Below are 144,179 nucleotides of genomic sequence, written 5' to 3'. Positions count from 1 at the left end.
CCACATAAAGTATCTTCCTGGGGAGATGTGGTGCCAGCAGACTGTCCCTCCTCGAGTTCATATACTGGTCTACTGGTATGAGCAGTGGAGGTAGATGGCTGTTCCTCAGTGGCAGCTGATGTCATCCCAAAATATCTGCGTAGGGCTCCTGATGTTGCATAAAACAAACAATACAATCTTCATGTCACGTCTGTTGCTTTAGCATTTTAATTAACATGTTACAATGAGCATTTACAGTTTTCAGCAGTGGTGGAAAGAATTCGGAAAATCTGTACTCAAGTACAAGTACTGTTACACTGCTAAAATATTACTCATTTACAAGTAAAAGTACTGGTGTTAGAGAAACACTCAAGTAAAAGTACAAAGTATTCCTAAAAACCTCAGAGTATTATTTATTTTTAACGGCTGATGTCACCATCACTTCTCCAGACTGGGGCTGCCTGGAAATTGTGTGTTTTCCTTTACCAAAAGTTAAAACACCAACAATCAATTAATCATTAATAATTGATAAGATACAAAACAAGGGGTTTTCCCTAATTTTTTTTGTCATTTTAAGTTTTTATTTCCTTATTCAGCAAATGTCTCCGGCAGACAAAAAACTAAATGACAAGAGGAGCCACGACTATTGATTAAATATCCATGAATCCATTTTAACTGGTTAAATTCTTTAACTCTCACACGCTGCTTCAAGGTCACTGTGAGTTTTTAACATAGCCGCAGTGTGCAGCACACTTAACGCAACATGATGACATCATCGACTTGTACAGTACAGATGTGCTGAAAGGCGAGAGTCTCAACTTTCAGCTAAAAAAAGACCGCTCTAGCTATTATAGTTTTTATTTTATGGCAGTTTACAGTTTAAACTGGGTCTTACTAGCAGGGCACCTCCAGCGGCCCGCTGCCGCTCCGTTTTTCATGGGGTAAATAATAGCTCATTTCCCGATTCCAAAAAGAAAGGCGAATGGCGCGAGAAAGCAGGACAACCTGCCGTGGTGATCAATACTAATATCAATGTATTTCAGCAAAATTCTCGAAGACTCATTTTTATTTGATAGCGTTTAGTTATTTATCAGCCTTTCGGTTTTCCCACTCTAAAAGCTAGTTGGAAGTCGTTCTAAATACATGCAACGTAAGAAGCTAGCAAAAGACATTTGAAAGGATCATCATAGCACCATGCAAAACATACAGATTAGAGAGGTTAGTTAATCAATAAGTTGGGGGACAGGTGGGAAAAATACCAACTAAACAATAAAGACACTCATACCTGCATCTTTTCCTCGTTTCTCCTCCTCTTATCTTCTTTTTTTTTCTAAATTGGGCCCCAGATGGCTTCGACCGTTTCTTCTCCATTATGTTTGTGAGTGGTGATATGTCAAACGGTACCTGTATCCCTCCATCATCATTCTCCGAGATCCCTCCGCCCCCGCCTGCCTGATGAAGGGCGCTATAGAACGCACTATCCCACCCTGCATCCACAGAGGCGCGACGGACACAAGGGGGCACAATAAAATCACAATATAAACGCAAACAATGACCTTGTTGTGCTTTTATTACAGAAATATTATTATTATCATCACTCATCATCACTATTATTATTGTGAAGAACATGCGATTTCTATGTTTTGTTTATGTATTGGTTGATGCTAAACAAAAAAAATTAAATTAAATGAAAAAAAAAAACAGGAAATTAAATGCCACCCCCTCCAGACTGCCGCCCTGTTTGGCCGCACATGTTGCACATATCAAGCTCCGCCCCTGCCTGAGCTCCGGGATTGAGCCAATATTCCTCGACAGCTCATTAATTTTTCGGTAAGCCTGATAACCACTCAGGTCAAAAAGCAGGAAACCTGACACCAACACAATGAATATCCAGACATCTTCAGAATCCTCTATAGACAGTTGACAGAGGCAGATCAGGTTCCACTGTTTCCAGGAGTCCATAATATGCCTAGCTGGCTCTGTCCCAGAGGGGCAACCGGGAGCCTCTTCTCCCGTTCTCATCATTGAAAAATCTTGTCAATCGCGTTGAGAGACCAACTGACCAGGTCCATTTTTAGTCATTTCCAGTTTACAGAAAAAATGCAGAAGCGCCGTCCGGCCCAAGACAGACAAAGAACCTTGGGATAAGATAGGGAGGAGAGGAGGAAAAAAGCATCTGTACTCTCCAAGAGCCGGAGGAAGAAAAAAGATGAAATGAAGTAATACAGGAAGAGCTAGAGAAAAAATTAAGATTCTCAAAGCAAATATTCTATGAAACAGGTCCAAAGGCCACTAGGAAATTAGCAAGGCGTCTTAGAAAACAGCAACTGAGGCACTCTGTAAATAAAATTAGGGACCTCCTAACCAACAAGCTAATTCATGAAGAATGTAACGGAATTGAAGTGATGTAACTATCTAGAGTTGTATTTTAATACACTGTAAGTAGATCACTTGTTATAATCAGAAGATAGGCTGTTTTTATCATCATGGAGTTTAATTAAACACTCTGTATTGACTTTGAGACAAGAAAAGAGAGAGAGTTGGGATCGTTTAAGAATCTTTAATTTCTTAATTATAAATTCTTCACAATCTACCAGGACTAACTCTGTGATGGATGAAAATGGATTTGGATGTTGTGTTGGTGCGTGTGTGTGTGTGTGGTTGGTTCAGACTCCTTAGGCTGACGTCATTGAATCTGGTAGTCTTTGTTATGACTAGATATCACGAGGCTTATAAAGTGATGACATGAGCTGCTATTTTGCCGTGTACGTACCCAGTGGGGGGCCTCCCAGGTAGATCAGGAAATGCCAGGTCCAAGAACCTCGGATGTGTACTGGAGCTGTCGGAGCAGCGGTCGCAGCACTTCAAAGCCCGTCTGAAGGGTCGACCCCGGTACCAATCGGCAGCGTCAGCAGGTGCTCTTATTTTGAAAGGATGTCGTCTGGTTGTTAATCGACGAAAATCTCCAACTTCACAGTTCTTAGTTTAAAGAAGAAAACACATCTGACCAGGCTGTGCTTTTCTTTGGGATGACGGTGAATAGAACTGAAGTCAAAATGGAACTGAGCTTAAAATGGCGTTGCCTTGTTTTATATCTCTGAATTGATGATAAGTTTTAGTGAAGCGGACTGGATACTTTAAGCCAACAAGCCAGATTCTCCTGCGGCAGCCGAAAGCTCTGATTGGTTGGAACAATGTGTCATGCGTTTCTATGGAGATGAGGGTCAGTTTGTCTGTGCAGTAGTCCTGTTTTCATTAAACCATAAATCATGACATATTTATTTCACAGATCATTCACTTGATTATTATTGATCAACATCTGTTTCGAATAGCTTTAATCACAAATTAAGTATTTTGATTATTGAAAGCGTTCTTCTTCTCCTTCGGACTCTTCTTCTGGAATGTAAACAGTCTGAGGAACACCCGACCTTGGCGTTTTCAACACGGGTGTTACTGTGCACAGGGGCAGCTGTGTGGAGCTGAAAATAATGAACTTCATAACCTTACAAGAAGGTAAAATTCACAAGGTTTTTGAAGAATTCTATAAATCGCTATATACACCCCCGAAACAAGTCAACAAAGAAAAGATCAAAACCTACCTGTCTGTCTTAGAGGTGCCCTCACTAGGATTAATTCAAAACTAAGCGTTGACAGCACCTATTACACGAAAAGAGTTGGATAAAGCAATTGGAATTCTTAAATCTAATAAAAGTCCGGGCAGCGACAGGTTCCCAAATGAGTGGTTAATGATCTTTAAGGATGAGCTAGCTGAGATCTTATTAAAATCCTTTAATTGGACACTGAATAATGCAGAGATACCTCCCTCGTGGAGGGAGGCAATAATTTCAGCCCTCCCTAAAGAAGGAAGAAACCCAGAATATTGCAAATCGTACCGGTCGATTTCTGTACTAAATGTTGACTATAAATTATTTACCTCCATAATCTCCAAGAGACTGGAGTATTACCTGACAGAATTGATCCATGAGGACAAAACCGGTTTTATTAAAGGTCGCCAGTCCCACGATAGTGTAAGACGAACACTCCACATCATCGACCAGGTAAATAAGCAAAAGCCGAGTATGGTTTTAGTTAGCCTTGAAGCAGAGAAAGCTTTTGACCGCGTCAGCTGGAGCTTTCAGTTTAAAGTTTTAGAACGCCTAGGCTTCAATGATATATTTAACAGATGCATACAAGCCCTATATGACAGACCAACTGCCAGAGTTAAATTAAATGGCCACCTGACAAACAACTTTCAATTGCATAGGGGAACACGTCAGGGATGCTGCCTTAGCCCGTCTCTCTGCGTTATTTATAGAACCCCTAGTGCAGGCAATCAGGCAGAACACAGCGCTGGAAGGTGTCACCATTGCAAACACTGGGCACAAAATTGGCCTCTTTGCGGATGACATTATAATTTATCTCCAGAATCCTGATGTGACCCTCCCCAAGTTGATGAAGACCTTGACAGAGTTTGGCGCGTTATCTGGTTATCACCTGAACATCGCCAAGACACAAGCCTTGACTTTCAATTATTCTCCCAATAAAGCCATAAGAAACGAATACAAACTGAATTGGGATTCTAAGAAGCTAAAATATCAGGGGGGTGGTCGTATCTCGCGAACTGGCCAACCTGCAGAGACTTAATTTTGATAAAATGATTGACTCCATACAGGAAGATATGAGATGCTGGGCAAGGCTGTTGCTGGATTTTGCTGACAGATTAGACATAGTGAAGATGAATATCCTCCCTAGATTTCTGTTTCTTTTTATGTCCCTGCCTTTTAGAATTGCAGACTCCCAATTTTCTGCCTGGGATAGGCTAATCGCAAGATTTGTGTGGTCTGGGGCTAGAACGCGAATGAAATTCAAGACCCTTCAGTTAGACAAAGAACATGGTGGCTTAGCGCTCCCTGACCTGAGGGGATACTATTACGCTGCTCAAATGAGATATATGGTTTGCTGGTGTTCCTCAGAAGTAGAGGCTCAATGGAGGCACATAGAACTAACGCAGGGGTGTAGCCAACCCCACACACGCCTGGGGGGGCAAATTTACTCCAGAGAAAGATGGATGCCGTATAGTTGAGGATGCTTTAATAACATGGAAGAAGATTATGGGTAGACACAACTTGATGAATGTTTCAAAGCTTTTGATTTGGCCCTCCATGAACCTTAGCTCCCGACCAGGAAAAATTGATCCACTTTTTCAAGTTGGAGGGACAGAGGTCTATTGGCATTATGTCAGTGTGTAGAAGGAAACACCTTCAAAACATTCAAAAAATTGAGAAAAGAATACAAACTTGAGCACAGAGACTTATTTAAATACTTTCAGGTCAGACATTTTTATAACACGGAAATAAAGAAGGATATCCCCGCTGGAGATAATGCCATTATAAAGATTTTTAGAGAGGCCTATAAGTGCCTACCCAGTAAAACTGTTTCACCTGTAGTTGGAGCCCAAAGAAAGTGGTATTTACAAAAGTTACCCTTTCCCTACTGCTGTGTTCATCAATTTGATCAAGTCACTGACTTTGTCAGAATTCACCCCCACCCACCATTTATACCAGTATGTGGTGAACACAGTGTTTCACCACACTGGAGCTGATTTAGAAGCCTAAACATCTGGATCCCAAGCTGTTCTTTGTCATTGGATTAGCTACTCTCACACTGGGGTTACTAGATATAATGGCAAATCTCATTGTACTGAATAAGTAGTGTAATTTTCACGCAGGTTGGTCAATTTTAACATTGGAACAATATTATTAGTTTCTGTCAATGGACATGAATGCACACCCAACATAGTGAAATTTCAACACACAACACAGTGAGATTGTCAACACTAAATAAATAAATAATATAAACACGTCACGCTTCTTTATAACAGTCAATCACTGTCTTGCTCAGGAAATAAATTAACTTTAATCCTACTCTGTCAAAGGTGAGAGCTGCCATGTCTTTTGATTTAAAGCGGCTATCCATCGTCATCTTCTGTCTCCATCAAAGTAAATCGATAAAGAGAAAAGTTGGTTTTACACCCTTGTCTGCTAATGCAGCCAACTGAGCAACAACTATTACCATTTTACCAGGAAATCAAGAAAAAATGTGATATCAGGCTACAAATTAGTTTGTTGTGATTAGCCCTAACATTTTAACTAACAGTTAAATCTGCATTAGCAAATCTGCAAAACAAGCTAGCTTTTAAACACAAACACGATCACGGAACACTCACCCCTCCCGTCAGCTATCATCCCTGGGCCATGTCCGCCTGATACCAGAACGCACATTGCACGAGTAAATGAGAGAGTGCTAAACACCGGTCGTCATTTTCTACGTCCAAACATCTTTTGTTGTCCGTGACTCTGGTAGTTTGTCCTAAAGTTGAAGTGGCAGCAGCCAGCTGTTTCATCTTCTCTGATATTAGTGAGCAGAGAACCTCTCAGTGGTGTTCTGTTGCTAAATACATGAGTGCGTCATAAATGGAAGACCCAGGAAAGTGTGGAAGTACAGCGGTTCAACAAGACCGACAACACAACGGTCCAATAGTTGCTTTTGGTCTGAAACGTGCGGTCCTTTACTGAAACATGTAATTGGCAAGACAACCACTCCATTATTTTACTCATGTTTATTTTTTTTATCTCCACACAATATTCATACAATGTTAGAATGTTGTAAAGAGCCATACAAATCTATGTTTAAGCTAGCTATTTTTGCAGATTGGCCATTGTAGCTTTATTACTTCTTTTGATGTCTGATATAGTGAAGGAGGTGTTCCCATCAACAGCGCAACACCACGTGCAAAGGGTCAACATTAAGTAGTGGGGTGTTAATAACATATATTACTAGCAACAGCCTGCTTATGAGCACAGCTGTCCTATTGGTTCTCCGACTTGCAACCGGAACGTGATTTATTTGGGTGTGACGCCATTCCCAGATCTGAGGTCCGACTTCCAAGGAAATGGAATGCGGCATTGCATTTTAGCTCTAAAAATAAGACCATTCCTTGCTCAAGCTGTTTGGAAGAAGATAGCTGGTGCTGATCTACTTCTTTGCTGGTTTTGCATTGAGTCGGCTCACGTTGATAGAACAGTTGAACCAAAAGTGGCTAGTGCATGCTAACAGGCCGGCCCTAACTGTTGTTATCTAATGTGATCTATTTATTAATACCCTCTGAGACTGAGGGTCAATGTAAAGACGAGCGCTGCTGAAAACAGAGCTGATGCAGCTTAACTCAGACGTGTGAGCCAGCTGAAAAACCAAACAGCTCAAGGAATGACTTATTTTTAGACGTGCAGCCCCCAAACAAAGTGACAGGCTTGTGTTATATCAGAGGCTCCGAGCTTATAGAGAAACAGAAATTCAGAAACTCAAATAAATGTTCAGGTGAAAAGCATGTATTTTTCGTGACGTAGTATTTAGTATTCTGCCAAAAGGTGACCAGAAACATTTTGGTTGGTGAATGGACCCCCCCCACCCCCCCCACCCCCCACCCCAAAAAAAGCCTAAATTCTTGGTCTGTGTACTCCAGTCAGAGGTCACAGTGTAAATGTGCTTAAATATGAGTCAGGACACATGTGCAGCTGCGTGTTGTGTTTGATTCTGTGTACATGTGTTTGGCTTTGCCCCTAACAGCGGAGACAACAGCGGCGCGCTGGTCGCCTGACTGGAGTCTGCTTGTGAGGAGCTGTGTGAACTCCGGTGCTCTCTGACTGGAGCATTTTCATGGAAAGCATCTCTTTTGGGGCCTGCAGGTTTTCAATGCGCTCATTTACACATCAAAACAGGCCAGGAAAGGGATAGTGCTCAAAGAGGAGGAGGAGGTGGAGGGGGTGAGGGGCTGTAGGAGGAGGGAGGGCAGGGCAATGAAGGATGCTTTATTTTCTCTTTTTTAGCCCCGGGGATGGGCAGGAGGGGGTTTAAGTATATGAGGGAGGTGCATTGAGGCCATAATGATCGCCTTTAATCAGACCCATGACCAGATGGAGGGATTTCTCCTCAGCGGACAAAAACTCGGTGTCAGCAGCTGAAGCGGGGTAAATGCTGAAGTGTTTTCACAACACTTTTTTTTCTTATTTCAAAACTCAAAAACAAACTGCCCAAATCCCTGTTAAACAGATCGAATCTGTGCTGCCTGAGAGTCAATAAATACACTGTAAGACTAACAGTGGACACAATTAAATATTTCTGAGAAAAGTGTTGCCTTTTCAGGGAGGAGTCTCACTTTTGGCCCAGACTAACTTTCTGCTCGGTGACTTTGACACTATTTAACCTCCTGAGCCAGAGGAGAAGAAAACCAGCCTGGAAACTGAGCCAAACTAAACCTTTGGAGCGGGACTGAGTTTACTTACTCCTGAAATTGGGCTTCTTTTTTTTTTTAGTTTGGGGTGGAGGTCTTCTTTAAAACCAGCTTGGTGCTCATTGGTCATGCGTGTTTCTGCACTTGTGACCTCAGGTGGATTTGTGTGAGACAGGAACTCACTGGCGACAAAAAAAAAAAAAAAAAAACACAGCTCAAACAAACTGTTATTGGACTGTGTTGCTCCTATCGGAGGACAGACGGGAATAAAAGCAGCTAAAATATCTCAGTGACCTGAAAATGCAGCATATCTGTGTGATTAAAACCCCCAAAGAAGTCATTTCTGATTCGTTTTAAAGTTATAAAGACTGGCAAATGGAAAAGAAGGGAAAAACTGAATGAGAACTCTACAGGAAAGGTCACACTTACCCTCTCCCCCCTCTTTATGTGCTTAACTCCCTGCTATCTAATCAGTGCAGCTCAGCACAGGTGGGACGAGCTGGTTTGTCTCATGCAGCAAGTGTTCTGCCTTTCTGGGTCACGTCAATGGAGTGTAAACTGGGGAGGAAGCACGTACCCCCTCCCCCCCCTCCATTTGGACAATCATGAACTGGAACATGTGGCTCAAACACCACCAGTGGAGAGTCCAATCAAAACAGCCCATTTTTAATAGTTAAATGTGATCCACTCAGTGTCAGAGTCCAGGACTCGCAGGGCCTGCCTGCCAAGCCAAGGACAATGTCTACAAAGACTGAGCAAAGAAAACAGTGGGGGGGGGGGGGTTATAATGGTAGTCACCCATATCTGTGTCTGCTAAATGAAAGGCATTAAAGTTAATTCAGCAGTTTTGGAGCCATCCAGGTAGAAGGTGACTCATTTCTAAACAAGCTGTTCATGCATTTTGGATCCTATTTCAGGAGTCTGTGTTGCTAACGGCAACAGTTTGACATAATCTCAGCACTTTTTTTTATCATTTACCAGCAGATATGAAGTAGCTACTTTACCCACATTTTTTTTCGTTGTGCAACACTGAAGTAAAAAAAAAATCTTATTTTCTCACTATTGAAAGCAAGTTTGACTCATACTGGGCTGTGATTTAAATAAATGCAAAGTACTCAACAAGCTGAAGCACTTTTGACTTTAAACTGCCAGCGGTGGAAAAACGAAAACAACTTTTTAACCTCTGCAGATGTCAGCGAGCGCACGCTGACGCTCCGCAGTTAATGTAAGCAAAACAAGCTCCTGGTCAACCCCAGACTTTTCATACTTTCACTCCTGTGGACAGTCAGGCTGCTGGGGGTGGTGACGCAGCACGCGCACACACACACACACTCCCACATTTACAGAATTTTGCTGCGAAACAACTTAAGTGTGAGGTTGCAATTTGTGTTGGCACCTAAGTTTTAAAGTTTCGTAATGCAAAAGCTATTTATTTTCACTTTTTTATGAACCATCAGAGGACACGGTGGCTCTTGTGCATTATAAACTGACTTTATTACAGAGAAGTTAGTGGCAGAAACCCACTTGGAGCACATATTTAGTAAAAATAATGTTTTACATTCTTCCTCTCTGAGTCAGTCGTTCATTATTCATCCCTCACATTAGCTGAAAGCGTAAAGTTATTTTGTGGCAGCCTCAAACTGAAGAATTCCTTTTAATTTATCCAGCGTCAGATGCTCCTGGAGCCACAGACCACCTGAATATCAAGTTTGTCAACTCACCGAGCTGCTCCGGTTGTGCTGAACTTAAATCTGTCAGTGAAACCACGCAATAAGACTGAAATCCACTTCAGATTTTCGCTCTCAGATCAAAGTGCCGAGTGTTTTGAATGAGGATCAAATGGAGCAGCGAGAGGGCAACAACACTGACTCCGAGGAAGGATTAAAACAGCCATTAATTAAATATATTCCTCCTCAAAACCGCTGCTGCATTTTTTAAAGCCGATGACGCAAACGTTAATGCCTGCCACGGTTTGTCGCTCCATTCATCAGCGATTCTGTTTGAGGATTATTGATGAGGACGCCTCTGGGATGCACTTGGAAGACAACACAAGAGTCCCACATTAAAAAAAAAAACGGTGCTAATCTCAGAGGGAGAGAAAAGGCGCATCAAACTGTTTAAATTTCTTCAAACGGTTCAAATATTCAGTGTAACACACCATGAACCAAACAACAGTATTCTCCTCCGAAAGGCCAGATTTATTAGAAAAGGCACTTGATTTCCCCTGACTTTCAACAAATGCAACCAAACAACTTTAAATTAAATACATTTACAATAAATAAAACATTTGTACAGATTTATACAAATAATGGTGTCACTCTCAGGAAGGAAAACACAAAAATACCCCAGGATCCTCCCATAACTAATAATATATATGAACAGCATGAACAGGAAAAGAAGGGTAGCAATACTGAACATTTCCCTTTATGTACTAAATACTGTTTACATGAAGTAGTGACAGCTGTACCTTTGTGCCCTTTGGCAGCAGCAGCTCAACTCAAACACTCCTCTATAGTCTTTTAGCAGCTCCTTACACAGGGCATAGGTGTGTGTGTGTGTGCTCCCTCTCAGACGTGTGTGGGGTTGTCTGAGAGCAGGTCAGTCTTGGCCGTGTGCAGAACCACAGCAGGAGATTTGTAGTGGCAGTGCGTGCTGCTGCAGCTGACGCCGCTGCAGGGTTTCCTGCTGCTAGTCCTGTCCACCAGCTTCCTGCTGCACAGGCCCTGCCAGGTCTGCAGCGTTTTGGAGCTCCACACCCACACGCCACTGGTGATGCCCACCACCAGCGACATGAAGATCTTCAGCATGAACACGGCCACCGTGGGCACGGACGTCTGCAGGGAGCAGTCGCTGGTGTGGCCGCCGAAAGAGCCGCACTTCATCTGCAGCCCCCTCAGCTTCCAGTAGTCCATGTTCAGCCTCTCATAGAAGTAGCAGACGATGACGCAGGTGGCAGGCACCGTGTAGAGGATGGAGTAGATGCCGATTTTCACCATGAGCTTCTCCAGCTTCTCCGTGTTGGTGCCCTCGGTCTTCATGACTTTACGGATGTGAAAGAGGGCCACGAAGCCCGTGAGGATGAAGGATGTGCCGATGATCAGGTAGCAGGACAGGGGGATGAGGACGAAGCCCGTGAGAGCGCCCGAGTCCATGCTTCCTACATAACACAGTCCCGTCAGCTCATCTCCAGCCACCTTCCTCATGGTGAGGATGATGATAGTCTTCAGAGCAGGGATACCCCAGGCAGCCATGTGGAAATAGTTGCTGTGGGCTTCAATCGCCTCATGGCCCCACTTCTTCCCTGCAGCCAGAAACCAGGTGAGAGTCAGAATGACCCACCAGATGGAAGAGGCCATCCCAAAGTAGTAGAGAATGAGGAAGACTATGGTGCAGCCAGTGGATTCCAGTCCCTCCTGGATGATGTAGAGCTCACCATTCTCACGGTCACAGGCAATGTTCTCAGGCCCCGCCACTGAGCGGATGATGAAGGCCACAGAGTAGACGTTGTAGCACATGGAGAGGAAAATAATGGGCCGCTCAGGGTACTGGAAGCGGTGAGGCTCCAAGAGGAAGGTCAGGACTGTGAAAGCAGTGGAGACGAAGCACAGGATGGACCACACCGTTACCCAAATGAAGGCAAAGTCTTTGTCCTGCCTGGACCAGTAGACGTCCACAGCGGGGGAGCAGCGTGGAGCACAGGACTGGCTCTTCTCCACAAACTGGAACTTATCCGGGTTCTCGCACGATCCCACACCACCTGGAGAGCGGCTTCCACTGGCGCCCGGCTGCCGAGGGCGAGGGGGCATCGGGAGCATGCCTTCACCTTTCTTTCCCTCCGTCCTGGTTTCATTTTCGGGGGCCTCCATGCACAACGCGTTGGGGTCATTTCTGGTTGGTAGCTTGGAGCAGTCCAGGGAGTCGGGCCAGGTGTAGCCGAAGGACTCCATGATGGAGGCACACTTTTCCCTGGCTTGCTCACACATGGGTCTGCAGGCGGGGATGGAGGTGGACACCTTGTCTGTGCACATGGGGGCATAGAGGGAGCAGAGGAAGAAGCGGAGGTGAACATCACAACCATAATTCACCAGTGGGGCAAACTCCTGCAGCTTGATGGCAGCCTCGTTCTGGTTGTCATGGTGCATGAAGTTGGGCATCCGGGTGAGGTTGTAGCCGATCCCCTGACACATTGGGATCATGATGGGCTCACACTTGGCTGGTCTGCCTCGATCCAGGTCATAGGAGCCAATCTCAAAACTGGAGCCAGACATCACCAAGAGATACCAGGAAAAAATCACCTTCTGCAGCGAACAACCGTCCATCCTCGTTATTAAAAAGGGTTAAATTTTAGAAAACGATCAATAAAAAGTCAACAAAACGCACAGGCTCACAAGGAGATCCACGTTATTTCCTCATGTCAGAGCAGGTTGGGTTCGAACCGAACAGTCATCTGATAAGATCTCCAAAACCAACCGAACTCACAAAAAGTAGCTTTCTGATAAATGATAAAGTCTTCAGGCAAAAAGGAATAATCCCAGACGCGGGGGCGCGCGTCCGCAACTAAAACGTGACGGTGGAAAACTTCAAAGCCAATGCGGATCAAAGCAGATTTAAAACAGCCCGACAGACAGGAGTAAATCCTCGGTGAGAGCGGCTCCGGTTCGGCTCCTCAGCGCTCCGCTTTCAGACCCGACACTAAAGTTAGGGAGCCGCTCACTGGGACTTCTCTCCGGCTCAGACGGAGGAGGAGGAGGAGGAGGCTCCGTGACGCTCACGTTTCAAACCCAACACCACGCAAGGAAACTCATCAGACAGATGCAGGAGAATACCTCTGTCGTGTCTGAGTAGTAAAGCTGCTCAGCTAATTACAAGATGCAGGAGAACCCCCCTCCAGCCTCGAGTAGAGGTGCTCAACTCTCAGGAATTAACATTTACTTATATTTCACTGGACAACGTCGATGAGGCTGCGTTTTCTATGATTGCCTCGGAAAAATATATTTAATTGTTAGATTTATTTACTATTTAAATATTCTGCTTGTAACAGACAAAAAACAAAAGTATTTAAAGCTGTTATAGTGAATCTACAGAGCAAGCTAGCTTTTGAATGCGAAGAGCACTCACCCCTCTACTGGCCCTAGCAGTAGACACAACAGACACTTCTGCCTAACCAGAAGCCTGTATTTTCAGAGGAAACTAGAAAGAGCTAAACACCTGTCAAGAATGTTAAACACAAGTCACAGTTTTAAATTTTTTATTTTTATTTTTTAAATATACATCCAAATGTCTTTTGCTGTCGTCTTTTATTGACTGTGACTTCAAGCAGTGCTTTTCTTTTTGGGACTCTAGTGGGATTGTAGGCACCGGATCAGCTCGGGCTGCCAAATCGGCTTGAGGTCCTGCGCCTGACGATGACATCACACTAGATGACTGGCTGGACGTAGGATTTACGGAAGTTACATACCACGTTCGTAAGTTAGCATGCTGACGGACAGCGAATATATGAACTGATTAACGGAGACCCTCAACAGCTCTTGATTTTGATGAAATGGGACAAAATATAAATGACTTCATTGAGCAAATAGCAACCCTAACCCCAACAAATTGAAAGCAACATTTTGAATGAGTGAATGAATTCATTTACTTAAGAACTAACAACATTTACTAAAGATTTCCACATTTATACCAAAGAAAGTGGCTTCTAATTATTTAATTACGTAAAAAATGTTTCACCTATAAAAACTGTTGTACTTTTTGGCACAGTCTGATGCTGGTTTATGTATTTTTACATTATTTATGAAACAAAGACAATATGATGATTTATTTAAAAATTACAGTTATAAAGAAAAACATTAGGAAGCAAGAATTTATGAACAAAACTGCTAAAATCTTTCCAAAACTTATGTGTGAAAGCCAAGTGGACTTGACTTAGTGTGACGTCATCTGCAAGTGCAGGACTCCCGAGCTGATCTGGCAGCCTGAGCAGATCCGCTATCTACAGCATTGGGGCACATTTTAACAGGTGTTGTGCTGAAAAGAACACGTCTGCTGAGATTTGCACGCCCTGTTGTGGGAAGGTGCATATGAGTAACGAGGCAGCTTCTTAATAAATTTGTACTAAGATGTTTCTTGTCCATTTGCTTCCTTACAAAATGATGGTTTATGGGCAGATAAATAAAAGAAATGATGGTTTATTTGAAAAAACTGTATTAAATCTTGAAAATGTTTGTAATTTTTACTCAAATTCCTGTTTTTAAACCAACAAGAAAATAGTTAAAGCAAGCAGAAAAAAAATACTCTCTAAAACATTAGTCTCTAACGTGTTTAAATAAAACATGTCAAAAATGTTAATATTTAATTGTTAGTTCATCATATTTCTAGTCAAAAACAAGTTTTTCAGGAGAAACACATCTATCTATCTATCTATCTATCTATCTATCTATCTATCTATCTATCTATCTATCTATCTATCTATCTATCTATCTATCTATCTATCTATCTATCTATCTATCTATCTATCTATCTATCTATCTATCTATCTATCTATCTATCTATCTATCTATCTATCTATCTATCTATCTATCTATCTATCTACATTTACAGTAGTTTTCTGGTTGGTTGGAACCAATCACAAGTGCACAGTTACTACTTAAGTCTAAAATAATGGCTTTCCAGTTTGATAATGAGTGCTTTTGACATTAATATTAATTACTGTGAAAATTATCCAACGATTACCCCCGTGGAGATTATTCTTTCTACACAGGGAGTGGTGGGAAGTTGACCCAAAAATACATTTACACTAAAAAGCTGCAGGGATCAGACACAGGAAGACCACATCTCCAATAGGGGTCTTTAGCAAATTCAGCACAATAATCAATTAAACAAATATCTGTATGTGTGTGTTTATTGCAGTAAATCAAAAATAAGTTTGCTTTTAGAGTTCCACACACTTGTTCCTTATCATGATTATTATCAGAATTTCTGGAGAAACGTTTGTAAAGGTGGCAATAAATTGCAAATATATGAGACATGTTCTCAGCAATGCTGAAACAAAACAAAAAGCAATTTTTATCTGATTAAATGATTACCACAGAGCCAAACCCATGGGGGCATGGGGCTACAACTCATTATGGGTATTGCATAGTAAAATCAGATAAATGTCCCATTTATGTACGTGGAGCAAATGGGTCTTACAGTAAAACATACAATGCAGCCAGCCACTAGGGGGCTTTCCTGTAAACTTTGGTGTTCATGTCCACATTACATTCATGTGTGTTCTTGTATGTCAATAATTAAAATTCACAAATGAATCACACACAATCCCACAATGCTTTGTAAGCAATGGCTTGTGGGACGTTTAAGCTTTTTTTGACTTCCCTGCGGTGCAGTGCTTTATTTACATCTCCTTAGCATGTGTTGCAATATCCCTCAGCCACCGAAAGAGGGTGTCACTTTGTACAACAATGGCAGCTGTAGCCATTTACTTTTTTAGTCTTTGTTACTAGGAAATTTAGAGTTTGTGGTTACAGTTTTTCTCCACTGGTTTGGCACATTACTTAAAACAGAAATTACATTCTCAAACTTCTAAGATCATTTGGCAAAACACTCTTACAGTTTAGCACAACACGATAGCTCACCTGCAAAAGCTCATATCTCTTCCATAAAGGTTCACTCAGGCTTCAATCTAAATCCCTTTCTCATTTAAACAGTCAGTGTCTCCATAATGGCAAAGATCCTTCTCAATAGCTTTGGCTCATTTCTCGACACAGATCGGACATTCTCATCATTCTTGGTGCTTTTGTCAAAATAAACCTGGATGGTTGATCACAACAACATGGTTTACCTGCAAAAGTTCATATCTGTCCTAAAACAGTTCACTCATGTGTCAAAACTACATTTCTTTCTAATCTGAATAGTCAGTGACCCCAAAATGCATTGTCCCTTTGGCATTGTGTGAGCACTGCCATACAAAATGTTTACATATTTTGTCACTATGGCAGAGGACCAACAATATACAACCAAAAAGAGTAGCCTCCAAGGTTTGACATCACAGATTGCACTCACACTACCAAGGAAATTACCGTATTTTCCGGAGTATAAGTCACTTCGGAGTATAAGTCGCACCATCCATGAAATTAATAATGAAGAAGAAAAAAAAACATGTATAATATATATAAGTTGCACTTTGGGGGGAAATTTTATTATTTTTATTTTTCTAACAAAATCTTAGACTAAGCATTTCACATTGCAAGACAAGTACCGGTAACAATAACAGAATAAACAACCAGGGCACAGCAGCGCACCACGGTCTCCAGCAGAGAATGGCGGTGTTTCAAACCCTCCGAGCGGGCGGGAAGAGCTCATTCCTGGGCTGGAGCCGGCCTGCAGCACCCCACCACAGGCTGCAGCAGGTGATGATGGTGTTTGAAACCTTCCCAGCGAGACAGGGGAGCTCATTCCTGGGTGAGAGCCGCCCGGCCCGCAGCAGCTCGCCACAGGCTCCAGCAGGTGATGGCGGGGAAGAGGAGCTGAAACATGGACCGGAGCCAGCCCGCAGCAGCGCGCCAAGGTCTCCAGCAGGTGAAAGCGGGGCAGAGGAGCTTGTTCCCGGTCCGGATCCGGTCCATAGCAGCGCGGTATACATAATTTGGTATATAAGTTGCTTCGGAGTTGTAATGACTACCAAGTCCCACTTTTAGTCACTCTTGGGTGCGGGTGGAGGTAATGACTCGCTTCAGCAATATTGTCTAGGCAGAAAGCGGGTTTGGGTTTATTGTCCCATTTATTGAATATGTTGACGATCACAGTTATGCAGGGTCCAGAATGGCTATTTCTTGTCCAGGTTTATGTAAATGATGAAAATTATAACGGCAAATTAGATGTGGCATATGAAACCAAATGAAGCGGTAAAAACCGTGTGACCTCAGGTCACCCAAGAAACGCCAGTGCACTGCCACCTCAACATCTTTATAGGCTCCGCAGTGCCACCAGTGGTTAAAGGAAATACAAACCATAGTGCAATAAACTGAAATGTACATAAAACATTATAAAAATAAACTTAGACCATAATATAATACAATATTGGCTGGAGACCGTGGTGCGCTGCTGCGCATACTGCTGATGCAACAGCTGATTGTTTATTCTGTTATTGTTACCGCCGGTACTTGTCTTGCAATGTGAAATGATTGGTCTCAGATTTTGTAAGAAAAATAATAAAATTTCCCCCCAAAATGTGACTCATAGTCCAGTGTGACTTATATATGTTTTTTTCTTCTTCATTATACATTTTATGGCTGGTGCGACTTATACTCCGGAGCGACTTATACTCTGGTAAATACAGCGTACAACAAAATCATGCTGACATGTTTTGGAGAGAATGATCATTAGGCTGAGAATCAACTAATCAGTTTAGATCTACAAGATCTATTCATTTGGAAAATGAGCTAAATGTGGGCTAACTGTATAACTGTAGGCTACATGAACTTAATCATTTGCAAAGATTGACCTATGGCACTTGCCATTTGATAAAATGAATGAGAAATGCTATTCTGTTGTGAACATTTGCCAAGAGGACTGGAGGTTTGTCCATATTATTTTTGAGAATGTAATTTCTGTTTCAAGAAATGAGCCAAACCAATGGAGAAAAACTGTAATATCAAGGGGCTGGAGAGAGGGAAGTCTTAAGCTTGGTTTATGCTTGACACATTTACTTTCCGCTTGGTGATGCGGCTCGCGGATGGAACGCGCTTCACAACTTGCAGAGTTTATGGTTCATGCGGCTCGTCTCTGCGGTGAGCCAATATTCTCCCAAACTGTAGGGGGCAGCATAGAGCTCTACGGCATGCATCCAACACTATACCATAGTAGAAGTAAAAATTACTGTTGTTTACAACATGGCATTCCAGCATTTTTAACAGCGTCCTCGTCTTTTCCGACAGTGCGAGCTATTTCTCTCCAAGAATTATTAACAACATGTAGATCACGGTGATCTTTGAGAGCTGAATCATACAAATGTCTGTATTTACGAACCTCTGCCATAACTAGTTCTTGCCAGTCCGCCATGTTTTTCCGTGTTTGACCATCCGCGTGGTTAGAAAATTTCCTAGGTGCGCGATGCGGAAAGTTTGGGCCGTGCGGAGGCACGGTGGAGGGGCGTGGTTGCTAAAATGATGCAATTTTGCCGCACGGAGCTGTGTGAACCTCGCGGACGCGTCAAGCATAAACCAACCTTTAGCCTCTGCTTAGACTACTGCCCCGTAACACGAGCAAAGGATAAGCAGACAACAATGGATGGATGGATAGATGGATCAAATGATTGGTTAATTATTAAAATCATCTTTTAACAGTGAATTAATGGTGACTCAAAACTGAAATTAAGCATTCCGCAGTAGCGAGGCTCTAAAAAGCTATGTTAACAAGTTTATGCATGGTTCTCTATTCGTTTATTGCAAACTGAGCAAATGTAGGAGTCAATTATTACAAAAGCTTTAGAAATACAAATTGTTTTCTAAAGACTTCCTTTACAGTAAGATGCAGGGAAGATTACACAGTTTAACAATCTGCAACTAGATTAACTAAACATGGTTACATGTTTAAAGTTAAAGTCCCATTGCTCATCATCATACACTGGTGAAATTACACCTCTGCATGTGGCCCATCCCCATGGGGAGCCAGGAGCGGCAGTGGTGGCTGTGCTTGGGTTTAGCCCCCCAATCTAACCCTTTCATGCTGAGTGTCAAGCAGGGAGGGATTTGAACCCTCATCCCCTAGTCTCACGGAAGACACTGTACCAGTAGACCAATGTACCATTAAACCACTGAGAAGGTGTGCAGATAAAAGGCATTGAAGCTGCACCAGCAAGTTTGGAAAAAGTTTTTTTTTCATGCATCTTAACAATGAGCTAACATTATATGTATATATATTTATATATGTATATATGTGTATATATATATATATATATATATATATATATATATATATATATATATATATATATATATATATATATATAATCGATATATGTAAAATGAAAGAAATAAGAATGTTCAATATTATTGGTCTGCCATTAATATTGGCCAATTACAGCATTAACTGTAACGTAGAAAAATATTGGTATCTGTTTTCATTCTTTTAATGACAGCTTTCACACCCCATACACATATTAGACATAAAACTCTTCAGCTAATTCTTCACCCTCTCGTTATGTCTAAACTAGGGGTGGGCCGTTATCGGCGTTAACGCGCTGCGGCAAAGCCAGACTCTTATCGCGCGATAAAAAAAATGACGCCGTTAATCTATTCTCAAAGTTGGGTTGGGATCTGGGTCTATACTAAGTAAACTATGATGACTTTCACATTGCGTGGTTGGATACCTGGTTGGCGCGGATGTGTACTCAGCGCGGATCATCGTACGTATGGACGGACGCCAGGCTCGCGGAGTTTAATGTTCCCCATGCAGCCGAACAGTCGCACCGTCGCCACCAGCAGCGCTTCTCCCATCTCATAGCGCGGGACAAGTAAATAATTTATGTACTTTAACCAGAGTTTAATCCATAAATCCGACTTTCATTCTTTTTATTTTGTTTTGTTTACCTCCGACATTTCCAGCCGGGCTTTCCCCGGGCCACACTCACCGTCCGCGGCCGAAGCAGCGCTCGGATGTGAGAAAACCGAGACGACTTTCTCAGACAGGTGCAGTTTCCAACTAAGTTTAGCTCTTTTAGCGGCTGTTTATTGTGATAAAGTGTTTCTACAGGTCGTTGTTCATGTGGCTTCGACTCAAATTTACCTGTAATAATAAACGTTTTACTCATAAATTCTTATATTTATTTAGAAAAGTTGAGCTGGGATAACTCCCCTTGCCATTTTCAGAGGCAACAACAGCAACAGTTGGCTTCTGCTCATACAGGTGAGCTGTGGCATCATTTCCAGCTCTTGCTCCTATTCACCAGAGGCGATCCTACATGCAAACTAAAGGGGGGCATCGGAAGGGCACCCCAGAAATTTAACCCCCTCCCCAGGCCAGATAGTTTCTGTGTGTGTGTGTGTGTGTATGTATGTATGTATGTATGTATGTATGTATGTGTGTGTGTGTGTGTGTGTGTGTGTGTGTGTGTATGTGTGTGTGTATCTACTGTATATACTTTTTTCTTAGCAGGCCATATTGTGTAGAAGAGAAGAACTAGTTTGTCACCAGACAATGTGAACAAGCTGGTCTGCTTGAGTGACTGGTGGAAGAAGGAGAAATAGAGCTTGGACTGATTGACCAAATGCTACTGACTGTAAATAGTTAATCATGACCTATTCTGTTGACCTACAGTGCAGAATTTGTTGAACTGAATAAACAGCTATTAAACACAAATACTTATTGATCATTATTTATTTTCATCATCAGTTATCATAGTAAAACTGCTTTATCAGTCTGTGATGCATTACTGAAACAAGAAATACGCCTCCATTCTCAACGACTTGCTTTTATTCATTATCTAGGTAGCACACACATATGCCTTTGGCAGAATTTGAATGTGCCATTTTAATCTAGATTAATCTAGATTAATTCCAAGATTACAGTGAGATTAATCTAGATTTAAAAAATTAATCTATGCCCACCACTAGTCTAAACATGTTTTGTTTCATTTGCCTTGCTACGTTCTTTTAAAACACAGAAAAAAGAGTTGTTCTTAACCTTGTTTTGCTAATGTTTCAGCTAATTACTGTAGCCGTCTTCAGAGCTGGCTATAAACGGAAATGGAAGTGACGCTACCAACATCGGCCCAGCATCTTAGCGTCACGCTTAGGGAGAATGAGTTTTGGCCGCTGTTGGAGACAAAATAAATATGGCACTTTTCCTGAAAATGTTTAAAATTTAAGAATGCATGATAGAAGATTTGTGATGTTTTATGAGAGGAGGAGCCTGCATATATCGATATTGGTTTGTATCGGTATCGGACATTACAGTAAGAGTCAGACAAAACTGGTACATCAGACATCGGTACAAAGCTATTATCGAGCATTCTTAGATAAAAGTAATGTAAATTAAATTCAGTTAAAAGCAATCTGAATGTTTTCTATTTTTTTGTGCCACAGGTGGGCAGTAGAACTAGGAGCAAACACCCAAACCTTTCAAGTCTGTTTAACAAAGTCCACCAAATGTTAATTAAATAATTCTTCATTAAGTAATTATGATTAAAATGAAAAAGTCAATGTGACAGCTATCCTGTCTGAATCACTTATGGAGACCCGCTCTGAGTCAGACAGAGTAGTTTATTTTTCTCCACTGTGGCTGAGTCTTCTGGTAAGATGATAGTCCCAACGGCGTTTTACTGTTGCTGACTCCAAATTACTCCGCCACCATTCCAGCTAATGTTTTTAAGAAATACAATGTGAAACTTTATTGAGCCCTGCTGGTCAGTTCCTCTGAAAACAGCAGCCGGTAGAAACTTCACAGCCTGCTTTAATGACACCTTAGCAGCAGCTAATGCTTTTGACCGAAGACTGGTGGATCTAAACACTCAAAGACACATGCACACATTGATTAAAAGATAACAATGCACAGAATCTGGTGTAACTGCAGCAAATGAGTGCAGATAGCAGGCTATTGTTTCCATCTAGTGGCTGAATAGGAAGAGCCTGTAGCTCAACAGCTGTTGCATGGAGCATTTGATCTTTTCTCCAATGAGAGGAAACTCAAGGATTTTGGCCTCTTGCCCTGCACGACTGAATTGCTTGTCAGCTGCAGATTGTGTCTATTAGACCTTGTGTTGAAAGTCTGTCTGCTGAAGGTGGTCCTGCACCTGTCTGGCATGAGAAGGATCTGTTTATTTTTACTCTTAGACGAAGAAATATTTCCTAAAAGCGAGATTAAAGATGCGTTTACTCCTCATTACTTTCATGAGAGTTAACATTTTGTCACTTAAACAGAACATTTTGTGTTGCTGGACCATTGTTTTTAAAAGTGTGGTTCACTTAAAAAACATTTTTTAATTATTATTTCTGAATATAGTCAGTCACTCTGAGTTTTTCATGGAGGCTGAACATGAAAATGCTCTCCTACACCTATCTCCTGTATTAGCTCCTGATAGAAAATGAACAGTGAAACTCCAGGATTTGAAAATCCTCACCCTGTCACTTAACATTCATAGACTCACCCATCTTTACTCACGATGGGGAAGGCTGTTGTTGGGTTAGCCTCCAGCAAACAGCAGATAATGTCTTGACAAGTAGAAGCTAACTGTTAGCATTAGCAACTCCACCACACAGCAGAACTCCTCCAGGCTTGTGTTATTTAACATCAACATTGCAGAGCATACAGAGATAGAGGTAAAATCACATTTCTGTTGGCCAATCAGAGGTGAGATGTCCAGATGGCAATCTTCTAGTTGCTGAAACAGGCGCACCAGGGCTTTTGTGCCCAGAGCATGACTTACAAGGCATTCATTCCTACTAGAGACCACTGAAAATGTATTGATTAAAAGAGTGAATTACACCTTTAATCTTTATGAGAAAAAATCATCAACTCTCAAACAAACAAACAGAGGCAATTGAAACTTGGCTGAGTTTGCAGAAAAATACTCTGAGATGAATTCTTACTGCATGTCAGCATCGTGACTGTGGGTGAATCAAACAAAAATTTTTTTAACTGAGGTTCCACTAAGTCGTGAATGATTTTCAGTCAACACTTCAAAGAGAGAAGGTCACTGGAGAGGGCCAGCTGGCAAAGCCCAAGTGTGCCCTCAGATGAGCCTCTGATATCTTTCTCCAAGGAAAGCAACACGTATCAGGATGCATCAGTAACCAGGTGACGAGGCTCCTTAAGGTGGCTCAACATTTGAAGCATCTGAAGATTTAGAAAGACAAGGGAGTACCTTAATATGTGGGCAATAACACAACAATTTCACAGAAACTCAAAGAAAGCTGTCTCTCATCTTTATAGCTACTGTTCTATACTTTTCTTCAAGTTTATGCCACCACAACTGAACTAGAGTCAAAAGGTAAGGAAACTTGAGCCTGTTTCTCTGCTGAGGTGTAATAGAAGCTCAGCTCTGCCTGATAGTCGCCTAATGACTCAGTCTGGTGTCTCTCATCTTCCTCTTGGCTATGGGGATCCGGTCAGGTCAGGCCAGTTTGCTGGCCAGTCAAGCACAATGACACCCGCTTTTGGTACCTTTGGCAGTGTGGGCAGGTGCCAAGTGCTGCTGGAAAATGAAATCAGCATCTCCATAAAGCTTGTCAAAACCAGGAAGCATGAATATATCTTTAAAGAGTCCTGATAGATTCCTGCATTGATTGTGGACATCAAAAAACACAGTGGACCAACCCCAGCAATAGCATGGCGCCAGGTCATAACCGACTGTGTCCACTTCACCTCATTTCCTGATATTCAGACATCTCTACCATTGACTCGGTTCGCTCTGCAAAGAAGAAGAAACAGCCGGCTGCTACCACTTCAACTTTAGGACAAACTACCAGTCCTAAAAAGAAAAACATGGACTGGTGTTTTGCACTATCTCGTATCCTCTGGAAATGTGGGTTTCTAGTTTCAGTGGACATAGATCCAGGGAAGATATCAGAGGAGAGGGGTGAGTGTTCTGAGACCAAGCTTTTCTGTAGATTAGCTATAGCAGTTTAAATCTCATAACGGGACTTGCAATTGATTTGACAGGCTTTTTAATCCGAGAGTTTCCCAGTCTGTTTTCTATGAGCGGCTAATGCAGGAAATATGGGTGGAAGACTATTTTTATGTTCAGCCTGCAAGTTAAACTCAGAATGATCAATCGGATTTAAAAAATAACAAGTAAAATCGGTTTCCTCAGTGAACTTAAATTTTATTTAATTTCTTTAATCTGTTAGCCATAAGAAATTATAATTTAAATCCATAATCTTCAATTTTTTAGATGTGCTTTCATAAGATTGTATGCGAAGAAGCTTTGTTACAACAAAGAAATCATAAACCAAACAACAATTTCTTCACGTTTTGTGTTAAGTTTAATAAGTTATGGTGGGAAAACATCACAACTTGCCTTAAAACAGACATTACATTAACAGGAAAAAGGTGATTTATTTTTTGGTCTCTACTCAAATGCAACACGTAAACAAAAGGAAACCTCCTCAGTAAGCGGCAAACATCCCCTTAGTCCAGTTGAGCAGAGCTCAAACTGCAGTTTGTTGGTCTTCCAGAGAGAATCATGGCCTTTGCTTGGATTACCAAATGCTGAGTCATCGTTCCCTCTGGCAAAACCTACAAAACCTGAAGGACACACTAACTTTTGTGTAAATCACCTTTCTCACCTTATGGATTTTCACATGTAAACATTATTGAAAGCAACCAAATTTAGAAATTATTCTGACAGTGGTAATCTGAAGACAATCTGGTTGGAGCTAAGTGTAAATTCGAATATGTATGGTGGCTTATTGTCCCTTAAATATGACTGAAAGTGCTTCTGTGAGAATTTTAATAAACACCTTAAGAGCATTTTGCTTTGTGTTTCTGTTCAGCAGCATAAAATAATGAGTCACTTTTCTGGATGAACATCATATTGCTGCAGTTTCAAATTTTGCCCGAAGTCTTATTGCTATCATAACATTTTAGGGGTTTATTTTATAGTTATGCCACTTTTAAATTATGATTTTACTCTAGAAGTAAAAAATACAGCACAAGTATCCTGGCTCTCAAGGCCACTTCATGGGTTTTGGACACAGCATCCTGCACCAGTTTTATTTTATTTTCCTTGATTTAATTTAGTCGTCGGCTCAATTCCTCGAAGGTTCATGCAGACTTTGTTTAAACACTCTCAACCTGTGTAGATGAACATGTAACAAGCTCATGTGCATGTGTCTGTATGTAATGTGTTTTTATTAGTTATTAGTACATACGTGTGTGCAACTATGAGTTATTTTAAGTTAATAGTTTAGCATAGTGCTTGTGAATGATGCTGGGCACAAATGTGCTGCTTTGTGTGTGTGTGTGTGTGTGTGTGTTAGTTCAGGAGCCATGAGGTCTGTCTGCAGCACTGCCGTGTGTATTGGGCTCTACAATAGAACACAATTGTGTATTTTTGGTATGTTTTCAATGAACCTAATTGTGTTATTTCTTCCTGACCTGAGCAGAAACCGCTTAATGGAGCAGGAATTTGTTCAACCGAGTCTTTAAAAAATTTTCAGGCTTGTAGCTGATTTGTTTGAAGAGGGTCAGTGCTATTGACTTTACCATTTGGTGGAGGGAATGGATATATGTTATTTATTCCTCCCCTGCTCGCTCTCTCCTGCTTCTCATACCGCTGCATGACAAGACTTTGTGTTCCTCGGTAATAAGTAACCTCCACAAATAACCCCCCTCATCTTTTATTTCATGCATTTATCAGTCAATGTGGTGGAGTGTGGGTCCTGTAATTACTACCTCTTACTTATTGGTTATCGTGTGTCAGGCACAAAGCTCTAAACATCCCCCGGAACAATGGGAGAGCCGTGCCAGAGCCTGGCATGACACGACTATCCCAGAGACACGGCCTGTTTGAGGTTGTTATGGGTGTAATAAGAGACACCTCACACAGAAAGCACTACATCTGGATCAGTGTTGGGCTTTTCACAGGGAGCGTAATGGTAAATTGTTGAGGCTTGAATCATGTCATTAGCTCTTTGTTCACACTGAGCATTGTGATCTGCAGCGCAGGCAGAAAAGCACAGTTGGGTGAAAGTTAACTGGTGCTGGAGTTTTCTCACTTCGGTCCAAACCTGCAGTTTGAAAGAACAACAACAAGAGGACATTGTGCATGAAAAGGTTTCAGTTTCACTTTTATTCAGTTTTATGTAATGCTGCTAGGTGGCTGAGTGAGTCACCACCTCAGTCCATCTGCGTTTCTCATCCTCCACTTTTTGGAAACGAGATAATGTCCTTTACAGCCGGAGGCAGGTAGCACGAATGACACTACTGCCGTTTCCTCCAGACGTCAGCAGTACTTAAAATAAAGGAGTGGGACATTTATTTATTTCACAATGAATTTCAGAGGGATCAAAAATTGCTCGGAAAAGTGTAATGACTGCTGGAGATATTGAAAGAAGGAAAGCAAATAATCTTTTATATTGTAAGTAAGTAAGTAAGTAGTAAGTACATTTTATTTATTAAGCACTTATCACAGACATAGAATCACAAAGTACTTCACATAGATCAAAACAGAATAAAACACGAGGTCATAAAATCATAATGATATCAAAACAGAAATAGATTAACATCAGAAAAAAGTAATTAAATTATTAAATTTCATAAACAGATGAAAGATGATTACAAATTTGAGTTAAAAATAAAAAAATAAAAGATTTATGTAAAAGCAGCTTTAAATAAAAGGGTCTTCAGCTGTTTTTTAAGTGTCCAGACTGTCAATGCTAAGTAAGGATAAAGGAAGATCATTCCAAAGCGATCACCTCGACTTTTATATCTGGTCTTTGGAACTTCTAGAAGGTTCTGGTGTGTGGACCTGAGGGCTCGGGTTGGAGCATAAGGCTTTAACAGTTCAGTAATATAGGGAGGAGCTTGACCAGGAAGAGCCCTGAAAGTTATAGTCAGGATTCTAAAATGAACTCAAGTTTATAACCAGTGCAGAGACAAAAAAAAAAAAAAAAGATATTAAAAAAAGATTAAAATATATGTTTAAAATGAGAAAAAAATTATGTGATAAAAATGTAAGGAATGGGAGTGAAAATGAATAGAAAACATGAACAAAAATTGGATCCTGGGAAAGGTGGAATAGGTAGAAAGAGCAGAATAAGGAGAGAGTGGTGAAGAAGGTCATACAAAAGCCAGCCTGCACAAGTGAGTCTTCAGCTGCTTTTTAAAGGGGAACACTGAGTCCACTGATCTCAGGCTCAGGGGGAGAGAGTTCCAGAGTCTGGGGGCCACAGCAGCAAATGATCTGTCACCTTTGGTCTTCAGCCTGGTGCTGCACAACCAGTAGGCTTTGGTCACTGGACCTCAGGGACCTGCTGGGGGTGTATCAATCAATCAATCAAAGCTTTATTTATAAAGCGCCTTCCGCAACCCTGTCAGGAAGCCCAAAGCGCTGAAGCGTGTAGGGACTAAGATCACCAATGTAAGATGGTGCTTGTCCATGTAAGGCCCTATAGACCAGAACCAGGATCTTGAAATGAACCCTGAAATTGACTGGCAGCCAGTGAAGCTGGAGGAGAAGCGGGGTGATGTGGGTGTGTTTGGAGGTCTTGGTCAGTAGCCGAGCACAGGCATTCTGAACCACCTGTAGACGGTTCAGGGAGGTTCTTTTCAGACACGTGAAAAGAGAGTTATAGTGGTCTAAGCGTGAGGAGATGAAGGTGTGGAGAACAGTCTCAAGTTCAGAGCGGGACAGAATGGGACTCAGCTTAGCAATGTTCCTGAGATGTAAGAGGGAAGAGCAAACAAGAGAACTGACGTGAGAATCAAGGGTGAGAGCTGGGTCAAAGGTCACGCCAAGATTCCTGACAGAAGGTTTGGTGTGGGAAGCAAGCTGACCAAGAGAGTCTCTGACTTTGGGAACCAGCTTGTCTGGGGCACAGATGAGGATCTCAGTCTTGTCTTCATTTAGCTGTAGAAAGTTTGCAGCCATCCAGGTTTTAATAGAGTCTAAGAAGGTGTGTAACAGCTGCAGCTTAGACATCTCATGGGGCTTAAATGAGATATACAGTTGGATGTCATCTGCATAAAGATGGTAGGAGATTCCTTTAAAAGAGCTCAGAATGTGCTGGGGAGGAAGCAGATGAAGCAGGAACAGTAATGGCCCCAGCACAGAACCTTGTGGATCACAAGGGAGGTTGTGAAGGACCGAAATCTGGAGATGGCCACAGAGAAGGAATGCTCAGACAGATAAGGAGAAGCACTCCGGAGCAGACCCTGAAAGGCCTACCCAGTTTCTCAGTAGCAGGTGATGGTTAACAGTGTCAAAGGCTGCAGTCAGGTCCAGCAGGACCAGAACAGAACAGTCCCCTGCATCACTGTGAGTCAGAAGGGCTGAACTTTAATAACTTTAATAATAAAGTCAAACGTAAAAGCTTCAGAAATCTTTAAGTACATGTTTATGTTTGTAACTCTTATTGTGAAGTACACATTTTTGTTTAAGACTTTTATTGTGAAGCGAAGAGTTAATTTGTAAAAACCAACAGAAGTCATTTTTGAGCAAAATCACTCAACTTTATTTTGGCTGGTATCATTTGAAGCAAATTATAGACAAATGAACTTTTTCCCAGTTTAATCTGTAAAACCTCCTCCAGAACTCTTGTTTCTCTGTTTTACTTGAAAAGTTTCAGATTGAACTAAAGGAACTCTTTGTGAAAGAAAAGCAAAATGTCTTCAGAAAACTAGAGTAGTAGTCTAAACGAACAGCTAGATGGACTGTATTAACTATAGCACCTTCTAGGGTTCTACAACACCCCATGGTGCTTTACAACACAACCAGTAAAGGTTGGTTTATGCTTGACGCGTCCGCGAGGTCCGCACGGCTCCGCGCGGAAAAGTTGCGTCATTTTGCGTCATTTTAACAACCACGCCCCTCCACCGCGTCTCCGCACGGCCCAAGATTTCCGCAACGCGCACCTCGGAAAATTTCTAACCACGCGGACGGTCGGACGCGGAAAAACATGGCGGACCGGCACGGCAGAGGTTCGTAACTACAGACATTTGTATGATTCAGCTCTCAGAGATCACCGTGATCAACATGTTGTTAATAATTCTTGGAGAGAAATAGCTCGCACTGTCGGAAAAGACGAGGACGCTGTTAAAAATGCTGAAATGCCATGTTGTAAACAGTCATTTCTACTTCTACTATGGTGTAGTGTTGGATGCATGCCGTAGAGCTCCATGCTGCCCCCTACAGTTTGGGAGAATATTGGCTCACCGCAGAGACAAGCCGCACAAACCATAAACGCTGCGAGTTGTGAAGCGCGTTCCAGCCGCGAGCCGCATCACCGCGCGGAAAGTGAATGCGTCAAGCATAAACCAAGCTTTATTCACCCCCCCCCCCCCCACACACACACACACACTAGTGGTCCATCCATCCATCCATCCATACATCCATCGATCGGAAAGACAATGATTACATAGGTAGAATGATGCTGGAGCCACCGGGCTGGAGGCTGAGAATAAGACCAAAACGGCGACTAAAGGATGTAGTGAAAGAGGACATGGTGTGAGGTTAGAGGACGCCATTTTACCACCAACAACAATACACAAGCAGTAAATATTATATAGAAAACCTCATGATTTACTAGCTTTCATTCTAGGGCTTACCTGTCTTTGCACCTAAAAAATCTGTAAATATTATGTCACGGCGTGTGGGTGAGGTGAGTGGAGGCAAGGATCCACATGCGGGCGAGGAAGGAAGGAAGGCAGACAGACAGACAGACAGACAGACAGACAGACAGACAGACAGACAGACAGACAGACAGACAGACAGACAGACAGACAACGTTTTAGTAAAGTTTAATATAAAACACACTGGGCACTGAAACAATGAACCGACAAAACACAGAACTGAGAGGGTTTAAATACATGAGGGCTGGGAGCTTGGGTGATTGGAAGACGAGAGGCAGGTGGGAGTAATTAACAGAGACACATGACTGAACAGAATGGGGAGACAGGACAGGGTGTGACGGATTATAATGATTGATTCAGTTGTAACAAATTATAATAGCTAAAAATACTACAATGATTATACTTTATCCGATGTAAATCGAGTTAAGGTGAAAAATGTGCAACAAGCTTTCAATATTTTAGTTGTAGATCATTTTGAATAATTAGTATATTGAACTTCTTAAAATATAATAATTCTGAAAATGGATTATTTTTCTTTCAATGATTAATTGAATTTAATTCAGTTCATTTATATAGTGCCAAATCACAACAGGATTTGTCTCAAGGTACTTTACAAAGTATACATTCAAATTGAACTACTTATCAGAACATTCAGTTCTGTTCATTAATTAGTTAAACGTTGTCATAGAAAATCCAGCAGATTGCATCAAGTAACTGACTTGTTGTGTCAATGACTTTACAACAATCCTCATAAGCAAGCATGTAGCCACAGTGGAGAGGAGGCAACCTCCAACAGACCCTGGATCAGTATGAGCAGCCATCAATTAGTGAAAAATAACAATAATATTATATGAGCATTATCACCTGACTGTGAATTGTGTCATGACCTCAGCATGACCGCTGGGATGCATGTTTTGAGCTGAATCATCACCTGAAAAACAGACCATACCAATTAATTTATGTAGCACCATTTCAAAATAGCATGGCAGCTAACCAAAGTGCTGTACATAAAAGAGCCAAATGCTCGAACAAATCAACAAAATACTAATAATAAGACTAAAATACAGAATTGAATGGATAAATAACATGCATCACAGATACAACTTATCAGTGAACTTCAAAAGGTGCCGTGAGTGAAAATGTTTGAAACATTTTCTTTGGCACTTGCAGCTGCAGGATGTTTATCCATACTTGAGAGATCCCGAAGGCTCTCTGCTTTTGCTGGACAAACACATTCACTGTAAATATTTTCTGAATCTGAGCAAAACATTTCCAGGGATTTTCTAAAATGAATTGTGTTCATATGAGGCGGATTTGTGCAGATTTTATCAGTCTGGTAAAAGTTTGTGTTACCTTAGGAAAATGATGGAGTTTTCAGATTTTTAGCAGCATCAGAAATTTTAAATGACTGATTATTTGTAGGCACAGAGCTGCATGCAGTTTAGGGGCTTGCTTGTATTTGCACAGGAACACTCCTCATGGTAAAATAATCAAAAATTTTAGTGTGTTTTTTTTAAAGCTGAGGTCACACTCGAATGTCCTTTGGGAGCAGAGCAGCTAGAAGTGCTACGTCCACATCACAAAAGGGTGGGGGGTGTTCTGAATGGCTTTGCTGCGAGGGAAATCAGGGTCAGAGGATTTAGAAACATCACAGTATAGGTGAGTCTAAACAATGATGGTTAGGATTTCCATGGGAGGTTAGAAGAGTGTGTCTTCTAGGATCATAGAACTTATGAGGAATACTCATTTCCCAGAAAATGAACACTCCAAACGGATCAAATTCAATTCAAATTCAAAGATACTTTATTAATCCCAGAGGGAAATTAGAGTTATAATCCTACAAGGACCCACCATCACACATCCTGCGTTGGTAAGAGCTGGAACTGGTTGTTTCCTGGTGGGTCGGAGAGCAGCAAGCTGACTTCAGGCCGTCAGCCAAACCAGCCAAACCAGCATGAGGAGACTAAAAATGGATGCTGGGTGTCAAAGCGAGTGAGGGTAAAGGAGCAAGTAACATATCTGACTGGAAATAACACACAGTTGGTGTTTATTATGTCGAAGCCTGTCAATCATCTTCAGACGGAGCTGACGAGGCGTTCACTGTAGACGACATTCAGAGATTGGACAATTTTAAAGTCTTTCCATTAATGCTTATTTGGAGAAAAATCAAGTTAGCTGTAGTGAAAAGCATCAGTCCAGACAACAATCAGCTTTCTTTTACTTTGGGGAGATCACAAAGAACATATCAGGTTTGGCCTTAGATAAGTGTTTCACTACAGCCAAACCCTTTTCAGTCATTGCTTTGTTTAAGTTTTAAGTTTGGAGGTCGGTTTCTTTTGTATAAAGATATTATTGACTGAAATAAATGTATTTATTCATCATAACCTTAACCCTAACCCCATTAATCATTCATTCATCAAATACAGCAACATAACCTATTACACATCAATATGATAAATAATTTAAGTCCAGTAAGTCTTTGGTTGTATGTGATTTATGGGAGACCTTTCAGTCAGGGTTCAGGAAAGGTCACAGCACTGAATCTGCTCTTTCAATGGTTTTTAATGACACGTTTTTAGCCTGTGACATGGACAACAATGTTGTCCTACTATTGCTGGACTTATCTGCAGCTTTCGATACAGTCGACCACGAAGTCCTTCTGGACCGACTACAGCATTGGGTGGGGATAACTGGGCAGGCCCTCCAATGGCTTCGCTCCTACCTTCAAGACAGGACATTTAGTGTTCAGATGGGTGAGGTGACGTCACCCAGTGTGAAACTTCGTTGGGGTGTGCCACAGGGCTCTGTCCTTGGTCCTCTCCTATTTGCAGTGTATTTGCTTCCTCTTGGAGTCCTCCTTCGCCAGCATAATATGAAATTTCATTTTTTTGCTGATGACTGCCAGATCTATCTCCCTCTTCGACGTGGGGAGGATAGATCTGTTTCTCCTTTACTGGATTGTTTGAAGGACATAAAATGTTGGATGGCTTCTAATTTTTTGCACCTAAATGAGAGCAAAACGAAAGTCATAATACTTAGTACTGGCAGAAGAAATGGCTCTGGTGCTGATATTGACCTTGGCCCATTGACCCCCTATGAAAAGAAAATGGTCAGTAATTTGGGGATTAAAATTGACTCATCACTTAATCTTGACACTCATGTAAATACAGTGGTGAGGTCCTGTTTCTTTAACCTGAAAAGACTATCCAGGATCAGGCCTCTGCTGTCCAGAGCTCATCTGGAGTCTGTGTTGCATGCTTTCGTCCTGTCCCGGCTGGACTACTGCAACGCTCTGTATGCTGGTCTGGCCCAGTGCACGGTTGCATGGCTCCAGTTTGTGCAGAACTCTGTGGCTAGGTTCCTGACAGGTACTAGATGTCGAGAGCACATTAACCCAGTGCTGGCTGCTCTGCACTGGCTCCCGGTGCAATATCGAGCTAAGTTTAAAATCTTAACTCTCGTTTATAAGGCCCTCCAGGGCAGTGCCTCCTCGTACATTACTGCACTTTTGCAGAGGTATGCTCCATCTCGGTCTCTTCGCTCAGCCGAGCAGGGACTTCTGGTGGTCCCCCGGTCGAAATATCGATTGAGGGGTTGTCGTGCTTTTTCGGTTTTGGCTCCAACTCTGTGGAACGAATTGCCACTGAGCATTAGGCAGGCACCATCCCTTCAAGTCTTTAAGTCTCGTTTAAAGACTCATTTTTATTTGATTGCGTTTTAGCGCTAGGGTTCTTTGAATTGCCCTGACATTATGGTTTTAATTCTTCTTCTTTTTAACCCAGATGCTTGATTTTATTTTGTCAGGCATTTGTTTTTGATCGATTAGTCTTATTCCGTTATCTCTCTTTATTTGTAATATTGTTTGCTTGATATTTTATGATTTTATGTTTTTATCTTGCTTTTATGCCCATGTACTGGGAATGTTTTTCTTATGATGATGCTGTTCAGCACCTTGGGCTTCCGATAACGTTGTGGAAGGTGCTCTACAAATAAAATTTGATTGATTTGATTGATTGATTGATTGATTGATTGCATGTGTGAGCATGAGGGAAGGGGTTTGTGACTGTGTTTGTGTATGACTGTATATGTCAGGTGGGGCCTTTGACTCCTCCCCTCTCCTGGGACTTCTTTTGATGATATAGATCTTTGTCTACCCTCCCCCTGTCACACCTGGTGTGGAGTGTGGTGGCTTGGTCTGCCTGGGTCGTGGCTCCCGGGTCAGGGAGTTTATGATTTTTGGCATCTGCCTGACCAATCCCGGTGGCTGCCTGGTGGGAGTCTGGGTCCCTGGGCTCTGTTGGGTCCCCGGCGGGGGTGGTCACCCCTGGGTCCCGGGCTCGGCCGGCTAGGGGGTGGGAGGCTGCGGGCGGGCCTGTGGGTTTGCCGCCGATATCTCTCGGGACTCTGCCGGCTGCTGGTTGTGGCCCCCCGGGGCGATCCTCTGCGTCTCTCGAGGGGGGCGGGGGCTTTTCTGGTCGCAGCCTCCCTGGGGTTCCTGTGCTCTGGGGCAGCTCCTGGATCTCTGGGACTTGGAGCTCCCTCCGTCTCCTGCACATCTTTAGGGGGCAGATCTGTGGCCCCTCACACTCTATTGGACGCTCCTATAGAGAAACCTTACATAAACAAGCGCGTGTACACACACAGGTGCTCACATGGTGCTCTCATAAGTATGGACTTGGGCACAATCAACACATGTCTTAAGGCTATGGTGGGCACTTAATGCACTGTGATTTATTATCGTGTGATTGTTCAGTTAAACAAAGTTGATTATATATTTCTTCATCAAGTCGACGCAGTGATAGCTTGATCTTGTATTGTTGTTGTGTCCCATTTTTTTTTCTTCTCTCCTTCTGCAGGTCTAGAAGCAGACTCTTGTTCATTATTGTTTATTTTTGTGGCACACCTTTGAGGTGGGATGGATTATCTCAGCAAAGCAGAAGTGCTCACTATCACATATTTAGACTAATTTGTGAACAATGTTTGAGAGAAATGGTAATATTGTGACCGGAATAAATTTTAGATCTTTAAGTCCATCTCATGAAAAATCGGAGCAGAAACAAACGTGCTGCGTTTATATTTTTGTTGAGTGTAATTTTTATCTTCTCACCTGGATAAATGTAAAAATGTGTTTATTGCCTTTTTGTCACCTGTGGTCTGATTTTCTGTCTAGGACTGTCCAGGGTCAGGAGAGGCTTTACCTGGTGGTCCTCCTGGGAGAAAGGCCTTCTACTGTTATCATGTTAATGTTATTTAGCTGTTTGATATTTTAACACATTTATTAAAGCAAATACTAACTGATAACTCTTTCTGGTCGTTGACTTTATCACCAGTTTTATTATTACAGATATTTTTGAACATGTTACATGAACAGAAAATGAAAAGATGGTAAGGAGACAACATTATTTATAATATCTGACGATTATTTACAGATCAAAACCAGTATAGACCACTTATGTACAGTTAAAGCAGGATTAACCTGAGTGACTCTTCCTGGATCATTTTTTTAAACTGAGTGAGCAGGAAGTCTTTATCAGTGCAGCTGGATCTGCTGCAGGAGGATCCAGAAGTGGATGGAGGGCTGGAGCAGACCCGTGGCTGGACGTTTCTGGTCAGAGGAACATCATACAGGATGGTCTGCAGAGAGAGCTTTGGGACGCTTCCTCTCACTGTCCACTCCATCGTCCATCTACAGGGACTGCTGGGCTGGCTCAAACGACAGCTGTTACATCTCTAAGACGCATTCAGAAATATGAAATGAGGAGATGGTTTATGGATCCACTGGTATAACAATTGTGACTCTTCAGCAAATATAACCACAGTGTTGTTTTTAATAGAGGTTCTACATAAATGACTTGCCTGTTAACAATAGTGGTGGTTTGCTGGTACCTCCTGCAGGACAGAACACCACTGACCTCATCCACACACATCTACCTCACGCTCATCCTCCAGACCCACAACTTCACCACCACAGACGCAGATGTGCAGCACAGTGCATGCTGACCTGTAATAGATTAAAAAAAGAGGTTTTTATTGAAAAATGTAAAACAAAACATATAGCCTACAGTACACTGGCTCTGTTCAGTTTAAAGACAAGCAGCAGGAAGTAGTTGAATAAAAACTACAGAGAATTTACATTTTTAAGACAGATCTAAGCATTATTAGGCTTAAGATGAATAAACAAATGCACATTGAAAACACTTCAATGCCATTTTATTAAAAAGCCTGTTTTTAAAGCATTTTACTCCCATTTGATGCAAAACAAGAAGTTCTAAGGTCCAATTTACATTAGAAACATCCTACTGCATTCAACATTTATAATGCATTTGGTTTATATTAATTACCTACATGTTAATACTCTGTAGTAATGTGTTGTGTACGTTTAACAAGTTCATTCTGTAGCTTAAAACATACATGAAACGATCTAAAGTTAACATGTAAGTCCTGAAAGCTTCTAGAATAAACAAAATTACTTTACCTGAAAACAGTTGTGAACAAACACTGCTGATGGAAGTGAAGCTAATGTAGCTCCTTAAATATTCCTGCTCGATTGTCGCTAGCTTTAGTATTTTTCCTTTGCGTGTAGCTGCCGCCACAGCTGTGACGGGACCTACGGGCCACCGTAGAGAGGAAGGCCAGACTGTCCGAGTTCAGAGCTGTTGCGTTCCGGTCTTAGCGATCGAGCAAGGACCCGGCCATGCTATACCGGCGAGGACCTGTACTCATAAGCATCCTGCCCACGGATTCGGACACACCCATAGTCTTGGGGCATAGTGATCAAGGGAGAAGGCGCGGGCAGTAGAGTGCGATATTGTTCTCTGCTGTCTGCAGATAAACGTAAGTGATGCCCCCAACATCTGAGACGGCTCTGACGAAGGCGGCAGTGGACGCCGAAACATGTCAGTAAAGGTAAAAACAAGCTCCTCTTTACAAAAAATGCAATCTCTGCTTTTCTGAACTGAGGCTGCTCAAAGGGCCACCTACATGATATAAGATATTAATGTTCATAATCATGTCACAGGAGCTCACTCTAAAATATCTGAACTATTTCAGCTGCAAAAACTCAGATGAACCAAAGAGTATAAATACTTTGCAAAACGAACTCTTATGATCAGTTGAGCTCTTTGTTGCAGGATATTTATTTTAAGTTATGAAGTCGAGGTGCTTGTTCAGGTCTCAGTGTGGGGCTAGAAAACCCTCCCTGCTCCAAGGATTTGTCCTCTCTCCGTCCTCTCCTCCATGCTGTCGGAAAACTAATACAACCCTGAAGGAGGCCAGACTGCTCACCCTTCTTAAAAAGAGTAAATAAGGGAGAGGATTATTCCCGACAGCTGAGGTCATATCTAAGGAGCCGCCGCCACAGAAGTAGGCTCTCACAGCGGTCTTTCAATCAATCACATGTCAAGGCTGTGAATAGCAGACCAATAAGCTCAATTAACACTAAAATATTCTGAATCTGTGCCCTTCTGCCGCCCGTCACCACCTCCAGGGGGAGGCCTCTCAGATCTCGAGACTTGAGAAGACACTGGCGGCCCCGTCCCACCATAAACTCCGTCCTGACCGCAGCTACATAGGGCTTATGGAGCTATGGCCACATGACTGAAGCCTACACTCACACACTCAAGCAGCTAAGTACCTATTTATACATCACATCCTGGCAGCACACATGGGAAAACACGGCCCCGGCACTATCAGCATATCCAGTGTTGTCTGTCTTCTCACCCCCTCCACGACTGATGGCGGACAGGACAGAGACATGCGATAGCTGCTTAGGATAGCTAAAAGATGGCTGCTTTAGATAGCTGGAAATACAAAAACAACGTGATTATGCATTTGGCAAGAGTGAGCAGTTGCTGATATTCCACACGCTGCATTCCCCACCAGCATGCCTGAGCATTTAACGGTGTGTTGTGTCACGTTATCAAACCGTTATCAACAAAACAACAGGAAGGGATTGTTTAACTCTCCATGCACGGCTTTAAGGGGAGGAACTCGTGTTCTTCATTTCCATCACAATTCAACAATTACTTTTAAAAATAGCAAAATAAATTAAGACAAACACATCAAGAACAGCTGATGAGGCAGTCATTAAAACACCTTCATGTTGTTGCTGACAACTCAGATGAAAGATCTTCCAGAGATTTCTTTCACTGCAAATCACATTTTGGAATATTCTTGGAATTCTGGAGTTGTGGTGCACAAACATGCCCTGAATCAGAGAAAGCCATGCACATTTGAATCCTTAACTCAAAATTCAGAACCAGAAGTTTAGAACCAGTCCATGTTTTAGCTTCTGCAGACAGAGTCAGTTTGAGTTAGAAGAACCAAAATTATTCTCCAACTGCGGTGGATCGATGAATCTGTGCTCTTGTTTTCTGTGGGATGGATTTCACCGCAAAAACAAGGATTAACTGAGTAAATTCCAGCAAATTGTGGAGTAAAACAGAGCCTCCTGAGAAGAGGACACAACAAGATCGTTATAATAAACACACCTTCAGTTCCACCAAACAAGGATGGTTAATGAAATTCTGCAGCTGAGGCTTATAAGAATTCCAAAGAAAAAGGAACTTTTTCCACAAACAAAACAAAAACAAAGTGGCTGCCAAGGAGAGTTTCATGAGAAATGATCCTCAGGTTTATTTTCCACACGGAGTGGTCTCTCGTTCCATCAGAGCGTGGTGATAACAGATGGAGGTGACAGTCGCTGATCCAACCCCGCATGGAGCTTCTCTCTGTTCACAGGAGAAACAAGGCTCCAGCAACCCTCCAGACTGGACTACAGGACTTTAGAAGTGATTAAAAATTATATTCATTAAAACAGCTTGATTGTCTTCAATCTGCTAGACATTTGGGAAACAAAGCACGTGCTTTTAGAAAAGTTGATTTGAGACATGTCTGCTCTCTTTTTCATTATGTGACAGAGAGAGAGAGAGAGAGAGAGAGAGAGAGAGAGAGAGAGAGAGAGAGAGAGAGAGAGAGAGAGAGTCTGGGGTGCATCATAATTATGATGATGAAGCATAAACATTTGCTTTGGCCTGAGTATAGTCTGATGATGAGCTCCAGCTGAAGGCTGCACAGGAGCGCATGATGATGACGAGGGTGATGAGGATGATGTTTGGTTGAAGATGGGGGATGAAGAAGCAGAAACTCCTGCTGCCATTTGTTAAGTTTTCATGCATTTGACCATTTCAATTACATGCTGTCAACTGGGCAGTGAAAGGGAGTTGTGTGTGTGTGTGTGTGTGTGTGTGTGTGTGTGTGTGTGCGTGCGTGCGTGCGTGCGTGCGTGCGTGTGTGTGTGTGTGTGTGTGTGTGTGTGTGTGTGTGTGTGTGTGTGTGTGTGTAGCATGCTGGAGAGAATGACACATGTTACACAGAGTGAGTGAGGGGGGACACATGGCGGGCCCGAACGAGAAAAAAAAGGCAGAGTCACATGTTAGAGAAAGTTGGCACCACAGAGAAGCATGTGTGTGTGTGTGTGTGTGTGTGTGCGTGCGTGCGTGTGTGTGTGTGTGTGTGTGTGTGTGTGTGTGTGTGTGTGTGTGTGTGTGTGTGTGTGTGTGTGTGTGTGTGTGGTGGTAACAGAAAGTGGTTAGAGAACAAGCATAGTGGTATCAGCTATCTGTGGCCACCCCCCACCCCATCTGTCCTCCCCGTAGCCTCGCACTAAGACACAAGTCCTATTTATAACCTGTGGATGGATGAAGGAATCAGGTGGACTCTCCTCTGGAAACAGTCCATGTCTGAAAGGTGAAAAACCTGTGTGTGCTTGTGTGTGTGTGTTCTATTATTCTGGGATCCTAAAAAAATTATATATATATATATATTTCCAAAATCATCCAGGGAAACTTCACCCCATCAGAAGCTTTGGCAGGGGAACATACACGCACCCAAGAGGATTTCAGCATCAACAGATCTGATGTAAAACTTTAACATTCCTTCATTGTCTGTGATCAACAGGAATTAAGAAACCTGATTTGGTTTAATTTACAACAAAAATGTCTTATTTATTGAGTAAAAACCCAACAGCGCAGTGGAAAACTATCACACACACGTGTGTGTTACAAAATTCTTCCGAACAAGAAGAGAATCTCATGTTTCAGTTGTACAAATAATGATAAGAATGCAGGATGTTCAGATACAGAGTGACTAAGTAAATGTCTTATTGGGTAAGCAATAAAATGATCCGCTGGAGTGATTTTTTTTATCTCAGCCACTCGTCTTTAAGCCCCACCTCTAAATGGTTGTGTTTATGCGCGAGGAAGGGTGTCTCAATCTTACTTTAGCGAAAGTAGACTGGGGCCAGCTCCTTGGGAAGAGACGCACATTTGTAAGAAAACGTTACAAACTGTTTTAAATGTTAGTGTGTAATTACAACAATATAACAGTAATTTGATTACAGTAGATACAAAACAGTTTAAATACGTTTTATAACATTTTTGATCTCTTAGTGTTCTGTCTGACAACATGAATGTGTTTGTCTTAGCAACTCTTTTCAACGACAGATAAATTCATTCACGCTTTTGTTCCTCACCTCGCATTTGACAAAACTATTCGCCTAGAACCGCCCCTGAAACGACCCACAACAATCAGAAAAACTAGCTAAATAACCTGTTTCATCAATGAAAATGATGCATTGGTTCAATGAATCACGTAAGGCCTAGTTGGGTGTATGCTGGTATTTTATGTTTGGTAATATTGTTCATCTTCCCTAAAACACATAAAACATCTTGGATTTCTTTAGACTCTTGTTTAAAGACCAAGTTCACTGAGAAACCATTTTTCATTTGTTATTTTTGAAATTCGATCGGTCACTCTGCGTTTAACATGCAGGCTGAACCTACACCTATTTTCTGAAGCTACTAGCACTGATGGAAAATGGAAGTGAAACATCTACGTTTAGCCAGTCGATTGCTTGTCAAATTGAAAACTACCATTCGTGGACTCACCCACGTTGGCTCGTGTTGTTGATTTAATGACCAGGTTAAATCAACGTCCAGATTTAACATCCAGGAGCAAAGCCCGTCTCGGCTAGTAGAAGCTAACTGTTAGCATTAGCAACCCCACCACAAAGCAGAACTTCTCCAGGATTGTGTTTTTTGTGGAGATAAAACATCAATGCTGCAGAGGACAGAGAGTCAACAGGGTCATGTTGCTATTAGCTAATCAGAGATGAAATGTCCAAATCAGGAAATAAAAAACAAGTGAACTTGGTCTTTAAGATGTTTTTCATCTTTATCTGCCAAGATCAATAAAGGATTGAAAAACATTTTTAGAAGGCAAACATCTCAAGAGTTGCAGTGAGTACTCCTTTGTGCGTACATTTTGTTTACCTTTGTAATCCCTTACTTTGTTCTTTTTTTTACACAGTTTAGTAAAAATATAGTTTTTTACCTGACATGTTTTGACTACCGTACTTTCTGCTACTTTTTTCCCATGCTTTGAACCATGCAGCTTATAATGAGGTGTGGCGTTACTGAAGATTTTCCTTCACCTGCAGGGGGCGCTTTAGCAGAAAGTGAAACAGGTGGAATTCAGAAGTGGAAATCGAAGAAAGTGCTCATTTTAATTTAGCACATGCTAGCAGCCGGCACGACGAAGAATTTTTTTCAAATCCATACCCCCTCATCATGTCTAGTTCATATGATGCCGCATTTAAGTTGAAGGCCATCGATCTGGCAGTAAAGGAGGGAAACAGTGCTGCCGCACGTAAGCTTGCCATGAATGAATCCATGGTTCGGCGCTGGAGACGGCAGCGGGAAGAACTCATTCAAGCCAGCTTCACCCGGGGATGATGACAGCAACACGGACAGCGACGCTGACATCGCCACAGAAAAGGTATGTGACGAAGCTCTTCTGAGGCTGTTCAACTCCCGACACTGAAGAAGAGGACTTTAATGGCTTTAGTGCGCAAGAGGAAGATGAGAGCGAATGACTTTTTCTGGTAGGCAAGTGTTTTATTTACTAATCAGGCGTGTTTTGTGTGCAGTATTTATTTTCCAATCATCCAGGGCTTATTAATGCTGTGTCAGTGCTGTTCTTTTCTTCTAGACATGCATGCAAAACCGGTAATAATGTGTCAGTTCTGTTTTTATTTTATAACCATCCAGAAATATGAATGCTATCAGTGCTGTTTGCTTTTCTAAACTTGCAGGCACGTTCACCCATGTTTAAACTTCGTTTTGTGGAATTAAAACAACAACGAAAAATCTCCGTGTAGCGTCTTTCTGTCTAATTATCTTATGTCATGGCCATACATGCGCTGTGCGCCGGAGACCTGCATGTGGCTGCTGCGCCGCGGCTTGTCTTCGAGTGCGGCGTGTGTGTGTGTAGAAAACCTTTTTTTTGTTGGTGCGGCTTTTATTGAGGTGCGCTCTATAGTCCGGAAATTACGGTAATGCCTCTATGGTTATAGGGTACGAATATTTCGGTTGATCTTTCCAGAGATTAATGGTAAAAACTACACATTATCTCTTCAAAAGAAACCAAAACAAACTGAAACAAATGAACGAAAACAAGTTGCCTTCAAATGTCAGATAAATCTAGCCTGGCAAGCCAGACTAAATAAATGTATTATTTAAAGCAAGAATTTGGTCTAGTTCACCAGGCTAAGATAAATCACCAACTAAAAAGATCTCAGATGCTACGTCTGTGCGTATTAATGTTGTTGGTTTACATTAAAGGAACTTGCATTAAGTAATGGGGGGGGGGGGGGGGGACCATTTCTGCTGCAAACACCAAATGGTCCAGATGTAAATATGAAGGACGGCCACTAGAGTCTGGGATCCAGCTTTAACTTAGTAATTTTTTCTTCATCACCCATGTTGTGAGCCACTCAGATGTAAAGATAAACCTGTCTAGCACAGTCAGGAGGCTCATCCATCACTAGTGAAACAGGACATCACCATCCTCCTGCTGTCTGCTCTCTACACCTCCTCTCAGCTCTGTTACAGCAAACATATTTACACAGACTTGAAGGCAAAATGACTGCAACACTCTCCACCGAGGTATCCTTTCTTTGTTATCCTTCGTGAACAGGGGGGCCCTTCATGGTCAGCATAATTTATTCAGTGTCTCGTTTCAACGTAAAAAAGTGCAGAAACGAAGCAAGTAGGTCACTGTGGTTTAAAATCTTCAAGCCACAGGCCTTCCTGAGCAGCCCAAATGTGGAACCGAGGCCAGAGGGTCATGAGGAGGCCCTTTCAGTCCTGGGTCTGTTTGACACCAACAAAAACACACATCCATCAGTAGGACCGATTCAGAAGCACGCATTCCTACACTTTGTTTCCCGCTCAATAATTTTCTGGCTTGTACCATCGGAATATTTCAGTTTTACGAGACTTGAAAAGGATGTGATGCTGAAACAGTTGGAAGATCTTATTTTCTGAACACTGCAGTGTAGGGGAGGAAATAGAAGGACAGACACAGCACAAAATTAATACGCGATTTTCAAGCTGCCTCGTTCATTTGTACGATTTATTCCACTTCAAGGTTAAATATCAGGAACTGACTAAATATCTAAGAGCAAATGAAAACATTTAAAGCTGCTGTGGGAACATAGAAAAAATTAACATCAAGGTTATGATGCCTCGTAGGTGTTTTTGTCAAATGATCAGTTCACTGACTTCTAAATGTAACCCCCCACCCCTTCAAACAAACAGTAAAAATGAAATCAACACAAAAGCTAAGTGTAACCGTCGATGAGTGTAACGCAAAAGCTAAGTGTTAATAAAAACTGTAATACTTAGTTCTTCTGAATGTTTCCCTGAATGATGCAGTTTTAGTTCAGACAGAGAAACTATTCATCCATATGAATGCATTCCTTCGAGTGCAGTCTTGTGATGTATGGAGGATGGGAGTGCACCTCAGAACATAAAGAAATAATTCAGCTGTCTTTAATGGGGTATGTGTGGAAAGGCTGTGAACTGTTAATGTTTTACCTGCTGTAGATAGCTCTCAGAACAACCTCAGTTTGGAGAAATAGATTATTTGTGACAGAACTGATGAGCTAATGGCTAGTCACAGAAAGGCCAGGGGCCTCATTTATCAAGCTTGCTTACCCACAAAACGGGGTCGGAAAACTGCGTAAGCAACTTTCCACGCAAACTTTTGGATTTATGAAAGAAAACTTAGTGGAAAAAATATGCGAATCTTTAAGTTGACTAAGGACCTGGCTTACACACATTTTGGACATGGAGAGCACCTGCAGTGATGCTGCTGAGAAGGATAACATTATGAAATCCTGCAGCATTATCACTTGTAACTAGGGGCTGCATGACTTAATTTTTTTTAAAGTCGACTGTCAAGTAATGAAAATCGAGTCAACTTTGACTAGTCACTGATGACGTCATACACCTGAAGTGGCGACGAACTTGTTTTTATTTGACTATTTTTCTGTCCTGTCTCTGTTTATTATCTTCCTGCATCTCCTCTCAATCCTAAAGAGAAACTAGGCTACTACATGGGTTCATACATATTCACCTTATGAGTTACCTTTGAACTGCAGTTCTAAAGGATCTACCGCCCGCAAAAACAGCGGGGTGCACGCTGGCCGCACCGGTGAGGGTATATTGTTCACATTTGTCCACAGCTCTACCAAAAGGGTGATTTTAAGTTTACATGTATTCTACAGTAAACAAGTGACTGTAGCATATTTTTCTTTTGCACAATGCTGTAGAATTACAAACACTTCTATACAGTAAAAATGTAAAACGTACGTATTCAGTGTCTCGGTTACTCCCAAAACTCCCATAACATCTACAGTAACTTTACTGCACATTTCAAATGGCTGTACAAGTAGGGCATAGTGCTGTCTTGAGCATTTTCAGGTGTCACCAAATATTCTTGCAATGGAAAACACTGAAATTATAAACTGTCATGGTGAAAACATGACAAAGCCATTTGACTATCTTGTTCATAAAGATGGTGTCAAGACTTTTCATTTTGATGGCCCTGACAGTTTCATTGACATGAATACTTGCTTTTGAGGAATGGATTATCAATTCTGAGCATGTGACGTGCTTTTGCAGGCTATCCACTAGGTTTTGCAGTTTGCACTAATTGTTTTGAGAAATGCACTAACTGCTGTGCAAATGTTAATAGTGTTCTGAGAAACGCACCAAAGCGACTGAGAAAAACTGTACTGTATTTCCCCAGTTGCTCAATGCTGTGAACAGTTTCAATTAAACATTATCAAGAGTGCATATGAAGTGTGTTGATTTTCCTTTACAATTTGTGGTTTTCAACATGCCATGCATGCTGTCCAGACTTGACATGTCATTGGGAAGCGCCTACAAAGAAATCCGTCACAATGAGAACACGTTCAGTCCATTTGATTTTGTGACCAAAGGTGCTGGTGTAATGACTTGTGATTGTGACAGCCCTGACACTTTGATTGATATAAGTACTTGCTTTTGATTAATATATTATCTGTTTTGATTAAGGGATTTGCTTTTGAAGCATTGACTTATTTTGAGCAACTGACTTGCTTTTGAACAACTGACTTCTTTTTGAGGAAGTGACTCACTTTTGCAAGTTATCCACCATGTTTTGCAGTTTGCACTAACTGTCTTGAGAAGAGCCTTAGTAGTGGTGCAGAGATCAATTCTGTTGTGAGAATTGCACCAAAGCAACTGAGAAAAACTGTAAATGAAAAGTAATGATGGGTGTTTTGACTGCACCAGTCACTTTAAGATTTATTAGTTTGTAAATGTTCGTAATTAGCATGACTACAAATCAGACGTCCGTACGTCACATCTATGACTTCACCTCAGAATCTCCAACCCCTAGCGTAGCTGCTACTTACCACGTGGCAAGATTTGAAGTTTGAACTTATAGCCTTTTTTCCTCTTTCTCCGTGTCTGGCTTGATGATGTTAATTTGGTGATGCACATTTGTAGTCCTGGATGTATTTTCACACAAAACCTAAAGTTACTTTCCCCCACTATTAAAAAAAAGTGCATTCTTGGCATCAAAATGTGTCTTTAAAATTCATGGACATCATATGTGAAACCCATGGCACATAAACAGGATAAGAAAGTAGCGTTTTTAGCCCCAGTGATTTGCATTCATGCTTCAGCTCTTCCCATGGTCCAGAAGTAGATGGATGGGATTTAGGCTCCCTATTATGGAGCAAGCTAACTGTAGCATGCTAACTTAATCTTGTAGTTCTACTATAATCACTGTGTTTATTCAAAATTTGCAGCAGTGTAAAAGTTTTTAATGTGACGTGTTTAATGTTAGCATAGTTTTTAGATATTAGCATTCTGCTTTGTAATCCGCTTAGCTCCACAGTGGCTAGCAGTTAGCTTGTCAATCCAGTCAGAACTAATAGCTTTTTCTTCAAACTGAGGTGGTTCAAAGAGCTATCTGCGACAGGTAAGCTAAAGTGTTTTTCAAATGTTCCATTAAAATCCCTTAAAAATCTGACTTTACTGTAAATCTGTTGGAATCCACTATTGTCAGCCAGTCTATCCCATCATCCTGCTGCCTTATTACACAAATGTATAAAAAAATATCATTTTGTGTAAATTGAACACATTTACTGTTTTTTAATTTTATTTTCTTCTTTTTTTTTACAATAACAGACATATTTCCTCGTTTTTGCTGTAGGTCAGTGTAGTACACGCTAACCTGCAAGTTACACATAGATAAACCTAAAAATATCAACAAGAAGCAAAAACATGTTTTAAAGGTGAAAGACATCTTTGATTTGGTCTTGAGCGCTGTGCTCTGAGGTCTGTTTGTTCTCGCAAAAGTAAGGGGAAAAATCAAGTATTCTAAATTACTGTCACTCAAAGAGTTTCTTTCTCCTTCTCTGTCTCCATTCACCTTTCCTCCTACCAGCCGTGCCGTCTCCAACCCTTTCCTGCTTCCACCAGCAGCAATGGGGCTTTCTCTTGTTTCCTGGTGCTGGTGCTGCTGGATAAACATACAGCCGTCCCCCATATAAAGGCTCAATTCTTCTCCATCGTGCTTTAAATATGGATACAAAGAGAAACTTGTGTGATAATTTTTGGCATTTGGTGGTGGGGGTTAGCGGGTGGGTTGTGTGTGTATAAGAGGAGGTGTGTGGTGGGGGTGTAGGGTAGACAAAGTTTGGCCTTGTTCTGATACTTGTCTAAACTTTCAAGGTTTTTGTTTTATGTGCGATCAGAACGACGCCTGACGGAGAGGGAGCTGCAGCTTGACTCTTGCTCGTTTCCTTTCAGTCTCCTTCTGATGAGTGGTGTTGTGATATGCTTCAAGGTAAAGTCATGGTGTCATGTGGAAACAAAATTAAACAAAGACCTAACTGGCGAAGCTTAATGGAGGGAGATCACTTGTTCTCTGTGATGGCTGGCTGTGCGGACCGACACCACCACCTTTCATCTTCGATTGCGTGATGTAATCATGGAAATAGAGCCAGATGGAACATGCCACAGATGACAAAGATACTCAGAATGATACTGATGGCCTGCTGATAGCCTGCAGCTCACCTTACTGCCCCTATGCCAGCAGCATCAAGACAAGTATGGGCGCTCAAAAGAGAGCAATGTTACCCTCCGTGGATGGAGTTCAGAGTTATACAATGAAGTAGCTCTAAACCTTTCATGGATTATTGTCCCTCAGTATCCAATTAGTCATATCAATATTGCTTTAATGTCCAGTGATGGATCAGAGTGTGGGTTGTGTGATGTGGCACTGGCATGCTGATTGAAAGCACATCCTACCCATGCTTTGCTCTGTTCAGTGTGAACAATAAAATGGTCCAATTTTTACCGTGATTACACAGTTCCTGTGTGAAAACTGGCTCTTCATAACAGCTTTAGGTCGAACATTGGCATTCCTTGGACTTGAGTATCCTAACCAGGAGGACTTCGTCATGAATAGACCAGCAAGCTTCAGGCTGGTGAATGAATGCTTTGTCTTCTGAGCCAAAAATATTAAATAATGACCAGAGATTGTAGCCAAATAAAACCAGATCGAATGTTTTTCTTAATTTCTTTTTTTAAAGAACTTTACTAAAATGTTTTCATGTAGTAAAACTTTTTGTTGAACTTGGAAGTGAAAAAAAATTACAGAACATTACAAAGAGAAATGAACACAAAAACACAGGCAAACACATCATTAATCAAAGAATATTTTAGGCAACAGTCAAAGATGAAATCTGAAACTTTTTGAACATCATTTCAACAAAAAAAATTAACAATTGTGAATACCATCTCCACAATGAAGCATGGTGGTGGCTGCATCCTGAGGCAAACTCCGGCTATCAAAAGTGAAGCCAACACGGAAGTGACAAAAATTGCAGTTCCCCCTTCATCCACTAGGGGGTGGCTCCAGAAAGAAGCAAGTTCCCATTTACTCCAATGTTAAAAATGCCTACTTCACGGCACAAATAAAGATGTTTACAGCCTGGTATTTAAAAAAAGCATTTAAAGTTTAATAGGTCAAGTTTACCGCATGACAACTCTGAGGGGGCTGGACTTTTTAGTTACTCTTCCATTTAGTGTAATTAAATCAGAATCAGAATCAGAATCAGAAAAGGTTTATTGCCATTGTCAGTGAACAAACAATTCACAAACTAGGAATTTGCTTTGGTACTAATGTGCTACATATAACATGAATAATAAGATTAAAAATAGAATAAAATAGAATAAAACTTTCAGCTATAAAAATGGCAGGTAATGGTAACATGGCTGATAACGTGACGCTGTGTCGAGTACAGAAGACGAGCATGGTTGTGTGTTTATAAGCTATTCACAAGTCTAACGGCAGATGGAAAGAAGCTGTTCTTATGGCGGGAGGTTCTGGTCCGGATGGACCGTGACCTCCTACCTGAGGGAGGCGGCTCAAAAAGTCTGTGACCCGGGTGCGAAGGGTCAGCTGCTATCCGACCTGCACACCCCCGAGCTCTGGAGACGTACAGGTCCTGGAGAGATGGAAGGCTGCAGCCAATCACCTTCTCAGCAGAGCGCACAATGCGCTGCGGTCTATGTTTGTCCCTCACCGTGGCTCCAGCATACCACACAGCGATGGAGGAGGTGAGGATGGACTCAATGATGGCCGTGTAAAACTGCACCATCATCTGGGCCGGCAGCTTGGCCTTTTTCAACTGCCGCAGAAAGTACATCCTCTGCTGGGCCTTTTTGAGCAGGGAGCTGATGGATGGCTCCCACCTAAGGTCCTGTGTGATGGTGGTTCCGAGGAAGCGGAAGGAGTCCACAGTGGTGACGGGGGTGTCCGTCAGGACGAGGGGGAGAGATGGGGCTGTGACTTTCCTGAAGTCCACAATCATCTCCACTGTCTTCTGAGCATTGAGCTCCAGGTTGTTGCTGCTGCACCAGTACACCAGCCGTTCCACCTCCCTCCTGTAGGCGGACTCATCACCGTCAGAGATGAGCCTGATGAGGGTGGTGTCGTCCGCAAACTTGATCAGTTTAACGGAGTCATGGCTCGAGGTGCAGCAGTTTGTGTACAGGGATAAGAGCAGAGGAGAAAGTACACAGCCCTGTGGAGATCCTGTGCTAATTGTCTGAGTGGTGGAAACATTCTTCCCCAGCCGCACGCACTGCCTTCGGTCTGTCAGGAAGTCAGTGATCCACCTGCAGGTGGAACTGGGTACGTTGAGCATGGAGAGCTTGTCCTGGAGCAGAGCAGGGAGGATGGTGTTGAACGCAGAGCTGAAGTCCACAAACAGGATCCTAGCGTAGGTTCCCGGGGAGTCCAGGTGCTGCAGGATGAAGTGGAGGGCCAGGTTGATGGCGTTGTCAACAGACCTGTTGGCTCTGTATGCAAACTGCAGAGGGTCCAGGACGGGGGAGGTGAAGGACTTGAGATGAGGGAGGACCAGGCGCTCAAAAGACTTTATGACTACAGACGTCAGCGCCACAGGCCTGTAATCATTCAGTCCAGTGACATGGGGTTTCTTAGGGACAGGGACAATGGTGGACAGCTTAAAGCAGGCTGGAACATGGCAGGACTCCAAGGAGATGTTAAAGATGTCCGTGAAGACTGGAGACAGTACCTCTGCGCAGTGTCTCAGGGTTGCGGGGGAGACACCGTCCGGGCCCAGGGATTTCCGTGGGTTTTGCTTACGGAAAAGCCTAAGCACATCCTCTTCTGTCACTGAGAAGGCAGTGGAGGGGGAGGGGTGGTCAGCGAGGACCAAATGCCTGAAATTATGAATAATTAGGGGCGTGTCCTGTTGATTGACAGGCAGCAGATGAGCCATCAGCGCCAGCAGCTTGCCTCCTGCATGCTCCAGGCAAAGCCTCAGCCTTGGCTTCAAGTTAAATGTATTAAAGCCTAGAAGGCAGGGGGCATCAGATTCACTTAACTGCGGTTTTCTGACATAAAGCGTGTTAGCTACATTAGCTCGTAGCTATATTAGCTCAGAGTTTATGGGAGTCAATCATCTGCCCCCACCGTCACATGCATACTTAAGATTGTTGGAAGGGGAGTAAAAAAATCTGCATATTTATCTTTCATGTGAACCTTCTGTAACTCATAATGAGGAAGGTTATTGTAATGTTACTTAAAAATATTATGTACGTAATTTTGTACTATTATTTAACTTATCTTTGGCTTTTAACCGTCTATTGTCCATTCATTAGCATTTTCACTGATCTGTGTTGGTCTTAATGGGCCCTGCGATAGACTGGCAACTTGTCCAGGGTGCACCCCGCCTATTTGCCCAGAGACTGCTGGAGATAGGCACCCCCCCCCCCCCCCCCCCCCCCATGCGCGCGACCATGCGTGGATAAGCGGGTACTGAAAATGGATGGATGGATGGTATTTATTTATTTTGATTTTCAACTCTTATGTTTAGCTTTATCTTTTATTTGATAATTTAAATTCTTTTTTTTATTATTTTTTTTGCATTTTATTTTTTACTTTGATCGTAAATAATGGTTTGTATGTATCATGAGGACACTTGGGATGGACAAAATAAGCACCAGCTTCAATCCATTCCAATTTAGATTGATCTATTTGATAACATACACTGAACAAAAATATAAACACAACACTTTTGTTTTTGCTCCCATTTTTCATGAGATGGACTTAAAGATCTAAAATTCATTCCAGATACACAATATCACCATTTCTCTCAAACATTGTTCACAAATCAGTCTAAATGTGTGATAGGGAGCACCTGTGCTTTCCATCCCACCTCACAGGTGTGCCACATCAAAATGCTGATCTGACATCAGGAGTAGTGCACAGGTGTACCTTACACTGCCCACAATAAAAGGCCACCCTGGAATGTGCAGTTCTGTCTCAGCAAAATGCCACAGATGCCACAAGCGTTGAGGGAGCCTGCAGTTGGTATGCTGACAGCAGGAATGTCAACCAGATCTGTTGCTCGTGCATTGAATGTTCATTTCTCCACCATAAGCCGTCTTCAAAGGTATTTCAGAGAATATGGCAGTACATCCAACCGGCCTCACAACCGCAGACGATGTGTAACCACACCAGCCCAGGACCTCCACATCCAGCAGGTTCACCTCCAAGATCATCTGAGACCAGCCACTCAGACAGCTGCTGAAACAATTGGTTTGCATAACCAAACAATTTCTGCACAAACTGTCAGAAACCTTCTCAGGGAAGCTCAACTGCATGCTCGTCATCCTCATCGGGGTCTTGACCTGACTCCAGCTTGTCGCCGTAACAGATTTGAGTTGGCAAATGCTCACATTTGATGGCATCTGGCACGTTGGAGAGGTGTTCTCTTCACAGATGAATCTTGGTTTACATTGCTCATGGCAGATGGCAGACAGCGTGTGTGGCGTTGTGTGGGTGAGCGCTTTGCTGATGTCAGTGTTGTGGATCGAGTGGCCCATGGTGGTGGTGGGGTTATGGTAAGGGCAGGCATCTGGTATGGACGAAGAACACAGGTGCATTTTATTGATGGCATTTTGAATGCATAGAGATACCGTGATGAGACCCTGAGGCCCATTGTTGTGCCGTACATCCATGAACATCACCTCATGTTTCAGCAAGATAATGCATGACCCCATGTTGCAAGGATCTGTACACAATTCTTGGAAGCTGAAAATGTCTCAGTTCTTGCATGGCCAGCATACTCACCAGAAATGACACCCGTTGAGCATGTTTGGGATGTGCTTGACCAGCGTATATGACAGTGTGTACCAGTTCCCACTAATATCCAACAACTTCGCACAGCCATTGAAGAGGAGTGGACCAACATTCCACAGTCCACAATTGACAATCTGATAAACTCTATGCAAAGAAGATGTGCTGCACTGCATGAGGCAAATGGTGGTCACACCAGATACTGACTGTTTCTGGGTCCCCAGACCCCCAATAAAGCAAAAAATTGCACATTCCAGGGTGACCTTTTATTGTGGGCAGTATAAGGTACACCTGTGTACTACTCATGATGTCGAATCAGCATCCTGATATGGTACACCTGTGAGGTGGGATGGATTATCTCAGCAAAGCACAGGTGCTCACTATCACACATTTAGACTGATTTGCGAACAATGTTTGAGAGAAATGGTAATATTGTGTATCTGGAATGAATTTTAGATCTTTAAGTCCATCTCATGAAAAATGGGAGCAAAAACAAAAGTGTTGTGTTTATGTTTTTGTTCAGCGTATAATTGTAAATTGACAAGACTGTTAAGTTGCAAAAAAATCAAAATAAATCCATTCATTCATTCATTAAAAAAGGTTGTTGTTGCAAGTGAGAGCTGGTTCTCATTTAGTGTTCTAACTTCATCAGGTGTCTTTATTCAAGCCAAGGATGAGATTATGTAACTGAAAGCAACCACTGATGTAATGTTTCATCAGTCCATGTGTGTGTCAGTTTTATCTGATGCAGTCTGAGGGAAATCTTACTAAGTACGCTGATTTATTTAGCTGACAGTTACAGCTTTTAGAAATGGGTGCATTTTCATCAATCACCAGCGTACTTTTTCTACTTAACCTCAACCAACATGAATGGAAATTAGTAAAACTATTAGGATTATTTTTATTGAGTATTCGTGCTGACTCTAATTGCAGAGGAAGACTCTGAGATATGACTGGTTGATTCTGGATAATCTATCATGATGTGATATTTAATGCTCGTCAACGCTGGAAGTGAAGCAGCGACTGTAGCTCTCTGATAGGAACCGGCTCCAGCTTCTCTCTCTGGTGATGAAACAGGATCAGATGGGATTTCAGAACGAGTCTTAAACTGGGAGTAGGTGGAGCAGGCTTGAACATTCACCAAAGACTTGAATCATTAAAAATGTTGATTTTATGTGAGATAAAGTGACAGCAGCAGATATGAGGTGGGGTTTTTAAACAAGGAACCCACTGGTGTTCCGGGACTTGTGATTTTCTGCAAGATTACAGTAAAACACAGGTTTTATTATTAGTTTAAGAATGGATATCTGTTTAGATGGAACTGTAGAACGTATTATAGTCTGGCATACCTTCAGTATGATGATTGGCAGCCCCGTGCAGAGGTAATAAAAGCACCTCATTCCTCTGTCTGTCAGAATATAGAGCGCACATTCACTGGTCGCCAGCGGACACAGCTTGCTTTGGTTTACCGAAGAGGACGCATAAAAAATCCCGTTTCTTTTGTAATCATCCCAAAGCCCCATTTGATATTTTAATCTTGCCTCACCTTGCCCCCAACTTTCAAGATCAACACTTCAGAACTCTAGAAGGAAAAACACATTGGTTTATATTTGGTCAAGGCCTTTCCATTTTAAGCTTTTTCCTCTGAGGATGTTGATGTTCTAGTGGAGAAACGAAAAAGTCCACACTAAGTTTACACGGCGTGTGACGCCTTCTGCTCCAATCAAAGGGAGCTTTTCACAGGCAGGGCTCTGGGCTGTGACAGTAAAGTAGATTTCAAATCAGACACAATAATTCAGTTTATTCTTAAGACACCAACAGAGGTGAAGTGGTGTTGGGGTAGTGATTGAATCTCTTGCATGTTAGATTGTAAAAACGGGGTGCTGCTGCACCTTTGGTTAGTGTAGTTACCGTTTTTTTCACTGAGATCTAAAAATTATTTAGGACCACAAACATTTCTGAGGTTTCTCATGGGTGAAACTGTAAAAATAACGCTTAAAATGACAGCTGAAGGTGCTTAAAAATGTTCAGCTCGCTTCATCAAAAACCGCTGTCGAGTCTCAATGGAAAATCCAAAAAGCTTGTTTTTTTCTCCTACTCTCTCTCTCGCCGACCCACATCTCCTACCCCTACGTGTCTAATTCATTCAGGATTGTCTCTTTATGCCTGCTGCACACAGGACATTGTTATGAGTCAGAGATGGAAACCTGAGCATCAGTGTTTTAGATCTTTGTTATCTCAGATCAGTTTTCCTGTGTACCGTTTGGCATGGAGGCGCTTTATCTAGCATCATCCTGTCTCCTAAAATCTGTCCAGGCCTGGTGCTCAAGCAGGTTTTGGTTTTGATTTTTTATTCACAGATATGATTACAATCAAACACAGCTTGAGGATTGGGATTTGACCATCAACACATATATTGTTGACACTATGTTGATGTTCTCCTTCCCTGCAGGTGAAGAGTCTGGGTGCCATCCTTGACAGCACTCTTTCATTTCAATCCCACATCATCAACATCACTCGGTCTGCCTACTTTCACCTGTGTAATATTAATCGCCTTCGCCCCTCTCTCACCCCCCACTCTGCTTCCACACTTGTTCACAGCCTTGTCACCTCAAGAATCGACTATTGCAATTCACTCCTCTTTGATTTACCACAAAAGTCCACCCATAAGCTCCAGCTGGTCCAGAATTCTGCTGCACGCATCATTTCTAAAACCCCTGTGAGTCACCATGACAGCCCTGTCCTGCAACAGCTTCACTGGCTTCCTGTTAAACGACGCGAAGATTTCAAAATCCTTCTCCTCACATTTAAAGCTACCCATAACCTTTCTCCCCCATACCTGTCTGACCTCATTCACATTATCTCTCCCATCCGTTCCCTCAGAACATCATCCTCTATCACTCTCTCTGTCCCACCTTTCCGTCTCAGCACTATGGGGAGCAGAGTTTTCAGCAGCTCTGCTCCTCGTTTCTGGAATTCTCTCCCTCAAGCTGTCTGTAACTCAGACTCGCTCTCCTCCTTTAAATCTAGACTCAAAACCCACCTGTTTCAGACTGCATGCTGCTAGTGTAACCTTTTCTATCTTCATTGATTTTATTATCTAGTTTGTATTTTTAAGCTTCTGTGTGTTATTTTTGCTGTTTTTAACTTGGTTTCTTTGTTGTTATTTTATTGCTGGAAAGTGTCCTTCTGTCCTTTGAAAGGTGCTTTTAAATCAAATGCATTATTATTATTATTATTATTATTATTATTATTATTATTATTATTATTAAATTGGACAGGGTTAGGTCCATAGGCTCAAATTAAAAGGTTAGACACTTAAACAGAAGAGTTACAAAAAACATTCACCCTTCTCAGAGTTGTCATGAATGTAAACTAGATATATTAAACCTAAAAGGTTTTTTGAACCAGGTTGTAAACATGTTTATTTCTGCTGTGAAATTGGCATTTTTAATATGGGAGTCAATGAGGATTTGCTCTCGTCTGCTGCCAGCCCCTAGTGGATGAGGGTGGAACTGCAATTTAGCCACTTCCGTGTTTGCCTCATTTTCATCCCAGAACTATGGGTTAGGGTTAGAAGACCTCTGTCTTTGGGCGACGCTCTATGTTTCCTTATATGGGAGCCCGATAGGACAAAATGCATTTACTGATTTGTTACAAGCAGTAACAAAGCTTTCTCCGTTCATAAACGTTATAGTTTTACACATTTACCTCGTTGCTGGTTGCCAGTGATAAAAGTGCTTGTCATTTTACTGGAGGTTGTGCTCCCAGGGATTTTTGACCCTAATGGCCTTTCAGTGGTAAGATCTTACTCCAACACAAAAATACAACTTTCTTGCAGTGATTTAGCTATGTACTGCCCCCTATTGCCTGGGAAATACACACGGTCACTCTTAATATTTGCTTAGATGAAGGTACCAAAACAGCTTTGTTAGTTTAAGGACAAATTTAGGATTTCCTCGTGCCATGTCTACCGGGGTTCACATGCACAAATTAAATAGTCGTGACACCTAATTTGGATTGTATCGAGGTCTCTGAATCACTTGTGCTTGCCCATTTTCTGTTTTTTTACACAAATTTTGGGATCTAAATCCGAAATCTTCACTTTCAAGTTTGTGTGTGTGTGTGTGTGTGTGTGTGTGTGTGTGTGTGTGTGTGTGTGTGTGTGTGTGTGTGTGTGTGTGTGTGTGTGTGTGTGTATGTGTGTGTGTGTGTGTGTGTGTGTAGTGGTGTAGTGATGCAGATGTATCATCGTAGCCATCTGGTTATCCGAGTCCGGGTTAATGGGACAGTAGCTCTAAGAGAATCTCAGACTTCCCTCTCCCTAGCCACCTCCACCTGCTCCAGAGGGATTCCAAGGAGATCCCATGCCTCCAGTGTTTCCTGGGTCTGTGGTCCTGGTGTCTCCTTCTTCAAGGATATTCCTGAGACACCTCCTTCACGAAGCATCCATGGAACGTCCAGACCAAATGCCTCAATTCCAAGTCCCTCCTAGATGTCGGCGATCGTCACCCTATCTCTAAAGCTGAGCCTGGCCACCATCTTTGTGGTTTAGCTCCCTCTTCACCTCAACGTACCTATTCGGCATCACTGCAGAAGCTGCAGGTGTCTAAACTCCTTCATCTGAGGTAGGACCTCTACTCTGACCTGCAAAAGCTCCTCCACCCTCTCTTTTGAAACAAACAAACCAATTCCTCACATATGTGTTGTTCTCATAATCTTGCAGCTGCTATCCTTCCTGTTGCCTCCTAAGCTCTCCTGCTTGGTACTCAGTGGTTTCTTCCATGATTTTGGAGGTTAGAGGTCTCCTAACAGCTGCTCGTGGTTACACGGCAACACATACCAGGCTCATTCGCTCCCGTAAACATCAAAGACGATCTTTTTACACTCGCTGTCGTGTCCTCTTTACTATTATGGCTGGTGTGAAGGGATGGAGGGTTTTCCTGGAAGATGGTTCAATACTGAACTAATTACATATAAGTCTCCTAGAACACACACACACACACATGCACGCACGCGTGCGCACACACACACACACACACACACACACACATTCAGTGGCCTGAAAGCTTCCTGGAGCCTGTAGGGAGTCAAACTGCTCTCACCTGTTGTCTCTGGCAGCCTGAGAAGAGACGATTAGCGCCCAGCAATGACAATCTGCTCTTTGTTCCCCTCTTTCTACCCTCCTGCCATCTTATACTCACAGTCTGTCTCTTCTGCCTCCAACCACTTCGCTAAACGTCTGGCCTTCGGTTTCTCTACCTCCAGGCGTCTCTCTGCCACTCTTTGTCAGCTTGCTATTTCTGTCTGTGTCCCTCATTCCTTTCACTCTCCCTGCTTCTATCCAACTCTAATACCCTTGTGGCCAGGAGGGCAGCGTGTGGAAACCAGTTGAGCACTTTATCATAGGTCATCAACCTAATCCCTTGTAAATACTCTCTGCGAGGCCACCACGCACACATGCCGTGGCGGTGTCACGCACAGGACCATGCATGGTGAAGGAGGTAAGGTTTAACTCAGTTTTGGCTCGCATTCACGTCGAGATTGGGAGGTCAAATGTTTTAAACGTTAGCGTGGACACACGCTGCAGGAAATACAGCTCATAATCCACCCTGAATGCATCAGTAAGTATTAGAGAGGCATACTGAACCTTTAATGGAATCTGCTGGTGTTAGCGAGTGGTGCACCAGAGGGAGTGCTGTCTTTATCTCTGTGACATTTCTGCAGCTGTGTGAAGTGAACTAGTGAGGACAGGAAACCCAGCTTGGTGGTCTTTCAAAAATGTAACCTAGGAAATGTTCATCTGAGGGTTCCGGGAATTAAATGATTCCAAGAAGGATAATATTTCTGCCTGAAGATTTATTTATTTGACTTATATTTTTCAGGAGGATAAACTGCTTGAGATGTGGCATCTCATTTTCAAGCAAGTCCTCCTCCAATACAACAAATAAAGAGTAAGATGGCAAAGTTAATACACCATCATAAACTAATAAAAACAAATGCCAAACCAAACCAGAAATAAATAAATAAACAGCTGTGGCTTACTCGGGAGCCTAAAGTCTCCTCCCTTTCTGGTCGGGTCATGGGTCCCCGAAAGAACAAAAAATGAATGCAAGTCAACGGGGCTAAAAGCTATTTTTTAATTTGCTTTACCTTACGCCCTGGATCGCACATATGTTGTACTTCAATTTAAATGAAAACTAATGATGGATGTTTCTACCACGCCAGTCACATACTTTGAGATTCATCAGCTTGTAAAAGTTTGTAATTGTCACGACTACAAATCAGTCATCAGCATGCTGCACAGATGACGTCACCACAGAATCTCCTCTCCCCTAGTGTAGCTGCTACTTACCACATGGCCAGATTCATGGTGGTTCTTTTCTCCTCAAGGAAGGATGGTGATGCCCATTTGTAGTCCAGGACTTATTTTCTCACAAGACCTAAAATAGTTTTCCCCCCGTTCAAAAATAAGTGCTTCCTTGGAATCAAAATGTGTCTTTAAAGGACATCATGTGAAATCCATAGCATATAACAAGCAAAATTAGAAAATACAGTTTTTAGCCCCATGTTCCCGTTCTTCTGGGGACCCATGGTCCGGAAGACGGGCGTGACTTTGGCTCCCTATGTGTATACGGGCATTGGTATATCATCACATATAAACATAAAATACACCTACATCCAAATCAATTTGTAAAAATTAGTCAGGCAATAGAAAACAGCATTACAGCAAAATTGAGTACAGATACAATTTTAATCAGTAGAAACAAAACAATGACAAGTCGGCATCACATGGTCATAAACAGACGGAGATAGAGAACAGTCGTTTTCAGACACACAAGAGACACTTTCCCATAACAGCTCCAGCCCAATCAGGAATCCCCTTGCCAGTCAGATCCATGCATCCATCCACCGACTCATCATCCATCCGTCCGTCCGTCCATCCATCCATCCATCTATCCAACGACTCATCCATCCATCCATCCATCCATCTATCCAACGACTCATCCATCCATCCATCCATCCATCCATCCAACAACTCATCCATCCATCCATCCATCCATCCATCCATCCAATGACTCAACATCCATCCATCTATCCAGTCCCCAATCTTCATCTGTCTGTCCTTCTATTTATCCATCCATCTTCTTTCACAGAAGCAACAGATCCAGATATGGCTCTACACAGCAACCCTCTCTAGCGTCTCCTAGGGGATTTCCAGGTCAGAGAGAAAAAATAATCCCTCCTGTGAGTTCTGGGTCTTCTCGGGCATCTCCTCCTTGTGAGATGTGCATAAGAAACTTCTGGAGTGAGGCAACAAGGGGGCATCCTATCATATGCTTGAACCACCATAGGTGACTGCTTTTGAGAAGAAGCATCATACTCTGAGGTCCACCCTAATGGAGCTCTTTACTTTATCTCTAAGGATGAGCTGGGCTATCCTACAACAGGAATTTCCTCTTGCCTTCTTGTACCTGAGATCTCATTCTTTGTCAGGTCATGATCCACAACTTTTGACCACAGGTGAGTAAATGAAAAGCTTTAACTTCCAGCTCTGCTCCATCTTCCCAGAAGACATGGCGACTAAAGTCTCTTCAGCAACAACCCTCTCCTTTTAGAAATCTCCCACTGAAACAAACACTCATACTACCTGGATCGAAACTCTCAATTAGTCTGGAAGTGAATTGGAAATTCTGGGATTAAAGTGGAGTTTCCTAATGTGCTGAAAGATTTCAAAAAGGGAACTGAAACCCTGTTTATGAAAGTGAAAAGCAGACCTTTAAAGCCTATAAATGCAGATTTACTCAGCAGAACCAGTTTCTCACTTAGCTCTGTTCCTGTGTCTGTTGGCCCGACCTGCAGCGTAGTGACTTGGTTTGAATTGGCACCATTCAGCAGCTGAAGTACAAACACTACCTGTCAGTTCCCAGAGGCTCACATCGCTCTGCTGAGTTCTCGTTTCCCAGAAAAACAAAGTCTCAACTCTGCATTTCTGCTACAGTGGTCTGCACATCGCACGCTTCACTCCTTAGTCACAGACTTCCACAAGCAGTCTTAGAATTATGTGCAGCTCAGTAATTCTGTTACAAAAAGTGTTTCATCAACAAACACCTGTGTGATTTTTGGTCAGACTTCTTCTGGGTGTTTGCGTGAGTATAGCAAGTTTCCCATATTGACTGAGGAATATCTTACTTTATGAAATGTGATGACGGAGGTGCAGAAGGAGCTTTGATCTGCGGCTACTATAGGAGGCAGAATGTGATACAGAATCAGTGATGTTGTAATAAAGCTAAATGGGTCTGAATATATGTGCAGCATGTCTAAAACATCTTTCATCAGAATTAAAACTTCACATTAATAAAACGATTCTTAATGTCAGTGAAAAGTCTAAAAGGACACCTGAGGACACTTGTACACATGACTCCGTGTGCTTTAAGGACAGGATTCACACCAAGCACAGTTGCATTCAATCCTCTAATCTAATCTTGCGTTGCTTCAATCCCAGCATCGCTTCCTTTCTCGTACCGGTCATCCAGCCAGCTAAGTGATTCTCATTTTCCAGCCGGACTAATCTTAATGAAGCAAAAACACCAGAAAAGATCAAACCAGGACACGAGTTATCATTTTGTTGTGTTATAAAATATTTCCTGTATTTAAATATAGATGTCACGTTCCGTGTCCTTGTCTCCTGTGTCCCCTCATGGTTCCCCTCCTTGTTGTGTCGTTTACTTTAGTCAGGCATTATTATCCCCCAGCCTTTCAGTGTATTTTGTTCTATAACACTTTAGGTCATTAGTTTATTTAGCTTTAGTGTCCCTTGTGTTCTTATTTCTATAGTGTTTAGGTTTATTTAGGTTCAGTAACTTTTGTTTTACAGGCTGTATGTAGGTCTGGTTTCCTCCCCTGCTTTGTTCTGCTTCTCTCAGTTAGGGCTGGGCGATTTGGCCTAAAATCAATATCACGATATATTGAGGATTTCACCTAGATAACGATAAATGGACGATAACTACAGGTATGCGCAGAGACAAAAGTTGTCCACTAGATGGGGCTGTCACATGTAAGTTGAGTCACATTTTTAAGTGACTCGAGGTGGTATCGCTTCTTAAAGGGACATGATCGTTGCCAATCTACGCACATCTTCTCGTTTTTTATTATCAAATTTATTGACATGGGAAAAATGATCCCGATAACAGTCAGAAATTTACAGTGAGTATACAAAAATTATGCATAAATCTACAGCCTAGAGGCTCTTTTATGAAATGTCAGGAATGCATAACTGTCAAGTACACAGGTGGCAGGAACAGCCAATCACACGTTAGCAAGTATCAGCAGAGCCAATAGATGAGCTTATAGACGGTTCTAATGGGAAATAGATCTTAACTTAAGCGTTTGTTTTCCGCTTGGTCCTAGTGCTCAACCGGTGCCTATTTAATATAGCGTAGTATTGTTTTTGGTCAGTAAAAAGTGCAGGGGACAAAAATTGACTTTGGAAAAAGTGGGAGGGACATGTCCCCCTGCCCCCCGCCCCAAAACTATGTCCATGTGTCTGTGAGCTCCGCTCTTTTTACAACACGTGTTGGTGTGCAGCTTCTCACATTTTACTGCACACACACACCTCAAATCATCAAACTCACATTTCACTGTACACACTCACATCCAATCATGTTGTACAGACACACACAGCAGATCTACAAGCACGTCCATTGTGAAACATTGATTGTGACAAATGTTTCAAAAGTCAGCTGTGTGAACGGAGAATTGTGCACTTGTAAGAGAGGAGGGAGCATGCGCAGAAACAGATCTGTAGACTTGTGTTCACAGACTTGTAGTTGAAAATGTTACACACAACTCTATTTTATTTTGCATGTGAGTTTTTCTAACAAGTACACATTTATCTTTACAAATTAAGTCATGCTGGTGTGCAGCTTCTTTCGTTCTACTGCACACACACACACACACACACACACACACACACACACACACACACACACACACACACACACACACACACACACACACACACACACACACACACACACACACACACACACACACACACACACACACACACACACTTTGTGCTCAAATCATGTTGTACAAAAACACACAACAAATATAAAGGTTGTGCATTTTGTAACAAATTGGTCAACTTTTTGGTTCTTCATATTGGTGTTAAATCCAGTGACAATCGTTTAATCACAACGTGATGAGTGATGATGAAGAAATTACACAACTGGACCTCCTTTATTAGCAGAACCAACACACAGACTGAAGGACGGATGGTTACAGAGTCTGGGAACACACACTGAGCATTAATGGACTTGGACTGAGTCCAGACCACCTTCAAGCACCAACTGTCAGTTATGTTACGTTGATAAAGAATGCAATAAGTACCAGCTAATTAAATCAAACTGGATTCATTCTGAGAATCTGATACCGAGTCACTTCTAATATTCCTCTTTTTGTGTCGCTGTCATCCAGCACCGTGAAATCGATAGATTTTTCCCCCCATAGGGTTTCTCTCACTCGCTTAAACGTAAAATGCAGAAGTTTGCCAAGTTCGATTTTAATTAGAACTTTTTATTAACTTCTTGCAATGCGTAGAGCTTAACTCTAATCCTGATGTAAAGCACCAGTTCATGCCAAAGCCAAATTGTAACAATTCAGCCATGACGCCTGTGACCCAGAAATGATGTGCTGCCAGATCAGGACATGATGAAATCGGTTTATGCTTTAACTCTGGAGATCCTTTAAGAACGTCGAACCATGCGTGCAGCACAACTGTTCTCTCCTTCACCTCTGAATCATATAATACTCCTGCTCTTATTAAAACGTGCTGACCTTCCGTCGTTCTGTGGCTGAGGAGTGAGGAACTTCAGAAAGCTTTGTCCCACTCCAGTTTCAGGATGCTATGACTTTTTGAACCCCTGCTCTGTCCATTTTGCTCTGGTAGAGAATTACTCTAATCCCTGGTGACAGGTGATCGTAGAGATGTGGCAGAAGGCTGAATGCAGACATGGCTGGACTGTGAAAATTAAAACGGCGGTTTGTGTCATTCCACCAGATCAAGGCCAGATTAACCATATGGGCAACTGGGCAATTACCCACCCACGAACTCTAAAGGGCCCTGGCCCAGGGCAGCAAGGGCACGAGCAAAATCTGTATCTGTAATCTCCCGCTTTATCTAGGGTGACCACACGTCCTGTTTTCCCCGGACATGTCCACTTTTCACTCTCTGTCCGGGGCGTCCGGACTGGGGGTTCTTGTACTGATGAAAATGTCCAGTTTTTCATCCAGGAGCAGGGATCGAATTATGGGGGAGCTGGATATCCTACACATCCAGGGAAGCCGGAAAAAAGTTTTCTACCTGTATTACATCATTTATGGACTCTTTTGAGCAGAGCGCACAGAGAGCGGCACAGCGCGTTGTAGCGCAGCGCTCCAGGCTGCTGCGTCCAGCGCACGGTCCATTCTCAAAATGGCGCAACCAAAAAACTATAATTAACACACGATCGTTCATGTCCGCACATGTTCTCTACTTTCTATCTTATTCATGGTTGAAGCGCTCTGCTACTGCATAGCTCATCACCTGTGCTGCGGTGATTTCACCTCACTGACGCAGCATCGAAACAGAAGACACATAACACACATAGCAGTATCTCCACTACATGTTTTTACCTGTATAAAACAACAAGTTACACACATGTAATATTTATACATTTGATACAATTCAGATCACCTTCAAAACTCAGTCACACACCCAGGGCCGTTTCAAGACATTTTGGAGGCCAAGGCAAAATGAATAACTGACCAATGAAGAGAGGGCCTCAAGTTAAGACCCTCACCTCATTGGTCAGTCCACACGAGGTGGGTCAAAGGTTACCCTGAGCAGGTTACGTGATGTCAGTCATTCAAGTATTGAATATATTTACTGCATATTACAGTAAAATATTCTGTATGTGACCATATTATGGTGATCCTTGGGTCGTGATTATGGGGCCCTTGAATATTGTTGCCCAGGGTACAACAAAGTGTTAATCTGGCCCTGCACCCAGGGTCCGAAATTAAATTATTTACTCACCGGCCAAGTTGGCCGGTAGATGATGAAAATCTACCGGCCAAGCATATTTTTTACCGGCCAAAATTTTAAATGATTTAGATCTACCTAAAGCATGTAATTCTATATTATGTTGATTCCAAACAGAGTGACAAAATAATTAAAACATCAATTAATAAGGAAAACAACTCTTTTGTCATTTTTACTATTTATTTATTTATTTTTAGAGATGTTTTTATGAACTCTTTCATTGAAATCTAGTCAGACTCCTTGTTTTCTCTGTCCATGAAGTCTGGCCTCCTGCTTCTGACACCGTCTTTGTGCCAAAGCATTACAGCCTCATTTGGGTCATAGTCCTTGATCTCTGGAGAACACAGCTGCACCATGAGAATATCTGAAAGTGTGTCAGGATTAGGGTTGTCACGGTAACCTGTGTAGCGGTAAACCCCGGTAAAAAAGTTCACAATAATAATAACCGTCTTGTTTAAAAAAAATATCTCGGTGGATTACCGTGGCTGCGGTGTAGGCGCGGTGACCCTTACCAGCCACCGTATCATCTGTTGGAAGTTGCCAGCGGCACATGCGCACTTTGTTGTTTACGACCAAAACTTTATTTAAGCTAAAGCTGAAATAATGGCAGGAGGAGATGGCAGCACTTGGGACATTTATTATCCCTCAAAGAAGACAAAGTCGGAAGTACGGGCATCTTTTGGATATTTGAAGAATGCCGAGGGACAGTTGTCTGTGAAAGGCAGCAGCGCTACGTGGCCATCATAATGTAGCCATTGTCTCACGACTCCGCCGTCTCCAGTTCGCCTCTTTTCACAAAATCTTCTGGTTGCCACTGGTCCTGGTGGTTTTTCTTCCAGTTCGACAAGTTTTCCTTTGGAAAGCTGGCTGACTCCAGTTAAAAACCGCCACATCTCACCGCTAGTTTTAACACGAAGCTAACGGCTAACTTGATAAACTGACTGAATGGGATAGGTGGAAATGACGTTGGATGCGGCGTTCACGTTTCGCGTACGTATGTGTACGTTGCATGCAGGCGGGAGGAGTATCAGACATCCATGGAAGATGACTGATAAATATAACTAATTTGGTGCAAACATTTACTCGCCAGGTGGCAGGTAGAGCTCAAAAATTTACTCGCCAAATGGAGCAATTTACTCGCATTTGGCGAGTGGCGAGAGTTAATTTCGGACCCTGCCTGCACCAGATAGTAATAGGAGTACAGGATGGTTCGAGCAGCTACATTTACTCCTCAAAATTTTGTTTTGAAATAAATAAAATTTAGGGACATTTCATGAATGTTAGGTCAAACTCTTGTTTTACTAAAGTGAAACCATAGGAAGACAGGTACTGTCATGTTGTGTTTTTGAAATCTTCTCACTCAGGATCTGAAAAATTCCGCCCACACCCCTTCACCCAAACATGGTTATTTTAAGAATCAAATAACTAAACAGAGCTAAGCATAAATACTTTAACGTGCAGAAGCACAGTAAGAACCTGAAAAAGAAAAATGTGAAGTGTGTGTTTTTGTGTACATGGATGGTGTAAGATTTAAAAGTTATGCTGCAGTCAGTCACGAGGGGGCACTTGTTTTATTTTGGCTTCAACTTGAGCTTTATTGTCATGTTCTGTGTCCCTTTGTTCCCCAGCCCCTCCAGTTCCCACTCCAGATTCCCTTTTGTGTTCTCTTAGTGCCCTCATGTGTCCTTTGTCTGCATCTCTGTTATGTGTCTTCTGTTTGTAGGCCTTTTTATCATTGCCTCAGGTCCGGTGTTCATTTAGTTATCCTCTGTCCCTCCAGTTGCAGCTCCAGCCTCTTGTTCCCCAGCCCAGTATATGTGTGTGTGGGCCTACTTGTGGACCATGGGTCCTCTGAAGAAGAAAAAAATGAATGCAAGTCAATGGGGCTAAAAACGCTATTTTCTAATCCCACTTGCTATGCACCATGGATTTCACATATAGTCTGTGACATTTAAAGACACATTTTGATACCAAGAAAGCTCTTATTTTCGAACGGTGGGGAAAGTACTTTTAGTTTTTTTTTGTGAAAATGCATCCAGGACTACAAATGCACATCACCAAAGTGACATCACCGAACCAGACACGGAGAAAAACAGAGGGAAAATGACTGTAAGTTCAGCCAACTTCAAATCCTTCTTTCAGGAGGAAAGAACCACCATAAATCTGGCCATGTGGTAAGTAGCAGCTACGCTAGGGGAGAGGAGATTATGTGGTGATGTCATCTATGCGATTTATTGAGGTCCGATTTGTAGTCATGCTAATTACGAACTTTACTAGCTGATAAATCTCAAAGTATGTGACTGGCATAGTCGAAAAACCCATCATTACTTTTTATTTAAATTGAAGCACAACATATGTGCGATCCAGGCTATAAAACAAGGCAAATTAGAAAATAACGTTTTTAATCCCTCTGACTTGCATTCATTTTTCCGTTCTTCCGGGGACCCATGGTTCGATCGGAAAGGGAGGACACTTGGCTCCCTATGCCCTCTGTTGTCATGGTGGGGAATTTCTTTGCAACACAACCCATCAAACGAAGTAGTCCAAAGGCAAAAATTCTCCATCAACGCGTGTGCATCCGTTGTTTGTCTGTGTGTGGATCTCTCCCTCGTGGAGCTGATGCAGAAGCGTTTCACTTGTAGCACTCAGCTTCAGTACAAACTGTACAACTTCCTCGCAAAGCAAATCTCACGAGTCGTGCTCACGCTTGATGTCTGGTAGCAACACGTTGGACCTATAAATACGCTAAAAATAGCAGTTTTTACACAACATACCAGACTTTTTTTGTGTTGTTATTGATGTCTGTTGTGCTTCGGGAGTGCTATGGGAGTACACACATGGATTTATGGGGGCTGGATGAGGAAGACCCAAGAAAGAAAGAAAGTAAATCAATGTCTTATCAATTTTATTTGATATAGTAAACACACTTTCTTGGCAATTCTTGTCATTGTGTACGAAAAAAAAAGTGTACAAATTAAAACGACCGACATGTTAATAGGAAAATAGTGTCAGGTTCGGTGTGCTGAACTGGAGTGTAGCGGAGGTAGTAATGTAGCGTGGCTGTGTGACCCAGACGCGGAGAGGCTGGCGTTTGGTCCGAACAGAACACGCAGCTTGCTCTAAGGACGGCAGTATGGCACACATGAGACAATGAGGCTGTACTGCGGTTCCGTTTGGTAGGGTGCTGTCGTGGTGGGGATTAGACAGCGTGGAAAGATCACTTTCCTGGATTGGTTTTGGGTTAGATTTGGATCGGTTCGGTTTGGCGTCTGTCATGAGATGATGACTGAATGACAGCTCAGCTGTGACAGTTCCTTATATAACTTCCGCGGGGTGATGTCACCGAGAGCGTCAGTGAGGGGAATGCTGGGAAATGGAGTGCCCCGTCAGCCTGGCCCGCAGAGGAGGTCAGGAGGAGGAGGAGTTCATGACAGGACCCCCCCCCCCACACACACACACACACACACACACACACACACCCCCGCGAGGGACGACACCAGAAGTCCCCGGGCGACTGGACCAGAAGTCCTCCAGCAAGGCCGGGTCCAGGAATGAACGGGCCGGTTCCCAGGAGCGCTCCTCCGGGCCGTAGCCCACCCAGTCCATCAGATACTGCCAACCACGACCCTGGCGGTGGGCATCCAGGATCTTGCGGACGGTGTACACCTGGTCGTCACCCACACAACGGGGCGGAGGCACTTGGGCCGGAGGAGGATGGAGAGGAGAGGAGACCACCGGTTTGAGCTGAGAGACGTGGAATACAGGATGTATCCTGAGAGAGGTCGGAAGGCGCAGCCGGTAAGTAACCGGATTGATGACATCCCGGACCGGGAAGGGTCCCAAAAAACGGGGGTGAGCTTCCGGGAGCCAGCCGGCAACCTCAGATTGGACGTAGAGAGCCATGCCCAGTCACCAGGTTGGAACACGGGGCCGGGCCGGTGCCGGCGGCGATGTTGCCGGGAGTACTCCGTGTTGGCCCGGGTGATGGCAGCACGGGCCCGGACTCAGGCGAGACGGCAGCGGCGGACCAGAGCCTGAGCAGCAGGGACCTCCACCTCAGGCACCTGATGGTTAAAAAGAGGGGCCTGGTAACCATAACACGTCTCGAAGGGAGACAGACCCGTGGCAGAGGACGTCTGGAGGTTATGCGACAGTTCCGCCCATAGGAGGTAGCGGGGCCAGGTGGACGGCTGGGACGAGGCGAAGCAGCGCAAGTAACGTCTGAGCTGCTGATTAGCCCGTTCCGTCTGACCGTTAGTCTGGGGATGATAACCTGATGACAGACTGGCGGAAGCGCCGACCAACCGACAGAAAGCCTTCCAGAAGCGTGAGATGAATTGGGGCCCTCTGTCGGAAACCACGTCCTGGGGGAACCCGTGGAGCCTCACCACATGGTCGAGGAGGAGTTCCGCCGTCTTCTTGGCTGTGGGGAGCCCGGCCAAGGCAACTAGATGCACCGCCTTCGAGAAGCGGTTGGTGATGGTGAGGATGGTGTCTAGATCGTCGACAGCGGGAAGGCCTGTGACAAAATCCACACCGACGCGCGACCACGGCCGTTTGGGCACCGGGAGCGGTTGCAAGTCCCCGGCCCCAGGCTGGTTGGACGACTTGGACCGGGCACACGTCTCACAAGCAGCAGTGTACTCGCGCACATCCTTCCTCATGGTGGGCCACCAGAGAGCGCGGCGGAGAAACTGGAGGGTGTGAGCCTGGCCTTGGTGTCCAGCGAGCCGTGAATCATGTCCCCACTCCAGGGCCTCCTGACGGCAGACGACTGGTACGTAGAGGCGGTTGGGAGGCGTCTCCGGGGACGCTGGATCAGCAGGGAGAGCAGCCCGGATGGAGTCCTCCAGCGGCCATTGTAGGGCGGCCAAGAACCGTTCGGCCGGGAGGATGGTCGAGGGCTCAAGAGGTTTGGAATCTTGTGAGTAGCGACGAGAAAGGGCGTCCGCCTTGAGGTTCTTGGAACCGGGTTGGTAGGTGATATGGAAGTTATATGGTTCGAAGAAAAGAGCCCACCGGGCCTGACGAGGGTTGAGTTGGCGGGCGGTCTGTAGATGTATGAGGTTCTGGTGGTCGGTCCAGATTAGAAACGGGTCGGTGATTCCTAGGAGCCATTGCCGCCACTCCTCCAAGGCCCACTTAATCGCCAGCAGTTCCCTGGTCCCCGACCCCATAGTTCTGCTGTGTAGGAGAGAACTTCCGGGAAAAATACGCGCAGGGGTGGAGCTTGGAATCCGAACCCCGTTGTGATAGTATGGCTCCTGCTCCCATCTCGGAGGCGTCCACCTCCACGACGAAGGGTTGGGTAAGATCCGGGTGGAGGAGGATGGGTTCGCTCACGAAGCGACGGACCAGCCCATGGAAAGCTGTGATAGCCTCTGGGGTCAGGCGGAAAGGGCGAGGCTGATTGGTAGTTTTGGTTAAAGAGGTTAACGGTGCCGCAAGGGTACTGTAGTTGCGGATGAACCTGCGGTAAACGTTACAGAACCCAAGGAAGCTCTGCAGCTGTTTCAGGGTTGTGGGTAGTGGCCACTGTGCTACTGCCTGCACCTTCTGAGGGTCCATCCCTAAGCCCCAGGAGGAGATGATGAACCCCAGGAATGAGGTGGACTCCTGGTGAAAGGCGTACTTCTCCAGTTTGCAGAATAGTCTGTGCTCCAGGAGGCGCGACAGAACGGCCCGAACATGCTGGGTGTGTTCCTCAGCATTGCGGGAATAGATGAGGATGTCGTCCAAGTACACAAAAACCCAACGACCAAGCATGTCCCTGAGGACATCGGTGATAAAGCGTTGAAAGACCGCAGGGCTGTTGCAAAGGCCAAAAGGCATGACGAGGTATTCATAGTGGCCGGTCGGTGTTATGAATGCGGTTTTCCACTCCTCCCCCTCCTTTATGCGGATGAGATTATAAGCGCTGCGGAGGTCCAGTTTCGCGAATAGTGTGGCTTGGGAGGTGGCGTCCAAGGCGGTGCTCATGAGAGGAAGAGGGTGGCGATCCCGTATGGTTATCTTGTTCAGCCCTCGGTTATCGATACAGGGCCTGAGGTCCCCCTCCTTCTTTTTCACAAAGAAAAAACCCGCAGCCCCAGGAGATGTGGAATGACGGATGAACCCCTTCTGGAGAGCCTCATTAATATAGGAGTCCATAGCACGGGTCTCCGCCTGGGAGAGCGAGAACAGCCGACCCCGGAGCGGGGTGGTTCCGGGCTGGAGCTTGATCTCCAAATCATTAGGTTGATGAGGGGGCAGTTTGGTGGTAGGTTCATTTGCAAAGACCCGGGCGAGGTCATGGTATTGGGGAGGAACCAGCTTCAAATCCACATCTTTGGGTGGTGTCGCCCTAGACTGTGATCCTGGAGATGTACAATGGATTCGGCAGTTGGCACCCCAAGCCGTGACTCTACTGGTAGACCAGGAGATGTGAGGGTCATGGCAGCGGAACCAGGAGTGACCCAGGATGAGAGGGGTCGTTGGGGCTTGGATGACCAGGAAGTGGAGGTTCTCCACGTGTTCGTTAATGGTCATGCGGAGAGTCTGGATGCGGTGAGTGAGTGGGTACGGCATTAGCGGACGACCATCCACTGAGGTAACAGGAATAGGGTGGTCGAGATGGGTGAGTGGTATGTGGAGCCGGGTAACCAATCCCTGGTCGATAAAGCACTCAGCGGCGCCGGTATCGAGGAGAGCCACCAGTGAAACCGGTCCTTGGTCCAACTGGAGTGAGACCGGAAGGGTGGTGTGATGTGGAGCTGGATGAGTGGTAACTCCGGGTGGAACAGCTCCTACACCGACCCGGAGGAACCATTTCCCGGTCGTCGGGGACACGTTAAACGGGTGTGGTCCAGATCCCCACAATAGGCACATCGTCCTTCCTGGTACCGCCGCACCCGTTCCTCGGGGGACAGATGTCCCAACTGCATAGGTTCCTCCGTGGGTTGGCTCTCCAGACGACGGGGAAACGCTCTGGTGTGAGGAAGAACCGGCCTGCTGCTCGGTCGGGTAAGGATGCAGCGATCCAGCTGGAGAGCAAGGTCCACCGCCTGGTCCAGGGAGGTCGGGACCTCGTGTCCGATCATGCCCTCACGGATACGAGGGGACAGCCCCTCCAGGTAAACGGCCTTCTTGGCCTCATCGCCCCAGGTCAAATGGGCAGCTGTCGTCCTGAAGCGTGACGTGTAATCAGCCACGGTCTGGGAGCCCTGGCGGAGTTGGAGCAGACGAGTCTCATCCGAGATCTCGCTGCTGGGATGAATGAAAGCCTTCTTCATCTCCTTCACGAAGACCTCATAGTCATTACAGATGGGAGACTTCTGATTATACAAAGCCGCCGCCCATTCACCGGCTCGCCCCATCAGCAGGGAGGTTAACATGGCGACACGTGAGCAGGACGTTGGGTAGCGTGCTGGCTGACACTCGAATGTCATGGCTAGAACAGCCAGCATGCTCTCTGGTGAGCCCTTAGTCCCGTCCCATTTGTCTGGGAAGCTCAGATTGGGCTCCTCGCTGCCACGAGCGGCAGATGTCTGGCGTTGGACTGACGTGGAGAGCTGGATGATCAGCTCGGTGATTGAGTCAAGTTTGGACGCTTGGCGGTCCACCACAGCACGTAGTTGGTTATTTTCCACCTCCTGGCGTTCCAATCGGCTGCGCAGCTGTGCTACCTCTGCACGCAGCTGTGCCACCTCCGCTGGGTCAACTTTGGATTCAGTCATCCTGTCAGGTTCGGTGTGCTGAACTGGAGTGTAGCGGAGGTAATTTAGCGTGGCTATGTGACCCAGACGCGGCGAGGCTGGCGTTTGGTCTGAACAGAACACGCAGCTTGCTCTAAGGACGGCAGTACAGCACACATGAGACAATGAGGCTGCACTGCGGTTCCATTTGGTAGTGTGCTGTCGTGGTGGGGATTAGACAGCGTGGAAAGATCACTTTCCTGGATTGGTTTTGGGTTAGATTTGGATCGGTTCGGTTTGGCGTCTGTCATGAGATGATGACTGAATGACAGCTCAGCGGTGACAGTTCCTTATATAACTTCCGCGGGGTGATGTCACCGAGAGCGTCAGTGAGGGGAATGCTGGGAAATGGAGTGCCCCGTCAGCCTGACCCGCAGAGGAGGTCAGGAGGAGGAGGAGTTCATGACAAATAGCTAGCGAGCCATGTTGACACATGTTTGCGCATACGCCGTGAACAGTTCTGGTGCTTTTTGGGTCGCAGCTGCTCACAGCGCCACTTTAACAGAGCAATACCCTCACAAGGGATGAGCAAAATATCAAACACGCCAGAAATTCGTGCAAGCTTGCGATTGCTGATCGGTAGTTGGTCAAGGTGGTGTTAATCGCCTTTCGTAAAATTCGCCCAGATCTTGCACGAGGGGGATATCGGCTCAAGAAAGTGAAAAAGTCATACAGTGTATGGCTGGCTTAAGCCAGTAAACAGGAGCAACAGAGAAGTTATGTCTAGTACCTCGAAGAAGCCACGGCATGTTTTTGTTTTACTCTAATATTGGGTAAAAAAGACTAGACGCTAACTTTGAGCTAACAATGCTAATGGTGAATTAGAAGAAAACAGTCGGCTTTAAAAAAATCAAGCTTTTTTTTTATTATCATCAACTGGATATTACAGTGTACACTTGTGTGTTAAAATGGGTAGTTGTTGCTTGTTTTACTTTTCTGCTCTAATAAACATTTTTAAGTCAGTTTCTGCCGGCATTCATTTGAAAATTCTATCAATTGTTCCAACCCAGCATTAACAATTTTCTAAATGATAAAAATGAATACTTTTTTGCTCTAAGTCTGAGATTAAACATGGCAGGAATGTGATCAAATAAAAGTGTGAAAGGACAAGTGTGTTTCTGTTGATTCAGAGTGTGTCCATAATGTTTTCTAACCCTGGCAAGGGAAGGAGGTCTGAGGTTTGAGCACCATGGAAACTGCCCATTGGGCCTCAGCGGGGGAGAATTTCATGCACACACATGCTCTGTTTCTGTTGGACCAACAAACAGAAGCTCAATTATTTGTGGAAATGTTAAGAATTCCAGCAATGAAGCTTAGGAAATTGAATGTGAACCAACAACTTCCTGAGAAGCAACGTTTCTCCGGTAGCTCAGCACGACGCAGCGGAGCCAACGATAGACTCAGCTGCAATTTGTCAACAATCTTTGTGACATGAAGTGGCGTGAAAATCACCAGAGCGGAAAGTTCGGCCACGGAAAAACAAACTGTAAATCTAAAAAATTAAAAACCTCACGCTGGCCTTGAGGAAAACCATGTTCCCTTATTTATTCCTCCAGGGCTGGAACTTGTTTTTCTGCTGTACACTGCAATGCAAATGTTCCAAAACTCACACGCACAAGCACACAGACACTGGTGTAGTTTGATTTTGTGTTGACAACTTCAGAAACACACAGATACGCATGAAGTCAAAAATACACACATACACACACACACACACACACACACACACACACACACACACACACACACACACTGTTGCTAAAGAAGAGAAGCGGCAGCCATGGTGGTGTGATGCCATCCTGAGGATGCCATGGCAGAAGTGAAGCGTGGCATTTGCCTTTGATGTGAATTCAGAGCATTAGCATGTAACAAACGTAGATACCAAATTACACCCTACCCTGCTTTGATCTCTACAACCCCATGCCTGCTTCTGCAGAGGTAATGGGATTGAGTGAGTGTGTGTTGTGAGTTGTTGGTGCTGGTGCATTACAGAGTCTGGTGTCGGGGAACCAAACACTGACAGCGGCTTGTCCGCACCTGAAAAAAACCCATGTTCCTGGAGACCTTCTGCTGAGTCTGTCTTGTCGTCACGTAGTCTGCAGCGGCAGACTCCCCACTCTGCCTGCACAGCCAACGATGATCAGGTTGCATCTTGGATTTCCCTCTGAACCACCCTCTAATCTCATGACTGTCGAGCGTGAAAGGAACCACTTCTCAGTTCTGTAAGGTCACCCCCTCACAGGAATTAGCACAACACATGTTTATGTGTCCCTCATTACCTAAGTGTGTCTGAGGTTTTGAAGCAGTGCTGTGAGTGACACGTTCAAAACTGTGATTTAGAAATTGTCACGTTGTTATGTAGTTCTAATATTTGGCGGGTGTGTTTTAAAGACATGTAAGCTGCATTTCAGACTGAAACTCTATAGTCAAAAAGAGATAGATCAGAGTTTTAATGAGCAGCATCAAGATGCTAACCCTGTCATTTTTATTGCAATGGCTCTTTTGCTGGCAGCAAAAACCCTTTAAGCAAAAACAATTGATTTGCTTCAACCATACTTTGGAAAATTCATCTTTATTCATATTTAATTAAGAAAATTTGACAAAAATTGCAATCCATTCAAGAATGCCTCACTACGAGTCACATTAACAATACAAAGTATTATTACAGAATAATGTTTGGCACTGACTGTGTGTAAAATAAAAAATGCATAAAATGCAATATTGCTTAAGAAAAACTTAATTTATAAAGTCTGTGGTGAATACTGAATGGTAACATATCTAATTTGAGTTACGCACCAATCTCATCTGGCTCCTCCAGCCCTCCTGTCCATCTAACTATTACATGTAGAAGATAAAATTAAGTTTCAGAACTTTCTCTGTCAGTAGCTGTGAGTGTTTAGTTGTCGTTATTTAGAGAAATGACAAGAAGTGATGCAGAAAAATGAATAGAAGTAGGATAAACACAGAGTTAGAGAATAAAGTGCAGGACTATACTCTTTTAAAGCTAAATTAGAAGCATGAGCAGTCAAGAGCAGAAACACGGTTGGCAAAAAAAGAAGGTCATAATGACTTGAGTTAATGTGCATTCTCATTGTTTATAAAACTCAGTAATAAAGAAAACTTTTTCAGATTTGACCTGACTGATTACATAAATGCTGAGAAATACCCAAATCTGTAACAGTTGTGTTCCCACCTCCATGTATGTAAATATATGTCCTAATGGTAGAATGGCACTGAGGAGCTCCAAGTAAACAAACCCTGAGCACTAAAAGAGAGCTGACTGTACGATGCTAAAAAAAAGTCTTCTAAAGCCCTAAACATTTTCACTTTGACCTACTGCATCCTCCTGCTACCGTTGATCTGAAAATGCATGCCCTCTACAATCGGAAAGAAACACCACTACTTTACCTTTCATGGAAAACGCGCTAAGAGGAAACCTTTGAAACATCAAGGTTGGACAAAAGTTTGCAAAAACCAGGACTTCCGGATTAGCGTTCTTTAAACATTCGTGTTTGCATAACTTGGACATCAGAACAGATAAAGTGTCTGTGTAAACCATGGCTGCATCCCAGGAAAAGCAACTCAAGACAGCTGTGAAGCACGGAGGTGTAAATGTCATGGTTTGGGGATACTTTGCTGCATCAGGACCTGACCAGCTCATATCATTGAATCCACCATGACATCTACTATATCAGACAATTAAAGCTTAGGTAGAACAGAATCTTGAACTGAAACCTTAACCCATCAAAACTGGCTTTGAAATGGAACGGTAGCTAACAATTATGAACATTGTGCTCAAGTAGGATGATACTACAGACATCTGCACATGTTTATTTACAATAGTTAACAAACTGTGATCGTGATGGCACTAGTTGGAAAACTTTTACAAACTATTAGTAAGAATTCAGCTGTATCAAGCACCTGACAGGCTGGTGTGGTTCAGTCTGAAAGGAAATTCAGTGACGTTAACAAACAACAAGCATAAATCTGCTGCTGACTGAGTTTTTTACTTCGGTAAAGGAAATCTAAATATCTATGAGGTAGCAGCTTGTGAAAACTAAACAAGAATGCAAACATAAACAATCTGTGTCAGGGGGCGTTTGGGTGTTTATTCTGGATAAAACTGGTGTGTATGCGTGTTTATGTGTGTGTGTGTAAGAGAGAGAGAGAGAGAGAGAGAGATAGTTTTTCCCTAGGATTTATGGTTGATGACTAATTGAAGGACTAAATGCTTGTAAATACCTTCTCAACAGGGGCGATGAGGATGAATGCACTTTGTTGGTGTTTGGTGGCATCTAGTGGTGAACGTGTGTAAGTTTCTGCGTGTGATCCAACTCTTTCCAGTAAGCAAATAAAGGCTCCAGTGGTATTTGAATGATGCATCACTCATCATAGAATATGAAGTGTTATTACTGCGAGCTTTGATATTAAAACAGCTGGAAGTCACCGAGGCAAAACCATTATGCAGCTTGTCTACAAACATATGTAAACAATGGTCTGCCAAGATGGCTGAGTGATGTCAAGGAAACTACAAATCCACTGGGAACTACAATCTAAACAGAAAGCGAGGAGCCGAGTTTCAGTATGGAGTCCAAAACTTTGGATTTTACTTAGCTTAATGTCCAGCATTAACTTCTAATTGGCCTGTTTGTCATCTGTCAGGTAAAAGCTGAGGTTCAGAAATAAAGGCGAGAACAAAAAGCTGCTTCATTTAGCAGATGGCACTTAGAATGATGATATAAATGAACTTTTCAAGTATTAAAACTTCCAGCTGCAAATTCTGGACAGATGTTGCTTACAAAATGATGCACATCTTGGACTTCCACACATTCTCGTGTCCATTCAGTTCAGCGTCACTAAGCTCATCAAACACCCCGCTGTCGATCATTTCCCTCTGCCACTGGGTGGAGACAGCGCCCGTGCTGAACTCCTTGAAGAATTTCTCATCTTTGGTGTCAAGTTGGATGTACTTGACCTCTGAGTGGTCCCGAAGCTCATCGATGTCCTTGGCGTAGACCACGTCAGGCTTTGGCACCCAGGGCGGCTCTACCAGCCCTGCCTCCAGTCGGAGGAAGTTGATATTTTTGAAGAAAGGGTGGTTTCGTACATCATCCCCCTTTCTGTTGAAAAATGTGTGTAATTAAAAACTTTTAGCAGGATTGAGAGCATAGCGGTGACAGCAAATATAAATCACCTATCTATTCTTTCCCTGCCACTTTAGGGAAGCTCGTCTATCCCAAACCAAGTTCTCTGTGAAACGTAACTTCTAAACAGACTATCGCCAAAAATCAGAGAATGGTTAAAGGGAATTTAAATTGTGCAACTTTTAAAACATGAAGATAGTAGACACACAAAATTATAAATGTTCAAACTAAAGAATCAGATAACTTAGAAATGACATCCTTAACTACTACAACATAACTATTAAACTCTCACATTTTAAACATGATAAAAAAATGAAAGAACATGATTAAACATAGATTATACTGCATTACAGATATTATTAAAATGTATCTTCAGCCAAATACGATGAAATGTTATTTTATTCAATGCAGGAAGAAAACAAAAATAAATCAGAAACCCGTTTTCTTACCGACACCCAAGGCGATGCGCGGCCTTCTTCTTGAGCAGGTGGATAATAATATCCTTTGTTGGAGGATCAAAGCGTTTGTCTTCAAACCTGCACTCGTCTTCCAGCGTGCGACGAGTCACCTCAGCGCTCTGCACCTTCTCCCTGAAGTCTTTAAAGGGCAGTCGAGCAGCGACCATCTCATAGATGCTGCAGCCCAGAGCCCACCAGTCCACAGAGGTCCGGTAGTACTGCTGCCTCAGGAGCTCCGGAGCCATGTAGCCGGTCGTACCAGCCTGCAGCGCAGAGAAATCCCAAATAGTCACCTTTATGCAACATCAGTTCTTATTCATCAGCAAATCACCTGACCCTTTTCTATTGACAAGTCAGGTAAAAGCCACATCTGCATCTGGTAAAGATTAGTCAGCGAATGCTCACAATCTGGTCTCTCTATGATACATTTCTCAGTCAGTGCAATGACCAGCTGAGTAAAAGGTCAGGCACCTTTTAATGGGATTGCTTTGGGTTTCACAAGGTCATGCTCTCAGCACTCGCTGCTACAGGAGCCATTAGATCTATTCCTGGTAAGCTACTTCTATGGCAAGCCAACACAGTATAGGCATTAAAGGAGGAAACAATCCATGGAGGTTTGAAACAAGCATTGTCATGAAAAATGTCTGACAGTGACATTGTGGGTCACTTTACGAACTCTTTGGCAGATGGTTTTCCCATTTGGTAGCTCCACAGCCAGTCCGAGGTCTGACAGTCGACACTGGCCTCTCCCATCCAGCAGGACGTTCTCAGGCTTCATGTCACGGTACACGATGTCCATGGCATGCAGGTGGCAGATGCCGGTTAATATTTGTGCTGTGTAGTAAACCACGCGCTCCATTCGAATACCTCTCTTCCCTAACTCATAGATATGAAACCTGAGGTCCCCCCCAGACATCAGGTTCATGACCAGACACAGGTGGGTCTTGCTTTCATAAGCGTAGGCCAGGTTCACAATGAAGAGGCTGTTGACCTTTTCCAGGATCTGCTTCTCCAGTAGGGCCAGCCTCTCGCCACTTTTCTTCTTCAGCCGCTTCTTTTCCAGCTTCTTGCAGGCATACATGTGGCCTGTGTGTTTCACTTGGACCGCACACACCTGCCACAGAGGCCAGTATTACTACGGAGTTTAGAAAAGTTGTGCGGCATTCAAAACTATCTCAGGATAAGATTTGTACGCGCTTGCAAAGGGGTTTTTGGTACCTACCTCACCAAAGCCCCCCCTTCCCAAAGTCCTAAATTCATAAAAATACTTGTCAGTTATCTTTTGCTTCTCACACTCCTTCCACTGCAAAAACCTGTAAAAGTGCGGGCTTTTGAGGTATTCCAAAAAAGGTTTTCCTTTCAAGAATTCCGTTGTTGCTTCCCCTAGCCGCTCCATGGCTGCTTCATCGAAGTTTTTGTCTGATAAAGCCTTGCATCTTTCAATGTTCTCTCCTGTCAGGTAGGAGAGGAAGGTCTGAGACTGGGGTTGGCAAAACTTGGAGAGGATTCTCTGCTTGGCTATTTCTTTGGTGACATCCTCAGCGAAGCTCCAGTCGCTCAGCTCCTCCAGGAACTTAGCGGCAGCCACAGACTGCGGGCCAGACGCCAGCAGAAACTGCTGGAACAGCCTTCTCCCAATCGGCTGTTGCTCACACAGCGACTCGTACGTCTTCTCCACTGCTTCCCATGGAGGGGAGGACTTCTTCAGCTTAGGCAGTGTCAGGGACACTCTGTGCATTCTCAGCTCAGTGCGATTGCTCTGCTGAGCCCTCAGATACGCTGTGTTAGCCACCAAGCTGTCCAGCCCCACCAGGTCAACCATAATGGATGGATCTGGTGGTAAACTGGTAGGCAGCCAATGCACTAAGAAAACCTGAATTCACCCTTTGAGCTGCAGAAGTGAGCGCCTCTTGCACCCACATCCTGGACACTCCTCATCTCTTCCACGGTGCTGACTGAGCCTTGGGGATTTGTTAGTAGCTAAGTGCCTTTGCACGTTTGTGGGGAAAGCAACTTAACGTGGTTTGAACCTAAGAGGATTTAGACCAGTCTATTCTGAGGAGACACAAAGTGCATATGTGCAGAATTTGAATGGTTTCTGCAACCTGATAAGTTGGCAGACCCTTTCTTTAACAGTGATTTATGGATAGTTTGCAAAATGATAAAATGATGAACCTTCCGGACTGGAAAAATAAAGGAATCCTATACCTGGAACACATATATGAAGGATTGTACTTCATCCCATTTAATAGAATAGTCTCCCAATTTGGAATAGATAAGAATGGCTTTTTAGAATACTACCAAATTAAATCTGTAGTCAAACAAAAAATTAAGCTCAATAAAATAAAATTACAAACACCACCAAGGGTATTAGACTTCTATAATCTCAAACCCCCCAAACTACTGTCTAAAGTATATAAGACACTGTCCAAAATAGACGATAGAATAGCAATCCCTATTGAAAAATGGGAGGTGGATCTATCAGTTAGCTTTGACCAGAACTTCTGGTCCCAAACTTGTTTAAAAACTTTTAAAATGATCAGACACTCCAATTTACAATTAATTCAGTACAAAATTCTACACAGAGTACACTATACAGGTCATTGGATGTTCAAGATGGGGTTTGTGTCGTCTGACACCTGCACACACTGCATAAACAACATTCCTGACAATTACATTCATGCACTGTGGTCCTGTCCAGGAATTTTGGGGTAGAGTATGTGAAGACCTGTCAAAGTGTCTGAAATGTCATATCCCAACTGCCCCCTCTCTTTGTTTACTGGGAAACCTGGACGATGTCCTGATTGAAACATCTTTGGCTCACGCGGCTCTGACTGCCATATGCATCGCTAAGAAAACTATCCTCTTGAATTGGAAAAATAGAGATACCCTTTGCATTGACCAGTATATCAATAGAGGCTATATCAACTTTAACTTGATATAGCCTCTGCTTCCACTTCAAATCAATCTCTCTGGGCTCCTTTGATCGGTTCCATCACATAGCGATGATGGGGGACCATTGATATTGTCCTGCAGGATGATGTGGGTGAGGGGGTGGAGGGTCAGAGTTTGGAGTATCTGGATGTTCCCTGGAGGTGAGTTCACTGGGGGGTGTCTGGGACTGGAGGGCCGTTGCCCCCCTCTGGAGGTGCTTGGGTTGCCTCGGGGGGTGGACTACTGGCGGTTGTGAGTGGGAACCCTTGAAGGTCTTGGCGGTGGCCATGGGTCACTTCCCGGCAGCTGCATTGCCCCTCGGCGAGTCTGGGTGGGGGCCTGGGGGTGGCCAGCCCCGTGGGGGGATCTGGGCGGGGCCTTGGGGGTCGGGTCCTGACATGTATGCTGCTGGGGAGAAGGCAGGAACATGCAGCAGTGCCTGACTCGGGTTCAGGGGCCTCGTGTAGACCTTGGCTCCTCTGCTGTCCCATCACAGGGGAGGGGGAAGTCCAGGAGGGGGAGGACCCAACCTTACCTGGATGTCCTGTTTTTTATAGTCCGGAAGTTGTGCAAATGCAGGGATGGGCGAAGATATTCTGCTGGGGTGGGGCTGGGTTGGTGCCCTCGGACTCCGTGAGGGTCTGTGCTGCTGCTGCTTTGGGCCCTGGCAGGATGGGCTGGGGTCTCCATGCTCTGGGTGGCATTTTGACAACAGAGGTACCTATTGGGGCCAGTGGGGGAGCTGGCTTTCTGGAGGGCTAAGCCCAACCAGCCATTCCTCCCCATCCCCACACATTTCTCTCCTCCTGCTCCCTCACATCATCACACAAACATGCACATAGGACCTTGGGGGGTGGGGAGGGGGTGGGGGGGTGGACAAGTCAGGGAGTGTGGGTATGGACCCCATTTCCGCATTCCTGTGGCAACCTGCCCCCCAATTTTAGCTGCACCTTGAACACTTCCACCAACGACATTCCACGCAAACACACACTTAGGGCCTTGGGAGTGAGCACATCCAACAGCATTTGGCAGGGGTTTTTCTCAGCCTCATCCCAGGTGCCGGTGCCCACTTCCAATTTTAAACTGAGGGCTGTGGGTGCAAGTGGGGTGGTGTGGTGGCATAGGCCATGGAATACACCTCATCAACACTCACTAACACCATATTGGCTTCCTGGGGCTGGAGGCTAGGAGGGAGATCTGGCCGTCCGGTTGGGGTCTGGGGTGGTGGGTTGCTGTGCTCAGCATTAGGCGGGGGAGCCTGCTCATCAGCACCCCAGCAGAAAGGGTCGATCTCTTGGAACCGGTAATGGTTGTACCCCATGTGCAGCAGTACCGGGACCAGAGTGAATAGGGTGTGTATGGGGAGCATGAGTGGGTGTCCGGCGTGCATTTTTGTACGTATTTGGTTGTATGTGTATGTGTGAGCATGAGGGAGGGAGTGTGTGACTGTGTTTGTGTATGACTGTATATGTCAGGTGGGGCCTTTGACTCCTCCCTTCTCCTGGGACTTCTTTTGATTATATAGATCTTCGTCTCCCCTCTCCCTGCCACACTTGGTGTGGAGTATGGTGCCTTGGTCTGCCTGGGTCGTGGCTCCTGGGTCAGGGGGTTTAAGATTTTTGGCATCTGCCTGACCAATCCCAGTGGCTGCCTGGTGGGGTCTGGGTCCCTGGGTCCCCGGCGGGGGTGGTCGCCCCTGGGTCCCGGGCTCGGCTGGCTAGGGGGTGGAAGGCTGCGGGCGGGCCTGTGGGCTTGCCGCCGATACCTCCCGGGACTCTGCCGGCTGCTGGTTGTGGCCCCCCGGGGCGATCCTCTGCGTCTCTCGAGGGGAGCGGGGGCTTTTCTGGTCGCAGCCTCCCTGGAGTTCCTGTGCTCTGGGGCAGCTCCTGGATCTCTGGGACTTGGAGCTCCCTCTGTCTCCTGCATATATTTAGGGGGCAGATCTGTGGCCCCTCACACTCTCTATTGGATGCTCCTATAGAGAAACCTTACATAAACAAGTGCGTGTACACACACAGGTGCTCACCTGGTGCTCTCATAAGTATGGACTTGGGCACGTTCAACACATGTCTTAAGGCCATGGTGGGCACTTAATGCACTGTGATTTATTATCGTGTGATTGTTCAGTTAAACAATGATGAATATTCATTTCTTCATCAAGTTGACGCAGTGATAACTGGATCTTGTTGTATTGTTGTCCCATTTTTATTTTTTTGTTTTTTTTTCCTTCTCTCTTTCTGCAGGTCTAGAAGCAGACTCTTGTTCATTATTGTTTAATTTTTGTAAGTACATTTCTTCTAAAGTGTGTGTGTGTGTGTGTTTAAAAATGGCTGAAAGCCTATGGAGATGCATCAAGCCACAGGCTTATCTAGCTATGATCTTTTCTAACCAGCTATAACGGTCGTTGGTTAATTTGGATCTAACTTCTTCTGCTAGTAAAGAAAAATCCTGTTTTCAATTTAAAATGATTTTTGTTTATTTGCCCTTCAAGTTACAGAAGGTTGAAGCAGCCGTCCAGTCATTAGCCTCATGTTACCCTGGTAATAGTGTTCCCTGTAAATTTCCCAAGAGGACAAAAAGAACAAGGACTAATTTCTACTAATAATTTTATTTTACAACTGTATTCAACGTTAGCCTATTATCTACATCTTCTAAGCTCAGAAGCAGCTGCTTGACATGGGGAGTCTGCCATTTTCCACAGTGCCAGCTGTTTGGCAACCAGTAATGGTGCCCTTTATTGGCTGGTAGATGTAAACATGAACCCAGTGTTGTGCCTTTAAATAACTATTTGATGTTAGGTATGTACTGCCCTCTATCACCAGGGAAAATACTTAAAGGTGCATTATGTTTAAATGAAGTAAAAATTACTTCCTGTGGTTAAATTTGGTTACTGCAACCACATTAAACAACTCTGGAGCTTTTTGCCAGCAGTCGTCAAACTACAATTGTGGGCGCTGCAGTATTAGCTCGCAAGAGACACAATCCCACACTCACTTATTCTTAAACAGTAGGTATGTCCTTCCTTCCTTTGTTTTGGAAGAAGAAAAACTGACAATTCCCACAGCCAGCTGGATACGAAATATGTTTCAGTATAATCTTCCTTCCAAAAAGACTGAAACATTAGACTCTTTAGGTCTTACTATATTCTTACATACTGCACCTTTAATATTAAAATAATTTCAGCCCCCTAACATATTTTTTCAAGGAACAATAGGTTTGATGGAAAATCTGACATTGTTTAAATTATTTCCTGTAATTTTGTATCTTGACGAGGTTAACCTCAAGGTGGTTGTACATGCGACCACAGATTCATGGTAGTCATGGTAACAAGGTTATGCACTTGCACCAATGTTATTTGCCGCTTATGCGCTATACAGCATTTTTGTATTTAAAAAATGTTATTTAAGAACATCTGGTTACTCATACATCATGAAAATTTCCATCATAAAATTAAGCGTCATTTTAAAACAGTTATTTGTATTTAACTCAGATCATCTTTGATGTTGAAATAAACATTTGGGTGTGTTTTACAGATCTGAATAAATGTAAGACTTAATGTAAGAAAATGTAGATTTAGGGCTTAATTTTTGGTGCTCCATGTCATCACTGGTGATGATCTCACCTATCCCTGCAGACCCACTTAAAGTACAAGTATAGTAGTACTACATGCATCATCATTTCCAACACCAATACATAGTCACATCTATTTCACAAACCATTTATTTTTTATAAAGAAACCACACATTTAAGATGTGCCAAAAACTACACAAAGCTAACAGGTGACACTTAAATACATTTCACTTGTCTCTTCTCGGCTCCAGATCCCTTCAGCGACCAATCTGTGCAACTTTAACCATGTCCGTTTTCCTCCTTTGACACCAGGAAACATGCAACCAGAAGGAAGAGGACAGCACAGGACGTAGCTGGGATCATTGATAATTTCCTCTCACCACCTTTGGGTGCACAAATGTACAGTCCACATAGATGTGAAGCTCATTTGCCGATTCTCTGAACCACCCAGTCCTGCTGACAGAGCGGACAGCGGTTGTTCTGCTTCACCCAAAGCGACATGCAGCAGTTATGAAAGGAATGGTTGCACTCTCCCCACACAACTGAGAGAAAGAAAACACACAAGTGACTAAAACAGCGTTATGTTCTACAAAGGGCATTTGTATTTATGCTAAACATGGGACACCTAAAGCTTTTTTTATAAACAGCCTCTCTTGGACATCTTTCTCAGTGAAAGTGGCAGATGATCATGTTTGTGCAGCAGTAATGTGTGTTCCATTAGTCTGATGTTAGAAATAGGTGTGTCTGCACGCTGCAGTGAAGTGCTTGTAGTATTAATAAGATTCTGCAACAACATACAAATGTTTTAATATAGTTAATAATGCTGTAGCTCCCATATAAACGTGTACATGTTCTGCTTTGGTCCTGCACCTCACATAAACATGTCATTTTAAAATGGATTTTAAAAACGTGCATTCAAACATTTTAGCATGTATATGGTCAGACCATATAGCCATACCTCACTGCTTTAGCAGGCAGGTTTGTTTGGTTTCAGATATATTATTTAGCTAACGCTAGTTGGGTGACTTGTTAACTGTTTGTGTTTCGCCCTAAACAATAAACACATGACGTGTCTTACCAACACAGTCCTCTTGTTTATTTTCCGCCTGACATCGGAGACATGCGTCTGCAAAACAAGAAAACCCCGTTACAGGCTTTTAGTTGTATAGCCAGATTAGCTTCACCTGTTGTCCTCATACTCACCCATCACTTGAACCCGACAAATGGCACAAGTGTCGCACTCAACGTCCCAGCTCCACATAGCCACCGCATTCCACTTCTTCAGGGAAAACATCTTGTCGCCACCCGACTTGGAGCTCGAAGAGGTGCTGTGAGAAAGGACTAAGCCCGGCTCGTCACCGTCGCCCATCTCTGCCCACTGTTAGCTTTGCAAAGCTAAACAAAATGGAAGTGATGCTAGCGCTAATGCTAATTGAGTTAGCGTGCTAATACATTTGGACAGCAGAGGGCGCTGTTTATCAACTTGAGGTTTCTGAAAGGGTGACCCCGGGTTTCCACGGGAGCCGTCCGTATATGTACAGTCTATGGAGCCGTCGAGTAGCCCCTGGCTGCATCCCGGAGATCGGGGCGGGGCTAAATGTGGGCGGGGTTAAACGTTTAGAGGTGGGTGGAGACAACTATTTGACTCCTGCCCCTCTCTCAATGGAACCAGGAAACTGCGAGTAGCCCCTTTCTAAGGATTAGAAAGCCCTAAAAACCCACAAAACCAGTGGCGGATCTAGGATTTTTCTGAGGGTGGGGCCATCAAGGGGCCACAATATTTATAGAGGGGCCACGTACAGTCCAACATACTTGCATACTATTCCCAGTTTTGTATGGTAGATACAGTTTACCCCAACACCATGTTGAAAAACATCAATGCAATTGTACATCAATTTTTACTGTACATTGACAAAATACAACCACACACAGCATTTGAGAAATTTTAGCATTCAATTTATTTTACAAAGCCACAAATATCAGGTTAAAATATGTTTGTGTGTGGAAAAAACACCAGAAGAATATCACAGGACCCTCTGCTCTTGACTGGGAAATGTCTGGTGGGAAGTCAATTAAATAAGTCTGAGTCAGTTGCTTATATCTCTCAACCTTTAACATTCATGGCATTCAGAATCTGCAAGTGACTGACTGCAAAATTCAATTAAATTTAAAGAGCCTTTACAAAATGAGAAGCACACCACCAGGTCCTACTGGAACAGAACACCGTTCTGATGTCTGCGCAGGATTCTGTGCATCACACTGGAAGATGTCTGAAAACAGCAAATGAGAAATTATCTAACATAAGCCAAATACATACACAAGCATTTATTACTTTCAAAGATCAATGTTTACCATTTGATTCTGCAGGATTAGCATTGATTGGTGACTCTGGTGGCCCAGCAGGATGGAAGGTTGAGTCATTAACTTCACTCTGGTTGTCTGAATTGGAGAGAGTCTTGTCCAAGTTTGCAGCTAAAATACAAATATATGTCAAACTCCAGCTAAATCCAGCCAAAAATTTGTTTTCTATGAGACCACATTTTTATTTATTTGAAATTGAAGACTTGAAAGATTGGACTATAAAGATGAGATGTGGTAAATGTAGACAAAGAAACCAATACAATTTAAATCCATTATGTTAATGTTATAGTAAATCACATCACCATGAAGCGGAAGAATTCAGTAAACATATGTGCCATTAGTACAAGATAACATCATTTAACAAATTTGAGATAATGGTGATTTTTTTTTTTTACCTAGAATAATGGCAGGAAAAGTTGGACTAACAAAGGAATATCCAAAACACAAAATCTCTTTAGAAAACTTAACCTTGACCTTACTTAATCAACCAATTAGAAAATTCGGTGTTTCAAACAAGGACTTTTCCCACACATTTTACAATACATCAAAATGTCACAATTTAGGGAAACCTTGAAGGAATTGTGGGAAAGGAAACTTAACTGCAACATTACTGATGATGAATGGAAAGATGCTTTGAGAAACGTAAAATCATTTACTAAAGGGAAGCAACTTTGCCACTAATGATTTGTCATGATTAACAACTTCTATCAATTTAAACAATAATCCTTTATTTTTGGTGCTTGGAATAACTGACCCAATTATTACTGATAAATATAAAAAGCTCAATGCAAATTTTCTGTGCAAGAAAATGACTCCACATTAACTGGATCAGCTCCAAGATAAAATGGGAAAAGGTTATCCTCAATTATAAGCAGAACACACTGGGCAGCATTAGGTCGTTTATAAGTGGTCAGTCCGTCCTGCTGGATAATGTGGTGCAATCATGATCTTTTTACAAAAGATTATGCGATGGCGGTGAAAAGGGAGCTTGGGGGCGGTCTCTGCGCTGCCACGGACTTCAGTTTATCTTGGACATAACTTGCTTTTTATTGCGATCAAAGCCACACTCATTAAGCTTTTTTAACAAGCCGCTCCAGAAGGTGTCTGTCCCCGTGCAGTCTCTGGTGATCTGAGCTTCAACTCTTACGGAGAGGCTCCCCGGCCATCATCTCAGCTGATTCTGTTTAGAAAAGCCAAACTTACGGCCCATGTTTACTTTCATTTTCAATATAGTTGCCGGCCGGAGCTCGGCAGTAACTGCCCACGTGATCATGATACCCCCTTCTGTTGCGCCAAGTTGTAATATGCATTCACAAGTCCGGCGTTGCGGTGATATTAGTATCAACCGTGGCAGCACGAATGCCACAAAATTCCCGCAACACCATGCCGCCACGGCGCGTTTATATTACACGTACGCTGATTTCCCAGCATGGTATGTCCTACAAGAGGCTGTCTCTCGTGTTTATCTGACATGACTGTTGCACAATAAAGATTATATTCTTTCTGACCTGATAAAGGGGGAATGGAGGTCCCTTGCCCTGTTCCAGCCTCTGGTCTACTGCCTCCTGCTGCTCTCTCTCTGATTTCTCCATGCTCGTTTTCACCAGCTGACACACTCTCTTGGGAAAAAACTGCAGAATTCCCGCCTGTATCTGACCCTTTCTTTTCATGTTCTCTATCAGACAGTGCCAACTATTAACACAAGAAATGCAGATTACAAAAGAAGTACATGGATTAGCAAGGGCTAACGTTTTTTCACAAGCCCTTTTTAACATTACCTTTAACTAATGTCGGCATTGCTTTCCATTGGACTTATTGTCAGACTTGTATCGCATCAGACCCGTGCCACAACCCGTGCACGCGCATTGGGTCCACAGCGCGTGCGTGAACGGGACTCGCGAGCGAAAATATACATGGCAAGAGGTCATTTGTGCACTGAGAGGGAGCAAACTGTGTCTGTGAGCGCACAAGGATGTGCACAAGTGACAAACCTGCGTGCGCGCGTTGCCAACGAGCACACGGCAGAGGAAAACGTGCGCGCTCGGCAGCCTCTGCGCGCTCGGTTCCTAATTCCGCTCGCTCGGCTGTGAGGAGTTTTGGCACTCTGGAGGCGTGGCCTGTGGCAGATCTTCCCTATCCTCTGATTGGTTAGTTTACCCCGCACTTTACTCTCTAGCTATCTATATAAAAAAATCTGGTATTTAGCAGTTGCTGGCATAGCTCAGCTGGGAGAGCGGGTGACTCTCACCCTGGAGGATCCAGGTTTGAGTCCGGTCAAGTAACATAGAGATGATGTCATATTATTCTTTCCTAATTCCTGTGATATTATTTTACAGTTGTGACCGTTCAACTGTCATTAAATGTCCGAATGTTTGCTGGGCAGTGTTTTAAAAAGTGCACATAAGCTAGATGGTTTTAACCAGGTAAAAATAGACTTGTGGGTGTAGGTATGTTCAAGTTTAAAAAGTTCTTGCCTCATTAATGTATTGTTTATTTTTTTCAGCATTTAATTGACAACTTATCATTTCAAATAATTAATTGATGAGTTACATAATTGTCCATTTAGAATTGTTGAATGGACTGAGTCAAGTTTGGTGCACTTTATATATTTCAAAACATGTTTTTTTTATTATGCATATAAATAATTTTAATGTTAATTTATTGAAATATTTCTATTTTTTCATTACCTCACCCTTGTTTTGACAAAAACAAGACCTTGGTGGATAATATCACGGAGAAACTATTTGTTCACAGTACTTGGCTCAGTGAGGATCTGTATACCAAAGGAGGAGATACTCAGAAATCTGTCTGCAGATTGTTACAACCCAGAATGGAAGTGGTGGGCTGTAATAAGAAAGGAGACCAAACAGAGGAGTGGGGGTTCAACAACTGATTTATTTAACCAAAGTAAGGATTTACTAAAGCAGATCAGTGCAGTCAAGAATTACTGGTGTTTGGGTAGTCCTGAACGTGTTGTGATGCCCCCACCGTCTCATTGGGTTTTCATTTGTGTTTAATTGTGTTTTTCTTCTGTTGTAGGCAGCTCGTTAAGCAGCCTTGGAGGCACCTGGGCTCAGGGTGTGGTGCTGCCTACAAAGCCTACTGTTTTTCTGCTTTCACTGGGTCTCTCCTGTGTGGTGGAGAGTCCTCACTGGCCATTTTCTGTTCACTAACTTGCTTTAGTAAATCCTTACTTTTGTTAAATAAATCAGTTGTTGAACCCCCGCTCCTCTGTTTGGTCTCCTTTCTTATTACAGCCACCACTTCCAGTCTGGGTTGTAACAATCTGCAGACAGATTTCTGAGCATCTCCTCCTTTACACAGATCCTCACTGAGCCAAGTACTGTGAACAAATAGTTTCTCCGTGATATTATCCAGCAAGGTTCTGTTTTTGTCAAAACAAGGGTGAGGTAATGAAAAAATAGAAATATTTCATTAAATTAACATTTAAATTATTTATATGCATCATTAAAAAAAACATGTTTTGAAATATATAAAGTGCACCAAACTTTACTCAGTCCATTCAACAATTCTAAATGGACAATTATATAACTCATCAATTAATTATTTGAAAGGATAATTTGTCAATTAAATGCTGAAAAAAATAAACAATACATTAATGAGGCAAGAACTTCTCTCTCTCTCTCTCTCTCTCTCTCTCTCTCTCTCTCTCTCTCTCTCTCTCTCTCTCTCTCTCTCTCTCTCTCTCTCTCTCTCTCTCTCTCTCTCTCTCTCTCTCTCTCTCTCTCTCTCTCTCTCTCTCTCTCTCTCTCTCTCTCTCTCTCTCTCTCTCTCTCTCTCTCTCTCTCAGCCCCACTCTAAGGGAGTTTGCAGTGTATTAGTGAGTCATATATTGTACAATCACAGTCATAAAGTTTTCAACCAGTAGTTTTATTTCAGTATGTATTTTTCCAGTATCACAAAAAATGTAATTTTATATGGTTAAAACCATCTAGCTTATGTGCACTTTTTAAAACACTGCCCAGCAAACATTCGGACGTTTAATGACAGTTGAACGGTCACAACTGTAAAATACCTGAAATTAAGAAAAATTAACATGACATCTACTGTATTTTCCTTGCCCGGACTGGAACTTGGATCCTCTGGAGTGAGAGTCACCCGCTCTCCCAGCTGAGCTATGCCAGCAACTACTGAATATCAGACTTTTTTATATAAATAGAGGGTAAAGTGCAGGGTAAACTAACCAATCAAAGGACAGAGAAGATCTGCCACAGGCCACGCCTCCAGAGTGCCAAAAGCCCTTACAGCCGAGCGAGCAGGAGTCAGAAACCGAGCGTGCAGTGAGGCTGCCGAGCGCGCACAGAGGCTGCCGCGCGCGCACGTTTTCCTCTTCCGTGTGCTCGTTGACAACGCGCGCACGCAGGTTTGTCACTTGTGCACATCCTTGTGCGCTCACAGACACAGTTTGCTCCCTCTCAGTGCACAAATGACCTCTCGCCATGTATATTTCCGCTCGCGAGTCCCGTTCACACGCGCGCTGCCATGTATATTTGCGCTCGCGAGTCCCGTTCACACGCGCGCTGTGGACCCAATGCGCGTGCACGGGTTGTGGAACGCTTTAAACGCCATAGACTTGACTTACATGGCAACTGTGAGTAAACAGTGATTCGTGACTTACCAACAAACTCCTCATAACGTGGACTCTCATCAGATCCGATGTCGGTTGAAAAGTTCTCCCTTCTTGGAATCTTTCAAATCTTCTTCTGTTGGATTTCACACACTATTTTGCTCCTTAGCGCCACACGACCACTAGTGTTTGGACTCGGAATTGCATCCACCTATAATCTCATCACCGCACAAAGGACAGATGAGTGACAGGACAGGGGCACTACAGGGGCCAATCATATTTCAGCAGGGGCCAGTGCCCCTGTGGCCCCGCCCCTAGAACCGCCAATGGGACCCATCCGCTCTGGCTCGCTACTGGGGTCCGGGTAGGTTTTCTGGACTGGTTTAACAAACGAAACATAATTTAGCGACCCGATCCTTCCCATTCCATGCCAGTTTGGCCGGTGGAAAAGGCCCTCTTAAAGGGACATGACTGTTGCCAGTCTACACACATCTTTTCATTTTTTATTATCAGTGGGTGTTCCGTTTTGTCTTGGCGCCCAAAATGCCTTGAAAAGGCCCTGTGTGTGTGACTGAGTTTTGATTATGATCTGATCAGATCATCTGAACTGTATCAAATATGTAAATATTACACGTGTATAACGTATTGTTTTATAAAACGTGTAGTGGAGATAAATCTACCTACAATTTACTTTCAAACACTTTGTTTTGTTTTCTTGTTTTTATTTAACTATTTTCTTGTCCTGTCTGTCTCTCATCTTCCTGCATCTCCCCTAAATTCTGCACAGAAATCTGCTGCCTGGATTCTTAATTACTTTTTCACCTCGCCAGTTACTTTTGAACTTAGCAGATCAAAGGGCTCAAGAGCGTGTTTCGATGCTGCGTCAGTGAGGTGACATCACAGCAGCACATGATGAGCGGAGCACGTCAGGAACGATTAAAAGACAGATTACCAGAGGATATAAACACATGTCCTCCCACACACACACACACACACACACACACACACACACACACACACACACACACACACACACACACACACACACACACACACACACACACACACACACACACACACACACACACACACACACACACACACACATACAAAGCTTTATTTATAAAGCGCCTTCCGCAACCCTGTCAGGAAGCCCAGGGCGCTGAACATGGTACAGTAGAAGTATAAAGAATAAATAAAAAATAAAAGCAATTCAGAAATAAAAGCAATTCAAATTACAAAATACAAATTACAAAAAAAGGTGAAACATTCTAGTACAGGACAGATGGGTATGAAAACTGAAAGAAATTCAACGTAAAAGAGGGCCGAATCAAACATGTTCAGGAAACGCCAAGCGGAGAAGGTGTGTTTTTAGGAGAATCTTAAAGGCTGGCAGAGATGGGGACAGCCTAACTGAGGGTGGCAACTGGTTCCAGAGAGACGGTGCTAGGACTGAGAAAGCCCGGTCCCCACGAGTACGACACCTAGAACGAGGGACAGCGAGCAGGCCTTGTTCAGAGGAGCGCAGAGCGCGTGATGGGGAATGTTTGTTCAGGAGTGTGGCTAGATAGGGGGGAGCACCACCCTGGAAGAAATTGTAAACAAAGACAAGGATTTTGAATTGTGCACAATAGCAAACCGGAAGCCAGTGCAGGGAGGTCGAAACTGGACTGATTTGGTCCCGTTTCCTGGTCCCAGTCAGGAACCTTGCTGCGCTGTTCTGCACAACCTGTAGGCGACGCAATCAGTGCGTTTACATGCAGCCAGTAACCCTTTTAAAACCCGAATATTCGCAATAACCCGGTTCCGCACGGCTATGTAAACACCGCCAAAAACCCGGCTATGCTCATAACCGGGTTTTTAAAAACCCGGTTACTACACCTGGGGTAACCCTTTTCTAACCCGAATGTTTGGTCGTGTAAACGCATATCGGGATATCCCCATCAAAGCGTGTGTTCTGCGCATGCTCTGTTCGCAAGGAATCTTGGTCTTTTGAGTAGCGAGACGTCTTGTATGCGCCAGAACACCGGAAGTAAACAAGTTGGGAGCAAAATGGCAAGTCGCGGAGCAGCACCACACTTTTGGAGTGACGAGGAAACTAAAGCGCAAACAAACGCAGTCGCTATCTCTTCCGAACTGGGAAACATGTTGTTGTTTTCACGGATACCGGAACAAGAAGAACCGGAAATGATGCATATTGCGTCTGGACGTAGTCCATACGTCGTGACGCTACCCCAACATCTGCATTTAAATTGGGTTATGCAAGTTAGGGGTAACTCTTTCTATTTATGCTTGTAAACGGGTTACTCTGATCAACTCAGAAACCCGAATACCGACCTTAACACGATCATAACCCGGACATTGGCTGCATGTAAACGTAGTCAGTGATGACACAACCCTGAATAAAGAGAGTTGCAGTAATCAAGCCTAGAAATAACAAAGGCATGCAGTACCCGCTCCAGGTGGGCTCTCGAAAGCATAGGCTTGATATTTGCAAGGCGTTTCAGGTGAAAGAAACTGGACCGGATCACTGAGTTGATGTGAGCCTCAAATTTAAGTCCAGCATCAATTTTCACTCCCAAACTGGTAACAACTGGTTTTGAGTAGGGAGAAAGAGGGCCAAGATCAACATAACGACCCACATTCCTGCTGTTGTGGTGAAAAACAATGAGCTCTGTCTTTCCCTCATTCAGATGTAGATAGTTGGCTATTAGCCAAGACTTTATCTCATTAATACAGGACACAAAGGACTGGATAGAGTGACCTTTCTCCTGACACAACGGAGAGTAAATCTGGCAATCGTCAGCATAGAGATGGAATGATAGGCCATGTTTACGAAAGACTGACCCCAGAGGTAGCAGATAAATGGCAAACAAAAGAGGACCAAGGATCGATCCCTGCAGTAACCCCCAGCGGAGCCCCTCCCAAGAAGAAAAAACATCACCCAGTTTAACGCAGAATGTCCTGTTGTGGAGATATGATCTAAACCAATCCAGAGCAGACCCTTTGATCCCAACCCATCGTTCCAAGCGATCGAGTAGAATCGCGTGGTTGACTGTGTCAAAGGCTGCCGTCAGATCTAACAACAGAAGCACCACAGATGTACCCTGATCTAGTGATAGATAGATGTCATTTAGGACCCTCAGTAGAGCAGACTCTGTGCTATGGCCAGACCTGAACCCTGATTGGAAAAACTCAAACAGATCAGAGTCGGCTAAATGTGAGACCAGCTGCTGATAAACGACCTTCTCAAGCAGTTTCAATGTAAAAGGCAGGGTAGAGATAGGCCTGTAATTTGTGATCACAGTGACATCAGCACCAGGTTTCTTCAGGGTCGGCCGAATAATTGCTGCTTTCAAAGCAGCTGGGACACCTGTGCTGAGGCTCCCATTGATAATCTGACCAAGTGATGGGCCAAGACACGGAAAGGCAGCCTTCCAGAGGCGAGGCGGCAGAACGTCAAGTGGAGAGCCAGATGGCTTCTGCCTCGCAACAAGCTCACTCAGCTCAGAGTATGAAACAGTATTGAGGGAGCTCAGGGTGGGTGGTGATGGAGGAACTGGAACAGGGTCAACAGAGTTACCAGAAATAGCTGCTGTAATGCCTGATACTTTATCTACAAAGAATTTGTGAAAAGCTTCAGAGTTTCCCGCAGCTGTAGGAGACATGGAGCTAGGCTCCTGTCCTGATACACCAGAACTGAGTTTAGCGTTTTGAAGAGAATCTTAGGATTCTTGGAGTTAGTTTCAATGATGTCTGCAAAATAGGCCATTCTGGCGGCCCTCACTGCATCCTGATAAGCAACCAGAGATGCTCTGAACAACTCACGCGAGACCTGTAGGCCATCCTTTTTCCACTTTCTCTCAGAGGCTCTACACGCCCGCCTACAAGCCCGCATGACATCAGAGAGCCAAGGCTCCCTCCTAGGCCAAGACTTGCAAAGGTTGAGAGGGGCAACCACGTCCAGGACCTGATTACAAAGTAAATCAAAGTGTTGTGAATAGTGTTCAGTGTTAGATGGATCAGGGTTAAAGGTCTCTAACCTTACAGACATACAGTCCACAAACTTTGAAATAGTTTCTGCATCCAGGGCTCTGAACCTAATAGCTGGAGCTTCACACACAGGGACAGGACATAGCAACGTAACATCACAGAGTATTGGAGAGTGGTCAGAGAACACAGGAGGCAAAGTCACAAGGTTCATGACAGGGAGACCAAAAGAGAGAACCGGGTGTGACCCCTGGCATGAGTTGGGGATGATACCCATTGAGTTAGATTGAATGAATCTAGCAAATTAAAAAAACCTTTAGCAAGCACATTGTCCGGACAGCAGATATGGATGTTAAAATCACCAAAAAATAGGATATAGTCATATTTTAGGATGCAGTCTGCCACAAGATCACAGAAATCATTAAGGAAGTTAGAGTCAGTCTTTGCAGGCTGATAAATCAGCACAACGAGCAGACAGGGGGAGATGCACAGTTCAAATAAGCATAGTTCAAAGGAAGAAAATGACATGGTGGGTGTAAGCTGTTTACAAGGAAAGCTGGATTTAAAAGCAACAACCAGCCCTCCACCTCTGCCCCGTGACCTGGGAATATTAAAACAGGAGCAGCCAGATGGTACCAGCTCCAGTAGGGCGCTTGAGTCACCAAACGGGATCCAGGACTCACAGATGCAGAGAAAACCCAAGTCATGCTGAATAAAAAAGTCACGAAGAATAAGTTTTGTTCAGCACAGACCTGGCATTGACTAGACCAAACCGGGTCTGCGGCGGGGCTGCTGCACCGAGATCGCGCACGAGCATGGTCTCCTTTAACTCTGTGCCCGTAACCGAGCACAGATTCTCCCAGCAAACCCCAGTCTGGCGAGATCTTCGAGCCGATCGGCCGTGGCGCGGTGCCAGTTCACCCTCAGAGCCGGCACACACACACTCTCTCGCTCATGATCCACTTCCATACCTTCCTTATCTTTTTCTTTAAATAAACTCTGTGACCAGATGTTCAGGGCATTTGCCCTGCGCACTTAATCATTATCTGGTTGTATGTCTGCCTCATTGTTTCTTGTCCCTTTTCTCTTCGACTCCAGGAAATGGGTTTTTGATAAACATATTGATTAAATCCATGACAATTACCCTGACCTGGATGACTGAGAACCTTCACCAGCATTTAGATTCATATGTAACGTGAGGAAATATGGGTTTTCTGTCACAAAGGTGGTGTTGGACTCAGCTGTGTCAAAGCTGGGTCGCTGAGAACTTTCACCCACAGATTAAGACCTGAACGCCAGCGAGTCTGGGAGGAAACCATAACATCTGCCACCTGCGGTACCAGAAGAAGGAGTTCTCATGGACAAGTTGTCATAACAAGTAAAAACATAAAGTTTAAACTTCCTTTTCTTGTTTTGAATGTTAAAAGTTTAATCATCAATTTGCTCATTATAAATGTGTTTTAATCAAATGAATGACTATTATGCTTTGGGGTAATTATAAGAGATTTAATGAATCCATAATTAGATAACGTTGAGAGTGTTTGTTGCTGACCTTCACACACACTCAAGCACACACACCCACACACAGATTCTCACAGTTAAACTCCAAAACACATTTGCTGACGCACACGTTTGCTTTGAGAGGAGAAAGGTTTTTGGTAAGTTTCAGTCTTTTGATTTCAGTTCGTGCTTGACAACGAAAGAGAGAGGACGTGTGAACAACCGCTGAAAGGGGGGAGCCGGTTGGCTCGTTCCCCCCCCCCCCCCCCCTTTTCTCACGCTGTTCCTGCCAAGCCAGGCAGAATAGCTGAATCGCGACTTCTAACGCAGACTCATTACCGAGTCTTTTGATTTCTGAGTGAATTAACTTAAGAAAGCGCATCGACAAAACGCTCTACCATCCACGTGTACCGAGGGCAACTCTGGACCGGTTCCGTTCGACACCTACGTCTCCTGTCAGCCGCCGGTGTCATCTGGATGAACCACAACGTCCTCCACGGCCCGGATCCGAAAGAGGGTCCACAAGAGTTCGGTGAGACAGAGCACGGTGTTTAGCGTTTGATGCAGTTCTCTGATAAGACCTAAGTTTATCCAAACCATCACTTCACTCAGACACCTGTTTCTTCCTGAAGCAAAATCAGATGCACACACGCATTCATCTCACCTCATGTTCAATTCTCATGACACTTTGCACACACATGCATCCATAATCACATCATATCACTCTCAATCTTCATTCACCGACAGAAGGTCTATTTGAGCAAGAACAGCATATCAACTGTTAAAGATTGTCCTACAAGTTGCCAATGTTGATTGTTATTTCCTGTTTGTCAATTTCAAAATCATTAGTTTAATTTGAAGAATTAAAACTTTTAATTGTCAAACTGGTTTCCTCATTGAACTGAAACACAGACACACAGATATTATCGTCAGTTTATCGATGAAAACAACCTTTGAGTCTTCTTAACAATATAACTGAGTAAAGACAGTTTCTCCTTACAATATAACTGAGCCAGTCAATATTTTCTTTACAAATATGGCTGAGCCAGCCAAATTTCTTTACACATATATTGACCCAGCATCAATTGGGCTCCGTTGTGTCGCAGATATCAAGATTTATTTTTGTTTTTAATCGATCAAATAGGTGCAGGTTAGTTTGAAGGAAATTAACTTACCGTCTACTTTTTTAGATGTAAGGCGATGCTGCTTCGTCTTCAAAATCTAGTTGGAAAGAGGAGAGACTAATCTGAGTAAGTACACCTGTTTCTATCTGAAACAACCGAGATCCTTCCCAAGATTGTTTCTGGTAAACTTGGTGCTGACTAGATAGGATTTACATCAAGTCTAGTATCACATTTAGCCAGCGTCCATTGCCATGCCCCCTAATGAAAGGTTACTGTTGTCTGTTACATGACAAATTTGTGCAGGATCTGCTGGAAAAAGGCAGAAGACAGGAAATGAGAAAAGACGAGAGGCTTCTACTTCACTGCTGACCGCAGGCCCTTGTGACAAAGTTTGGACCACATCACCAACTTCAGGACCAACTCCAGCTCCTCACACTACCTTCCAAATGAACTCAATGCATTCTCCACACACCTCCCATAGTGCATATTGTCATTGTCGGCAGGATACAAGGCAGGTGATCTTTTATGCTTCTGAAGAACCGTGAACTACTTGGTTTGAGATCATGAGCCTAAGCTGGAGGGTGACGGGTCACCTGTGGGAGTTCAATCCTACTTTCTTTCCCCCAGAGAAGCAAAATGGATCTGCTGCTGCGGAGCAGGTTCAATAATTCCATTCCTTGCATGTTATGCTGACCCCAGCATTAGAGGGGTCCAATGGGCCATTCCCATCTGTACCGGGTCGGCCCGGGCCGGGTAGCCCCAGCCTGGCCCGGTTGATTCCACACATCCTTGTCTTAAGCCCATGTGGGCTGATTCTACCCACCAATCAGAGGATTGCTCTAATGGAAGGTGTGAATTTGCTGTCAGCAGTGGGTGTGTTGGCCCTGGTCGGCCTGAAGCAGACCCCCTCGAGAAGAGGGCTGAAAATGAGCCTTGGTTGGCCTGGAAAAATACCAGGCCACCCAGATATGTAAACAACCTACGCTACCCGGCCCGGGCTGACCCGGTACAGATGGGAATGGCCCACAAGTGTGCTGCCAGGGTGGCCAGAGCGGTTACAGCAAAACAGCTAACATCAGGTGATGGGTGGATGTGACCTGCAGCTAGTTTTCTTTAAAGGAGCAACATGTAGGATTCAACAGTGGAACATTCACTAAACAGCCTACTCTCTCAATCATGTTGGAAGGAAGGTTATACGGAGACAGATTTCATTTTCAGCTGGCTTCTCAGATTTTCTCCATTCAAATACCCAAAGAGGGATGTAGTCACTGTTCACAATATGCAAGTTTGCAGAGTCTGCGCCGATCTAACGCTGCACAGACGTTTGAAGAATTGAAAGTGTTTTAGTCTATGACTGCAGTACATAGATGTAGCCACTGCTTCATTCCTACATATTGCACCTTTAAAGTGAAACTGTTAATTCTGTAAGGTACTGAAAACGTCAAGAACAAAGCTGCTTCAATCACTCTCTGTGAGAGGGATTTTGTGCAAAAAGATATGACAAACAGGTAAAGCAATGGCAACTTGTTTATTCTGAACAGACGAAGCATGGACCGTGAATGCAAAACTAAATGTTTCACTAGTATAAAAAAGAAGACATTAAACTGAATACAGAAAAGACCCGGACATGTGTAAATAATTGTTTTGCAACAGTTAAAATGAAAAAAAAAAGCTTCTTGATCAAAGCAATAAATAAAGCTTTAGATGAAGCCTTCAGGCCGTTCTCTGTAGTCTCCCTCTTTGTTCCAACACGTAAAAATGATTGGAGGTAAATGAGCTTGTTTTTAAATTAGCATCTGTAAAAAATTGGGAAGATTTAATGAGCAGACTTATGATCTGAAACTTAATTGTCCCATTTGCCATGCCAAAGTGCTTCATCCTAAATCAGGGACTCAGATGACATTTAGACTGGTGTTCATTTAAAGCAAACATAAATTTAAAATCCCTTTCAGATGGGTAAAACTCTTACAGGAACCTCATTGAGATCAATGCTGTATTCATGTGTTTGCACATTTAAACACATACTTTCTTATTTTCAGATATAATGCAAAAAAGAAAAAAGAAATGAACAGAATTCCCTTATTTAAATCAAACAGGCAGATTTTATATAAAATAGCAAACATTCTCCAACTGTCTGGTCTTAAAAAATTAGGCTGACAAATGACAACTGATTTTTGTTATTAATTACGTTAATAGATGCATTGAAATTTCCCAAATAAAATCAGGAAATTGAGTCAGAAATCAGATTCTAAAAAATTCAGTCTTGCTTTGTGAAAGTTTTCAGCTGATAAATAATTTTACGGTGAGTTTTGGCTCATTTGGTCCCAGCCTGCATGCGAAGGGCGTCGGCTGCAGCTTCAGGTGAAAACTCGAAATAAACGTGATGTCATCAATGCAAAGATAGAAAAACAGCTTCTCTTCAGAAACAGACTGAAATCACCCAAAATGGCATGTTTGAAATATGATACGACTTATGTGCACGTACAGATGTGGTTAACCCTGTAGCATTAGAAATGTCTGATAGGTTCAAATTATTTCAAGTTTGGTTTTCTTCATTGTTCAGACGCGTAGGACTGATCACACAGAGGAGCGAAAATAAGGACAGGAGTGAATCAAACCGCTTTTAGTCAAAAACGAACGATTATTTCAGTAAACTGAACCGTCACAATGTGAAAGGTTTGTCTTTTTTCTGTGTGTGGCTGTTCACATTAGCATATCTGAGAGCCGTAATTATTATTGAACCGTTTAGTATTCTGTCTGTTCTGGCAGTGAATGATTGAGTCGACAGCCGTGGAGGATTTTCAGCTTCTGATTGTGAGCATTAAAAACAAACAGCTGGAGCTGCGGTGTGCTGCTGGTGAGAAGAATGGGCGTGCATTATGGGTTTAGTTGATATGATTGTCTGATCGATTCTCTCTGCGGGTCTAGGTGTGGGAGGCTCTCGGTAAAACTACACACCGCACCGATACGATTCACGACCACAGAAAAACACAACTCTTCACCACAGTCATGCTGTCAGGACTCCAAACGCAACGCATGCAAACCGCTTGCCCTAATTCAATAAAAGATAAAGATGTGTTAGGAAAACCTTACACACAAACCGAACATATATCATTTGTCTCAATTTTAAACAGTTTGTATACAAAATACATTTACACGTATAGTCCAAGAGATTGCCTTTGGTCGAGAAAAATATCTTAGTATTTACAGGCATTAAATGTTATTTTACAAGAATGAAACAAATAACAAAAAGTACTCAAGATCATGTAACTGATCAAAATGAGGAAAGCTGATACCAAGTATCTCATCATTTCCATTCGGACAGTTCCAAATATTTAAAGTGCATCTGCATTTTTTTCCTCAGCATTAAATGTGAAAGAAACCTCCATCAATAAGGCAGATTGGTACACACACACACACACACACACACACACTTGTTCAGAAGGACACTAAGAGATTGAAGGGGCACGGCTAGATGACAATCCTCCAGAATGATGATTTATAAACTAAATGGGGACTCGTTGCAGGTGTTATTATAAACCAAGTGAATAATAATAATTTTAACAATAAAATAATAGCAGCCTCTTCACACACCATCTAATGATGCTTCTGTCACACAGCTGTAAAAAGAAAGGGACATCAATCATGGGAGGAAACAATCAGTCAGAGTTCATTCATAGTGGATGAAACACACGAGGAGGTCACGTTGTTTAGCATTCTCCTGGTCACAGAGCGGCCATCTGACTTCATGAGGACCACCGAGCTTCTCTGTGCTGCGCTGCCACCTGCTGGTGTGGCTGTTTCTGGCCACACCCGGCCACACAGGTTAGGAGGTTTTCCCCACGATGGGGTTGTCACTGAATCAGTAGAGCAGAGGGACAAAGGGAATCATGAATCCATAATTCATTCACCTGCCTGTTCCCACACTAGAACTTGTGTTTTACGTGTTTGATAGTGAACTTACAGGCTTCCGTACTGTGCTGTGATGTTGTTCCTGCTGTTGTGCTGCCTTTGCAACTCCTCCATGACGTTTCGGAGCTGTTTGAGCGTCTGGAATGTCTCTTTGGGTTCCTGAATGGTGAACTTGGAGTATTCCTCTTGCTCTCGCTGAGGGCCCTGGTACACCGCCATACTGGCACACGCATCTACAGAGAGGGCACACGTTACTGCACATCCTAACCCAATCTAAACCATCAGAAACAGACACGTGGAACGTGTTAGTGAAGTTGTGCATTAAGTGTGGTTTCAATATGAGAAAAACTGCTAAAGTATCTTTATACACGTAACATCTTTAAAAAAAACTTTATTAAAGGTCAGATCTGTGACAATATCTGGGTCAAGCCTTCATGCCTCGAGGGTCAAAACTTCATGCCTCGAGACTGATACTGACCCTCCATGTTCTGGAGCTTGGCTTCATTTGAGGAGAGGAGGGAGAAAATTCTCTCTGCTTCCCGGTCACAGTCAATGTCCAGCTGCAGGTTGGCCAGCATGGTGCTACAGCAGGAGAAACACAAAACGTGGAGTAAAATAATAATTAAGAGACAGAAAAGCTTTGTCAAATAGAGCATTTATTACAGAACTTCCACTTAAAATGATCAGATTGTTACCAAGTTATCTTATTCCTGAGATTCTACACAGGACGTCAAACCTAAGAGCAGTTTTTTTGAGAGTGATGGGTGATTTCATCCCGTTGATGTACTGAGCAGCACTCACATTGTGCAGGGCTTGCAGCCTGGAGCGGTGGTACTCTGGAGTTTGCAGCACTGCCAGGCTCCGCCCGTGTAAATGGACGGGTGGAAATTCGCCAAGCGTCCCTCGTTGCAGCGGCTGACCTGACCCAGGGTCTCCAACCACTCGCTGGCCTCCACACAGTTTCCTGCCTGAACATAAAGAGGCTTCTCATTGTGGACCACCTGAAACATCTGACAGGAGAAAAGAAAACAGGAGTTCAGTAAAGATAGGACACACTTCCTACATCTAAATAAACTCATCTTTCACTTTCAGATTGTCATTTCCAAACTCTTAACTGAATCAGCGAGAGCTCATGCGACCAGAAGCGTTCGGGTTTTATTTGCTTTACCTCAGGGAACTGATACTGGCTCTAGTTCCCTTTCACAAGGGGAAACCAATATGAGGTGATGACTGACAGATCACAAAGAAAATGGCTCACATTTTTGCGGTTAAAGGCACTTTCATCCAATTTCTCCACCGCCCGGATGTTTTTGATGTTGATGGTGCAGAGGGCCTCTTTCCCTGTGGAGCATAAAGCATTTCTGTCCTGTTTATGCTACAAACAGTGAAAAGATCTAATAACACTACCGGTGGAGCAATTACAAGATGCTGACAAACTGCAAATGTAACAAAATCTAAAAGTTTACCAAAAAAACAAACAAACAAATATTTTATTTCAAGTCATTTTTGTCCCACAATTAAAGGTCAAAAAAGTCTAATTCATCTGTGAATCCTCCGTTTAGAAGTACTGTCTGTGCATGATCAGGACTATTCCAGCATTCACACCAATTAGCGGAAACAAAACCTGCTTATGTTAGCGGTAGTTGGACTGGGCAGCTGGTGATGAACAGGAGTCTCACCTTTACATTTGTGGTAGGACAGCTCCCTGTTGGTCACTCTGAGCCATCTCTTCTTAAAGCGTTTCTTCACAAGAGACTTTTTTGTTTGGGTGCGTTTCTGCACTTCCCTGTGTATAAAACTCATGTTTTTACTCATTTAGGGCAATTAAATTAATAATATAACATATGCTAATAAAATGTGGAAATGTATTTCACTTCAGTAACATAAAAATGCAAAAAAAATTCATGTCCGTCTTTACGTGCACGTTTAAAATATTTAATAGAATTTTTATCTGATTGCAGCAGAAGCCTCCTTCAACTTTTATCACAAACATCTTTCTGTATTTTCCCATCTCATATTTTATGTGGCGAGTAATTAAAGCAGCAGCGACAGCTGTAACGTGGTACCGGCTCCTCACTAACTCACCCCTCCTTCAGGACAACAGCATCCTCCACTCCGCTGGACTCTTTGTTGACAGTAGATGAGATTTCACCAAGAAACTGGAAACAGAGTAAATGATGACACAAAAACAAATATTGAAAATGCTTTAGAGCTTTACAAATTTTTAAAACAAATACCTTTTTCACTTTTTCAATGCAATTGTCTTCTTGGAATAATTTGAAGAAGTCATACATGTAGCTTTCTTTAAAACTGGACTAAAGAGGGACAAAAAAAAAGATTAATCAAAGATACAATTAAACATTCAAACAAGTGTTCCTCTAAATGACATTCAGCTTAGACTTTGGGTTCATCATTTTAATTTCTGCTGATTTATTAAGGCATTGGTTTATGTGTCCCTTTCTCACCAGTTTTTTGGACAAACTTCCCCAGCTTCCCAGAGTCTGGATGGTTTTGGAGATGAGAGTGAGTGTGCGGGATATCTCCGGATCCTGCAGCCACAGAAAACACAAAATTACTCAAGTGTGCAGATGACTGATTTAGTGTTTAGAGGCTTAAGCTTACAGGGTGATGGGGGCGCAGTTGGAAGGAGTGTGGGGAGAGAACGGCCACGGCAAAAAAACGCAGGAACACAAAGCTGCTCACAGCCGAGTACTGAACATGTGGGTCACCTGTAATCAGACTAGTTAGTGTAATGAAAACAGCTAACACACACACACACACACACACACACACACACACACACACACACACACACACACACACACACACACACACACACACACACACACACACACACACACACACACACACACACACACACACACACCTCTAAAACAACAACACAGAACTCTTCCCAATATTAAACATTTAATCTTGACTGCAATTATAAATCGGCTTCAGGTGTTATTTAATTCCATGACTTATTTAAATTAAAGCAACTAAAATAAAGAAAATGAACAACAGAACACTCCGAACGGTTTCTGAAAGAGTGACTACACAATTACAACTCTAGGATCTTTAAGGTGGTCTAACTACTTTTTTATATTCAGCTGGAATATGTCTACATGAAACTTTGTTGGGGCTCAAAATGACCGAGGATCCTCGATAAAAGGCCAAATACAACCCTGTAATAAACTTGTCCGTGACATGAATGTCAAAGGAGCTGTGTGCTGATTGGCCAGTTTGCTCTGATGGCTCCATGACAACCTGAAGCTAAAAAAAAAGTCTACAGCCATGTACGATATCAGGACAACTCAACTGGCCGGCATTCACTCAAAGTCTGGAAATTCCCAGTACATCCTGGAATGTGAGTGATGTCTATGGTGTTTTCCTCTTGTCCAACACAGATGTTAGCGGTAGCTCAGGTTAGCATTAGCAGTAGTTTGGGCTAGCATTAGGAATAGTTTACGCTAGCATTAGCAGTAGCTTAAGCTAGTGTTAGCAGTAGCTTTGTGTAACATTAGCAATTGCTTGGGGTGTTTCTCAATGCCAAGGAACCTCTCCTTGATGTGTTGTTCTCGCCCCGGTTGCCTAGGAGATACGCCAAACGTGTGTGTGTGGGGGGGGGGGGGGGGGGGTAAATTAGGCTAATTTTAGCAGTACTTTGGCTAGTATTAGCTTAGGCTAGCATTAGCAGTAGTTTAGGCTAGAATTAGCAGTAGCTTAGACTAGCGTTAGCAGTACCTAGCATTGTTTGCTGGTTAGAATAAACTTGACCAATATTTTTATATTGGTGATGTAAAAATGGGTTGGGTTATGCAAATTTAAGGGGACGTGTCTTCGCCTGTCATGTGTTAAACCAGCTTTCTCAGGGTGAACCATTTCTCAGTGGCCATTCCAACATTTCTAATTTACATGGGAAAGCAGGTCAGAGACGGCACACACGTTTGGTATGCTATATTAGACACCCTAAGCTGTCTTTTTTCAACAACATGTTAAATGCGAATTTGAATTCAAGGATCCCACTGTCTGTCTTTTGAAAGCATCGTGGTGCAAGGGCGATGGGAAAATATTGTGGCATTCATGTTGCCAAGCTTAATAATATTCCCACAATGGCAGACATCATTGCGTAACAGATGGTGATTTTATGATCTGGTGTGGAATATCCGCCGTGCTCTGGCTGGCAACGATATTGAAAATGAAAGTAAATGCAGGCAGTCAGTTTTGCTTTTGCCGTGCAGAGATCCAGGAGCTTCTGGCCAGTATCGCTGAAGCAAGGGACAGACACCTTTTGGAGCAGCTTATGAAAAGACTTAACAAGCATGACTTCAATTGGCATAAAAAACAAGTTACATCCAAGCTAAAAGGAAGTCCATGAGAGCACAGAGACTCCTCCCACACCCCATTTATACCGCCATCACATAATCTTTTGTGATCGTGCAACATTACCACCACAGGCTGACCACTTATAAATGACCAAGGGCTCCCAGATACTGCCTCCACTTTGCAGCAAAATCACACCATTGTTTTACGAAAGCGGTTTGAAAGAACCCTGAAAATAGTAATGATGACATGTGATAACTTTTTCCACCATTTTGTTCATACCTGGGAATCGTTTGCAGGCCAAGTGTCTGAGAGACCTGAATACGTCGCACATGAGAGGGGGGCAGTTGGCACTGGATTGGGTGATGGAGGAGAAGACTTTCTTCACATAAACATGAAGGTTTTCCTGCAATAAAAACACAATGGCTGTGTGACTGAAGTGTGCTTCTGTGTTTATACCAAAACATTACACAAGCGGCTGTAAGGTTATGATATTACAAAGAGAGAAACTCAATGCTACAGAGATAACTCGGCTTTTGTTAAGCCTGAGAGAAAGCAGAAGGGCGAAGAACGTTTACCTTGTTGACCTCCGCATTGTCACCTTCCTTTAGTCTGATGGGGTCAATTTCACATGTTTTGTTAGATTCACAAATCTATGAAAACATAAAAGAAATAAAAATATTTAAACAGTGAAGTCAGTTGGGTAGAGGACTATAAATAGGAGATGGGGTTCAAACCTACCAACATCTGATAGTATGACACAAAAAGGCAGAGCTCTGAGTGGATTTAAACTGTACAGATTCTGGTCATGAAATGAGAAGTCCACGACAAAGTTGATTGATTTCAGTAATTTCGTTCAAAAGTGAAACTTGTGTGTTAGAGTCATTCATTACACACAGACTGATATATTTCAATTGTTTATTTCTTTAATGTTGATCATTGTAACTGACAACTAATCAAAATCCCAAATTCCGTATCTCAGATTATTAGAATATCAATCAATCAATCAAAGATATTTATTAATCCCAGAGGGAAATTAAGACCAATGCAAAAAAAAAAAAAAAAAAAAGAATTTTAGAAACTGCCAAACAACTGAGCGGTGTTTTTAGCAGATTGTTTCAAACATGTGGAAGTAAGTCAGATTCCAACTTTGTGGAAAACTTCAATTATAATCCCAATCCCAATCCCAAAATGAAGTACCTCAAAGGCACTGTCTGATTTTAGACCAGTAGCACTCACATCTCTTGTGATGAAAACTTTTGAGAAAATTTTAAAATCTGAAATTTTATTTCTGACAGAGGGGAAACTTGACCCACTTCAATTTGCCCATCAGCAAAACAAGGGTGTGGAGGAAACAGGGCTTTTTGTATTGAACACGGTCTACAGGCACCTTGATAAAACGGGGACTTGTGTAAGGCTCTTGTCTGCAGACTTCAGCCTTTAACAAGATGCAGCCCCACATCCTGATTGAAAGACTTGCCAGTGTCTAATTTGCCCAATCAGCTTCTTTTATTGATTTTGAACTTTCTTACGGAGAGGATCCAGCGAGTGTTTGTGAACGGTCAGATGTCCCTGACATCAATGTCCAACACCAGATCTCCTCAGGGGTGCGTTCTGCCCCCCTTGTTGTTCATTCTGTAAACAGATAACTGCCAGGTCACTCAGAACAACAGGTTCTCAGTCAAGTTTTCAGACGACAATGTTTTGATGTCCTTGCTTTCGGGATCTGAAATGAACCATGGCCCTGCGTTGTCAGACTTCATAGAATGGTGCGACAGTAACTGCCTGGACTTGAATGTTACACAAACCAAGGACATGGTTATTGATTTTAGATGCTCCGCACCACCCCATCTCTCCATCTCAGCAGCAGTATCATCCACGGTGAAGTGGTTGAGGAGTACAAATATCTTTGTTCTGGGATCGACAACAAGCTGCGGTTTGTCACAAACACAGACTCCATTTTTAAACGAGCTCAGCAGAGAATCTATCTTTCAAGGAAATTGAATTATTTTAATGTGAATAAAAGGATTCTCTGCAACTTTTATTGCTGTTTTATAGAAAGCTTTTTAACCTTCTCATTTGTTTGTTGGTACAAAGCCTCGTCTATGAAGGATAAAAATAAGCTGCAGAACATTATCAAAATCTGCTCTATAATTATTGGAGCAAAGCAAAGAGACTTACGGTCTCTATGGGAGGATAGGGCACTAAAAAAGGCTAAAGGTATCTTAGGTCAGCGCCTCCATGCTCTGCACTCTTGAGCTTTCACTCATGCCCTCAGGACGTCGTTTTTATGTACCTTATCGGAAAACAAACCGTTTCGCCAACTCCTTTGTTACATCGGCTACTGAACCGCTTAACTCTGAGTCTGGAAGGGTTGCTAAATAACACTGGCCTTTAAGTATGAGCCCATTTTAGAGGGCTACTGCTCACTTATGTTTTCGGGATGTTGGTAGTGACACACATTGTGTGATTGTTTGATGGACTGTATAAGTGAGTGATTGTGTTTTTCACAATGTTGATCTTGTGGTAAGCTACAAATTAATTGTCCCTTGGGGACCAATGAAGTTTTCTGATTCTGATGGCCAACTGAAAGGTATGATCATGTACATAACTCAGTATTTAGTTGGGGCTCCTTTGACCTAGATTATTGCAGCAATGCGGCGTGGCATGGAGCTGACCAGTCTGTGGTACTGCTCAGGTGTTATGACTCTGAGAGCCCATGTTGCATTGATAGTGGCCTTCAGCCCTTCTGAATTGTTGGTCTGATGTATTACATCTTCCTCTTCACAATACCCCAAAGATTTTCTATGGGGTAGAGGTCAGGCGAGTTTGCTGGCCAATCAAATCAGGGATTCCATGGTCCTTAAACCAGGTACTGGTATTCCAAAAGGGTTCAAATGAAGACAGCTTGACTTCTTTGGTTTCTTGAAGATGTTTTGCTTCTAATCAGAGGAGCTTTGTCAATTTTAACTGGAATTTGGGAGAGTCAAGCTTATAAACTGTGACCTAGACTGAAACTGCTTAGGAATGACATTCAAAGCTGCATTGTAGGTACTGGAAAGGTGAAATCTAAGAAAACCAAGAAGTAGAAGAAGAAAATCACAGACCATTTACAGAAACTGCTAAAGGACAAAGTAATCAACTGCACATTTTACTACATACTATCCAGGAGAAGCCACCCCATGTATACACGGTCTTCCAAAGATTCACAAGGAAGGAACACCACTCAGACCCATCATCAGCAGCATCAATCCTGGCCCGGCTGGTTAGAAAGACCCAACATCAAATATAGAATTCGGTGGACTTTGCAAAGAAAGTTCACGATCTCAAACTGGCTCCAGGGAAAACCATTGTCTCAGTTGACACATGTATACCCAGATGAAGCAGTGGAAGCAGTTAGGAAATAACTGGAACAAGATGGTTCTTTAAAGGAGAGGACATAATTTACTCCAGACCAGATCTGTACCCTCCTGGATCTCTGCCTTTCTACCACCTACTTCAAACACAATGACAAGTTTTACCCAAGCCTCCATAATTCAGTTCTGGATATGAAGCAAACAAAGAAGTGGCAAAAATTGCAGCTCCACCCTCATCCACTGGGGGCTGGTGTCAGAAATGAGTAAATCCTCCTCATTGACTACCATGTTAAAAATGCCAATTTCACAGCAGAAATAAACATGTTTACAGCCTAGTTACAAAAACATATTTTAGGTTTAAAATATCTAGTTTACACTCATGACAACTCTGAGGGGGTGCATTTTTGTTACTCTTCTGTTTAAGTGCATTAAATGCTTAGAAAGCTGAACAATTAATGAGCATCCATGTTACTTCAGACCTAGATCCGAAGAAAGGCCTCAGCCTAGCAAGAAAAATGTGGTAACGCTAAAAACACCAGAGAAAACTGTGTTAGCTTTGGGTTAGCATACAGCTAATGTTCCGCTAACCTCCATTCGTGGTGAATGAGCTGATCCAAAAGAACAGGGCTCCTGATAACAGCGGTCTGGCTCTGCTTGTAATTTAAGAGTCCCAGTCCATATTAGATCTCCACAGGCGACCAGCATGACTACAAGTTCCAGTTCATTTTATTTATAAAGCCCGTTCCCAACCCCAATCACGGGGGCCCAATGTGCTGAACATGGTGCACAGAAGCAGCACAATAAAACAGCTCTATAATAAAATACTGAGATAAAAACATTTAAAAACAACAACAAAAAAGAGCTGAAAACAATATAAGAATAGTGATCAAAAACATTAAAATATGAATAGAAACAACTAAGAAACAGATCTAAAATACAGCTTAAGCCTTGCTTTAAAAGTGGGCAGCAATGTGGACTGTTTGATTTCTTGTGGGAATTGGTTACAAAGCCGAGGACCCAGAACTGCAAAGTCATGATCACCCCTAGACTTACGTTTGGTTTATGCTTGATGCGTCCACGAGGTTCGCACCGCTCCGTGCTGCAAAATTGCGTCATTTTAACAACCACGCCCCTCCACCGCGCCTCCGCACGGCCCAAACTTTCCGCACCGTGCACCTAGGAAATTTTCTAACCACGCGGACGGTCGGAGGCGGAAAAACATGGCAGACTGGCAAGAACTAGTATGGCAGAGGTTCGTAAATACAGACATTTGTATGATTCAGCTCTCAAAGATCACCGTGATCAACATGTTGTTAATAATTCTTGGAGAGAAATAGCTCACACTGACGGAAAAGACGAGGACGCTGTTAAAAACTGCTGGAATGCCATGTTGTAAACAACAGTAATTTTTACTTCTACTATGGTGTAGTGTTGGTTGCATGCCATACAGCTCCATGCTGCCCCCTACAGTTTGGGAGAATATTGGCTCACCGCAGAGACGAGCCGCATGAACCATAAACGCTGCAAGTTGTGAAGCGCGTTCCATCCACGAGCCTCATCACCAAGCGGAAAGAGAATGCGTCACGCATAAACCAAGCCTTACTCTTTGATCGCATTACCACCAAAAGGTCACTCTGATCCGAACGTAGCGATCTAGCAGGGACGTAACGGGTCAGCAGGGATGCTAAATAAGGTGGCGCTGATAATATATATATATAATGAAATGAGTGAAATGTGTTCATGACACTGAAGCACCAAAAACAGTTTTCTTGATTGATACGCAGTAAACATAACAAAATACCAACAAACTAATAAATATTATATATATATATATATATATATACCTACATAGTTATATATGTCTAAATAGGAATATGTATATATGTATCATAGACAATAACAACACTAAGAAAACAAGGCAAAAAAATAGGGCTGCACAATATATCGAAAAATTATCGTCATCGCGATAACAGGACGTGTGATAGGCCCATCGCAAAGCACGTCAAAAACGGCGATAAATGTTTGGTTCAAACATTTCCATCCGTGTCATTCATCAACTTTTTGTAAACCAGCTCTGTTTTTTACGCTAAAGTATTATTTGACCATTCAAATGTAGCCCTTCTGATATGCGGCCAATCAGATGGGTCCGTTCACGTAATACGCCCGCCCCCTACGAGCTGCCCTGCGCTGCTCGGCTGTCTCCATCCGAAGGTTGAGATGTTTGCCAGCTTACATAACCGCTCTTGTTTTCGGCACCACCACTTCCTCCGCTCGCCGACACCGGAGCGTCGGAGACAGTGCTGCCGAGCGGAGCTTCCCGGGCTGCGCTTACTTTGGGCCGCTGTGCCGCCGCCTGGTTCACCCGCTACAGCACAGACGGTATCCCCAAAATTCCACCATCTCCGCTCCGCTTTCTGCTCGCTTCCCTTGTTCGTCATGCTGGCTCAGATTAACGAACGCACTTTGTGCTGAGGTTTCTGGCTCCGGTTAGCTTTCCAGCTAAAAGGCTACAGCACTCTCCTCCCAGTCCCACCCTGCTAAAGAGGGCCTGGAAAAGTTCCCCCACACATCAAAGTGATTTTTCATTCATGAGCTTTTATAACCTTGTAAATCAGGATAGTTGATTTGCTGCTGCACATAAGTCAGTCAGAATCTCTGCTAGCCGGTTATCTTAAGAGGAGCTAGTTCAATTTGTTAGCTTGTTATCAGAATCATAGTTGCAGTTTCATCATCTGAGCTGCTTTTTAAGATCTAGGTAAACTTGTTCAATTTGGGGTTAAAAACAAACGTTTTCACATATTTTCCATGTAGTTTTTTTTGCCAGTTCCTCTTCTGAAAGGTAGACAATTGTTTTTCCCTTTTCCTCAGAAAATCTTAATGTTCTCCTAGTTTGGCCCAGCACAGTTCACTTCCCAATTACAGCAACAGCCTTATATCATAACCACATAAGTGGAGAAAATGTTCAGTAGCAATGAGAGAGAATTTGCTGTTGCATGTAAGTGATGTTAACTATTATTTAACATTTAAACTTATTTTCTGATTTTTTTTTATTTATTCCAAAAACCCTGGTAAGGGATGTTTTTCTGTATTTGGAGCATCAGAAAAAGTTTTATGGTGGAGGTGATGTTTTAAAGTCACTGAGAAACTGCATGCATGCAGTTTGTTGTTTTGCTGCTAATACAGTAGCAGGTGCAGCTGCATATTTTTGCAATAAAAATGTTATGTTGTAATGGAATTTATGCATTAGTTTTTGTTTGCTTTGAACCCAGAGCAGACGTCACACGCCAGATGACATCAACGCTGCATACTTTAGTATTTGTTCATTTATCGTGAGTAATATCGATATCGCAATATTAAGCACTGTTATCGAATATCGTAGGTTTTCCTAATATCGTGCAGCCCTACAAAAAAAAAAAAATTAAATAAATCTGCAATTGTGATGCAATCCAATATGGCTGCCACCTGATGACATCATAATATGCAAATTATGTGAGTGAATTTGTTCCCATCACAAATTTGGCTCATACTGAAGATTTTTCTAATTTACAATATTCCTCTATCTCTAACCAGATTTAAGCTACAAGCTCTTTAAATAGTGAAATAAAAAATCATATTTTACTGAAGAAACTATGGCGCCTAAAGGGTTAAGGAATAAACATGTGAAACATTTTAGTCTGTGTAATGAATGAATCCAGTATTCAAGTTTAAATTTTGAACGGAATTACTGAAATACATCAGTTATGACATTAAAATTTCATGGCCAGCACCTTTACTGTGTGTGTGTGTGTGTGTGTGTGTGAGTTAGTCCTTTTCATACCTCATCGATTACAGGCTTTAGCGTAACAGCCAGGTAACTCTTCCCTACAATCTTCATCATGTCGTCGATGCAGCGAGTTGCCAGAGAGTTGCCACGGAAAATAGTGTTAGCCTCCCTGCACGAACAAGGAAGTATTCCACAAAATCAGATTTCAATGTTCTTTTTTAATACACTTCAGCAAAAACAACATTAATGCAGTTAAACAGATTCCACACTTAAGCTCAGATTTATTTCAATGCCGTTTCCTGTTTTATATTTGGGTGTGGCTAAATTATTATAAGGAACTTGACTTTCTAAAGTGATATCTGACTGTGTCTCTGCCACAGAGGACACTGGACATCAGAGTACTCACTGAGTGTTCTCCAGCTCTAGTGCTGCCACGGCAGAGACGAAAGGCACAAAACGATTATGATAAAGCAGCAGTCGGACCATTGGCAGAACCGCCTCGTATCGCTCTCTGCAGATGTCTCCCAAGATGTGTGCTGCTGATGCTGAGATGGGCTGAAAGATTGTGTTATTTTAGATTGAAATATTTCAGAGAGGAACAACTAGTAAAGCTGACACACCTCAACAATAAAATAGCAGAAATACTACTTTGCCCTTTGATTCAGAGTAACAAGCTGCTGTGTTACCTTTCCATCTGGGGATTTGAGCAGCAGGTTGCAGAGTGGTGTGTAGCAGGCAGATGGCAGCACCGTGTCTTCAATGTAGGTCAGCTTTAAACGCAGGGATCCTAAATCATCAGATTTGGATTTGCTGCCGTTCCCTTTGGGCTGGAGGAGATACCTGTTAAGAGGACAGAGAGACAGAACAGTTTGGAAGACTGTCTTTGTCACAGTTCAGTTAGTCCCATAAAAAAGAGCTGACAGTCTGAAACATTGATACATGGACGTTTAACAGATAACTGGTGAAAAATGCTTTTTGACAGTAAGGTATAACCAGATCACAACAAAATTGGTAAAACTCCAAAAGTCATTTAGCTACTTGAAATTAGAGATGGAAATTTGGATATAACTGATAAGGATGAACAGATCTGATTAATCAAGATACAAATCAGCTGCTCAACTAAAAAGATGTTCAAAACTTGACTGGATCTAGAAAAGCACCTTTGTTAATGCACCTGTAGCTTTTATCACATCACAGCAACATAAAAGCAGCTGCTCAACGTCATGTTCCCCAACATAACAAAGTAAAGGAACATGACACACCAACGAAAACCTTTCATAGCCTTTCAGGTTTTTAGACAAAAGCTTGAAGCTCCAGGATTCTTCCAGGAACCAGGAAACCATGTGTCGAGAGTAAAACCAGCAAGATGTCCACAAGATTAAAATCCACCTAACTTTGCTTTAATAAAATATGAATTAGAACCATTTTAAATGCTTTTAGAACCACAACAGACCCTGAAAACTGAATGAAGGCGAACAGACTTCAACAGAAACTAGGTGCTAGAAAAGGTTTTATAGCAACAACACAAACCAGATGAAAGCAGCGGAGACATAACTAAGACCCAAATACAGACATTCAGTTTTTCAATACAGTACACCTGGCTTTTATTATGGAATAAAATCCATGTGAAGTAATGAAACGGTTTAATTTTGGCCCCTTGAGGTCTGATTTTTGTTCTTATGCCGTCACATGACTTTGTTTAACCTGTCAATTGTTTTTATTTTAGGTTTCTATCTGCGTCAGAGAAAAATCAAGGTTTTAGTGAACACTTACAAATTCCTCCACATTTGTTAAAGAAAGATTCAGAATGCAGATTTTTAAAAGGAAGATTTGGGTTTTCTTGAGCTAAAAGACAACAGTTCATTTCTAGAATTTTTCAAAACGACATGAATACATGCTGAGTCGAACAGCAGCCTTCACAAATCTGTAGCTACCAATTCCAAATTTACCTTAAATTTTTTTTTCTGATCTGCTCCGACAGTGTACAGAGTTTTATAACCCAACATGGAGCTTGAGGTAACACAGGACATGAGGTAATGCCACCATGCAAAGAGCCACCCACGCACCACGCTCACAGCATTCATGTGCTAACAGATTGCTATCTGGCACATCCCCATATCACCTATTCTGACACAAAGCTGGGATGCATCAGCTCAGAGGAAAAAAACAAACAACAACAAAAAACCTGCGGACATCTGGGCAGGTTTTCTTCAAGTCACTTGTGGTGGCTGAGAAAACTTGGCAGAACATGTTGTCCTAAATGAGGCGCAACAATACAGAAAGCTAGAGGTTTAGCTCAGGTTTAAGAGACTGATCCAGTGAGTTTACAACGCTGTCACACACATTCGTATTTAAACATGGTGATGAAAGCAACTCCAAAGTATGTTTCCGAGTGTTTGGAGCATAAATAAAGTATTTTCCTTGTTATGTCAGAGGTACTCCTCCTATTGCGTATTGCGGGATCTGGCTCAAGCAACAGCTGTGTGACTTGTGTCTATATTTGATTTTCTGAAAGTAAAAAATCTGTAACAGGAGTTTGCACTGTTGGCATGGTGTGAAGATGTACAATAAAAAGGAGGTATATTTTTATTTGTCTCGTTCTCACCAGGCTTTGTGAATGTGGTCATTTCTGAGGATCTTGACAGGAACTCGCGTCTCCCCGAGAAACACGTCCTGAGCCAGGTTTTCATTGTTCCACAGATCAACTCTGCAAAAGCAAGGATTAAGTGAGCGGGCAGAAATGGGCGTAATATATGCAGATGAGAAAGTTCCTCATCTGCATATATTAAGCCCATTTATATCATGTCAACACGTACGACTGTGGTCATCATGTGAGCTCCCCACAAACATAAACCACACATTTCTAGTTACACAAGCTGGACTCCAAAACAAGTCATCGAGTGGTGCTTACCTGCTTTGTGCATAAAACCAACACGATACCAACGCAATGACACCACTTCATATTCAAACCTCAAAACCATGCACGAGTGTTTACCTTTTAATCAGTCTACTCTTACCAAGGAGTCCACTGTGATGGAAGGCCTAAATATCCTTAACCAGAAAACAAGGCTCTCCATCAGCAGGGATTTCTCACTGATTTATTCTCAAAGTTAAAACAAATATTTGATTCTTCAGTCGGTGACAGGGAAATCAAGACAGATGGTACACAGATCAAATGACTCACTTAATCTCCAGCCTTTCAATGTCCTCCTCCTCCACAGGGAAATTAGACTTAGACTTAGAGTAGCTGCTGGGCCGTGTGACCTAAGGATGAACATGTCCCTGCTCACTAATGGAGTACTTTAAACACAAGCTGTCATTTTCAATAATTTGGTAAATTTAAACCCTTGGTATTGCAGAATTTACCTCAAAGAAGAATGTTTCTTCAAATTGAGGGTTGCTGGTTTTCTTCTTTACCTTCGTTTTCTTTTGGTCTGATCTGCAAAAAAAAAAAAAATAAAATAAAATATATATATATCCGCCAGGCTTTGCTTGCCCACCCGCCAGGCTAAGCGTCATGCCCCGCCCCCCTTCCCGACCCTACCGTGTCCGCTGACACGAATGGCGCAACAACACTAGAGCCCTCCATCAGCTGATAGTGGTGAGAAACAGCAGTGGAATGTGTGCAACCACCCCACCCCTGCTGTCACAGAGAAGCGCTACAGGACGGAACCCCCCCCCCCCCCCCCCCCCCCCTTATTTTTTAAGTCAATTAGTTGGATGCCCTTTTGACTTGTGGTATTTTAATTAGTTTTACAAGTTAATTGTCTATGAACCCAAAAAGATTTACAGGGTATTTAACATATTAGCTTGGAAAAAACAATTGTAAGACATAGAAAATGTCTAATTCTGACAGGATGACTTTCTTTTTAGTAATGAACGGAAAAAAAAGTAATGAACAACGGATATTTACAGCAAAGATAAACAGAACTAAAATACTGGTTGTTGTCTTCAAGTAAAATTGTTTGTACTCGGCTGGCAGCTGCCAATTACCTCATAGTGGGAAAATCGGCTTGCTGCCAGTCAAAAATAAACAAATAAGTTACTTCTGTAAAACGTGCAAATCCGATCAACATCCTGTCAGGTGACACATTCTCTATTTTGTTAGAGCACGGCCTTAGCAGAGTTACCTGGCAGGTCCCGTGAGAGAAACGGTGGCATAAGGGTCACAGTTCTGGCCGCTGATCAAAGGCAGGTCCTTACACTCGATTATCCTAATGGCGTTCACAAGGAAACAAAACCAAAAAGTAGAATCACTTGTTAGCTGAAGTAAATACAAAATGCATTTAAAAATAAAGTGTACATCTGTCATTTCAGCTAAATGTGACAAAAACCTATGTGCTCCTAATGGGCTTTAATGCAAGTCGAACAGCTCAGTTTTCATCACAGTGTCATGAGAGCATAAAAAAGGTAAATAGTGTCTTGTTGGTTCAACAGCTGAGTGAAAACGCCATTGACCTGATCCATTACAATGCAGATAAACAAGGAACTTTCTGTATACAAACAGAAATGCTTGTTCTCGAGGTTGACACGTTGTTTAATCATTGTTATTATTATTATTTTTAATATCACTATACGAAGAGGTGTGCTGCATGTGTGCTACAGTGGTTACGAGCTGTGCTTTGCCCCGCTGTTTGGCTGCTGTCACATAGGGACCAAGTGTTTCAGGTGACAACAAACAGACACTGTAGGCACCTTAAACAGGATGTGGCTGCTAAGCAGGAGCCACCAGAGACTAAGGATGAATGCCGCCCATTGCTAAGTGAGGCCAGAGGGACGAGTCGAGCAGCCAAATGTCAGGATGTTTGTCTAAAATCTTCCGGAGTGTCATGACTATATTCCCTGCAGGCTTTAATGGTTGTGTGTTAACCCCCATGGTGGCTGATCTGCAGGACAGGCTGACTAAAAGCTTAGATCTGAGTCTTAGATCTGACTCTTGTAGGACAGCAAGAGTGCTTTCAGAGCGTGAGAGCTGACAGTGAGTATGCGATAGTTGAAGCAGACAAGCTGAGTGACACAGTGAATGACAGCAGAAGAAAACCACAGAGGCTGCAGTGTGAAAAGCACACACTTCCTGCTCAGATGCCATCACTTCCCCCTCATCACAGTGCTCCGCGAGTATGAATGGGGGGAAAGTGCAAAACAACATACATATATCTGCATACACACAGGCACATTTCACTCGCTCAGCTTAAATCCTTCAATGAGACTTTTCTGTCCAACGTCCTCTGATGGCGTCACGCGGGCAGAGATGTGAAACTTAACCATTAGTATGGTAATGGTGACAGATAAAGATCTTCTACAATGAAGGTGGAAAAAAAAAACTAAAGTTTCAGGGAACTAAGAGGAAAGTGATATACGTTTATCGGTACCACAAATCTTTTCGTGAAGGCTTTTCTCACAAACCGTCTGACTTTATAAAACAGATTAATCTCATTTGCATACAGGACAGATGGTGTTTTCTTGACTGAACTGAATTTGACTAAATGTGATTACTGCTGTCCAGAGAAGAAAAAAATCTTTGTACTTTTAGTTCATATTTTTCTAGCAACTCATAACAGCCAAAAATAAACCTGACACATTTTATAGATTCTGGTAGGGAAATAAAAGTTAGAGAAACAAGAAATAAATTGCAACTCTGATTTTTCCTTTATTTGCAAGTGTAATAATGTTTATTATGGCAACAAAAATGAAATTGTATAGATTTACGTAAAAATGTTTGTCGGACAAACACAAATAGCTGGAATGAAAATACCGTAAATCCTCTAATACAGGCCCGGGCCTGTATTTGACTCAAGCTCATCAAGCTCCAGGCCTTTATTGGAAGGAGGGCCAGTATTAGAGGCAGGCCTCTATTTCTATTTGAGCAAAATGAACTAATGGTTCGCTGGAGTTTTTGACAATTAAAATTGCGCCCACATTTTCAAAGTTAAACACATTTCTTTTAACAACGGTAGTTCCTGCTTCAGCCCTCTCCCCCCTCCCCCTGCACAGCGGCGCAAACTCACTGATGCGCCTGCAGCCTCTCGGAGTTCCTGCTGCTCTAAACATTAAAATAATTATTTCATTTTCTGTTCCTCACTTCTGATGACCTTTAATGGTGTCTGTTTGTTGCAACAGCAGGTACAAAAACTAACTTGTTTTTATTTGACTATTTTTCTGTCCTGCCTGTTTATTATCTTCCTGCATCTCCTCTCAATCCTAAAGAAAAACTGCTACCTGGGTTCATATATATTCACCTCATGAGTTACCTTTGAACTGCAGTTCTAAAAGATCTACCGACCGCAAAAACAGCGGAGCGCTTGCTGTTTGGCGGCTGTATCAGTGATCAGTGCGTCGGAGGACAAGGTGATGCGCGCAGCGCCCCGCTCCACAGCATGCAGCGAAACACATCAGGCGCAAATAAAAGACAGAAAACATTAAAGGAAATGAACTGACATGAACGATCGCGTGTTAAATTAGTTTTTGAGGTGGCGACACCTTACTGTGGCCGTGCTCAGGTGGCAGATCTACCGACCGCGAAAACAGCTGAGCGCTCCCTGCTGTGATCTGTGCATCGGAGGACAAGTTGATGCGCCCCGCTCCACAGCAGCGATACACATCAGGCGCAAATAAAAGACAGAAAACATTAAAGGAAATTAACCGACATGAACGATCGCGTGTCAGTACCTACGGTCTGGCACTTGAGTTTTACCCCCAAAAAGAGAATGTGATCATACGATAATTCAATAGGGAGCGTGGTTTCACAGACGCGGAAGTGATAGCGTCGGTGCTCTAGGAAACCCCCGAGCGTTCGAGCGTCAACGAAGTGACACGGAAATGCCGGGCTTTCCAGAAGTAAGTAAGATAACTTACTATGAGCTGATAGTTCGTTGGATTGATCGGTAGGTTGGAAACTCTGATCGTGAATCTGAAGAAACGATGACTGAGTGGTGAGCTGGAAAGGCGACTTCCGTTTATAGCCGCGGTTTGTGACGTAGGTGCGACGTGAAGGGAATCCCCGCGAGGGGCATGCTGGGAGTCCCTACTTCGCGGATTTTCACCTATCGCGGCCAGGTCTGGAACGCATCTACCGCGGAGGGATTGCTGTAGTTCATACACCCCCTACTGCTGCTCCCCAGAGTGTTCTGCAGCATAATCAGCACGTTCTCTTTGAACTTGATAGTGTAATGACCTGGCTGGGGTTGTAAGCCAGGTGCATTCTGGGTATTGTGTTATATGTGTTTCCTATCGTTCTGCTAGTTCCTATGTGCTGATTTGCGTGTTGTGTGAGTGTTATGTAAGCCACAGGGAAGGTGATGTGTGTTCTGTGGAGCGGGTTGAATTAGCATGGTTAACTGACACCGTGACTCTGTGTGGTAGGAGCATGATAGAGGATCGTGTCTGTAGCGTTGAAGAAAAGGCTTAATAAAGGTCTGCGTGAACCTCTACTGCCTCCTGCTGGTTGATTTGGGAACTATAACCCTGCCGCTGGGACGCTCGTACTTGCTTGTTACCACATGCCATCCGGCCACAATAAGATACCGGCCATTATTTACCTCCGCTGACTCAGACACCGGCCAAAATTGGAGACCCGGCCTTTAATTGAATACCGGCCTGTATTAGAGGATTTACGGTAGTCTGGTTTTTTGTGCCCTTTTCCTGCCTCTGTGCCAACGACTAATTGAAATGTCAGGTAGATGTTTGGAGAAGCCCATCGCATTTACAGGGATGAAATGAAATATTTCAGCTTTAACAGTGTAAAGATCAGTCTTTAATTACAAAACTTTTATTCAAACCTTCGTCCTTGGAGTCAGATCATTAGATTTAATTCTCAGCTTTTAAATTCACACTCTAGATATCATGCCATCTTTATCAATCTAAAGACAACCAACCTTTTCATACAAGGTTTGATTAGCCTTGCAACCTACCGGACTACTAACTGTTGACCTGTCGTGCCGCTTTCTGTGATCACTTCATTCAGTCGCATCTCCAAGTGAACTTTACCCTGTGGACAATGAAGACAAAAGCTTTAAGTCTTGAGCTTATTTTAAGATGCATAAAAAACGAGACACAAACAAGACGTTTATCAGAAAATACTTCTATTTTTTCTTGTAAAAAACATTATTTTAAATAAATGAAGGTAAAGTGTGTGACAAGAGCCACAGCATGCATATTTTGTCATCGCTCAAAAGGATCTTTGTGGGGTTGGATGTGGTGAAGGTTGCAAGTCTCGTCTTCGGAAGTGTCAGAGAGATAGAAAGAGCTAAACAAAACGTACACACACACACACACACACACACACACACACACACACACACACACACACACACACACACACACACACACACACACACACACACACACACACACACACACACACACACACACACACACACACACACTTGGACTCAGTCTCTGCAATTCAGCACTTGGCTGATGAGGCAAGTACTTCTTCTCTGATCCAAGATGGGCCTTAAAGCCAAAATATTTCCTTTACATGGTCTAAATGAGCCAATATCTTCAGTAAATAACCCCCTTACCAACACCACCTTGCTGCTGAGCTATACATGCCGTGTGATCAAAAAATAAATAAATAAATAAAAATAGATCTCGTTAGTAAATACGCTGGGTTCACTGGGTGCAGAAAAAAGCTCAGTTTTGGCAACAAACCAAACCAGAGAGGCGCTGCATTAACACCTCCATCACTCACTGATGTAACTTTGCAGTGGAAAGTGTCAACTTGTGAGTGAATCAGTGTTGCAGCACATACCCAGAATAGACCAGCGTGGGCTAATGGCAGCTAGAGTCAACATGGTCGCTCCAGTAAAGCAGCACAGTAGCGGTAATATACTGTACTTTCATCATGACCACGTCACAAGAAGAAAGCCACTTTGATCTCGTACAAATCTTGACCCAGCACTGCAGAAATAAGCTTATTGGATATTATCATGTGCAGTGAGGAAACATCTTTCCCGGTTTAATGAAACTGTTTCTATGAGTAAAGTCCAAAAAAAAAAAAAAAAAAAAACTTGCAAACTATACATTGATATAAAACGGTAAGAAAGTTAAAAATATTATATTGGGTGAAAGAAAAATATGATGTATGAAATAAGAAGTGTGCAAAAGCTGATAGAAGCTAAGTAGCTAAAGCCAAGGTCTAAACTCCTATCAGCTGTTTAGGACTCTGACGGCTGATGGAGGGAAAGTTCCTGAGTTGGGAATAAAGACTCCATGCTGGAGTTGGGTAGAATTCATGAGGATGGAGGCAGTTATCCTGCTGACTCGGCAGTAAGAGGCCTGGTGATCTTCATCACTCTCTTCAGGAGTGGTTCTGCCAAACTACACTGTGCTGATGCTGCTGGTCAGCAGGCCCAATAACAGTTGGAGAGGTTGGAGGACATGCAAAAGTTCCTCAAAGCCTTCCTACCCAGCATGTGGCATTGAGGGACCAGGGGAGTCCTGCTCACACTCTCCAAGACTGGCCTGTGGGGCCTTCTCTCTAGCCTCATGACCATCGTCACTTCTTTTGACTCATCTATGTTGGCGGAGGGGGGTGGGGTGGGGGGTCGGGTCAGTGTTACAGACACCACGTCTGTGACAAAGCTGCTTCTGATTCCGTCAGATCACAAGTTTCTTTTTAATTCTACATGATTTGAGAACTCTAAATGAGTGCGGAACCAATGTTTAAACATCTAAACTAAAAGGAGCTAAAAACTAAATCTAGAAAATGATATGTGGCTCCAAAAACAGAACAGAGTAAGATCATCAGAGAAGGATCTCACTCTGCATTCCTCACTAGGCTATGCTCTGACTCTGTCGGGTCGTGGGGCCAGCAGCCTAAGGAGAGAGGCCCAGACTTCCAGGATGTCCAGGAGGCATCCTGACCAGATGCTTGAGCCACCTCAACTGGCTCCTCTCAATGCGGAGGAGCAGCGGGTCTACTCCGAGCCCCTCCCAGATGACTGAGCTTCTCACCCTATCTCTAAGGGAGAGTCCAGCCACTCTACGGAGAAAACTCATTTCAGTCGCTGGTATCCATGATCTCATTCTTTCGGTCACTACCCAAAGCTCATGACTATAGATGAAGATAGGAACGTAGATTGACCGGAATATCAAGAACTTTGCCTTCCAGCTCAGCTCTCTCTTCACCACAACAGACCGGTACAACGCCCACATTACTGCAGACACTGCACCAATCTGCCTATCGATCTCACGCTCTATCCTTCCCTCACTCATGAACCAGACCCTGAGATATTTAAAGTCCTCCCACTTGGGGCAGTACCTCATCCCTGACCTGGAGAAGGCACTCAACCATTTTCAGACTCAAGACCATTTCACCTTTCCAAAGTTTGAAATCCAACAGCAACAAGTTGAGGCCGATAGACAAACTGGCAACACAAAACCACAAAACTTTTTATTTAGAATAAATTCTGGAGATCTTTACTGACAAATTATATGCAACATGTTGCAACGGCTGTTGCTGCAGCAGGTGGATGGAGACGTGCTTGTAAAGAAGATGGGATAACACCGGTTGTACCTGCTTTGGGTTTAAGGAGTCTGATGCCGAGCTCAAACCATCCTCAGTTTCTGGGCATTAATTATGTCCTATCTGCGTTAATAGTTCATTAACACAAATGACCTGAGATGTGGTACGTTTAGTAACACATGATGAACATAGAGACTTCCACACTTTCTGAACATCTCCTGTGATTTGGTTTCAATAAATTTCCCTCAACTGTTTCAGCTTGTTGTACAAATTCAATAATAAGCCACAATATGGCTCAGCAATGAAACACAAGTTTGAATCTGCTTTAATCTGTTGAAGTATATCATAATTTAATGCATTCAGAGGATGAGGGCAGCTGCGTGATGTAAAATGTGGCATTCAATGAGCAGAAGCTCCATTTTTTATGGTGCTCTGTGAGACAACAAAGCCCCGTGAATTACGTTGTTGTGGGGGAATTTCCCAGTGTTTTTCGGTGTTGGGAGTTTAGTAAGGGCAATTTTAAAGCAGTGCGATCGGTGCTTATTTTCCTTTTGCTTCCATTCAGTTTCACATACAACTCTTAGTTTCAGTAGTTTTACTACTGCTGGTTGTTTTGAACAGCGTCTGCTGATGCCATTTCCTACTGAGTTAAAACCATTCAGGGTGAGTTAACCAAATGTTCCGTTCAGGCCATTTGGAGTACCTACCCCTGACCAGGTACTCAGGAAGTTCCAGAAAATGGCCCAGAAAATGTCCGTTCGGTTAAGTGGAGACACGCGCATATCAGGAAGTTCCTGCAAATTTACCCTGAAGCTCCGGTAGTGGAAACACACCTGCATTCTAACCCATGAGTGTTAGGAGCAGTCTGTAAAACTTTACCTATAGAAGTGAAAGCTCTTTAAGTGCTATAATAAAAGATGATTGATCTGATCATGAGTGTTTCTTGCACCTAAATGAAAATGTTAATTAGCCAGCTGAAAACACTCTGTCATTCAGCTTGTTATGAGTCCAGGAATTTTGTAACACAAAACCACAGCTGCATCTGAGATGCTGCAGCAAAGATTAAGCCATGGGTTTCTCATGTTTGTAAAAAAGGAGTGCAGGTTTAAGAGAGACGGTTTGCTGCTTTATGACTGACTCCATTAAGTGATCTACTGGGTTCCTCTGAAAATCAGTTTATAAATGAAGTTACTGACTGTCCTCACCAACATGGTTGCCCAGCTCTCTGATCAAGTCTGATTCAGGGAAAAGCAAATTTAAAAAGCATCCAAGTACTTAATAACACAGACACATTAATGCTTGGGTTGCCTTACCTTGTGGAGTCACAACAGCAAAGTAAAAAATGAAAGAGTCAACTGGTGGCTTATTCACTATAAATAGATATACCAAAATACTCTCTCTTCATTTCTGACACCAAAATAAAGAAATATCATTAAATGTGAGACCCATTCATAAAAGAAACAACAAACTACTTTAGGTAACTAACATCATATCTCCTATCATTCGTACGTAAACTTTAAACATCATCTTTGCAAACTATGACAACTACTTCAATTAAAGTTAGGCCAGTTGTAGCAAAATAAACAAAAATATCTTAAAAACAGACAATGTATATTATGAGCATGGTAATAAAAATTTGTGTCATTGGAAAAGTAAAAACCAATATAGATCATTTCCAAAAGATCATGCCAACGCCATCTGATAATAATATCAAACAACCTTAAATATAAACACTGTTTAGTCTATAAATTCAGTAAAACTCAAAAATACTGTAATTAGTGTACATGTAGTATTTTCATCAATTTAATGGATGTAAAATTGATCTAAAAGCAAAAATAAAGCTTTGGCCTACATTTGGGATGAGATACTAAGGTGCCAAGTTTAGAAATGAGTCACCTTTTGTGATGCTGTTTGTTCTTAGAAATTACCTGAACCTCTGAGTTGGGATCAACCGGCTGGAGGCTGAACCAGTTCTCCTTTCCGTTGTATTTACCCAGATCATCCTTTCGAATTGACACCTTGCCTGAAAAGGGACAAAAACAAACTATAAAAATCCAAGACAGTGAGCCAAAACACTTCCACTTTTCTTGTCTACATCATCTGAATGTGACTTACCAACAGGCAGGTCCCTCTGAAAAACGCCCTTGGTACAAACGTAGAAGGATAAACACTGAAAAGGGCGCGGGATCTCAAAGTAGAAATCCTCTCCATAGAAAGGGCTGGAAACAGAAATATTTACGATCAGCTGTTTGAATGTTTACATGCTTAAATAATGAATAACCACATTATTCATGTTTATGCATCTGTATTTATAGACACACTTTGTTGTGTTTTAGAACATGATTCACTGAAAAAAAAAAAACAATCTCAAAAAAACAAAAACTAATTATTTCTGGAGAAAACCAAAGTTTCATTTCAGTATATCAGGAGACATTTTTAATCATTTTGAGCACGGTTCATTATAACAGCGATGTCTCATTACTAGCACAAAGTCAGCATATTTTGATGTGCTGAAAAGAGATGTCTGAGCAGAAGGTGGACTTCACAGGGTGCCCTTATGACTCATCAGGGTTGTGTTCTCAGAATGTTGAGACTTAAATATGTCACTTTAGTCATCTAATCACCTCAAAACCATTCAGCTCCTTTCTGTATTCAGTATTATGTACTTTTTGCAGGATTTAAAAAAATTCAGCTAAAATCAAAACTTTTCAGATGGGCTACCATTGTATTATATTTATTTATTTATTTTTTACAAATATGTTAAAATGATAAATGAGACCATTTATATTCTGTTCCTGCATTTGGGATTAATTCATTCCTAGCTAAAGCCTGTTTAAAAAGACTACTGGGACCAGAAAAAGTAAAGTTAAAACATGCAAGCTCCAAATATGAACAGCATTTCATTTAACCGCATAAAGCTAGATGTCCTCAGTATAAGAAAAAAAATGTACTAGTCTGCCAAATATGACTATAAATAAAAATGTGATCCAATCAACCATAAACAACAAAAATATCACGAGTCAGAAACCACCTAGATGTATGTGGTACAAGCAGATGTTTCCCAGTCGCAGAGTCAACAGTATTTAGTTGTCTAAGGAGCTTTGAAAGAAAAGCGTCTGGACTTCTTTGAGTTGCTTGAAGACGTTTCACCTCTCATCCGAGAGGCTTCTTCAGTTCTAAGGTCAAATGGTGGACAGTCCCAGATTCAAACCCAGTGGGAGTTTCCCCCCGAAGAGGGAACAAAAGACCCCCTGATGATCTTCTACATAAACACATGAGCCAAGGTGTGAGGGTAGGTGTGGGTCATATTCAGCCAGAGTTTCGGGTGAGCTCATTGTGAAGCCTGGCCCCACCCTATCATGTGAATTCCTGAGGTCAGATGGCCCAGGATATGCGTGGGTGTTGAGGCATCTGGGAAGGGATCTCAAAACTGGATTACAGATGGCAGACAGTTGGTGTCGTAAACCACCGCCTCTGTTCAAAGATGGTTGCTCACAGTGGACATAAATGGCTTCCTTTACTCCTCTTTCAAACCATCTGTCCTCTCTGTCCAAAATGTGAACGTTGGCATCCTTGAAAGAGTGACCTTTGTCCTTAAGATGCAAATGAACTGCTGAGTCCTGTCCCGTGGAGGTGGCTCTTCTATGTTGTGCCATGCGCTTGTGAAGTGGCCGTTTGGTTTCCCCGAAGTAGAGGTCTGGGCATTTCTTGCTGCACTGTACAGCATACACCACATTGTTCAGTTTGTGTTTAGGAGTTTTGTCTTTTGGGTGAACCAGTTTCTGTCTGAGTGTGTTGCTGGGTCTGAAGTACGCTAGTATGTTGTGTTTGGAGAAACTCAACTCAAAGAAGTCCAGACGCTTTTCTTTCAAAGCTCCTTAGACTACAATGACCTGGATGACTGAGAACCTTCACAGACAACAGTATTTAGTTCTTTTTCTAACTTCGTTTGGTGTTTCACTATGGGAATCGCTCTGGCGTGACCAACTACGGAAGCTCCAATGACATCACGTCTGTCCCTGACAGACTGGTTGCACCATGCCCAGGCTCTGCCCACCCAGTATATACACGGCCAACCAACCCCTCCTACTCATTCTCGCTTTCTTCCCGTGAGAAACTACACTTTGCTCCCTCAGCGATTTTCAGGCTATCTTTGGTTAGCTGCTCAACTGTTCCCAGGCATACCGTCAGGATACGTCGCCGAACGCAGTCCCAACGCAGTCTGGATTTGAGCTGAGTAAGTGCTTCTAAGTCACTTGTCACACTTCACTAGGAACAGTCAACGCGTCACGGTGAGCTGCTCCTACGGCTACTCGGTTGTCATTGACGTAGTAGTATTAGTGAGTCAGCGATCAGGATGGTGCCGAGCGACGAGGCCCACCAGGGTTTTTATTTGCGCTACTTCCTCATTCCAAAGAAGGACGGGAAATCCCTCTGTCCCATTCTCAACCTGCGTGTGTTAAACAAACACTTACGCAAGTACACTTTCAGAATGTTGACTCACAAAACTCTCTGCCGTTCCATCCGCCCAGGAGATTGGTTTGCCAAGATCGATCTCACGGATGCCTATTTTCACATCTCGATTTATCCTCCACACAGGAAATTTCTCAGGTTTGTCTATCGGGGCACAGCCTGAGAGTTTCAAACATCCCGTTCGGGCTGTCATTAGCACCGAGGGTGTTCACCAAGTGTGTGGAGGCAGCGCTGTCCTCACTGAGGACTCGCAGGATCAGAATTTTCTCTTACATAGACGATTATCTGATTTGCGCTCCCTACCGGGAGGTGGTGCTGGTGGTGTTGAACCATCTGACCGACCTGGGGTTCAAAACAAACTGGACAAAGAGCAGTTAATTCCCCAGACAATGCACAGAATATCTGGGTCTTCAGATACTCTCTCTCTATCGCATTTCGCTGTCAGAAGAAAGGATCGCTTCCTTCACACAATGTGTCGCACGTTTTCAGTTAGGAATCCGTGCGTTGTACAGACTTTGCCTGTGCCTTCTTGGCCTCATGGCATCAATGATTTCTGTGGTATGACTGGGGCTTCTTATGATGAGAGATGTTCAGCGGTGGATGAGGTCGTTAAGACTGTGCTCCCGCTGTCATCTCCACCGCAGAGTGAAAATAACTCCGGCGTGCATGTCGGCTCTCCAGCCTTGGAGAGACCGAAAAGTTCTCACAACTGGGGTTCTGCTGGGGGCGGTGGTGTCCAGAGTTACCATGACAATGGACGCATCCCTTACAGGTTGGGGGGCCACCTTGATGGTGAGAGCAGTGAATAGCGTTTAGTCACGCAGTTTGAAAGAGGTTCACATAAATGTGCTGGAAATCCTGGCAGTGTCTCTAGCTTTAAAGGACTTCCTGCCCTACTTAAGGGACCGTCACGTCTTAGTGAAGACGGACAACACCACAGTGGTAGCTTATATCAACCGTCAGTGCGGGACACGCTCCCTACAGCTGCACTCACTAGCCAAGGAAATAATTGTGTGGTGCAGCTCCAGACTCCTCTCAGTCTGCACAACACATGTGGCGGGCAGCTTGAACAGAGGGGCAGACCTTCTGTCCAGAGGAAACCATCTGTACGGAGAATGGAAACTCCACCCCCAGGTGGTGCACCAAATATGGCAGAGGTTCGGTCAGGCTACCGTAGATCTCTTCGCCTCCTGGGAAAGCACCCACTGCCCACTCTTCTTATCCCTGACAGACGCGGATGCGCCTCTGGGAGTCGACGCATTGGCTCACCAGTGGCCGAGTGCGCTGCTGTACGCGTTTCCTCCTCTCAGTCTGATTTCCTCCATTCTAATAAGAGTAAGGGAACAGGGCCTGCCTTTGATCTTGGTGGCTCCATTGTGGCCATCCAAGCCGTGGGTGGCATAAATACTCCAGCTGCTTTGGGACAAACCCTGGCCCCTGCCTGTCCGCAGGGATCTCCTGTCCCAAGCCAGGGGAGAGATTTATCACCCTCACCCAGACCGCTTGTCTCTGTGGGCCTGGCCCGTGAGAGGTGGAATTTGAGCATGGCAGGCCTGCCCCCAAGTGTCACTGACACCATTCAAAACGCTAGGGCCCCCTCAACTCGCTCTCATTACAGCTGCAAATGGAGGGTTTTTTGAGGTGTGGTGTGAAGAAAAACATGTTATCCCATTTCAGTGTTCGGTGGTGGATGTACTCTGTTTTTTGCAGTCTGATAGACAAGGGTAAAGCTTTCTCCACTATCAAAGTTTATCTGGCTGCAATTTCTGCATGCCATGTGGGGTTTGGTGACAAACCAGTGGGGCAACACCAACACCCATTAGTGAGTCGCTTCGTGAAGGGTGCTTGCCGTAAGCTACCAGTCTTTAGGCCACTGGTACCACTGTGGGACCTCTCTCTTGTTCTGGAGGCCCTATGTAATCATCCTTTTGAACCGGTAGATGGGGCTAGATTGAAATTTCTCTCTTTAAAAACTGCACTGCTCTTAGCTTTAACTACAGCAAAGAGAGTGAGTGACCTTAAGGCATGGTCAGTCAGTCCCTCTTGTTTACGGTGGGCCCCTGGCTACACTAAGGTGTGTCTGCTGCCCAATCCAGCTTTTGTGCCTAAAGTAATGGAGTCGTCTTATAGCTGCTCCCCTGTGGAGCTGCTGGCTTTTCACTCACCTCCTTTTTCCTCAGCAGAAGAGCAGAAGCTTAATTGTCTCTGCCCTGTTCGAGCTTTGAGGGCTTATATGGACAGGACTGCTGGTCTCAGAAAATCAGACCAGTTGTTTGTTTCTTGGGCCACGGCCCATAAAGGCAAACCTATGTCTCGCCAGAGACTGGCACACTGGATTGTAGAAGCAATCAGCCTTTCATATAGGTGCAAGGGTGCTGAACCCCCTCTGGGGGTGAGGGCTCATTCTACAAGGAGCATGGCCACATCTTGGGCCCTGTTTCGTGGGGTGTCAGTCCAGGATATTTGTGCAGCAGCTAGCTGGGCCATGCCACTAACTTTTGTGCGGTTTTACAGGCTGGATGTGTCTCAACCTTCACTGGCGCATTCAGTGCTGGAGGCAGGATGCACAGCATCTGCTTAGTGGTTAAGCAGAATTTTGCTACAGCTCGCGTTGGGATGGACATGCAATCCGGGAGTGGGCCATATCTCCCAAAGTGAAACACCGAACAAAGTTAGAAAAAGAACTTAGGGTTACGTTATGTAAAGCCCGGTTCTTTGATAACAGAGTGAGGTGTGTCACCATCAATGCCCTTCTTGTGTTGACGGTAAGAAATCGTCTGAATGAGTAGGAGGGGTTGGTTGGCCGTGTATATACTGGGTGGGCGAAGCCTGGGCACGGCGCAACCAGTCTGTCAGGGACAGACGTGATGTCATTGGAGATTCCGTAGTTAGTCACGCCAGGGCGATTCCCATAGTGAAACACCTCACTCTGTTATCAAAGAACCGGGGTTTACATAATGTAACCCTACGTTTTATAAACTTTTAGTTGGGTCAAAAAGAAACACCTGAATCTTTATTTTAAATTAAAGTAAAGTAGCTGTTTGGATGTTTCTTTGTTCAAGGTAACAAAAACTAAATTAATTCAAGGTAATAAAAACTAAATTAAACGGCAATATCAAATAAACAGAAATAAATAAAAGAAATGTTCTAGGGACAGAAAAATTAAGAGCTGTCAGGACTGTTTTAGACGCGACACACTAAGCCTAATCATCTCGTCTTTGATGGTTTGCATTTATTGAAGAGGGAAAGTCATGTTAACGATATCTTTAGAGATGTCCCCATCAGGGTTTTTTGCCCTCGAGTCCACGACATTTGATTTTGAGAATCTGCCGATACAGAGTCCCGATCCAAAACTTCCAAAACATAAAAAAAGAATAAACAAAGTGAAGAAATGGATCCAAGATGTTCCTTAATTGTTATTTAAAGGGACTTTACGGAGTTTTGAATTTTTATGCTTGCGATTGCCCCCTCAGGCCAAAAGCGTAACGGCAGCTTCAATAGTAGTCTCGTGCACAAGGCGCGCATGCTGTACGTGCGCACTCCTTAATGAAAATAACAGCTGAGACAGTCCCGTGTGTGTGTGTGTGGGGTGGGGGGGGGACAGAGGACAGGAGAATGCACAGCTAATTAATTAAATAATTTGGTTCTGTACCTTTCTCTTCTCCTCCAGATAGAGGAGGAGCAATGTGGTTTTCGTCCTGGCCGTGGAACTGTGGACCAGCTCTATACCCTTGCAAGGGTGATGGAGGGGGCATGGGAGTTTGCCCGACCAATCCACATGTGCTTTGTGGATTTGGAGAAGGCTTATGACCGTGTCCCCAGGGGCACCCTGTGGGGGACGCTCCAGGAGTATGGGGTGGGTGGCTTTCTGTTAAGGGCCATTCAGTCCCTTTACCAGAGGAGCGTGAGTTTGGTCCGCATAGCCGGTAGTAAGTCGAACCTGTTCCCAGTGAGGGTTGGACTCCGCCAGGGCTGCCCTTTGTCACCGGTTCTGTTCATCACTTTTATGGACAGAATTTCTAGACGCAGCCGTGGTGTGGAGTGTGTCGAGTTTGGTGGCAGGAGAATCTCGTCTCTGCTTTTTGCGGATGATGTGGTCCTCCTAGCTTCATCCAGCTCTGACCTTCAGCTCTTGCTGGGTAGGTTCGCGGCCGAATGTGAAGCGGCTGGGATGAGGATCAGCACCTCCAAATCTGAGACCATGGTTCTCGACCGGAAAAGGGTGGCTTGCCACCTCCGGGTCGGGGGAGAGGTCCTACCTCAAGTGGAGGAGTTTAAGTATCTCGGGGTCTTGTTCACGAGTGAGGGTAGGAGGGATCGGGAGATCGACAGGCGGATTGGTTCGGCGTCTGCAGTGATGCGGACGCTGAGCCGATCTGTCGTGGGGAAGAGGGAGCTGAGCCAGAAAGCCAGGCTCTCGATTTACCGGTCGATCTACGTCCCAATCCTCACCTATGGTCATGAGCTTTGGGTAATGACCGAAAGAACGAGATCGCGGATACAAGCGGCCGAAATGAGTTTCCTCCGTAGGGTGGCCGGGCTCAGCCTTAGAGATAGGGTGAGGAGCTCGGAGATTCGGGAGGGACTCGGAGTAGAACTGCTGCTCCTCCGGATCGAAAGGAGCCAGTTGAGGTGGTTTGGGCATCTGGTCAGGATGCCTCCTGGACGCCTCCCCGGGGAGGTGTTTCGGGCATGTCCTGCCGGCAGAAGGCCCCCAGGTCGACCCAGGACACGTTGGAGAGGTTACATCTCCAATCTGGTCCGGGAACGCCTTGGGGTCCTGCCGGAGGAGCTGGTGGACAAGGCCGGGGAGAGGACGGCTTGGAGCTCCCTAGTTGGGATGCTGTCCCCGCGACCCGGACCCGGATAAGCGGAGGAAGACGAGACGAGAGACGAGACCTTTCTCTTCAGCACAGCCGACAAAGGTTTAAGATGGGTCAGTCTTCCTGCATGCTTGGATCATTTCCTTCTCTTGCTTGAAAATTTGTTCAAAAATGAAAGTTGAACCCACATCTTTTTTATCAGTGAATTCAGTGCCGTTCGGCGAGTCTCAAATAAAAATTTGGGCATTTTACTGTAAAAAAATATACCATTAATGTAAAAAATAAATGCTAAATAACTATGTTCACATCCAGAATCGAACTCGGGTCTTCTGCACGAGAGTCCTACGTATTACTAGGTGAGCCAAAGCGCCAGTGGCGGCTTTTGTATCTGTAACATTTATATCCTTGATGACAACTGAAACAACGTGCAAAGAATGGTTTGGAGCAAAAATGGCAATTTTGTTGCTAATTTGCAGGAAATATCTAGAAGAATGTAGCTAAGGGTCCTCAGAAATGTAGCTAGGTTCATCACTAGGCGTTAGAAACCGCGACAAAGTCGCTGAGTTGGCACTACCTCACTCTCTGCTGCTAAAGCTACTGATAGCAAATGCTACGGGCTATGCCTGAGCGTGAACGCGCATGAAGCAGCCTGCTCGACCCGAGCAGCTCTCTTTTTCTGTGATTTTACAGAAAAACAGGCAATCACAGTAAAAATGACAGGGCTCATTCTACAGGACCAGGGCATTGCAGGAGAATGTATGAAGAAGAAATTTATTATTTCTATACATGTTTTGGCTGTCAAACTTCCATAATGCCCCTTTAATTAATTGCTTAACTTTATTTTAACATTTAACAATGCTGTTAAACAGAGCACTTCTGTGAGGTAGCTTGAACAATCCAATAAGAGTGTAAACTCTTCACTTGTGGACTTTAGCGCAAGAGCAAATATAAAAAATAACAACAAATGGCACCTCAGCTTAAAATACCTGGTAGGGGTCTATTTTTGCCTTGACCCCCAAAATGCCTTGAAACGGCCCTGGATATATTGCGCCGATATTTACCATATTTTAAATACTGGCATCGGCTGATACACCTCTTTAGTGGTCAATTTAAAAACAGGCACTTCCGCAGCCACCTCTGTGCTAGTAAAAAAAAAAAAACATTTCATGTAAATTTACATTCATAGAAAATATGCTTAATAAATGCTGTAAAACATTACTGCCAAAGGACATTTCATTTTATTTACCCATTTTGTATTTAATGATTGGTCAACGTTATGATTTGTTTGATTAACCTTTGGTTAAATGTTTGACTAATACGGCGCATAAAATTAAGAGTTGGTTAAATTCAGTGTTCAAAGGTGAGGAAATGGGTGTTTTTAGTGACATTTTAGAATGCAAAAAAGGCATAAAATGTATAGATATCAGCCATGAATATTGGCCAAAGGAAAAAAAGAAAAACACAGCGGTGCACACTGGCTAGTAGCGACTGACCGTGACCTTTTTATATCAGCACTGGTTTCAGCAATAGAAAAATCCATGTCGGTCCATCCCTACCAGTAAATGTATTAAAAAGCACAATCACTATTAATAGCAAGCCATAATTTACCTCTTCTGGCTGTTCATATTTTCATACATAAAGAAACAGTGTAGTTACTAAATAGTAATTAAAATGAAAAAAATAAATAAAAGAAAATCTAAACTCCATGTTTAAACTGAGATCACGATTTCACTGTAGATGAATCACCATTTCACCCACTGCTACCATGGCTTCATGTATTTGATACACATTTTGTCCTTTCAGAAAACACTGAGGTGAGAGCTGAAACTGGCCTCATCAGCAGACACACCAATAATGGAGGTTTGACCCAACGCCACATTTCATACTGCTTCTCTCCGCAATCAATACAATTTGAACAGTGAAATATCTTGCCTGACACTTCCACACTGGGGTTGGCCAACGCATCATGTGTGTACGCCCACGCATCCTCCTCAAATATCACAAAGAAATATGCACTTGTAAGTACACCCCCTGTTCTGTAAAAACTGAAATATACACTCATTAAACTCTATGTTGTCATCCCAGCCTCTAAAACAGAACTACCAGGTACCACAGCTGTTTTGACATGCCTACTTTATCCTCAGGATTAGTCACAGCTGGAGCTTCCACACAGCCTTTACACAGACATTACGGAAAGCAAATTCAAGAAAAGAGCGTCCCGAAAATGGTTGATTATTAAAAGATGTGCTAAGCAGCAGATGCGGTAGTTGAGTGTGACACACAAGAGGACAGAGGAGTGCGTGGGAGGACACACTTCCTCAGAGACTGTAAAATCATTTTGAACAGTACCTACAAGGGAGCAACACAAAAAGGAAAAGGGCTGTTGTGAAATACCTTAAGACGTTGGGCCAGGGTTTACAACAAGGTGCAAGGGGCTAAACAGAAACCTGAATGGTTTCCCAACCTTCCACACCTTTTTCTGAACTTCTCGTGACCATGAAACTATTGGCTAAGCTCATTTCCGTCTAAAATCATGTCACATTTACCAAGTAGAAATGGTACATAATCAGTAGTGAAACAGCTATTAGCAACTTTTTCCAGACACAAATTTTAAAAAGGAATGAGAATTTAGTGTTTCTAATGTGAAGATCTCTCAGTAAGATGGTAATATTAGCACCATTTAAATTGCAACAAACATGCCTGGGGTTTATTAAAATCACTTAACATGCCTACCATATATTTAGAACACAACCTAAATTTAATCCAAAATTAAAGGAGTAATATGTAAGAATGTCAGAGAAATGATCACAAAATGGTCAATTGTCTCAATCACAATTGAAGGAAAGATTATATGTGAGCCAGCAGGGGTTTGCAGGGCTGTACGTAAACGTTTTTAGCTTACAGCACTGGTGCTACATAGTTGTAGGTTTTGTAGCACAGAACAAAAACTTGTAGCACCACCATAACAATTCTGTTACAATCTCTAAAAACCAAAAGTAGTTCTTATAAATACTTCAACACACTGACAAACACTAGCAGTGCATACAATGAAAACACAAAAACAAGAAATATCTTCAGACATGTTTGTCTGTGTAATTTCAAAAAGAACATTTTAATTTAGTCAAATGTGTTCATTACAGAGGTCTGTCCTCAGCAGCATAGATTTGAAGAGTAGATGTTGCACTGACCACTACTTCCAAATGTGCAGGGTCTACTTTTTATAAAGTCTATGGTTAACAGGGTGTTTTAGCTAAGGCTTTAGCTTCATAGAGATCTGCAGCTCTCGAACAGCGAGAGAATGTCGTTCATAAACCCATTAACTAGGGTTGGACATCGTTTGAATTAGAACATATCCAGTTCCGATTCCTCATTTTGATTTTGATTCCTATCAATTCAGATTCTTTTCGAAAGGCAGAGTCCAAAAACGTTACGTTTTAAATGAGCCAGCAGCGATCCAGTCAAAAGGAAAACAGAAACTAAATGTAGCTGTTGTCAGCAAAAATCTAACAGATTTTAAACAGTAAAACTCTCAAACTAAATAGTTCAACAGAGCAAAAAATATTCTCACAAATTTGCGTGTTGATGTTTATTATCATCATTTTAATTTTATTTATTTATTCATTACCCGTAGCGACTCATAGTGGGCCGAACCAGGTGTCGTCCACCACAGAGGAAGGCTGCTGATGCTAGCACCCTAACTAACTATTTCACAGGTTATTTGCTCGGCCTTCTGACTGTCCCCGCCTGCACAGTGTGAGGGAAGGGAGGGAGATGTGATGCTGCACTCAGGGTCTGTGTGGGCTTCAAAGTAGGCGCGGCAGACAGGTGATTAGCTGGTATGACTGATGGGCTCTGAATGACGTAGATCAATTTGCAGATCACGTGTTTTTCCATAGAGATCAGCCGATTGGGATCTACGGCCAAAGCCACATCTTAGAACGCCTCCGCAGCTGCATACTCTCCATGACTTCCTTATACAAGTAGACTCGCAAGAACACGCAAGCATTGTGGGAATTGTAGTAAAATATAAGAGTAACTACACTGACAAGGTAACATGTTACCCCAATAGACTACAACCACTATTTGGTATGGTGGCATGCCGTGGCTTTGCCTGTCACATCTTCTACACAAAAAACAACTAACTTACCTTTGCTGAACTTTGTTCAATAAAGTTCTGGAGAACACAACTTGAAGAGTTGTCGCACAAGTGCTACGTCAAAAAATTGTTGAGGTTTTTTTTCATTGAACATGCAACATGTGTCGCACTGTACAGCCCTGGGTAGTCAAGTTTTTTCTTTTCAAAAAAACTAAAGGAGGGACATAGTCACACACACACACACACACACACACACACACACACACACACACACACACACACACACACACACACACACACACACACACACACACACACACACACACACACACACACACACACCAGTAGTATTAGTCTCACCCTAACTGTGAGTCTGGAAGGTTGCAGCAAGCTAACTCTGTAGCGCCACCATTTGTAATGTAATGGTTTTTATGGTTATATGTTACGAAGACGCCTATATTTTTCAACAACTGGGAAGCGTTTAATACATTTTCAGCAACATTTTCATGAATACGTCCAGTAAAAACTACACACTGTCTCTTTATTGTTACTAAAGTGTTGGCGAAGGTTTAAAGGTTTATATTAGAATATTTTCTGGAAACATTACATTTGATTGATCTCATTAGCTATAGTGATATATGTGTCTCTTTTTTTTATTTTACTGTACAATAATGGCCAACCAAATAAAAAATGTATAAAAATACAATATTAAACTCTATATTTAATGCGCTAAACATGGCTAACACTAAAAACAAGCAACCTGAAAAACCAAAATAGAAATCTTCAATTGAGGTATATTTTTCCAATAGTGACAGCTAGCAGCCAAGAGCAGCTAATCCTACGACCTTTTTCCTTGGCTGACCCACATGTTTACCACACACCTAGATTCACAACCCAGTTCAAAGAATGACTTTGTGGAAGAAATGACAAACACAATGAACCTGAAATCTTTGCTTTCACTCAAAACAAACAGGTGTTTAGATTTTCTTTTATTGTTTGACCAGTATTACGTGTTATCAGTGAGCTGTGGAGCGAGTTTGTTTGTGACAAAAATCAGTAATACACTATGCGCAGCTCTATCACGCAACGCGTTTTATCATCATGTGCCAATAACATTTTATAAAGGTCGTTAGTGGTGAACTGACATTTATCTCCGATATTTTTCAGTTGACATGTTTCTGTTTTAGGCTTAAGTACCCACCACTTAGCATTAGGTCAAAATATCTAATTTGTTTTTATGAAGCTTGCCATTTGACAATGTGATGTGCAGTTTGTTATAAATACTTTGTAAACTGATGTTGCGCTTACCTGATGCTTTTGTCTGAAACTTTGGTGCGGAAAACTTCCTCCTGATCCAGACTTACGGTGCAAAATGTACAGAGGTCTTTTTGTCGATTTGGACCCGAAACTGGACCTAGGTTCTTAGCTTCCCCTGCAACATCAAGAGGAATCGAGCATTAATATTCTGACAAATATCTAAATAAGAGCAACATTTCTAAAGTAAAAAAATAAGCCTCTACATTTTCTTTAGCACATTATTTAAATTGTAGAGCAGTGATTGCTAAACGTTTAAGTTTCTGGACTACAAAATAATAATGCCAAAGCCAAGCAACCCCAGATTTCCCTGGCTGAACAATACAAACATCATTGTACTTCCACATGTCGAGAAAAGACTTTTTTTTAACTTGGGCCAATAAGAGAAATATTATAATGAAAGGTAATAATGGCTAACTTTATATTAAAACATCCCCATAGTTTATAGAATAGTTTTGTTTTTGGTATTGTATGCATCACTAAGAAACATGGTCTAAAATGTGCTCTAAGTGGTTAACCTGCTAGTTGAATAGCTAAATCGTACCAAAAACAAAAATGTGTATTATACTAATTATATCCAGCCATACTGTTACCTTTAGGTAGCATTTTTCCCTTTAAACAAGCATTCTAGTAGGTTTATTTGTACAAAGTTCTGAGATAATAATCTACATATTTTGAAATTGTTGAACTTATTTCAGCTAAATTAAACAATTAGAAAGTCCTATCTCAGACAACCTGTAGAAAAATAAAAAATCAAGTCTTATTCTTTCCAAAAGCTAAATCAAATAAATGAACTGAATCAGACTGCACACCCAGAGTCTTATCACTATCCTATCAGCCACAGCAACAACACTTTGAAACGACACACTTTGATGTTTGACACCTTTTTGTTCACTTGAGGACTTGAGCTCCTGCCAGTTGTCGGGGCAAACTGCAAAGCGGATGTAGCTGAAGTGGAGCTGAGGCTCATATGTGGTTGAAAACATGAAACATGGACTTCCTCAGCATAACCAATGGCGACAGAACAGCGCTGATTCACAAATGGCAAACACCTTTGTAACACACGCCACTTCCATTACTTTGCAGGCAGACACAAATGATGCGCCAGGAGTGGGGGGGGGGAGCAGCAGATCAAATACATAAAAGCACCAAATCAGCGCCTGACGAGTCGCCTTTGAGTTGACCGCACCGCGGCTCTAATACAGCTTCTTAGTTCATTTTAGGTTAATGGATTAAAGAGACAGCCAGAGTCTAAATTAGTCTAACCCAATTTAGATTGGTTCGCTAAGCTCAGGTAGGGACCTCATTTAGTAAAGCCATCGATAAGATCAGCTAGCAGACTAATAATAATAAAGCATGGCTAACTTTAGAAAAGCAGCCTGGTCGTCTCAAAACTTACACCAAGATGGCCCAGTGGATGTAGACCACGTAAAACTTGCTGTTGTCACTTTTCCCTACAAAAACACACATTTTAGCCAAATAAATCTATGAAAGGAAAAGAAACCTAAACAATGAATGATTTAACTTCCTACTGTCTGAACTGAGCAAACATACACACAACTACTCGGGTCTTCTAAAGACAAATTAAAAACACAACTTCGGAAAGTGCCACCTTAACCGATGTATGCTTTAAAGAAAAAGGGCCAAATGTGAACGAGGAAGAATGGAGTTTCGCAAGATGGCAAAGTGAGTTACATGCCATTGTAGTTCCTCAATTTTGTTCTGCTTACCGTTTTCTCATTAATTCATAGTAGTGAAACTGACATTTACTTTCCTATTGTGTGCATTTAAAGTTTTTGCATTCCTTTCCCCTCTAAATAAATCGTGTTCAAGCCACTTGACCAATCTAGCCCTGCTATATATTCTTAGGCTCAGATCGCACATAATCTCTGGTCAAAAGTTATTTCCATTACAGATACATTTATAAATTTGCAGCATTTGCCTTCTGTTTAAAAACCAATTGCATTATTTCTGAGACCAATATACTAGTAGAAAAAACCTGAAACATCAATATGTGGTGGAGTGGCATGGCATGTTAACTAATTCACAAGCATGATTAAATTTGCTACATACCTTGTTTATTAAATGACAAACTGTTTAAGTTTGGACCATAAAATATTAGAAGGGTCTCACATTTTTTGACAAAGCAGCAAAATCCATCTTGGACAAAAATTAAACATGTATTTTGTGATTACACACATTAACATAGGGATATATTTGTGCTGCCCAGATAAATGATTGTGCATTGCTTGCTGAAATATATCCTACAACCTCTAAAATAGCTGTCTTTCCTATTTGTGTGTTAATATTCTGACAAATGATAAGACCCTACAGCTGAACTCTATTTTTGATCAAACCATAATGGTGCACAGGGTGACAAAATAGTTTGTAGAGACTAGGCTCAGTTTAATAACTCAACATTAAATACAACTTAAAATAGATGCAACAACTATACTTATTTTTACCATTACTAAACTTTTTATTGTGTGTTCTAGAACGTTTTATGCAGTCATTTATTGCATTTAAGAAAATACAGAAATAATTTTACAAATTTGATATGTGACAGTATTTAAATACTATATGGCAGTATTTTGATAATAATCAATAAAGTATAAGACGAACTATGGCAAAAGATTTACAATATGTCCCACAATCTTGCAGTTTATACGTCTTAAAATGAAGGGGCTACATTTAATAGAACACCTGCAATCGACAAACGTTAAAAGCTGAATGGGTTAGCTTAGTGACTGTAGTTGATAGTAGCCTGCTGTACTTTGTCGCCAACCTTAAATGAGCTCACGTAGCAGCTGAGCTCAACAAAAATAAGCAACGTTTTTAAGTTAATTATTGTACTATTGTAAAGAAAGTAACTGACAGCGGTTAAGCCGGAGCAATGTATAACAAGCCAGCAGCTTCTGCTAGCATGCTAGGCTAACTTGACGTTAGACACCAGCAGGCAACAGAGCTCTAGTGTCCGTCTCTGCCTTCACACTGTCGGCTGCTGATAGCACGCCGCGCCCCTTTGGGTTCCTACCATCTCGCTGGTCGGCTTGTCTACCAACCTCACTGCCCCCGTGAGACGCAACGACAACCTAGTCAGTCGCACTTACATATTTTACCCCGCAGACTCTGTAAAATCCGAATCTTAGCGTCGTCCTCTTCCGCCATGGTCAGAGCTGAGTGTTGTTGCTGCTCCGCTGCATTCAGCGCTGTTTTATCATCATATCCGTTTATCAATGCAGGCAGAGTGGAGGAAAGCCAGCCCCACCGCCGCGTCACGTCAGGTCTCGTAAAAAACGGATGCCTTGAAACATTTGGCAAAACACAACACTTCCTCTAGTGTCGCTTTGCGTCAGACTGTAGCTGCAAAGGCTTTTGAAAGGATTTAAGTGTCTGCGGTGAGGTGTCTTATACAACTGCGCTTTCGGTGCTCAGACTGGGACTTGTAGCGCTAGCTGCGCTAGCTAACCTCTGACACCAACGCTGAAGTGACCCGTGTCCGGTGTACACACGCTCATGTGCGCGTCAGTAGTCACTGGCACATTATGAATGAGCTAGCTGAGACCCTTCCTTCAAGGCAAAGATCCACTTCCCTTGATGTTATTCTGCAATATTATCAGAAAAATGACGCAAAGCACCCAAGAGGTGACTAAAATGACATTTTATAGTCCTACTTGGACGAAACACTTTTAACTATGGATGTTTAATTATACATTATTCAAATAAAAATGTCAGCTTGTTTAGTTTTGTAGTTTTTATAGCTTTGTTTTCTGTATTTAAATTAATTTTTGAGACTATTTTAAAGGTTTATTTTAAGTGTGCAATGTTAGTTTTGTGTTATAGCCTCCTTGCTTTAATCGTCACAAGCCCAAGTGTCTGATTTTTATCGCAAAATTGAATAATCTATGGGAATAATCCTTAATGAAACCATTAATTGCATTTTGTGTGATTAGCATTTTTTTCATGTGGGGTGAATTTACACCTGGTATCAAAATAAACATAAATCAGAGAAACACATCTATATTCATTTAAAAAGACACTATGCAACTTTATTTTTAAATCATTTTCTTGAGCCAGTTTGTGCTAAAATGACCCTTTTCAGGTTTAATGAAATGCTATCCAGCCCCTATCGCCCCCTGCGGCCAGAAAATTGCATTTGCAACTTCAGAGTTGCCCAGGTCTTTTGGTTTGAGAAAAAAATGGAGCTGTAGTCTCCTTCCGGCATGTTTCCTGCATGATTTAGATCATGAACAAATCTGCTTTGTTTAATTTAGTGACAAAGTGCTCCTGTAGATAATAATGAAGGCTTGGGAGACATTTCAGCTGCTGGATTAAGGTGTTAAAAAGGTGAATTCACAGTTTTGGTTTTGGTTCTACAGGACACTAGGGGGTGCTAAAAGCAAGCCAAAACTGCCTAGGCTTCGTTTAGGTAAATCAGTATACAAAGATTTACAATTAGGGGTGGACAATATATCGGCATCAATATCGGCATCGGCCGGTGTTAGCTATTTTTTAAAATATCGTTATCGCGTTGATAGATAAAACCAGGCCGATCTTATCAACCAATATTTTTTCCATCTCATCTCCATTTGTTTGCCTGTTTCAGAGGGTGAGGAGGATGATGTGTGTAGGGTTAATGAACTACATATATAGGAATTAAAGGCTGTTGCTATCTGCTTATGTTTTAATTCCAAAGAAGATCAAACATATTGACAAATGAAATTTACATGCATATATATATATATATATATATATATATATATAATAGATAACAATTCATACATCAGCTTGCTTGGTCTATGTTAATCAAAAGATTATATTTATTTTTTTAAAGATTTAATTTAATAGCAAAAGTTATTTGTTAATTCAGAAGATCTAAAGATCTTTGCTTGTTCAGTGATTAATATACACCCACTCTGTGTTTATTTCAAGAAAGAGTCAAGTTTAAAAAGGTTAAGAAATTTATTACTAAACAATTTAAAACATGACAATTTAAGAGACAATTTATAAAAGACAATTTATAAAAACTTTGGTAATAAAAAGCAACCCTGTGTTTGGATTAATCTAAGGTGAAGTGTGTTTTGTTTGTGGGTGAATGCTTGTATCAGAACGTGTACCTTTAAGAGAGGACACATTCTGGGTGGAGAAAGAATCTTCTTCCGGCTCTCGGAGGGTGCAGATGCTTTTTTCCACCTCTCCTCCATATCTTATCCTCAAGGCCCTTTGTCTCTGTGTGCTGGGTGCACGTCTGCTTCTGCATTTTTTCTGGAAACTGTAAACTGAAATCACTAAAATGGACCTCGTCAGTTGGTCACTCAACGCGATTGATAACATTTTTTCAACGATGAGAACGGGAGCAGGGGCTCCCGGATGCCCCTCCGGGACAGACCCAGTTGGACACATCATGGACTCCTGGAAACAGTGAAACTTGATTTGTTTATCTCAGCTGTCTGTGGAGGACTCTTAAGACGTGTGGATATTCTTGGTGTTGGTGTCAGGTTTCCTGCTCATTGGCCTTGGAGACTTCCTGGCTTACCGGAAAATTAACGAGCTGTCGAGGAATATTGGCCTGCTCCCGGAGATCAGAGATGGTTTGCACCGAGCTGTGAATTCACAGACTTACATAATTGTCAAGATGAATCGTAAGCTTGGAACTTTGGCCGAGATTCATTCATTGGCACAAAAGATGGATGCCATCAAGGATAGAGTGGACAAATCAGCACGGATTGGGATAGATTAATGTCCATTATTGGGATTTTGAGAGGTTGAGGACCAACAAACTGTAAGACAGAGAGGAAATTATCTCTGTCTGGCCCCAAAACAATTTCTAATCGGAATCTGGTGCCCTTGAGCCTGCAAGGCTCCAACGAAAACTCCCCCCTCAGAAGATATGTGGAATGTGCTGTCGCTATGGAAACTCAACTCTGTCTCCTATTCCAGCCTGGGCGGGACTGTGGGAAGGCTGCCGAATCGTCCCAGGGTCACTGCAACCCTCCAACCCTCAATGCTCCTCCCCCTGTTCAGACTGAGGTGACATGCGCTGCTTGTAGTGGCTGCAGGAACTGAAGTGTGGAGAGTCCCAAACCCACCACCCCACCTAGTGAACACTTGTGTTGTCTGAAGTCTGTTGCATTTCTGTCTGAGGTGTTTTTTTTTTTTGCAGAGCAAAGCTGCCCTCCCGGTGGAGGGTAACTAAGAAGCAGGATACCGGTACTTAACGGTACCAATTTTCGATACTTTTGAGTGTTTAATATTTTTAATTCTCTTTTATAAAGAAATATATATTTTTCTCAATGTATAACCATATTTGATAAATATCACTATAAATAACATACAACTGTTTGTATTTTAACATTGTCCTTGTACTTTTATAAATTGATAATTAAACTGAAGCAAACATCTTTACTGTGAACTAAATTTACTGTGTATCTTCATTCCTTTTACCGTCCTTTTTCAATTGATTTTTCTTACTGGGAAGTTAGAATTTCCAAGGAGAAAGCGAACGCACCATTAGATGATAACAATGGTGGCAT

The 144,179-nt window shown here is 42.9% G+C and overlaps 5 protein-coding genes and 1 long non-coding RNA gene across 7 annotated transcripts; 1 reads left to right on the top strand and 5 right to left on the bottom strand.

Moving 5' to 3' along the window:
• Positions 1-10,446: 10,446 nt before the first annotated feature.
• fzd9b (frizzled class receptor 9b) lies at positions 10,447-14,326 on the bottom strand. The gene has a single exon (XM_015951758.3). It carries the CDS (start codon positions 12,586-12,588, stop codon positions 10,837-10,839), a length of 1,752 nt encoding a protein of 583 aa, XP_015807244.1. The 5' UTR covers positions 12,589-14,326; the 3' UTR covers positions 10,447-10,836.
• A 19,010-nt stretch (positions 14,327-33,336) lies between these two features.
• Positions 33,337-38,434, bottom strand: LOC139062384 (proline-rich proteoglycan 2-like). 2 transcript variants are annotated; one of them, XM_070543192.1, is made up of 3 exons: positions 38,044-38,434; positions 35,411-37,926; positions 33,337-35,284 (listed from the first exon to the last, which is right to left on the bottom strand). In XM_070543192.1, exon 3 carries the CDS (start codon positions 34,108-34,110, stop codon positions 33,643-33,645), a length of 468 nt encoding a protein of 155 aa, XP_070399293.1. In that variant the 5' UTR covers positions 34,111-35,284; positions 35,411-37,926; positions 38,044-38,434; the 3' UTR covers positions 33,337-33,642. The 2 variants fall into 2 exon arrangements, with proteins under 2 accessions (XP_070399293.1, XP_070399292.1); XM_070543191.1 differs by having other exon boundaries at positions 35,411-38,434.
• Positions 38,435-76,099: 37,665 nt separating this feature from the next.
• grk7b (G protein-coupled receptor kinase 7b) lies at positions 76,100-78,974 on the bottom strand. Its single transcript, XM_015951759.3, has 4 exons — positions 78,274-78,974; positions 77,728-78,165; positions 77,043-77,314; positions 76,100-76,569 (listed from the first exon to the last, which is right to left on the bottom strand). The coding sequence occupies exons 1-4, from the start codon at positions 78,871-78,873 to the stop codon at positions 76,245-76,247; spliced, it is 1,635 nt and encodes a 544-aa protein (XP_015807245.2). The 5' UTR covers positions 78,874-78,974; the 3' UTR covers positions 76,100-76,244.
• Positions 78,975-83,689: 4,715 nt separating this feature from the next.
• Positions 83,690-85,150, bottom strand: rnf7 (ring finger protein 7). Its single transcript, XM_015951760.3, has 3 exons — positions 84,759-85,150; positions 84,634-84,681; positions 83,690-84,097 (listed from the first exon to the last, which is right to left on the bottom strand). The coding sequence occupies exons 1-3, from the start codon at positions 84,922-84,924 to the stop codon at positions 83,979-83,981; spliced, it is 333 nt and encodes a 110-aa protein (XP_015807246.1). The 5' UTR covers positions 84,925-85,150; the 3' UTR covers positions 83,690-83,978.
• Positions 85,151-96,399: 11,249 nt separating this feature from the next.
• Positions 96,400-97,512, top strand: LOC129163838 (uncharacterized). Its single transcript, XR_008563634.2, has 3 exons — positions 96,400-96,526; positions 97,185-97,244; positions 97,422-97,512. It is a non-coding gene; the product is annotated as an uncharacterized lncRNA (long non-coding RNA).
• Positions 97,513-100,751: 3,239 nt separating this feature from the next.
• Positions 100,752-141,040, bottom strand: rasa2 (RAS p21 protein activator 2). Its single transcript, XM_015951761.3, has 24 exons — positions 140,757-141,040; positions 137,641-137,764; positions 125,056-125,159; positions 124,869-124,963; positions 120,383-120,459; positions 116,603-116,686; positions 115,839-115,911; positions 115,657-115,736; positions 115,078-115,179; positions 113,159-113,312; positions 112,879-113,027; positions 112,527-112,641; positions 105,932-106,006; positions 105,636-105,759; positions 103,653-103,759; positions 103,496-103,579; positions 103,268-103,345; positions 103,116-103,189; positions 102,710-102,816; positions 102,289-102,371; positions 101,832-102,040; positions 101,509-101,612; positions 101,083-101,263; positions 100,752-100,975 (listed from the first exon to the last, which is right to left on the bottom strand). The coding sequence occupies exons 1-24, from the start codon at positions 140,812-140,814 to the stop codon at positions 100,945-100,947; spliced, it is 2,472 nt and encodes an 823-aa protein (XP_015807247.1). The 5' UTR covers positions 140,815-141,040; the 3' UTR covers positions 100,752-100,944.
• Between the last annotated feature and the right edge of the window lie 3,139 nt (positions 141,041-144,179).

This window comes from Nothobranchius furzeri, chromosome 13 (genome assembly GCF_043380555.1).
Source record: "Nothobranchius furzeri strain GRZ-AD chromosome 13, NfurGRZ-RIMD1, whole genome shotgun sequence".
NCBI lineage: Eukaryota > Metazoa > Chordata > Actinopteri > Cyprinodontiformes > Nothobranchiidae > Nothobranchius > Nothobranchius furzeri.
This window is presented reverse-complemented; position numbering and strand designations above follow the sequence as displayed.

What these genes read in the sequence shown, in the direction of transcription:
- LOC139062384 (XM_070543191.1), bottom strand. Translation starts at nt 34,110, where the DNA reads ATGTGCAGGAGACGGAGGGAGCTCCAAGTCCCAGAGATCCAGGAGCTG.
- rasa2 (XM_015951761.3), bottom strand. Translation starts at nt 140,814, where the DNA reads ATGGCGGAAGAGGACGACGCTAAGATTCGGATTTTACAGAGTCTGCGG. An exon ending in GGTCAACAGTTAGTAGTCCG is followed by an intron (nt 116,687 to 120,382) that starts GTAGGTTGCAAG and finishes GAACGCCATTAG; the next exon opens with GATAATCGAGTGTAAGGACC. An exon ending in TCTCTCACGGGACCTGCCAG is followed by an intron (nt 115,912 to 116,602) that starts GTAACTCTGCTA and finishes TTTTTTTTGCAG; the next exon opens with ATCAGACCAAAAGAAAACGA.
- fzd9b (XM_015951758.3), bottom strand. Translation starts at nt 12,588, where the DNA reads ATGGACGGTTGTTCGCTGCAGAAGGTGATTTTTTCCTGGTATCTCTTG.
- rnf7 (XM_015951760.3), bottom strand. Translation starts at nt 84,924, where the DNA reads ATGGGCGACGGTGACGAGCCGGGCTTAGTCCTTTCTCACAGCACCTCT. An exon ending in TTGTCGGGTTCAAGTGATGG is followed by an intron (nt 84,682 to 84,758) that starts GTGAGTATGAGG and finishes CTTGTTTTGCAG; the next exon opens with ACGCATGTCTCCGATGTCAG. An exon ending in TAAACAAGAGGACTGTGTTG is followed by an intron (nt 84,098 to 84,633) that starts GTAAGACACGTC and finishes TCTTTCTCTCAG; the next exon opens with TTGTGTGGGGAGAGTGCAAC.
- grk7b (XM_015951759.3), bottom strand. Translation starts at nt 78,873, where the DNA reads ATGGTTGACCTGGTGGGGCTGGACAGCTTGGTGGCTAACACAGCGTAT. An exon ending in GAAGGGGGGGCTTTGGTGAG is followed by an intron (nt 78,166 to 78,273) that starts GTAGGTACCAAA and finishes CCTCTGTGGCAG; the next exon opens with GTGTGTGCGGTCCAAGTGAA. An exon ending in GCGCATCGCCTTGGGTGTCG is followed by an intron (nt 76,570 to 77,042) that starts GTAAGAAAACGG and finishes ATTTTTCAACAG; the next exon opens with AAAGGGGGATGATGTACGAA.